At 38.6% G+C, this 144,179-nt stretch overlaps 1 protein-coding gene, 1 non-coding gene, 1 pseudogene and 1 gene segment (V, D, J or C); 1 reads left to right on the plus strand and 3 right to left on the minus strand.

Annotated features, from left to right (window-relative positions):
• Window positions 1–593: 593 nt before the first annotated feature.
• LOC136377865 (U7 small nuclear RNA) lies at window positions 594–656 on the minus strand. The gene has a single exon (XR_010746481.1). It is a non-coding gene; the product is annotated as a U7 small nuclear RNA (small nuclear RNA).
• A 24,861-nt stretch (window positions 657–25,517) lies between these two features.
• LOC136377118 (olfactory receptor 10G2) lies at window positions 25,518–26,507 on the minus strand. The gene has a single exon (XM_066343649.1). It carries the CDS (start codon window positions 26,505–26,507, stop codon window positions 25,518–25,520), a length of 990 nt encoding a protein of 329 aa, XP_066199746.1.
• Window positions 26,508–33,789: 7,282 nt separating this feature from the next.
• LOC136377119 (T cell receptor alpha variable 1-2-like) lies at window positions 33,790–34,155 on the plus strand. The segment is given in 1 exon segment: window positions 33,790–34,155. A coding segment is annotated over 1 exon segment (366 nt).
• A 708-nt stretch (window positions 34,156–34,863) lies between these two features.
• On the minus strand, window positions 34,864–85,205 carry LOC136377120 (Y-box-binding protein 1-like; annotated as a pseudogene).
• Between the last annotated feature and the right edge of the window lie 58,974 nt (window positions 85,206–144,179).

Raw genomic sequence — 144,179 nt, forward strand, 5'->3', positions numbered from 1 at the left:
TTTAGGGGAACAAGCCTCAGTTTTATGCCATTTAATAGGATGTTAGCTGATGGTTTATCATACATGGGCTTTATTATGTTGAGATATTTTCCTTCTATACCCATTTTGTTAAGTGTTTTAAACATAAAATGATGTATTTTATTGAATGCCTTTTCTGCATCTATTGATAAGATCATATGGTTTTTTTCTTTGTTTTGTTGATATGGTGTATTACATTAACCATTTTATGTATGTTGAACCATCCTTGTGATTCTGGGATGAATCCCACTCGATCATGATGAATTTTTTAAAATATGTTATTGTATTCAATTTGCTAGTATTTTGTTTAGTATTTTAGCATCTGTATTCATTAGAGATATAGATCTGTAGTTTTCTTTTCTTGTGTTGTCCTTGCCAGGTTTTGGTGTGAGGGTTATGTTGGCCTCATAAAATGTGTTTGGAAGTATTGCTTCTTCTTCAATTTTTTTGAAGACTTTGAGTAGAATAGGAACCAAGTCTTCTTTGAATGTTTGATAAAATTCACTAGTATAGCCATCTGGCCTGGACTTTTTTTGGGGGGGAGGTTTTTTTTTTTTTTTTTTTTTTTTTGGGGGGGGGGCCTTCCGGCAAACACCGGAAGACCTACTAGACAAATTCAAAAAGAGCTGTAAGCACTGGGGGGGGAGGTTTTTAATAGTTGTTTCTATTTCCTCTCTGCTTATGGGTCTGTTTAGGCTTTCTGCTTCTTCATGACTCAGTCTAGGAAGATTGTGTTGTTCTAGAAATTTATCCATTTCTTCTAGATGGTTATATTTGGTGGCATATAGTTTTTCATAGTATTCTACAATAATTCTTTGTATATCTATGATGTCTGTGGTGATTTCTGCTCTTTCATTTTGGATTTTGTTTATATGAGTCCTTTCTCTTTTTTCCTTGGTGAGTCTTGCCAAGTGTTTGTCAATTTTGTTGATCTTTTCAAAGAACCAGCTCCTTGTTTTATTAATTTTTTCTATAGTTTTTCTGTTCTCTATTTCATTTATTTCTGCTTTGATTTTTATTATTTTCTTTCTTCTGCTGGTTTTGGGTTGTCTTTGCTCTTCTTTTTCTAGTTCCTTAAGATATGAAGTTAAGTGGTTTACTTGGGCTTTCTCTTGTTTGTTCATATAGGCCTGTAGTGATATGAACTTCCCTCTTACTACTGCTTTTTCTGCATCCCAGAGATTCTGATATGTTGTATTGTTATTTTCGTTTGCCTGTATGTATCTTTTGATCTCTGCATTTATTTCTTCTTTGACCCACTCATTTTTTAAAAGTATGTTGTTTAGTTTCCACATTTTTGTGGGTTTGTTTACCTCTTTTTTGCAGTTGAATTCTAGTTTCAAGGTTTTATGAACAGAAAATGTGCTTGGTTTAATTTCAATCTTTCTGAATTTGTTGATGTTATTTTTGTGGCCCAACATATGGTCAATTCCTGAGAATGTTTCATGTACACCAGAGAAAAATATATACTCTGGCACTTTGGGATGAAATGCCCTGTAGATGTCTATCATATCCAATTGTTCTAGTGTTTCATTTTAGGCCAATATTTCTTTATTGATTTTCTGTTTGGATGAATGATCTAGAACCGTCAGCAGAGTATTGAGGTCTCCAAGTATGATTGTATTTTTGTTGGTTTTTGTATTTAGGTCAGTCAGTAGCTGTCTTATATATTTTGGTGCTCCTTGGTTTGGTGCATATATATTCAGAAGAGTTATGTCTTCTTGATTCAATGTCCCCTTTATCATTATGAAATGATCGTTTTTGTTTCTGATTACCTTTGCTGTCTTGTAGTCAGCATTGTTAGATATGAGTATTGCTACGCCTGCTTTTTTTTGGATGTTATTTGCTTGGAATATTGTTTTACAACCTTTGACTTTGAATTTGTTTTTATCCTTGTAGCTTAGATGTGTTTCTTGTAGGCAGCATACAGTTGGATTTTCTTTTTTAATCCATTCTGCTACTCTGTGTCTTTTTATTGGTGAGTTCAATCCATTTATGTTTAGTGTAATTATTGACATTTGAGGGTTTCTTATTGCCATTTTATATATTGCTTTCTGATAGTTTTGTACATTGTTTGGTTTTCCTCTTTTGTTTTTCTATCATTTGTTTTTGTTGGGTTATAATCCATACTTCTTTTCTCTGTTACTTCTTTTTTCAAGCCTTGTATTTTTGTGTTTTTTTTTCATGGGTGGTTACCATTAAGTAATGGAAAGCATACATATCATGTTTATGTATTTTTTAGTACATTATCTCATGAGTGCTTCCACACTCCCGTTTTTGTTTCTTTGTCACAGATTAATCTTGTTTTTATTGCAATATTGATGGAGCTTTTACTTGCAGTTTTGTTTTGTTCTTTGTGTCTGTTTGGAGAACCCCCTTTAGTATTTCCTGAAGTGGGGGTTTTCTGGTGATAAATTCCCTCATCTTTTCTGTATCTGTGAATGTTTTTGTTTCTCCTTCATATTTGAAGGATAGCTTTGATGGGTATAGTATTCTTGGCTGGAAATTCCTCTTTTTTAGGACTTTATATATCGGTGTCCACTCTCTTCTAGCTTATAGAGTTTCTGCTGAGAAATCTCTTGATAATCTAATGGGCCTTCCTTTATATGTTGTATTCTTCTTTTCCCTGGCTGCCTTGAGAATTTTTTTGTCAATGGTTTGTGCCAATTTCATTATGATGTGCCTTGGAGTAGGTTTGTTAGGGTTAAGATAACTCAGTGTTCTGTTTGCTTCTTGAATTCGAGGCTTTTGTTCTTTCCACAGGCTTGGGAAGTTCTCGTCTATTATTTGTTTGAATATGTTCTCCATTCCATTTTCTCTCTCTTTTCCTTCTGATATACCCATTATTCTTATGTTGCTCTTTCTGATGGAGTCAGACAATTCCTGTAGGACTATCTCATTTTTTTTTTATTTTGTGAATCTCTCTCCTCTTCTCTTTGTAGTACCTCTAGTTGTCTGTCTTCTATATCACTAATTCTGTCCTCTATCTGGCCTGTTCTATTGGCTAAGCTTGTTACCTCATTTTTTAGTTCATGAATTGAGTTTTTCATCTCTGTTTGATTAATTTTCATAGTTTCAATTTCCTTGGTGAATTATTCTTTCTGTTCATTGAATTGTTTTTTGAGCTCTCTAAATTGTCTTTCTGTGCTTTTTTGTATATTCCTGAGTATTTTTAGAATTTCAATTTTAAATTCTCTGTCATTTAACTTCAAGGTTTCTAAGCTATTGAAATTTTTTTTCTATAGATTTTTTCTCATCTATCTGAGCTACATCACTGTCTTTTGTATCCATGACATTTGATTTCTTTGTCTTTAATGGCATTTGAGAGTGGTATTGTTAATAACACTAATAAGAGTTGATAAAAAAAATTTTTTTTTGAGAAAACGCAGTGAAAAACTGAAACTTCTATTGTGCTAAGTGGAACAAAAATATGTAGAATGAAGGGCCTGGGTTGGGGGGGAGTGACAAAGAGGCAAAAAAACGAGGCAAGAACTCCAAAATGCCACAAGGAAAAAATTTGGATCAAGAATAAAATAATTTGTTTGTAAATGATGGTCAAATGAGAGAAATAGTGTAGAGAAAAGAAAAAGAGAAAAAAATAGAGTTTAAAATGAAAATTCTATTATATTAAGTGGCACAAAAACTATAGAATGAAGAGCCAGAGTTAGGGGAAATGCTAAAGAGATAAAAAACGAAGTAAAGGGAGATGACGTCAGAGTAATGGCGGGGTAGGAAGCGATACCGATAAATCTCCCCCAAAACTCAACAAGATCTTCAACCAGAAACAGAAAAACCTATACTTGGAGCTTCCAGATGCTTCGCAATACACCCAAAGGTATGATTGAGTGAAAAATTGGCTAAATATATAACCAAACCCCAAAGGAAATAGGGAGTAAGAAATGCTCCGCCTTCCTCACTAACCTAAACAGGGCGGCTTTCTCTGGTAACTGTGAATATAGAAACTGAGGCGGGCAAAGGGGGTGAATACATCCAGGCCGCGACACAAACGGCCGAACCAGGCTGTGGCACGGAGATCCAAGCCAAGGAAAATCTGATCCTGTGGCAACCCGGGCAATACAAGCTAACACTCGCGCCAAACCCAAACAAAGAAAGACAAGCGGCGCGGACATTTTACCCGGTCTCCTGGTTGGTGCGCAGTTAGTGGGCGAGAGATTTCTTCCTAAGCCCCGGAAGTGGGTGCCCGTGTTGCCCCACGGAGAGGCAGGGTCAGAGGCCTTTCTGTGGGCCGAGGGCAGAGTCTCTGGGCAGCCCCAGCGCCCTGGGAAAGCCACGCATGGGAGGGAGTGAGAACTAATTCCAACGGTGGAGATTTTCCGTGCGGGAGGCTGTTTCACTCAGAGGGAAACGCGGCTGGCCTCATATCCTGGTTTGCGCGCGCAGATAAGGAGTGAGCGATTCCTCCGAGTGCCTCGGCAGTGCGTGCCCGTGTTATCGCACAGAGGGGCAGAGTCAGGGGCCTTTGTGTGGGCCAAAGCGGAATCTCGGGCCGCCCCAGCGCCTTGCAAAAGCCGTGCACGGGGACGGAGCGAGACTCAATTCCAACGCTGCAACTTTTCCCTGCGGTTGGGGGTTTCACTCAGAGCGTGAGACTGCTGGCCGGATATCCTGGTCTGCGCGCGCAGCCAGTGAGTGAGAGTTTCCTCCAAGCACCCCGGAAGTGGGCGCCCGCTTGTGTTACCGGACAGAGTGGCAGAGCCAGAGGTCTTTGAATGGCCGGAAAGCCCGCCTGATTATGCTAGCAGCTCTGACTGACTGAGCCTTACCCAGAGCCCTGTGCTGAGTGGAAATAGAGTGGGGAGTTGCCAGCTCTTTGAGCCTCTTACTATCCAGGCAGAGGCAGCAGCAACCCCATAGCTGGATTATCAGGCTACTAATTGAGGAAGGAAAGACTAGGAGAAAGGCTCCAGGAACACGGACTCTCTCACTGTCGGAGCCTATAAATGCTAATAGCCTCGACTGCCAACGAGACTAAAGCACAATACATGACATTGCCATAGAGACTTATCAACTGCAAACCTCCACCTGAGCGTGGCAAAGGGGCAAAACCCGGGGTACAGAGTCACCGACCAGGAAGAGGGAGAGAAAAGAAAAAGCAAGAAGATAACCTCTCAAAATCAAGAATAATCTGCAGACTTTATAACCTATCCCATTTTATTATATTTGTTCGTTTGTTTCTCTTATCTTCATTCTTGATACTTTTTTTTTCCTCCTCCAATTTGGCCGATTAACTCTCTACCGGTCTTACTCTCTCCTCTCCTTGAACTACACTATCCATAAGTGTTACATCTCCCATTATCTTTTCTCTTCTCTTCCTTTCTCTCTATGAGGGTTGCACTCCAAAACCCTTAACTCTCTCTCTCTCTCTCTCCTTTCTTTTTTCTTCTTTTAGTGGTTCCCTCTAAAAGAGGGAACCACTTTCTTTTCTCCCTCTATATTAGTTTCTTCCTTTCTCCTTTACATCTCCTCTCATTCAAACCTCAATAACAAACAAATTATCTTATCTAGGACTCAAACTTATGTTTGTGGCATTTTGGGGGGTTTTTACTTAACCTTTTAACTCACTAGCAGTGCTCCCATCCCTGGCTCTCCGTATTATCAAGTTCTTGTTCCACTAAATACAATAGTAATTTTTTAATTTGTCCCCCAATTTTTCCGTTTTCCTCTTAATCCTCTCATCATAACTCTTAGACAACCAACACCTAAAAGCAAATCATTTTATTCTTCACCCAAATTTTTTCCTTATTTGCTTTTTGTGGGTCCATACGCTCTTTTTTTTTTCTTCTTTTTTTTTTTTTTTTGCCCCTTTATTACTTTTCCCCAATTCAGGCCCTCCATCACAGGCATTGTTTGTTATAATTCACAGTCCACCACAAGATTTTATCAAGAAAGAGGGGAGAGGAGAGGAGAGGAAAAAAGGAGAGGGGGAATAATTTCCTTTTTTTTTTTTTAAAATTTTTATTTTATTTTATTTTTCTTTATTTCATTATTAATTTTTTTAAAAAAAACAACTCTTTTCGATTTTTTTTATTATTTTTTTAAACTTTTTATTCTTTATTAAATCTCATTAATACTATCAACAAAACCACCCTCAGATGCCATTAAGGAAGAGAAAATCGAATATCATGGATACAAAAGAAAGAGAGGTAACACAGCTAGATGAGGAAAAATCTATGGAGAAAAAATTTAATATATTGGAAACCTTGGAGCTAAATGACAGAGAATTCAAGATAGAAATCCTAAAAATCCTCCGAGATATACAAGAAAACACAGAAAGGCAATTTAGGGAGCTCAGAAAACAACTCAATGAACACAAAGAATATATGTCCAAGGAAATTGAAACTATAAAAACAAATCAAACAGAGATGAAAAACTCAATTCACGAGCTGAAAAACGAAGTAACAAGCTTAGCTAATAGAACAGGTCAGATAGAAGAGAGGATTAGTGAAATAGAAGACAAGCAACTTGAGGCACAACAGAGAGAAGAAGAAAGAGACTCAAAAATTAAAAAAAATGAGATAGCCCTACAAGAATTATCTGACTCCATCAAAAAGAATAACATAAGAATAATAGGTATATCAGAGGGAGAAGAGAGAGAAAATGGAATGGAGAACATACTCAAACAAATAATAGATGAGAACTTCCCAAGCCTGTGGAAAGAACTAAAGCCTCAAGTTCAAGAAGCAAACAGAAATCCAAGTTTTCTTAACCCCAACAAACCTACTCCAAGGCATATCATAATGAAATTGACACAAACCAACAGCAAAGAAAAAATTCTCAAGGCAGCCAGGGAAAAGAAGAATACAACATATAAAGGAAGGCCCATTAGATTATCATCAGATTTCTCAGCAGAAACTCTACAAGCTAGAAGAGAGTGGACCCCAATATTTAAAGTCCTGAAAGAGAGGAACTTTCAGCCACGAATACTATACCCATCAAAGCTATCCTTCAAATATGAAGGAGAAATAAAAACATTCACAGATACAGAAAAGATGAGGGAATTTATCATCAGAAAACCCCCACTCCAGGAATTACTAAAGGGGGTTCTCCAATCAGATACAAAGAACAAAAAAAAAACAGAGCCACAAGTAAAAGCTCCAAGAAGAACACAATAAAACCAAATTTAAACTGTGACAACAACAAAAAGAAAGAGGAGGAGAAGATGGAGATTAACAGTAGCAAAGGACGATGGAGTGCAAAAGTACTCACAAAATAGTTCGCTACAATGAACAGGGTAGGGACCCTTTTCATTATTCAAAGGTAACCACCATTGAAAAAACCACCACAGAAGCACATGAGATAAAAAAGATAGCAACAGTGGAAAGATGTATGGAATACAACCAAATAAAAACAAAAGATAGAAAAACAAAAGAGAAGGATCAAACAAGACACAAAACTAACAGAAAGCAATCTATAAAATGGCAATAGGGAACTCACAAGTGTCAATAATTACACTAAATGTAAACGGATTAAACTCACCAATAAAAAGGCACAGAGTATCAGAATGGATTAAAAAAGAAAATCCAACTGTATGCTGCCTACAGGAAACTCATCTAAGTAACAAGGATAAAAACAAATTCAAAGTGAAAGGCTGGAAAACAATACTCCAAGCAAATAACATCCCAAAAAAAGCAGGTGTAGCAATACTCATATCGAATAATGCTGACTACAAGACAGGAAAAGTACTCAGAGACAAAAATGGCCATTTCATAATGGCTAAGGGGACACTGAATCAAGAAGACATAACAATTCTTAATATATATGCACCAAACCAAGGAGCACCAAAATATATAAGACAGCTACTTATTGATCTTAAAACAAAAACTGACAAAAATACAATCATACTTGGAGACCTCAATACACCGCTGACAGCTCTAGATCGGTCATCCAAATAGAGAATCAACAAAGACATAGTGGCCTTAAACAAAACACTAGAGCACCTGGATATGATAGACATCTACAGGACATTTCATCCCAAAGTGACTGAGTATACATTTTTCTCCAGTGTACATGGATCATTCTCAAGAATTGACCATATGTTGGGCCACAAAAACAACATCAGCAAATTCAGAAAAATTGAAGTTGTACCAAGCATATTTTCTGATCATAAAGCCTTGAAACTAGAATTCAACTGCAAAAAAGAGGAAAAAAATCCCACAAAAATGTGGAAACTAAACAACATACTTTTAAAAAATGAATGAGTCAAAGAAGAAATAAGTGCAGAGATCAAAAGATATATACAGACTAATGAAAATGACAATACGACATATCAGAATCTATGGGATGCAGCAAAAGCAGTGATAAGAGGGAAGTTCATATCACTTCAGGCATATATGAACAAACAAGAGAGAGCCCAAGTGAACCACTTAACTTCCCACCTTAAGGAACTAGAAAAAGAAGAACAAAGACAACCCAAAACCAGCTGAAGAAAGGAGATAATAAAAATCAGAGCAGAAATAAATGAATTAGAGAACAGAAAAACTATAGAAAAAATTAATAGAACAAGGAGCTGGTTCTTTGAAAAGATCAACAAAATTGACAAACACTTGGCAAGACTCACCAAGGAAAAAAGAGAAAGGACTCATATAAACAAAATCCAAAATGAAAGAGGAGAAATCACCACGGACACCGTAGATATACAAAGAATTATTGTAGAATACTATGAAAAACTTTATTCCACTAAATTCAACAACCTAGAAGAAATGGATAAATTCCTAGAAAAATACAACCTTCCTAGACTGAGTCAAGAAGAAGCAGAAAGCCTAAACAGACCTATCAGTAGAGAAGAAATAGAAAAAACCATTAAAAACCTCCCCAAAAATAAAAGTCCAGGCCCTGACGGCTATACCAGCGAATTTTATCAAACCTTCAAAGAAGACTTGGTTCCTATTCTACTCAAAGTCTTCCAAAAAATTGAAGAAGAAGCAATACTTCCAAACACATTTTACGAAGCCAACGTAACCCTCATACCAAAACCAGGCAAGGATGGCACAAAAAAAGAAAACTACAGACCAATATCTCTAATGAATACAGATGCTAAAATACTAAAGAAAATACTAGCAAATCGAATACAACAACATATTAAAAAAATAATACATCATGATCAAGTGGGATTCATCCCAGAATCTCAAGGATGGTTCAACATACGTAAAACGGTTAATGTAATACACCATATCAACAAAACAAAGAACAAAAACCACATGATCTTATCAATAGACGCAGAAAAGGCTTTTGATAAAATACAACACAATTTTATGTTTAAGACTCTCAACAAAATGGGTATAGAAGGAAAATATCTCAACATGATAAAGGCCATATATGATAAACCATCAGCTAACATCATATTAAATGGCACTAAACTGAAGGCTTTCCCCCTTAAATCAGGAACAAGACAGGGTTGTCCACTCTCTCCACTCTTATTTAATGTGGTACTAGAGGTTCTAGCCAGAGCAATCAGACAAGACAAAGAAATAAAAGGCATCCATATCGGAAAAGAAGAAGTAAAGGTATCACTTTTTGCAGATGATATGATACTATACATCGAAAACCCCAAAGAATCCACAAAAAGACTACTAGAAACAATAAGCCAATACAGTAAGGTCACAGGATACAAAATTAACATACAGAAGTCAATAGCCTTTCTATATGCCAACAATGAAACAACTGAGAAGGAACTCAAAAGAATAATCCCCTTCACGATTGCAACAAAAAAAAATAAAATACTTAGGAATAAACATAACAAAGAATGTAAAGGACTTATATAATGAAAACTATAAACCATTGTTAAGGGAAATCGAAAAAGATATAATGAGATGGAAGAATATACCTTGTTCTTGGCTAGGAAGAATAAATATAATCAAGATGGCTATATTACCCAAAGCAATATACAAATTTAATACAATTCCCATCAAACTTCAAATGACATTTTTTAAAGAAATAGAGCAAAAAATCATCAGATTTATATGGAACTATAAAAAACCCCGAATAGCCAAAGCAATCCTAAAGAAAAAGAATGAAGCTGGGGGCATTTCAATACCTGACTTCAAACTCTATTATAGGGGCACGACAATCAAAACAGCATGGTATTGGCAGAAAAATAGACACTCAGACCAATGGAACAGAATAGAAAGTCCAGAAATAAAACCACATATATATAGTCAAATAATTTTTGATAAAGGGGCCAACAACACACAATGGAGAAAAGAAAGCCTCTTCAATAAATGGTGCTGGGAAAACTGGAAAGCCACATGCAAAAGAATGAAACTGGACTACAGTCTCTCCCCCTGTACAAAAATTAACTCAAAATGGATCAAAGATCTAAACATAAGACCTGAAACAATTAAGTACATAGAAGAAGACATAGGTACTCAACTCAGGGACCTGGGTTTTAAAGAGCATTTTATGAATTTGACTCCAATGGCAAGAGAAGTGAAGGCAAAAATTAATGAATGGGACTACATCAGACTAAGAAGTTTTTGCTCAGCAAGAGAAACTGATAACAAAATAAACAGAAAGCCAACTAAATGGGAAATGATTTTTTCAAACAACAGCTCAGATAAGGGCCTAATATCCAAAATATACAAAGAACTCATAAAACTCAACAACAAACAAACAAACAATCCAATAAAAATTGGGAAGAGGATATGAATAGACACTTCTCCCAGGAAGAAATACAAATGGCCAACAGATATATGAAAAGATGCTCATCTTCTTTAGCTTTTAGAGAAATGCAAATCAAAACGGCAATGAGATACCACCTCACACCTGTTCGATTAGCTGTTATTAGCAAGTCAGGTAACAGCAAATGTAGGAGAGGCTGTGGAGAAAAAGGAACCCTCATACACTGTTGGTGGGAATGTAAAGTAGTACAACCATTGTGGAAGAAAGTATGGTGGTTCCTCAAAAAACTGAAAATAGAACTACCTTATGACCCAGCAATCCCTCTACTGGGTATATATCCCAAAAACTCAGAAACATTGATACGTAAAGACACATGCAGCCCCATGTTTATTGCAGCATTGTTCACAGTGGCCAGGACATGGAAACAACCAAAAAGCCCATCAATAGATGACTGGATAAAGAAGATGTGGCACATATACACTATGGAATACTACTCAGCCATAAGAAATGATGACATCGGAACATTTACAGCAAAATGGTGGGATCTTGATAACATGATACGAAGTGAAATAAGTAAATCAGAAAAAAACAGGAACTGTATTATTCCATACGTAGGTGGGACATAATAGTGAAACTAAGAGACATTTATAAGAGTGTGGTGGTTACGGGGGGGGGAGGGGGGAAAGGCAGAGGGATAGGGGGTGGGGAGGGGCACAAAGAAAACAAGATGGAAGGTGACAGAGGACAATCTGACTTTGGGTGGTGGGTATGCAACATAATTGAACGACAAGATAACCTGGACTTGTTATCTTTGAATATATGTATCCTGATTTATTGATGTCACCCCATTAAAAAAATAAAATTATATAAAAACAAAACAAAACAAAACAAAAAAAAAAACGAAGTAAAAAGCACACAAAATGCCACAAAGAAAAAATTTGAATCCAGAATGAAATAATTTGTGGGTGAGATTTGAAAGAGAGAAAAAGTGAAAGAGAAAAGAAAAAATAAAAAGAGGGAGAGAGGCTCTGGCTGGTTGGCTCAGTGGTAGAACGTCGGCCTGGCATGCAGAAGTCCCGGGTTCGATTCCTGGCCAGGGCACACAGGAAAAGCGCCCATCTGCTTCTCCACCCTTCCCCCTCTCCTTCGTCTCTGTCTCTCTCTTCCCCTCCCACAGAGAGGCTCCATTGGAGCAAAGATGGCCTAGGCGCTGGGGATGGCTCCTTGGCCTCTGTCCCAGGTGCTGGAGTGGCTCTGGTTGCAACAGAGCGATGCCCCGGATGGGCAGAGCATTGCCCCCTGGTGGGCAGAGCGTCGCCCCCTGGTGGGCGTGCCAGGTGGATCCTGGTCAGGCGCATGCGGGAGTCTGTCTGACTGTCTCTCCCCGTTTCCAGCTTCAGAAAAATACAAAAGAAAAAAAAAAAAAAAAAAAGAAGGAGAGAAAAAAATTGAGTTAAGTTTTTTGGGATGTAACACTCAGAAAAAAAAAAAAAGAATGGAAAATATAACACCTATGGGTAATAACGTTCAAAATGAAAAGAATAAAATGGGAAGAGGATAAAATGACCAAAGTAGAAGGAAAAAAAAGATAAAAGATACAAAAAAATGGAAAAAGTTATAAATACTGTGTATTTTTTTGGTTTTGAGAAGTTATTTTCTTCCTTTTTCTTTCTTCTCTCTCTTTTTGGCCGTTGGCACTGTACCCCTGGTTCTGCTCCTGTGGCACTCTTAGGCAGAGATTTGCTGTTGTGTCACTATGGTGATGACATAAACTAGGCGTCAGTCCTGTTGGTAGGCGGAGCTTGTTAGCGTTTGCAGGCTCGACAATGGGAGAGTTCGTTTTCCTGGAGCCTCTCCCCAAATCTCTCCTTCTTGAACCAGCAGCCTGGGACCCAGCTGTGAAGTTGCCCCAGCCACTGCCTGGAGAGCAAGAGGCTCTAAGAGCTGCCAAATCCCCCCTCTACCCACACTCAATGCAGGGTTCTGGGTAAGGCTTTGCCAGCCAGAGCCACCAGTGTAATCAGGCAGGGCTGGGTGCCAATTGCCTTTCAGGAGTCTTTCTATGAGCCTCTGGGCATGTCTAGTATGCCTCAGCACTCTGCAAGTCTGCTCTCCAGAGGCTGTCAGCAAGCTGCCTGCATGCCCTTCCTCCCACCACTACCACACTTCTCTTCCCCATGAGTGTGCTTTTTTAGCCTGTATGGCTGGCAGAGGTGCCGTGCCCAGACAGGTCTGGGTGTAGGGAAGCTGACTTTCATGCACTTCCTGCATGCTGTTGTTTGGGAAGCCAGGATTATTCAGAAACTCTGGTCACAGCCCACACAGAGGGTCACTACTGACAATCTCTGACCCAGCCCCTCCGTCCGAGAACACGGGCACCCATGCCTGAAGTGCTAGGTGGATCCATTTGCACACTGCCCACGCTAGCCGACTGGGATACTGGGAGTAAACAAAGCAACTGCTCACCCACTTCTGCCGGGGTTTGCAGTTGTTAGCTCCAGGTGGGCTGAACCGCGCGCACACTCTCTCCTCGGCTTGAATGTCTCTGCCCTACCCCAGCTTTTTTTTTTTTTTTTTTTTTTTTTTTTCATTTTTCTGAAGCTGGAAACAGGGAGAAACAGTCAGACAGACTCCCGCATGCGCCCGACCGGGATCCACCCGGCACGCCCACCATGGGGCGGCGCTCTGCCCACCAGGGGGCGATGCTCTGCCCATCCTGGGCGTCGCCATATTGCGACCAGAGCCACTCTAGCGCCTGGGGCAGAGGCCGAGGAGCCATCCCCAGCGCCCGGGCCATCTTTGCTCCAATGGAGCCTCGGCTGTGGGAGGGGAAGAGAGAGACAGAGAGGAAAGCGCGGCGGAGGGGTGGAGAAGCAAATGGGCGCTTCTCCTGTGTGCCCTGGCCGGGAATCGAACCCGGGTCCTCCGCACGCTAGGCCGACGCTCTACCGCTGAGCCAACCGGCCAGGGCTACCCCAGCTTTTTCTGCACCCCCAGCCCTTGCTTTCTCTCAGTTCCAAGTGAAAGCAGCCCTTGCTCAGGTCAGTGAGGAAAGCGAAACACTCCATTCTCCATCTTATTTCCTTCAGAGTGGATTATATATTCAGCCACCTTTTTGCCCAATTGTACCTTTGTTTGATGTATGTGTATTTCAGATGCTCCTGAAATTGCTTTTCTGTCTCTAGTTGTTGAATCTGTTGAAGTGTCAGGGAGAGGTATTGGGAGCATTCCTCATGGAACCATTTCTCTGACATCACTCTGAGCAGTAATTTTTATTAGCATTTATTAGTTTTGTTTCTTTGGAAACTTTGAGATTGGTTGGTCAGACTTCTTTTCTGCTAGTTTGGTCCTTGGAACTGTCTGAAGTCTTAAAAAATTTTTTTTTATGTGTGTGTGAGAGAGACAGACAGACAGGAAGAGAGAGAGATGAGAAGCATCAGCTTGTAGTTATTTATTGATTGCTTCTCTTAAGTTACTGGGGAGGGGATACAGCTGAGTCAGTGACCCCTTGCTCAAGCCAGCAACCTTTGGGCTCACGCCAGCAACCATGGGATCATGGTCAAGCCGGTGACCCCATACTTAAGCTGGTGAACCTGTGCTCAAGCCATATAAACCCATGCTCAAGTTGACGAGTTTACCTGGGCCTTCAGCATCTCAGGTCGATGCTCTATCCATTGTGCCACCACTGGTCAGGCTTTTTTTTCTAACTTTTTTCCAAATACTTAGTGATGGTCTTTGTCCTTTTTTAAAAATGTATTTAAATATTTAAAAAAATTTATTTAGAGAGGAGAGAGAGGGAGAGAGAGAGAGAGAGAGAGAGAGAGAGAGAGAAAGAAGGGGGGAGAAGCAAGAAGCATCAACTCCCATGTGCCTTGACCAAGAAAGCCCAGGGTTTTGAGCTGGTGACCTCAGTGTTCCAGGTGGACGATTTATCCACTCTGCCACCACAGGTCAGGCTTAGTGATGGTCTACCATCATGGGTCCTCAAACTTTTTATAAAAACCACCCACTTTTGCAGTGCTGGTCAACCTAGTCCCTACCACCCACTAATGGGTGTTTCAGCTTTCATGGTGGGCGGTAGCAGAGCAACCAAACAGCGCCGCAATTGGCCCACCATGAAAGCTGGGATGCCCACTAGTGGGCGGTAGGGACCAGGTTGACCAGCACTGCAAAAGTGGGTGTTTTTTTTTAATTTATTTATTCATTTTTTAGAGAGGAGAGGGAGAGACAGAGAGAGAGAGAGGAGAGACAGAGAGAGAGAGAGAAGGGGGGGGAGGAGCTGGAAGCATCAACTCCCATATGTGCCTTGACTAGGCAAGCCCAGGGTTTCGAACCAGCGACCTCAGCATTTCCAGGTCGACGCTTTATCCATTGCGCCACCACAGGTCAGGCAAAAGTGGGTGGTTTTTATAAAAAGTTTGATGACCCCTGATATCTTGATTGTGATCTGTTCCCCCACCCCCAAACTTTTGTGGTGAACTCTATAGCTCCTAAGTCATGTTAGTGTTGAAGTATTTAGTGCAGAGGTTAGCACACTTTTTCTGTAAGTACAGATAATATTTTTGGCTATAAAGACTGTAGAGTTTCTGTTGCAGCTACTCAAGTTTTTCATTGTACAAGAATGCAGCCATAAACAGTACACTTAAAAATGAGTATGGCTGGCCCTGGCCAGTGGTTCAGTGAATAGAGTGTCGGCCCGGTGTATGGATGTCCTGGGTTTGATTCCCAGTCAGTGCACACAAAAATGACCATCAACTTCTCCCCTCCATCCCCTTCTCTCTTTCTTTCCCTCCCACAGCCAGTGGCTTGATTGATTCAAGCATGGCCCCGGTTGCTGAGGATAGCTCTGTTGGAACACATCAGCCTCAGGTCCTGAAAATATCTTGGTACTCTAGCATCAGCTCCAGAAGAGGGTTACTGGGTGGATCCCAGTTAGGATATATGAGGGAGTCTGTCCCACTACCTCTCCTCCTCTCATCTGAAAAAAAGGATATGCCTGTATTATAATAAAATTTTATTTATAGATGCTGAAACTTGAATTTTTTTTTTTTTTTTTTAAGGCAGAGATAGACAGGGACAGACAGACAGGAATGGAGAGAGATGAGAAGCATCAATCATTAGTTTCTCGTTGCGCGTTGCGACTTCTTAGTCGTTCATTGATTGCTTTCTCATATGTGCCTTGACCGTGGGCCTTCAGCAGACTGAGTAACCCCTTGCTGGAACCCAGCGACCTTGGGTCCAAGCCGGTGAGCTTTTGCTCAAACCAGATGAGCCCGCGCTCAAGCTGGCGACCTCGGGGTGTCGAACCTGGATCCTTCCGCATCCCAGTCCGATGCTCTATCTACTGCGCCACCGCCTGGTCAGGCTGAAACTTGAATTTTATAAAAATTTTGTTTCATAAAAATTCTTCTTCTTTTTATTTTTTCTTTTATTTCTTTTTTTAAATTCAGTGAGCGGAAGGGAGGCAGAGAGATAGACTCCTGCATGTGCCTCGACCATGACCCACTGGCAAGCTCAATGGGGGAGATACTCTTCTATTTGGGGCATTGCTCTGTTGCTCAGCAACTGAGCTCTTCTTAGTGCCTGAGGCCGAGGCCATGGAGCCATCCTCAGAGCCTGGGCAACAACAAAAATCATAAGGCATATAAAAAACATGAACATGTGGTTCATTCAAATAAAAAAAATAAATCAACTAAGATGTTCTTGGGAAAAGCCTAATGGAAGATATACTAGACAAAGACTTTAAACAAGTGTTTCAAAGAAGCTCAAAGAACTAAAATAAGATGTGGAGAAAGTCAAGAAAATTATTTGTGAACAAAATGGAAATATGAATAAAGATATAGAAAACCTAAAAGGAAACCAAAAAAAAAAATTCTGGGGCTTTAAAGTAAAATAATTAAAATAAAAAAAAACTCATTAGAGGGATTTCAAGGGCAAATTTGAGCAGTCTGAGGAAGGAATCAGTAAACCTAATATAGAACTATGGAAATGATTAAGTCTGAGAAACAGAAAGAAAAAAGAAATAGAATAAAAGTGAACAGAACTTATAAGATGCTGTCCAGTTAATGACCATGTACATTAAAGAAAACACAGAAAAAGAAGAGAGACAAAGGGGAAGGGAGAATATTTGAAGAAATAATGGCTGAGACTGAACATGAATTGGTGCAGTGGATAGAGCGTTAAGCTGGGATATGGAGGACCCAGGTTTGGAACCCCAAGGTCACTGGCTTGAGCATGGGCTCACCAACTTGAGTGCAAGGTTGCTGGCTTGAGTGTGGGATCATAGACATGACTGCATGGTTGCTGGCTTGAGCCCAATGTCACTGGCTTGAGCAAGGAGTCACTCTGCTCTGCTGTAGCCCCGCAGGCAAGGCACATATAAGAAAGCAATCAATGAACAGTGAAGGAGCTGCAAAGAAGAATTGATGCTTCCTGCCTATCTGTCCCTATCTGTCCCTCTCTCTGTCTTTCTCTCTGTCTCTGTCACACACATAAAAAAGAAATAATCGCTGAAAACCTCACAGAGTTGAATGAAACACATGAATGTAAACATCCCAGAAGCTCCGTGAAGTCTAAGTAAGATGAATCAAAGAAATCCACATGGAGACACACAATAATCAAACTTTTTAAAGCCAAAGACAAAGAAAGAATCTTGAATGCAGCAGGAGAGAAGTGAATTACAGCATAGAAGGGATCCTCAAGCAAATCAATAGATTTCTTTCTCATCAGAAACTATGAAGGCCAGAAGACAGTAGGCCAATATATTCAAAGTCCTAAAAGAAAAAAACCTGTCAACCAGACCTGACTTGTAGTGGCACAGTGGATAAAGTGTCTACCTGGAATGCTGAGATTTCCAGTTTGAAACCCTGGGCTTGCCCAGGCGAAGCATATACAAGAAACAACTACTACGAGTTGATGCTTCCTACTCCTCCCCCTTCTCGCAACAAACAAACAAACAAAACTTGTCAACCAGAATCCTATATTCAGCAAAAATGGTCCTTCAGAAGTGAGGGAAAAATTAAGAGATTCCCAGATAAACAAAAGCTGAGAGTTTGTGACTAGACTTGCCTTGCAAGAAATGCTTAAAGGAATCCTGCAGGGTAAAATGAAAGGACATCAGACAGTAACTAGAAACCATATGGAGAAAAAAGCTCTAATTAAAGTAAATACAAAGGGGAATTATAAATGCTAGTATTATTATAACAATGGTTTGTTACTTCACATTTTGTTGTTTATATAATTTAAGAGACTAATACATTTAAAGCTAAAAACATTTATTAGTGTAAAAGCTAGTATTACCATAACTGCACTCTAACTCTGAATCTTATTTTATACATAATTTAAGTGGCTAATGTATTTAAATGAAGTCTTAGTTTTTGTTTTTCGGCACACAATGTATAAAGATATAATTTTAGAGAAATAAAAAATACTTTAAGACAAGTGAAAATGGATGCACAACAAACCAAAACTAATGGGATGTAGCAAAAGCAGTTCTAAGAAGGAAGTTTATAGCAATAAATGCTTTCATCAAGAAGAAATAAAGATCTCAAATAAACAACATAACTTTGCATCTCAATGAACTAGAAAAAGAAGGATAAACTAAGTCCAAAGTTATCAGAAGAAAGCTCAGAAGCAAATTCTTGCAGTATGGTCACCTGATTTTTGACAAGGATGCCAAAACCATTCACTGGGGAAAAGACAGTCATTTTGACAAATGATGCTGGGAAAACTGGATAGCCACATGTCAAGAATGAAATGGACCCTTACCTAACACCATATACAGTATAGTCCCCATTATCTATTGTTTTGCTTTCTGTGATTTTAGTTACCTGTGGTCAACTGTTGTCCAAAAATATTAAATTATAAAATTTCAGAAATAAACACTTTATAAATTTTAAATTGCACAGTGTTCTGAGTGGTATGATGAAATCTTATGTCATCCTAAAAAAAAAAAAAAAAAAAAATCTTATGCCATCCTGTTGTATCCCACCAGGACATAAATTGCACCTTAGTTGAGTGTGTCCACGCTGTATATGCTACCTGGTTGTTAGTCACTTAGTAGCAGTCTTGGTTATCAGAGGGAGAGAAAGGCCATATTCACATAACTTTTATTACAGTATATTATTATAATTGTTCTAATAATTTGTAAATTAATCTCCAGACTATATAGAGTTTGGTACTATTCATGGTTTCAGGCATCCACTGGGAGTCTTGGAACATATACCACATAAATATAAGGGTCTACTTTACAAAAGTCAATGCAAAATGGATTGAGGACCTAAATGTCAGACCAAAACCAATAATCTCTTAGAGGAAATATGTATATATGAGAAAAGCTTCACAATGTTGTATTTGGCAATGATTTTTTGGCTATGACACCAAAAGTACAGATAGCAAAAGAAAAAAAAATTAATATGTTCATCAAAAGAGACTCTTTTTTTCTTTTTTCTTTTTGACAGAAACAGAGAGAGAGAATCAGAGAGAGGAACAGATAAGGACAGACAGACAGGAAGGAAAAGAGATGAGAAACATCAATTCTGCATTGCAACATCTTAGTTCATTGATTGCTTTCTCATATGTGCCTTGACCCGGAACTCCAGCAGAGAGAGTGACCCTTTGCTCAAGCCAGCGACCTTGGTATCAAGCAGCAACCTTGGGCTTCAAATCAGTGACCTTTGGGCTCAAGCCAGTGGCCATGGGGTCATGTCTATGATTCCACGCTCAAGCCAGCGACCACGCGCTCAAGCTGGTGAGCCTGTGCTCAAGCTGGTTGAGCCCGTGCTCAAGCTGGTGACCTTGGAGTTTTGAACCTGGGTTCTCCGTGTCCCAGTCTGATGCTCTATCCACTACACCACAGCCTGTCAGATTAAAAGAGACTCTTAACAGAGTAAAAAGGTAACCCAGAGAGTGAAAGAAAATATTTTCAAATTACATTTCTGATAAGGGATTATTTGTGTAAAAGCTAGTATTATCCAGTTAGTATTAGTTTAAAAGCTAGAAATATCCAGAGCCCTTAATATTCACTGACAAAAAACCAAACAACCTTATTAAAAAATGGGTAAAGGCCTTGAATGAACATTTCTCTAAAGAAGATAGACAAGTGGCCCTGGAAGTTTGGCTCAGTGGATAGAGTGTCGGCCCGTGTGTGGATGTCTTGGGTACACATGAGAAGCAACCATCTGCTTCTCTTCTCTTTCCTCTCCCCATTCTCTCTCTCTTCCTCTCTTGCAGCCAGTGGCTTGATTGGTTTGAGTGTCAGCCCTGGGTGCTGAGGATAGCTTGGTTGGTCTGAGCATTGGCCTCAGGCACTGAGGATACCTCAATTGATTGGAGCATCTGCCCCAGATGGGAGTTGCCAGGTGGATCCCAGTTGGGGAGCATGCAGGAGTCTGTCTCTTTATCTCCCCTTCTTTCACTTAAAAAGAAAAAGAAAAAGAAGTTATACAAATGGCCAAGAAGCCCATGAAGAGATTCTTAATGTTACTAATCATTAGGAAAATGCAAAACAAAAGTGCAGTGAGATACTGTTTCATATCCATTAAGATGACTACTATTAAAAACCCAGGAAAACTGCAAGTGTTGACCAGAGTGTGGAGATATAAGAACTCTTGTGCACAGTTGGTGGGAATGTAAAAGTATAGCCACTGTGGAAAATAGCATGCTGGTTCTTCAAAATATTAAAAATAGAATCACAAAATGGTCCAGTAATTTTTCTTCTGGGTGTATACGAAAAAAAACTGAAGGCAGGGTCTCAAAGAGATTTTTTTAAATGTGTGACAGAGAGAGAGAGAGAGAGAAAGAGAGAGAGACAGAGCGAGGGACAGATAGGGACAGACAGATAGGAAGGGAGAGAGAGGAGAAGCATCAATTCTTTGTTGTGGCACCTTAGTTGTTCACTGATTGCTCTCTCATATGTGCCTTGACTGGGGGGCTACAGCAGAGCAAGTGACTCCTTGCTCAAGCCAACGACCTTTGGCTTAAAGCCAGTGACTTTTGGGCTCAAAACAGCAAACATGGAGTCATGTCTATGATCCCAAGCTCAAGGCAGTGACCTACACTCAAGCTGGTGAGCCTACACTCAAGCCTAATGAGCCTGCATTCAAGCCAACGACTTTGGATTTTGAACCTGGGTCCTCCATGTCCCAGTCTGATGCTCTATCCACTGTGCCACCTCCTGGTCAGGCTCAAAGAGATATTTGAGAAGTCATATTTATAGTAAAATTATTCACAATAACTCAAATGTAGAAGAAACCCCAGTATCCATCAATGGATAAATGGATAAATGAAATATGTCATAGACATAAAATGAAATGTTATATTTATTTATTTATTTAAAGATTTTATTTATTCATTTTTAGAGAGGAGAGAGAGAGAGAAAGAGAAGGGGGGAAGAGCAGGAAGCATCGACTTCCATATGTGCCTTGACCAGGCAAGCCCAGGGTTCTGAACTGGCGACCTCAGTGTTCCTGTCAGGTCAACACTTTGTCAACTGTGCCACCACAGGTCAGGCTGTTATTTATATTTAAAGAGGAAGGAAATTTCACAATATACTACAGCATGAATGAACCTGGAGTGTGTAATGCTAAGTAAAATAAGCCAATGACAAAAAGAGAAATACTACATGATTCCACTTACATGAAGTACTTAAGAGTAGTCAAAATCATAGAGCCAAAGTATATGGTGATTGCTAGGGGCTGGAGAAAGGGGAGAATGAGGTATATTGCTTAATGGGCGTAGAGTTTCAGTTTTACAAGATGAAAGAACTTATGGGGTTGGATGATGATGACGATGATAGTTGCACAACAATGTGAATGTATTTAATATCACTTAAAAATGGTTAAGATGGTAATTGTTATGTGTATTTTACCACAATAAAAAAATCTGCAAAAAAAAAAAAAAAAATTGGGCTAGCATGACTGTACACTTCTGGTTGAGTGAAAAACTGTCAATAAATAAACACATTTATCTGGTCCTTTTTTTCTGAAAGGAACTATTGACACTTGCTCTTATACAGCTCTTTGAGTTCTTTGTTTCTAACTTCTTTTATTGAATTTATTATATTTATTGGGGTGACATTAATTAATATAGGTTTCAGGTGAACCCAACTTCTTTTAAATGTTCTCTTGTTCCTCCAGGTAAGATCTGGACAACTTACAGGGATGAGTCAAGGTTATTTACTTCACCTGGCCTGATTAGGACCTTGCAAGATTAATTGATTGGCCCAAAGAATGACTGACTAGGGTAGCGTCCAGATCTTTGGCTGTTGGCATTATGGTAATGGATCAAAAGCTTTTTTGGATGCTTTAGATCAGGGGTTGGGAACCTATGGCTTGTGAGCCAGATGTGGCTCTTTTGATGGCTGCATCTGGCTCACAGACAAATCTTTAATAAAAAAATAATAACGTTAAAAATATAAAACATTCTCATGTATTACAAGCCATTCATTTCCTACCACTCATATTCATGGTTGCGGGTGGTTGGAGCCAATCACAGCTGTCCTCCAGGACAACACCAAATTTTTATTAGATAACACATAACGTACACGGGTCGTTGTATGGCTCTCACAAAATTACATTTTATTTATTTTTATTTTATTTTATTTATTCATTTTTAGAGAGGAGAGAGAGAGGGAGAGAGAGAGAGACAGAGAGAGAGAAGGGGGAGGAGCTGGAAGCATCAACTCCCATTTGTGCCTTGACCAGGCAAGCCCAGGGTTTCGAACCAGCGACCTCAGCATTTCCAGGTCGAGCTTTATGAACTGCGCCACCACAGGTCAGGCCATTATTTATTTATTTATTTATTTATTTTATTTTAGAAATTACATTTTAAAATATGTGGTATTCATGGCTCTCTCAGCCAAAAGGATTCCCGACCCCTGCTTTAGATAGTTCAAGTGCATTTCAAAAGTCTCTCTTGGTGCTGTTTTAATTTTAAAAAATTGTTGATTGAGTGAAGTATTAATTAGGATGAGGTAAAATCTGCTATAACAAAGTAACTAAGCCAATAAAATATTAGTGGATTTAAAAAGTTAGAGGCTTATTTTCCTCTTAAAATTCTTAGCTGAGTGTTCCAGGTTTTCAGATGACTCATTTCCACTTGGTTACAAAATTACTGCTGATGTATCTGGGTTCCTGTCATATGTCATTCCACCTCAGAGAAGGAAAAGAACACGGAAAAGTTCCTGAGCCAGTTTTGGGGGCCAGGTCTGGAAGTATCACACACATATATAAACTCTCCTCATTTTCACTTTAGGAGAAATTAGATATGTAAATACACCTGACTTCAAGAGGGACTGGGAAATGTCCATAGTGTGTCAGCCGTGTTCTAGCTACAGCTCTCTGACTAGAAAAGAAGAAGAGAATGGATTTTGGTGGGTAGTTAGCCAGTGTTACCACAGTGCCTGCCAGTATGTATTAGGGAAAAGGGGGCTGCAACACAAATACCAATAAAACATTTTTTCTGCTCTCTAGGAACTCTGATCTAAACTATAATACAGTCCAGCCTATGAAAAGTGCTATGCACTATTGGTGAGAATGCAGATTGGTGTAGTCACTGTGGAAAGCAGTATGCAATTAGCTCAAAAAATTAAAAATGGAACTGCCTTTTGACCGAGCAATTCCACTCCTGGGTAGATATCCAAAGAAACCCAAAACACTAATTCAAAAGAACATATGCACCCCTATGTTCACTGCAGCATTATTTATAATAGCTAAGATTTGGAACCAGCCCAAGTGTTCATCAGTAGATGAGCGGATAAAAAAGCTGTGGTACATTTATGCAATGGAAAACTACTCAGCTGTAAAAAAGAAGGAAATCTTACATTTTTGTGACAGCATGGATGGATCCAGGTATTATTATGCTAAGTGAAATAAGTCAGTCAGAGAGAGACAAGTACCATATGATTTCACTTATATGTGGAATCTAATGAAAATAAACTAACAAACAAAATATTGAATAGAAGCAGACTCATAGATACAGAGAACAGACTGACAGCTCTGAGATGGGAAAGGGGTTGGGAGTTGGGTATAAAAGATGAAGGGATTAAGCAAAGAAACAATCCCTCATAGATGCAGACAACACTGTGGTAATTACATGAGGGAGAGGGGTTTGCGAGAGGTAGAAGAGGGTAAAGTGGGGATAAAAGGTGATGGAAGGAGACTTGACTTGGGTGGTGAACACACAGTACAATATAGAGATGATGTGTTATAGAGTTGTACACCTGAAAACTATATAATTTTATTAACCTGATAAATGCAACCTGAACTATATAAATTTATCAGCCTGATAAATGCAATTAAAAATAGAATTAAAAAGACTGTAGGAACCTAGGGAAGAGAAGATAAGTTTTCATGGGGAGAATCAGAGAAAACTTCTTATAGGAATAAGAATTTTTCTGGGCCATGAAGGAAGCATAAAACATCAATTTACCAATATAAAGAGTATTTTTTTTTTCTGTATTTTTCTGAAGCCGGAAACGGGGAGAGACAGTCAGACAGACTCCCGCATGCGCCCGACCGGGATCCACCCGGCACGCCCACCAGGGGGCGACGCTCTGCCCACCAGGGGGCGATGCTCTGCCCCTCCGGGGCGTCACTCTGTTGCGACCAGAGCCACTCTAGTGCCTGGGGCAGAGGCCGAGGAGCCATCCCCAGCGCCCGGGCCATCTTTGCTCCAATGGAGCCTTGGCTGGGGGAGGGGAAGAGAGAGACAGAGAGGAAGGAGAGGGGGAAGGGTGGAGAAGCAGATGGGCGCTTCTCCTGTGTGCCCTGGCCGGGAATCGAATCCGGGACTTCTGCACGCCAGGCCGACGCTCTACCACTGAGCCAACCGGCCAGGGAAGAGTATTTCTGATATAGGAATATCTTAAGTAAAGGCTCAGGGGCATCAAAGTAAGGAGAATGTTTAAAGAATGGCAAGTAAATTAATTGAGCCGGGAGGGAAGAGAGAGGTAGAGATAGCTTAAGAAATCAGTTATGTTGGTATTTTATTTTGGGGGACTTTGAATTCCAAGCTAAGAAGTCTGGCTTTATCTATCTATATGTAGTGGAGAGCCAGTGAATATTCACAGAGAGAAACGACACACTGAGTTGTATGTTTCGGAAGGGAATCTCTAGTAACAAGATGGATGAGGATGACAAGGGGACCACTTAGGAAGCCAGAGAGACATTCTGAGACACAGTGAACAGAATTTGGTGAATTACTGCATGGGGAACAAAGAGGGACTGGAAGGAAAGACAGACTACCCACACAGAGATTTACACCAAGTTCTTGAGAGGATAGATTTACCTTGATGTGAGCAAAGCAATCTTGAATGTCTAGCATTTTGGAAAATTAGGAGTGAAGCAGATAGATTAAGGGTAATAGAACAACATTTCCCCTAAATTTGCCTGGAATAATCCCTTCTCCTGTTAGACAGAGCATTTATTCCTCATATTTAACATTTGTGTAGAATGTGCATTCTCCTGAGAGATGGGTCAGAAAAGTGTAAAATAGTTCTGGCCAATTTATTGAGATTAAATATAGCACTAGAAGCTTCTTCCTAGCAGAATTACATTCAATTAAGCTTAAACTAACATCTATTTGTTGAACATTTGTCACATGCAGTAGTATCTGGAAAGAGTCATAGCAAATGAGATGTAGATATACTGCTCAGAAAAATTAGGGGATATTTCAAAATGAATATGAAGCGATACAAAAAGAATTTGATTTTTTTATTAAATAAGAACATCAGAAAAGCAAACAAATCAAAGCAAGTTGTTCAATTATGCAAATGATATGCAAACTTAGTTATCCTGATTGAGTAGCAAGTGACGCATTGATGGGGGTGAACAGAGTATGTCAAACTGGACAAGAAATATCCCCTAATTTTTGTGAGCAATGTAGTTCCTGAGTCTACAGTTTATTTTCACTGTGGCCCCTCGATCTGCTGTTATTCTCTTCAGAGCAGACTTCACTTCCTTGTTTCTCAGTGTGTAGATGATGGGGTTCAGTAATGGAGTGACAACAGTGTAAAACACAGCCACGGCCCCATCCAGGGGGCTCTTGGAACCTGGCCTGAGGTAGATGAAAATACAGGGGACATAGTAGACTGTGACCACTGTTAGATGGGAGCCACAGGTGGAAAAGGCCTGGTGCCGCCCATCAGTGGTGCGTATCTTCAGGATGGCATGGACTATGTTGGCATAGGAGAGCAGAATTAACATGAAGCAACTGGCAGCCACTACCCCAATGTCCACAAAGGTCACAAGCTCATTGACAGTGGTGTCAGCACAGGCCAGTTTCAATACTGCAGGGATGTCACAGATAAAGTAATCTATCTGGTTGGGCCCACAGTAGGGCAGGTGAAAAGTCAGAGTGGTTTGGATAGACCCATGAATGGAGCCAGCCACCCATGCTCCAGCCACAAGGATGGTGCATAACTTACTATTCATAAGCACGGGGTAGCGCAGGGGTTGGCATATTGCTAGGTACCTGTCGTAGGCCATCAAGGTGTAGAGGAAGCACTGGGTGCTGCCCAGAAAGTGAAAGAAATACAACTGAGCCACACAGCCACCAAATGGGATTGCCTTCTCAGCAGGAGTAAAGTCCAATATCAGACGAGGAACGATGACTGAGGAGAGCCACATGTCCAGGAACGAGAGTACGCCCAGAAGAATGTACATGGGGCGAGCATGGAGCTTCGGGTCAGCCCACACGGTGAACAGGATGAGCAAGTTCCCCAGCTGAGTCAGGATGTAAATGATGAAGAAGACCAGGAAGAGGAAGCTTTTCATATTTGGGGGGTGAGATAAGCCCAGGAGAATAAAATCTGTCACCATGGTGTCCAGGGATGTGTTTTTGGTCTTTCCCATGTCTTTCTGTAGTCTGCTAAGATAAATGATGAAGTCACTCAGGGGAAATACAACACAGGGAGGTGATGAGAGAATGCTTTTTTTCTGATGAATAATGTCTAAGACTCATGAGAGAAACTGACTACTATTAAAAACTTTTTTAAAAGAAGAGTGGTGTTGCCATTAGTTATTTTGTGTGTGTGTGTGTGTGTGTGTGTGTGTGTATACATACATACATAAGTATGTGTATATATATATCTTGAAAAAATTTGAAGTGCCTAATTCAGATAATAAGAATAGATAGAGGGGTAAAATGTGTTTGTTTCACTTCTTTTGTTGAATATCCCTCCACTAGGGTTTAAGATATATCCTTCCATCATTTAACCATAAAATATCTTTGTAATTTAAATAACTATTTTTGAGAAGCAATTTAAATGGTAACAGAGTCAATACAAATATCGTGTGAGTATTCATAGGTTTACCAATTTAATCTCCGTCAGAAAATTCCAAGAGATTTTATATTGGTTATTTTCTAAAATAAATAATTTCTGTATTAATATTTAAGAGCTATTAATAGTAATGATATTTAATATAGTTGGCTCTTCAGGGTTTATAGAAAATGTTAAGCATGCCCTTTGCCCACAAAGAGAGAAGAAACACCAGATTTTTAGCTGCCTGAGTTTCAGGAGGACACCTTGGTTTATTTGAAAATGAGTTGGAAGACTAGTTCTTACTTCTTTAGCTAGGATATAGAAAAAGATAGAAAGAATTAAGATTAAAATAAAAAAAGATTATGCATAAAATAATATTAACGAGCCAAAGCATTTTTTTTGTCAATACAAATAATATCAGTGTGTTTCCACTTAAGCAAATGATTATTCCTGAAATGTTTTATAAAAATTAATTGTAGCCTAACCAGGTGGTGGCACAGTGGATAGAGTGTCGGACTGGGATGTAGAGGACCCAGGTTCGAGACCCCGAGGTCACCAGCTTGAGTGCGGTCTCATCTGGTTTGAGCAAAAGCCCACCAGCTTGAACCCAAGGTTGCTGGCTTGAGCAAGAGGTCACTCGGTCTACTGAAGGCCCATGGTCAAGGCATATATGAGAAAGCAATCAATGAACAACTAAGGTGTTGCAACGAAAAACTGATGATTGATGCTTCTCATCTCTCTCCGTTCCTGTCTGTCTGTCCCTATCTATCCCTCTCTCTGACTCTCTGTCTCTGAAGAAAAAAAATTAATTGTATATCAAATCACATAAAACTGTACCACTTGAAGAATTATTTGAAGTGTTTCCATAATGCATATATATGTACGGTGAAAAAGTTTCTCCTAATTTGTCTGCTTTGCCAGTCTTATTTTTTCCCGTTTGTTGTGCATAAATGTGGTCCACTTCTCCCAGTGCCCTGTTCTGTTGAAAGAAAGCTCCTTTTACCTTGCAGGTTCTGGGTGCCCTGCCTAGGTAAGACCAGGAGACAGAGGTGGGTTACAGCTGGTGGGTGTGAGGATAGGTCAGTTTTCCAGGCCAATTTAGCAGAAGATGGAGATTTTTACTTGGGGTGTGGTGTTCAGGGGTTGCAGAGGAGAGCAGTCTGTGGTGCAGACAGGTGGGCAGAGTAGATATCCAGAAGGTGGAGTTTTGGAGAGGAGAACAGTTGCCTTCCCATAGTCCCTGCTTTTCTTTCTTCTCCTTCTGGTAGATTTATGTGTTACCACGTAAATAATTTTAGTATTTCTATCCTTGCTAATTATGTAACCAAAGCATTTAAAAATTTTCCAAGTTTTATATTATTAGATGTTGCTAACATCATGTAAAAACAGAACTAAAATATAAAAGCATATGAAAATAGTGCAAAATTAAAATTCAATGCAAAAACTATTTGAAGATTAGGGCCCAGTGACATTACAGTACACAATATGTGTTTAAAGAGCGATTATCCTGGAAATTCTAGGGAAAGGCTGTGGGAATAGGGGAAAGAGTGGTACTGAGAAGATAAGGATGGGTTATGGGTTGTCAAGACTACTTTTTAGAGAACTCTGTGGAGCCACTGGATCATGGGATAGGCTGCTTTCTGTGCACCTGTTCCCTTTTTCCCATCCCCCCAAATTAGGCCAGTTTGGTGTGAACACATCCAGCTATTTAAAACTTTTGATTTCTACAGTGAACTTTGGGATCTGGGCTGCTAGGGAACAGTTATGACATCCCAAAGATGAGAAATGAAGACTGGTCCAGTGTTGTGTTAGACATACCAGGATAAAAGGACTTCTCTTTACCCTGTTTCTGGAAAGATTCGCTTCCCTTCACATTCATACACAGTTAGACATCCTGGTAGAGCTAGGACTGAGCAAGGGAAATGGACAGCTTGGGGCAGCCCAACCATATTTTTATCTCTCTGTAAAAGGATCTTCTTATCCTTCTACCAAAAGGTAAAATAAAATGTGAAAAGGAAAGACACTAACCCTGGCCAGGCGTATGGACATCCTGGGTTTGCTTTCCAGTCAGGGCTCACAAGGGAAGTGGCCATCTGCTTCTTTCGCCCTCCCTCTCCCACTTCTCTCCCTCTTCCTCTCCTGCAGCCAGTGGCTCCACTGGTTCAAGCATCAGTCTGGGCACTGAGGAAAGTTTGGTTGGTCTGAGCATCAGCTTCAGGTGCTAAAAAAAATTAGCTCGATTGATTAGAGAATAAGCCCTAGAGCGATTGCCAGATGGATCCCAGCAGGGGCACATGTGGGAGTCTGTCTCTCTGTCTCCCCTCTTCTCACTTAAAAAAAAAAGAAAAAAAGAAAAGAAAAGGCACTTCATGTTCTCTTCACTGGAGAAAGAAAAGGTTACTAATTTGGCCTGTGCTTGAAGAATTTGGCCTGTGCTTGTTCACAATCTCGATGACTATCACTGCCCAACTTTGCCCTTTATCATTGCACTAAAATAAAGAGAAAGAAAATGCAAAGTAAATGGTGTTAAGATTCTTTTTTTTTTAAGTGAGAGGAGGGAAGGTAGTGAAGCAGACTTCCACATGCACCCTGACCAGATGCCATCTGGGGCTGATGTGCTTGGACCAACCGAGCTATCTTCAGGGCCACTGGCTACAGGAGGAGAAGAAGGAGAGAAGAGGGAGAGAAAGGGAAATACTAAATAACTAAGTAATATTGAATACTTAGTATCAAACCCAGGATGTCCATGTGCTGAGTAGATGCTTTTATCCACTGAGCCAAACAGCCAGCGCTGGTGTTAAGATTCTTGAGTCATTTTCTCACTAGAAAAAGGAAATCCTCTACATTTGGAAAGAAGAAACTTAATTCCAAGTAAAGAGTTGAGGGAGAAGATGGAGAAAAGAGACTGTTTAACAGTTGAACAGCCTAACCAGTAGTGGCACAGTGGATAGAGTGTTGACCTGGGAGGCTGAAGACCCAGGCTCGAAACCCTGAGGATATCCGCTTGAGTGCAGGGTTGCCAGTTCGAGCATGGGATCATAAACATGATCCTAAGGTTGCTGGCTTGAGCAAGGGGTCACTGGCTCCACTGGAGCTCCTGGTCAAGGCACATCTGAGAAAGCAATCAATGACCAAATAAAATGCTGGAACAACAAGATAACACTTCTTATCTCTCTCCCTCCCCGCCTCTTTCTCGCTAAAAATAAAAAAATTAACATTTGAACAAAATAACAGAAAAAATTTAAAGTTTCAAAATTAGTGGCCTCATTCTGAATGTAGCTGGTTTCAAGATTTCTTTTCCATCCTGTTAGACTCACATGTATAGAGCTGCGAAATAATGGAAGAGGCTGGCTGTCCTTGAGTGGGTGGTCCAGCAGAGAGAGAGATGTCCTTCAGAGATTCATTTTTTTTTTTGAGAGAGGCAGGGAGAGAGAGAGATAGCAACATCAAGCTGCTCCTGTATATACCCTGATCGGAGAATCGAACTAACAATCTCTGTGCTCCGAGACAACACTGCAACCAACTAAGCTTTCTGGCCAGGCAGAAATTCAATTTAGCCTATTGCAAAGGGCTCCTATGTCATTTTGGAAAGGCTTTAGAATTCTTTTAGGAGTTACCTGACTTGTAGTGGCCCAGTGGATAAAGCATTGATTGACCTGGAACGCTGAGGTTTCCAGCTTGCCGGGTCAAGGCCCATATAAGAAGCAACTATGAGTTGATGCTTCCTACTCCTCCCCCACCCCTTTCTCTCTCTCTCTCTCTCCTCTCTCTAAAAAGAATAAATAAAAATTTTAAAAAGAAAAAAAGAATTCTTTCAGGAGTTTACCTGGTGAACAAGTATTCAGAATCTCTGAGAGCACCTGCCTTTCAGGGCTCTTTTGAAGAGGGTGACTTCTAAATCACTTGAGTCATATTTTACATTTATTTTCATCAGCTATTCCTTCTGTTGCTCTGAATAAATTAAAAAACAATCTACTGTCAAGAGATTTGAAGAAAAATTCTAACCTCAGGGGGAATTGTACTCTAAAGGTTTTCCGTAATGAGACCTTCCCTATCCAAGTCCTCATTATTTTGTTTTGAGAGAGAACAGCAAACATTTCCAGTAGATCCCTGGAAGGGGGCTGTGAGGATTAACCTTGCCAGTATAGTTTGGGATGACTTCCAGTGTTTAGAGGTGATATGAGGTCTCAGTTGATTATGTATCTTCTCAAATATTCATCAGGTATCCTCCATCATTCCTTCTATTTTTTGTTCACATGTCACCTAATCAGTGAGATCTCTCTCTCCTTTTTTTTGTGTGGTAGAGACAGAGAGAGAGTCAGAGAGAGGGACAGATAGGGACAGACGGACAGGAACGGAGAGAGTTGAGAAGCATCAATCATCAGTTTTTCGTTGTGGTTTTTTAGTTGTTCATTGATTGCTTTCTCATATGTGCCTTGACTGTGGGGCTACAGCAGACTGAGTGACCCCTTGCTCAAGCCAGCGACCTTGGGTCCAAGCTGGTGAGCTTTGCTCAAACCAGATGAGCCTGCGCTTAAGCTGGCGACCTTGAGGTCTCGAACCTGGGTCCTTCACATCCCAGTCTGACGCTCTATCCACTGCGCCATCGCCTGGCCAGGCAGTGAGATCTCTCTTGACCTTCCTTTTCCCCTTCCCTGTTTTACTTTTCTCATTAGCATTAACACCATCTGACATATTGTATTTGCTTGTATGCTTGTTATTGTTTGTCTTCTTTCACTAGAATCTAGGCTTCATGAGAGGAGGTGGGTTTGCTCTCTATGGAATCCCTAACAGTAGCACATTGCCTGGCACATAAGGTCTCAAGAGAAGTTTTTGAATAAATGAATAAGAGAAAACCCACATATGTTAAATGCTGTGGAAGAAAAAAAGAGATGTTCTTTCAAATATTAACCCCCAATTTAAATTTAGCAGGGTTCATTTGATATAAAATTGATTCTTGCATTTGTGTGCAGGTCTAGGTAGCATATACAGTGCTAGTAGCTTTGGGTGTTTATTTATTTTACAAAAGTTAATGTTCATCTGAGTAATATTGAGGAACTGCCTAGAAATGAAGAAATGAAGCTTGGAGTGTGCAATAAGTTTCAGGAGCCTCTACTGTGAATGATGGAACTGGATAAAGTACTGAGGAAGAAGATGTTTAGTATTTCGTGTGTGTGTGTTTGTGTGGTTATAACATTGCAAAGCTACATCTGGCCACAAGATGACAGTATTGTCTGTGTTAAATCCAAGTACTCTACTGTGTCTTCTAAATGGAGTACGGTAATTATAAGTAATAAATAAACCAGAGGGTTTATGAGGGATATAAATTCCTTTAGCAAAAACACTGTATGTGAGGGGTACATTAGCTTGGAAAAACTAAGTGCCAAAGAGATAATTTCTTTCTGTGATGGTTGGGAAATAGTTTGAGATATTCCTTCCACCTGGCCAGGCGGTGGCACAGTGGATAGAGTGTTGGACTGGGACGCAGAGGACCTAGGTTCGAGACCCTGAGGTCACCAGTTTGAGTATGGGCTCATCTGGTTTGAGCAAGGTTCACCAGCTTGAGCCCAAGGTCGCTGGCTCAAGCAAGGGGTCACTGGCTCTGCTATAGCCCCCGGGTCAAGGCACATATGAGAAAGCAATCAATCAACAACTAGGTGCCGCAACAAAGAATTGATGCTTCTCATCTTTCTCCCTTCCTGTCTGTCTGTCCCTATCTGTCCCTCTCTCTGACTCTCTCTGTCTCTGTCACAAAAAAGATATTCCTTCCTTCTTTCCTCCCCTTCTAGTTTTCTTCTCCTTTTTCTTTCTTTCCTTCCATTTCCTTTTCTCAGTTCTCATTTTATATGTAAAAGAAGGACAAGTCAGATGAAACAGATGTATAAGAGAAGGTTAATATTCTCACCATTCCTTTCAATCTCAACCTTCTAATAGTTTCCTGGTTTGTTTTACATTTCTTTCTCTATGTTCATTTATATGTACAGATAGATAAATTGTAATTCTTTACCTATTTAAAAAAATATCTCATTGAATGTTGGGAGATACATTTAGATGTTAGAAAACCTCTCCCATCTTTCCTCTACTGTCACACATATCACCACTACCACATACCCACACCATACCCTCCTCTAATAGCACCCCTGTTTCCACTTTTTCCTGTTTTGAGAAAGAGAAACAGTATAGAGAAATTGAGCAGTTCTGCCTCCGCTTTATATAATTTTCCTATTTCTCATCACTCCTCTTTACACACAATTCTATTGTTCAGTGTTTACAGAATCACTTGGACTAAAATAGATCACTGTGGATTTATCTGTAGAAAACATTCATGTGGATAGACTTGTATAAGGGGACCTAGATGGCTTAAGTGGAAGCTTAAAGTCACTTCTTCAGGAAAGGAGCTCCTCCCCTTGTGTTTCTTCTGGGTTTTGCACCCAGATTGAACTTCCTCCCTTACCCACCGGGAGGGAGGAGTGGACACTGCTGGCTCTGGTGGCTCAGGAACAGGGATGCAGAGCCTGGCTCACAGTGTCCTGAAGCAGAAGTGGGGAATCTTCCTTCTTTATGTGTTTCTGACAGTGGGAGGTAAGTCTCAAGTTAATAGGAAACGCTGCTGGGAATTTTTGAAATAGCTTTCTTACAGCTGAATTAAATGACAGCAACTTCTCACACTTGTAATAAAAGTCTTTCCTGATACGAGTTTTCTTTATGTGGTGCTAATTGTTCTTGTCCTCATCCCTGTCCTTCTCCTCCTCCTTTTTCCACAATTTATTTCTATCTAAGGAACTCCTTTACCAGTGGCAGCTTTTTTGTTACCATGTGGAAACTATTTAAATAATGATGTGGCTGCCAGGAGTGCTGCCCTGGTGATGGTCATGTGTCTTCTCACAGGCTCCGTGAGACAAGGCGTTCAGCAGCCCACTGAGCTGACAGCTGCGGAAGGAGTGTCTGTCCAGGTCAACTGCACGTACCGGACATCTGGGTTCAACGGGCTGTTCTGGTACCAACAACATGATGGCGGAACACCCATATTTCTCTCCTACAATGTTCTGGATGGTTTGGAGAAGAGTGATCATTTTTCCTCATTCCTTCGTCGCTCTGATACATACAGTTACCTCCGTCTAAAGGAGCTCCAGATGAAAGACTCTGCCTCTTACCTCTGTGCTGTGAGGGACACGATGACAACGAGCCTTCTTCATCTGCACCAGAATGGAAAAGGCAGCCATGGCAGTGAGACTTAAGACAGGATTTTAAACCAGACTGCCTGGATTTGTAGTTCATATTAAGATTTTTTTCCTCCTGCTTTGTAATCTTATTATATTGTCTTCAAATTTTCAATGAAGTTTGTTAGATATACAGCCTACTATCAGTTAGGTATAGAGAAGAAAAATTAATTGTTGTGGTTTTGTCCTACACAAGACAAAGCTGACCAAAGGTCACATTGTAGGTTATTTGTATATCAGATGTGAGGCGCACCCAAGTTAAAATAAGTTAGGCAGTCATATGTTATATAATTTGTTTGTATCAAAGATTAAATAAAATTGTCTTTGGTGAACTTTTGAGATGGAATTTGAATGGACATAACTGTGTTGGAAAGCCATCTAATGTTATAAATCAAGGCCTTTAAATGTTCATATTCCTTTTACTGGATAATTCCATTTTTGAACTCTCAAAGAGAGACAGGTTAGAAAAGAAAGTTAGGGTGAGAGGCTTTGGACTGTAGAGTGTTTATTTGGTGGCATTATTCATTAGGGCAAAATATGGGCAACAATCTAAAGTAAGTTATGATCAATAGAATATTTTCAAGGTATGTTTGTTTCTACTGCTTCATAACAAGTTATCATAGCACCTATGTGTTTACTTATAGTTCTCTATGACAGAAGTCTAGGCTGTTTCAACTGGTTCCATGCTCAGGATATCACAAGTCAGGGTGTAGGCTGGCTGAGTTCTTATCTGGAACTCAGGTCTTTGTCCAAGTTCATTTCTATTATTTTCAGAATTCTGTTCCTTGTGCTTATAGGACTGAGGTCCTCATTTTCTTGCTGTTTGTGGGTCAAGGGCATCTTCAGCTGCTTGAAGTCACCTGTATTCTTTCTCACGTAATTCTCTCCATCTTTAAACCAACAGCAGCACTTCAAGTCCTTCTCGTGTTTGGAATTTTTGGGCTTCACCTTCTGCCTTCTTCCTCTGCCACCCAACAGAAAAAGTTTATGTATTTTAAAGCCTCATGCAATTATGTTAGGCTTACCTAGATGTCTCCTTTTTTAAAGGTCAGCTGGGTCATATAGCACAACACAATCAATAGAGTGATATTTCATCACATTCAAGGTTCTGGGAATTAGGGAATGGAATCTTGGGTTCATTCCTCAAAATTTTCCTTACACACAGCCAGTAAAAGACATTTAAAAAGATTACAAGAACTCTGAGTTGCCAGAAAAAAAGACAAAGCTTAAATATGTATTTTTCATTATAAATCACAACATCACAGTTGACTTATAAAAAAAATTTATAAACTTTTATTACAAATTTGAAATGAGGTGTTTAAAAGTCTTGACTCGAATAGATATGAAACAATTTAAAATCTTTAAAGGTGTGTGGAGAAACACAGGCTTAAATAAAAGAAAACACATTTGTCAATACCTACAACAGATACTGGTAATGTAAAAACCTCCAAACTGTAGAGATAATGTAGAAGTTTCTGGTTACCTGGTCAATGGACAAAAAGCAGAAACTTAAGGTCTTTAGCTCCAATTTTTTATAAATTTCTTTTTTTAAATAATGTTTTTATGTTGAAATTAAATTTAATAGGATGATATCAATCAATAAGAGTACATAATCTTTTGTTCATTTTTTTTTTCTTGTGACAGAGACAAAGAGAGAGACAGAGAAAGGGACAGACAGGGGCAGACAAATAGGAAGGGAAAGAGATGAGAAGCATTAATTCTTCGTTGCAGCATCTTAGTTGTTATATTGTTTGCTTTTCATATGTGCCTTGACCAGGGCTGGGGGGAGGGGCTACAGCTAAGCTAGTGACCCCTTGCTCAAGCCAGAGACCTTGGGCTCAAGCCAGCTACCATGGGGTCATGTCTATGATCCCCATGCTCAAGCCAGCAACCTCAGGGTTTTGAACCTCAATGCTCTGCATCCCAGTTCAATGCTCTATCCACTGTGCCACTGCCTGGTCAGGCTTGTTCATTTCTTATTGCTGAAATCGTATATTCATTTTTTCTTTTTGGACAACTGAACTAGATGATGTTGAAGGTAATAAGCTGACCTTTTCTCAGACCAGGCCCTGCTCACTTTCAGAGACAGATTGTCAGCTGGTGAATCTTTGCTATGTGTGGTTTAGGGTGTTCTGTGCATCTGTGGAGGTAACAAGTTGTGGTGGTACTGATGTTGAGGTGGATGCTGACCTTGGGTCCCATCTCTTTGATTTTCCTACTCCCCTTTATTATCATCCTCTTTGTGCTGTCTTTGAGAGGAGGGTCCCTGAAGAATCATGATCAATAGCCCTGATCCATATTCTGTCTCACTGGTCTATCTTCCTCTCCTGTATCCTGATTATCAGCACCCTCCTTCACTTTTTCTTACACCGGAGAGCTGGAATAGTGTGGTCAATGCTCATAGGGTCTCCACATGTAGCAAGCTGAAAAATGTGGTCTGAGGTAGGGCTGGTGCTCTTGAGCCAGGCCTTTGGGATTACTTTCCTATCCCTCATTTTTCTGTGTACTCTCACTGTGTGGTTATTCTTGTAATTGTATGGAGAACCCCTACCATATGGGTAGCAGCTATAATGGTTACAGTCTGCTGCATATTTACTGCTTTTCTCTAGTGGAACTCCACCAGGTCCTGTAACATTTGCTGCCCTCATACCCTTTTCTCCTCAATAACAAACTCCATGCATAGTCTTTCCATTTCTTATACTGTAAAGGTGGATACATATCATATCATATATCACTACTTTCTTTTTTATTGCTAAATAACATTTATTTTATGAATATACCACATTTTGTTTATCCATTTGTCAATTGATAGACATTTTGGTTGTTTCCAGTTTTTGGCTATTAAGAACAATGCTGCAATAAATATCTGTGAACAATTTTGTTGTGGACATGTTTTCAGTTCTCTTGGGTATATGAGTAAATTTGTTAGGTTATTTAAACTCTATGTTTAACATTTTGAGTAACTGCTACATTGCTTCACAAATTGTCTGAACCACTTTATATTCCTACCAGTAATATATGAGGGTTCTGATTTCTCCACATACTTTTTGACACTTATCATTGTTTTTTCTATTATTGTCATTATAGTGAATGTGAAAGGGTATCTCATTGTGGTTTTGATTTTAGTTTTCCTAAAGGCTAATTATGTTGAAAATATGTTAATGGGTTTGGCCATTTGTATATATTCTTTGGAGAAATGTCCATTCAAATCATTTGCCCATTTTTTTCTATTTATTTATTTATTATTTATTTATTTATTTATTTACTGAGTGAGAGAGAGAGAGAGAGTCAGAGAGAGAAATAGATAGGGACAGACAGACAGGAATAGAGAGAGATGAGAAGCATCAACTCTTTGTTGTGGCACCTTAGTTGTTCATTGATTGCTTTCTCATATGTGCCTTGACCAGGATGCAACAGCAGAGCAAGTGACCCCTTGCTCAAGCCAGTGACCTTGGGCTTCCAGCCAGCGACCTTTGGGCTTGAACTAACAACCATGGAGTCAAGTCTATGATCTCATGCTCAAGCCAGCAAGCCTGTGCTCAAGCCAGTGACCTTGGGGTTTCAAACCTGGGTCCTCTGCATCCCAGCTCGATGCTCTATCCACTGTGCCACCTCCTGGTCAGGCTCAATTTATTTATTTATTTATTGATATTTAGAAAGAGAGAACAGGAGAGAGAGAGAGAGAGACAGAAACATCATTCTATTTCTGTATGCGCTCTGAGCAGGGATTGAACTGTCAACGTCTATGCATCAGGACAGGATTAACCAACCAAGCTATCCAGCCAGGGCTATTTGCCCATTTTTAAGTTGAGATATTTGTTTTTTAAATGTTGAGTTGTAAGAGTTCTTTATATATTATGAATACAAGTTAGACCACTTATATTTAGTGTAATTACTGATGGGGTTTGATTTTAATTCACCATTTTGCTATTTGTTTCTTATCCTCATTTTTTCTATGTTCTTTTTCTTTTTTGAATTTGAACTGAGTTTTAAAACATATTTTACCTCTAATATTACCTTATTAGCTATACCATTTTATTTGAGCTGTTTTTCTAGCATTTAGAATATATATCTTTAATTCAGTATACCATAAAATATTATACCACTGCCTACATAATATATGAATCTTTCAAACTACTGTTTTTATTTTCCCAGCCTTTTTGTTCTTATTTTTATATATAAATATTTTACTCCTGCATGTTATACATTCCAAAATATATTATTATTACTTTTTGCTTTAGATGGTCAAAATTCTTTTAAGAAGATTTAGAAACTGACTGATTACAAACCTCTAGGTATTTTTGCTTCATTGTAAGAGGTCAGGTAGACAATCTGTAAAGTGTGGATTATATATTTTTGTTTTGGACTTTTACTCAACAGAAAAGACAAAAATGAGGAGGTGAGTCAGAAATTTCTGGAAATTAAATTAGTCTAGGCTCTATATTGGGTATTTTGGGAGTCCATGGAATGGTACCAATTTAGTTAGTATTCATGGTTCCACTTGTCATTGGCCTTTGAATCCCTTGTGTGTATTGCAGTGGTTAGTACAGTGGCTAAACAAACTGATGTCATGCCAATTAGGAAAGTTTGGAACTTTTCCTTATTTGGAAGCTGCTGGTTTTATTGCCCATTTATTATATTGCTAAATGAAGAAGATTAATCACTGGAAATTCATTGAAATGTAAAACTTTTAATAATACCCCTGAGTACTTGTTGATGGCAAATTGAATTATAGTCATTCAGTAGTTCCTTCAAAATCCTATGCCAGCCTGACTAGGAAGTGGCGCAGTGGATAGAGCGTTGGATTGGGATGTGGAGTATCCAGGTTTGAGACCCTGAGGTCGCCAACTTGAGCGCGGGCTCATCTGGTTTGAGCAAGGCTCACCAGCTTGAGCCCAAGGTCGCTGGCTCGAGCAAGGGGTCACTCGGTCTGCCATAGCTCCCCAGTCAAGACACATAAAAGAAATCAATCAATGAACAACTAAGGAGCTGCAATGAAGAATTGATGTTTCTCATCTCTCTCTGTTCCTGTCTGTCTGTCCCTATCTGTCCCTCTCTCTGTCTCTGCCACATACACAAAAAAATCCTATGCCAGATAGATAAAAATTTCAAAGCTTTCAACACTGAAATTCACCCTGTGCAGAATTTTGTGCTGTGATTGTACAGCCTAAGCTTCTGTAATACAGTATAAGAGGAGAAATGAAACATTAGAGGAGGTACAGGAGTTTATAATAAGTGTTTGATGTCAGTGGGTAATCTATTTTCAACAAGCAAGAAAAGTGTATAAATGTTGCAGATTATACATTGAATAATATTGTTATGGACTATAAAATAGAGCCAGAGTTTAAGAGAGTTACTAGCTTGATTGAGTTGATTTGATTACACTTTTCCTATCTTTTTTCTGCCTCACCTTCATAAAGTGATAATAATTATTGTTAGTTTTGTAAGGTGGATGTTGAGGGTGGGAGAGAAGAGATATGAGATCTTCAAAGGAAGTTTATTCTTTATGTGTGTTAAATGAACAGTAGTCTTCTTATATACCTAAAACTTCCTAATCCTAAACCACATTCTCATCTTTAAGAGCATTGTAAGGAAGTTAATTGTATTAGTGAGGGTTCTCCAGAGAAATATAACCAATGTCTATCTGTTTGTCTTATCTGTCTATCATCTATCTATCATCTATAGGTGATATATCATCTATCTATCACCTATCATCTATCTATCTATCATCTATCTATCTATCTATCTATCTATCTATCTATCTATCTATCATCTATCTATCTATCTATCTATCTATCTATCTATCTATCTATCATCTATTGATAAAAATAAATTGTACGTGTAAGGAAAGGGAAAAAGAGATATTTAGTTATTTAAGAAATTGACACATGAGGTTGTGCAGCCTGGTTAATCTGAATTTTGCAGGTCAGGCCAGCAGGCTGGAATTCTGGCAGGAGTCAGTCTTACATTCTTGAGTCAGAAGGCAGTCTGGAGATGAATTCCTTCTTCTGGACACCTCAGACTTTTCTTTAAGGCCTTCTGCTGACTGTATTAGGCCTATCCACATTATGGAGGGTAATTGGCTTTACTCAATGTCTACTGATTTAAATGTTAATTATATTTGAAAAACACTTTCACAAGAACATTTAGACTGGTGTTTGGCTACACAAGTGGGTGTCATGGCCTATACAAGTTGACAGATAAAAATTAACCACCACAATAATTAAAGGGATAAAATTGTTACATATTTTCCAGATAATGAAAATAAAACCAAGTGAGTTGCCCAAGTATTCTCAGAGATAAGATAAATACATTGGTTAAAGAAGCAGAATCCAAATTTTTAGATATATTAACTCACAAAATAGGTCTTCACTCAATAATGTTTATTGCTTCAGCAGGACAGCAATAGAACTTAAGATAATCTTGTTTTGATTTGACGCAATTCCTTAATAACTTTTACACTATATTTTCCTTCAACTTTATGAGGTATAATTGACAAATAAAATTAAATATATTTAAGGTAACTGTGGTAATTTGAGGTATGTGTACGTTGTGCCATGATTACCACAATCAAAACACTTTTATATTTTCTTGATACAAAATGTTAAGCTTAAACTTAATATCAGGTCATATGTCTTAAAGTATGCCATTTATTTATATTAACTAAAAATGATTATTTTTCTTCTATAATGAGTATTTGTTGGAACCAGCTCAAATATAGTTCTATAATGCCATGGTAATTACTGATTAAAGTGGAAATTGCAAGTAGATTTAGTTTTACCTTACTTGGCCAGAGGAAGAGAAGACATTGAAAAGGACAAGTGCAAAATTTACAGATAATGGAGTGTTTTAAAAAATCCAGGGACCAACAATAAAAGGGCAGAACTAATTAAACAGAAAACCAATTACTAATGTCCAAATCAGAGTGTTTTTAATTTTGTATTTAAAAATATTATCTTTTCTCTGTTTAATTTCAGAAGGAATTATGAAGGAAATGGATAAAAATATTATAACAATCAGCTAAACTACCCTTGCATAATTGTAAAAAATTAGTTAGTTTTACCACCTCTTTAACTTGCTTTGCCTGCCATGCTTGCTGTGGATATGCCCATGCATGCACATATGTACATGGTGTTGGTCTCAATCACTTGTCTGATATGTTGCATAAGTGTGTGGTATGTGAAGTTTAATGGAATTCTTTTAACTGATAAAAATTATTTTAACCTCTCTTCCATCTCGGGACTCAGGGTACTTTTTGTTGTGTTGTTTTCTATGAGGTCACTTATACATACACACCACAAACACACATATTCTCCAAGATTCCTTAAAATGTCTATGATTATGACTTGTGACCTTTTAGATTTTTCCGTAGCACCTGTTCCTTTTTCTAGTTATCAGAAAAGTCATCGTAGAATTATGGAGTTTTGGAGTTGGGAAGGATCAAGACAATCACTTCTCTTTGCCTTTTTGCATTTGAATCCCTAGCACAATTTCTTGCTAGGCACTCACAAATGTTTACAGAATGAGTGTAAAATATGATACAACTTTCCAAAGAAAGAATGAGTCTCTTCTACTGGTAGGTAGATGATCATTCAATCTTAGCTTGTTTGTCTGAGCAAGGCTATCCTTATTACTACCAGAGAAAGCCAGTTCTTTCTGTGCTCTGAAAGCTAGCATACAGATTAGATTTGACCTATTCTAGAAAAGAAATGGAAGCCTACAGCTGAGGTAGGATAGTTCAGCTCCCCTGGACTTCCTTACTCAGTATCAATCTCTGGGACATAACTGACCTTGACTACATCCTTGGAAATATTGGAGAAAGTACTGTAAAATGCTATCTCTGTATGCAGAGAAGAGGACACCATTTAGTTCTTACCTTAAAAACAATTCTCACCTTTAAAACCTTGGAAAAGGTTTCTTTCTCAGAGGTTTCTTTTCCTCTTTTGGTTCACAACCAGGTAGACAATATCATAACATACTATGGAGGGTCCAATATTTTAAAAAGGAAAAAATACAATATTCTGTGAAGGATAAAATCTTGTAAAAGGAAAGTAAGTACAATATACTAGAAAGAGATCTAGGAGTTCATTGAGTTCATCAGCTCTCTGAAGGCAACTGCTGATTGGTGGAAACCTAAGGGAGGAGAAATGGAACAGAGAATTCCAGCTTTGCATGCAAAAACAGTGCAAGCCATGAAATATCTCAGAACCTTAGCTACATTCTATTTGATTGGAGAAGTAAATGCATATAAGCTTCAATTTTTTTTTGTATTTTCTTTCCAAAGTGAGAAGTGTGTGTGTGTGGGGGAGCAGGCGCCTGACTGGGATCCACCCAGCATGCCCACTAGGGGGCGATGCTTGGCCCATCTGGGGCATTGCTCTGCTGCAACCCGAGCGATTCTAGTGCCTGAGGTGGAGGTCATGGAGCCATCCTCCGCACCTGGGACAAAGAGATATAAAACCACATTGGACAGGGAGAGATGAAACAAGTTATTTCTCCATTACTGTGGTAAGATATCAGTGCTTAGATTTAGCTTATAGATTTTTACAGAAGAAATTAAAATTTTATTTACCCAAATACATAATTTGTCACACAAATCCTGGCCTTGAACACAGTTTTCTTTATCGTCCTGTTGACTCCATTTTTCACTAACCCAAATTACTTGATACCCTCTTGGGTTGGTCATGATACCCTGAAACAGTAATTTCAATGATCTAGTTATCAGAAGGCAGAAGCATTTCACCAAGTTACTGGACAACTGGCAATGTGACTGGGCATTTTTAAAACAATTATTTAGAAATCCTGGATAAAAACCTGGAAATCTTGAAAAATCTGAAGACAGTGAACTCTCCTCCATCCCTCAGATGAAAGCTGACTAGCTTTTTCTTAAACTGGAAGTCAAGGTTCAGGTCTAATAGAAACACCATTGTATTGATTAGATTATCCTCAGCTCATTTTTTTTTTTTTTTTTACCTGTAAACTCTTTCATTTATTTTTATGTGTATATAATTTCACCAATCTCTTTCCATTCTCTGATCCCATCTTATCACCCCCTTTCCCTCTGTCCACTTTCCCTCTGGACCCATTGACCCTGCCTCTGTCGCTATTCCATTCCTCAGTTCATATTGTTCATTTGATTCCTCAAATGAGTGAGGTCATATGATATATTTCTTTCTCTGCCTGGCTTATTTACTTAACATAATAGTTTCCAGGTCCATCTATGTTGTCACAAAAGGTAAGATTTCCTTCTTTTTCATGGCCCCATAGTATTCCATTGTGTATATGTACCACTGTTTTTTTTTTAATCCACTCGTCCACTGACGGACACTTGGACCGTTTCCAGATCTTGGCTATTGTGAACAATGCTGCAGTAAACATGGGGGTGCATTTCTTCTTTTGAATCAGTGATTTGGTATTCTTAGGATATATTCCTAAAAGTGGGATAGCTGGGTCAAAAGGCAGTTCCATTTTTAATTTTTTTTGAGGAATCTCCATACTGTTCTCCACAGTGGATGCACCAGTCTGCATTCCCACCAGCAGTGCAGGAGGGTTCTCTTTTCTCCACATCCTGGCCAGCACTTATTCTGTGTTGTTTTGTTAATGAGCGCCATTCTGACTGGTGTGAGGTGATATCTCATTGTGGTTTTAATTTGCATTTCTCTAATGATTAGTGATGTTGAGCATTTTTACATCTACCTATTGGTTATTTGTATGTCCTCTTTGGAGAAGTGTCTATTCATTTTTTTGCCCATTTTTTGATTGGACTGTTTATCTTCCTGGTGTTGAGTTTTACAAGTTCTTTATATAAATAAATTTTGGTTATTAACCCCTTATCAGACGTATTGTTGAATATATTCTCCCATTGTGTGGTTTGTCTTTTTATTTTGTTCATATTGTCTTTGGCTGTGCAAAATCTTTTTAGTTTGATATAGTCCCATTTGTTTATCCCATCTTTTATTTCACTTGCCCGTGGAGATAAATCAGCAAATATATTGCTCTGAGTGATGTTGGACAGGTTATTGCCTATGTTTCATTCTAGGATGCTTATGGTTTCACGACTTACATTGAAGTCTTTTATCCATTTTGAGTTTATTTTTGTGAATGGTGTAAGTTGGTGGTCTAGTTTTATCTTTTTTTCAGGTAGCTGTCCTATTTTCCCAACAGCACCTGTTCAAGAGACTGCCTTTACTCCATTGTATGCTCTTACCTCCTTTGTCAAATATAAATTGTCCATAAAGGTATGGGTTTATTTCAGGGTTCTCTGTTCTGTTCCATTGATCTATATGCCTGTTCTCATGCCAGTAACCAGGCTGTTTTGAGTACAATGTCCTTGTAGTATAACTTGATATCAGGAAGTGTGATACCACCCACTTTATTCTTCTTTTTCAAGATTGCTGAGGCTATTCGTGGTTTGTTTTTTTTTTTTGGTTCTATATGAATTTTTGGAATATTTGTTCTATATCTTTGAAATATATCATTGGTATTTTAATAGGAATTGCATTGATGTTATAAATTGGTTTGGGTAATATAGACATTTTAATGATGTTTATTCTTCCTAACCATGAACACGGTATATGCTTCCACTTGTTTGTATCTTCCTTGATTTCTTTTATCAATGTTTTATAATTTTCTGGGTACAATTCTTTAACCTCCTTGGTTAAATTTACTCCTAGGTACTTTATTTATTTTTATTTTTATTTTTTTATTTATTCATTTTAGAGAGGAGAGAGAAAGGGAGAGAGAGAAACAGAGAGGGAGAGAGAGAGGAGAGAGAGAGACAAAGAGAGAAGGTGGGGAGGAGCTGGAAGCATCAACTCCCATATGTGCCTTGACCAGGCAAGCCCAGGGTTTTGAATCGGCGACCTCAGCATTTCCAGGTTTGAGTGCCTTTAATTTTTTCTTTTTGTCTGATTGCTATAGCTAGGACTTCCCAAACTAGGTTGAATAGGAGTGGTGAAAGAGGGCACTCCTGCCTTGTTCCTGATCTTAAGGAGATTGCTTTTAACTTTTGTCCATTGAGTATGATGTTGGCTGTGGGTTTGTCATAGATGGCCTTTATTATGTTGAGGTATGTTCCCTGTATTCCCAGTTTGCTGAGAGTTTAGATCATAAATGGGTGCTGGATTTTATCAAATGCTTCTTCTGTTCTTCTGCATCTATTGATATTATCATGTCGTTTTTATATTGATTTGCATATATTGTACCAGCCTTTCCTCCCCATAATAAATCCCACTTGATCATGATGTATGATTTTTTTCATGTATTGCTGGATCTGGTTCGCTAATATTTTGTTGAGAATTTCAGCATCTAAATTTATCAGAGATAAAGACCTGTGGTTTTATTTCTTTGTGTTCTTTGCTTGGTTTTGGAATCAGAATAATGCTCGCCTTATAAAATGACCTTGGACGTCTTCCCTCCTCTTGCATTTTTTGAAAGAGCTTGAGAAGGATAGGAGTTAGTTCTTTTAATGTTTCGTAGAATTCGCCTGTGAAGCTATCTGGTCCAGGGCTTTTGTTTGTTGGGAATTTTTTGATAACTGTTTTGATGTCATTTGTTGTAAGTGATATATTTAGGTTTCTGTTTCTTCTGGATTGATTTTTGAGAGATTATATTTTTCAAGGAATTTGTCCATTTTACCTAGGTTGTCTAATTCTTTGGCATACAGTTCTTTTTTTTAAATTAAATTTAATGCAGTGACATTGATAAATCAGGGTACATATGTTGAGAGAAAACATCTCCAGATTATTTTGACATTTGATTGTGCTGTATACCCCTCCCCCAAAGTCAAATTGTCTTCTGTCACCTTCTATCTGGTTTTCTTTGTGCCCCTCCCCTCCTCCACACCCTCTCTCCCTTTCCTCGTCCCCTCCTCCCTCCCCCCACCCCCCACCCCCGTTGCCATCACATTCTTGTTCATGTCTCTGAGTCTCATTTTTATGTCCCATCTATGTATGGATTCATATAGTTCTTAGTTTTTTATGATTTACTTATTTCACTCTGTATAATATTATCAAGGTCCATCCATGTTATTGTAAATGATCCGATGTCATCATTTCTTATGGCTGAGTATAGTATTCCATAGTATATATGTACCAAAGCTTTTTAATCCACTAGTCCTCTGACGGACACTTGGGCTGTTTCCAGATCTTCGCTATTGTGAACAATGCTGTCACAAACATGGGGGTGCATTTCTCCTTTTGGAGCCGTTCTATGGTGTTCTTGGGGTATATTCCTAAAAGTGGGATAGCTGGGTCAAAAGGCAGTTCGATTTTCAGTTTTTTGAGGAATCTCCATACTGTTTTCCACAGTGGCTGCACCAGTCTGCATTCCCACCAGCAGCAGTGCAGAAGGGTTCCCTTTACTCTACATCCTTGCCAGGACTTATTCTGTGTTGTTTTGTTGATGAGCGCCATTCTGGCTGGTGTGAGGTGATATCTCATTGTGGTTTTAATTTGCATTTCTCTAATGATTAGTGATGTCGAGCATTTTATCATATGCCTATTGGCCATCTGTATGTCCTCTTTGGAGAAGTGTCTATTCATTTCTTTTTCCCATTTTTTGATTGGATTGTTTGTCTTCCTGGTGTTGAGATTTACAAGTTCTTTATAAATTTTGGTTATTAACTCCTTATCAGACGTATTGTCAAATATGTTCTCCCATTGTGTAGTTTGTCTTTTTATTCTGTTCTTATTGTCTTTAGCTGTGCAAAAGCTTTTTAGTTTGATATAGTCCCATTTGTTTATCTTGTCTTTTATTTCACTTCCCTGTGGAGATAAATCAGCAAATATATTGCTCCGAGAGATGTCGAAGAGCTTACTGCCTATGTTTTCTTCTAAGATGCTTATGGTTTCACAGCCTACATTTAAGTCTTTTATCCATTTTGAGTTTATTTTTGTTAGTGGTGTAAGCTGGTGATGTAGTTTCATTTTTTTGCAGGGAGCTGTCCAATTTTCCCAGCACCATTTGTTAAAGAGGCTGTCTTTACTCCATTGTATGCTCTTACCTCCTTTGTCAAATATCAGTTGTCCATAGAACTGTGGGTTTATTTCTGGGTTATCTGTTCTGTTCCATTGATCTATATGCCTGTTCTTATGCCAGTACCAGGCTGTTTTGAGTACAATGGCCTTGTAGTATAACTTGATATCAGGAAGTGTAATACCTCCCACTTTATTCTTCTTTTTTAAGATTTCGGAGGCTATTTGTGTTCTCTTTTGGTTCCATATAAATTTTTGGAATATGTGATCTATATCTTTGAAGTATGTCATTGGTATTTTAATTGGTATTGCATTGAATTTATAGATTGCTTTGTGTAATATAGACATTTTAATGATGTTTATTCTTCCTAACCATGAGCACGGTATATGCTTCCACTTGTTTGTATCTTTCTTGATTTCTTTTATCAATGCTTTGTAATTTTCTGAGTACAAGTCTTTAGTCTCCTTGGTTAAGTGTACTCCTAGGTACTTTATTTTTTTGGTTGTAATTGTGAAGGGGATTGTTTCCTTAATTTCTCTTTCTGACTGTTCATTGTTGGTGTATAAAAATGCCTCTGATTTCTGAGTATTGATTTTATATCCTGCCACTTTGCTGAATTCATTTATCAGGTCCAGTATTTTTTTGACTGAGACTTTAGGGTTTTCTATATATAATATCATATCATCTGCAAATAACGATAGTTTTATTTCTTCTTTTCCTACTTGAATGCCTTTTATTTCTTCTTCTTGTCTGATTGCTGTGGCTAGGACTTCCAGGACTAACTTATGTTGAATAAGAGTGGTGAAAGTGGGCACCCCTGCCTTGTTCCTGATCTTAAGGGTATTGCTTTTAATTTTTGCCCATTGAGTATGATGTTGGCTGTGGGTTTGTCATAGATGGCTTTTATCATGTTGAGGTATGTTCCCTGTATTCCCACTTTGCTGAGAGTTTTGATCATGAATGGGTGCTGGATTTTATCAAATGCTTTTTCTGCTTCTATTGAAATTATCATATGGTTTTTCTCCTTCTTTTTGTTTATGTGATGAATCACATTGATTGATTTACAAATATTGCACCAGCCTTGCCTCCCCAGAATAAATCCCACTTGATCATGGTGTATGATTTTTTTCATATATTGTTGGATCCGGTTTGCTAATATTTTGTTGAGGATTTTAGCATCTATATTCATCAGAGATATTGGCCTATAATTTTCTTTCTTTGTGTTGTCTTTGCCTGGTTTTGGAATCAGAATTATGTTCGCCTCATAAAAGAAGCTTGGAAGTCTTCCTACCTCTTAAATTTTTTGAAATAGTTTGAGAAGGATAGGAGTTAGTTCTTCTTTGAATATTTGGTAGAATTCCGTTGTGAAGCCATCGGGCCCTGAACTTTTCTTTGTTGGGAGTTCTTTGATAACTGTTTCGATCTCCTTTGTTGTAATAGGTCTGTTTAGGTTTTCTGATTCTTCCAGATTGATTTTTGGAAGATTGTATGTTTCAAGGAATTTGTCCATTTCATCTAGGTTCTCTAGTTTTTTGGCATACAGTTCTTCATAGTCTTTTCTTACAATATTTTGTATTTCTGTTGTGTCAGTTGTTATTTCTCCTCTCTCATTTCTAATTTTATTTATTTGAGTCCTCTCTCTCTTTTTCTTGGTGAGTCTAGTTAAAGGTTCATCAATCTTGTTTACCTTTTCAAAGAACCAGCTCCTAGTTTCATTGATCCTCTGTATTGTTTCTTTAGCCTCTATGTCATTTATTTCTGCTCTGATCTTTATTATTTCCTTCCTTCTACTACATTTGGGCTTTACTTGCTGTTCTTTTTTCTGTTCTTTTAGATGCAGGGTTAAGTTGTTTATTTGAGCTTTTTCTAGCTTCTTAAAATGTGCCTGTCGTGCTATGAACTTCCCTCTCAGTACTGCTTTCGCTGTGTCCCATAAATTTTGAGTTGTTTTATGCTCATTGTCATTCGTTTCTAGAAATTTTTTTTATTTCTTCTTTGATCTCATTCTTAATCCATTTGTTATTTAACAACCTGCTCTTTAGTTTCTATGTGTTTGAGAATTTTTAGCTTTTCTGTTGTGGTTCATTTCTAGTTTCATGCTGTTGTGATCAGAGAAAGTGCTTGATATGATTTCAATCTTCTTAATTTTGTTGAGACCACTTTTTTGTTCTAACATGTGGTCTATCCTAGAGAATGTACCATGAGCACTTGAAAAGAGTGTATATTCTGCTGCTTTAGGGTGAAAGGTTCTGAAGATATCTATTAAATCGAGTTGATCTAGTGTTTCCAATAAGTCTGCTTTTTCTTTGTTAATTTTCTTTCTTGAGGATCTATCTAGTGATGTTAGTGGGGTATTGAAATCCCCTACTATTATAGTATTGCTGTTGATCTTGCCCTTTAAATCTATCAAAGTCTGCTTCATATATTTAGGTGCTCCTATATTATGTGCATAGATATTTATAATAGTTATATCTTCCTGTTGGATTACTCCCTTTACCATTATGTAGTGGCCTTCTTTATCTCTTACTATATCCTTTGTTTTAAAGTCCAATTTGTCTGATATAAGTATTGCTATCCCAGCTTTTTTTTCATTTTTATTTGCATGAAATGTTATTTTCCATCCTTTTCCCTTCAATCTATGTGTATCTTTTTTTCTAAGGTGTGTCTCTTGTAGACAGCATATGTATGGGTCCTGTTTTCTTATCCACGCAGCTACCGTATGTCTTTTGATTGGATCATTTAATCCATTTACATTTAATGTTATTATTGATATGTAGTTGTTTATTGCCATTTTATTCTTTAAAGCTGTATTCCTTTTTTGCTATATTCTTTTCCCACTTTGATGTGTTTACAACAGGCCCCTTAACATTTCCTGCAGCATTGGTTTGGTTGTAATGAATTCCTTGAGTTGTTTTTTGTCTGGAAAGTTTTTTATTTCTCCTTCGATTTTAAATGATAGCCTTGCTGGATAAAGTAGTCTTGGTTGTAGGTTCTTGTTCTGCATTACTTTGAATATTTCTTGCCATTCCCTTCTGGCCTCAAATGTTTCTGTTGAGAAGTTGGATGTCATCCTTATGGGAGCTACTTTGTAGGTAATAGCTTTTTTTTCTCTTGCAGCTTTTAATATTTTCTCTTTATCGCTTAGCTTTGGTATTTTAATTATGATGTGTCTTGGTGTAAGTTTCTTTGGGTTTCTCTTTAATGGAGTCCTCCGTGCTTCTTGAACTTGTGAGAGTTTCTCCTGCATTAATTTAGGGAAGTTTTCAGCTATGATATGATTGAACAAAGTCTTTATCCCTTGTTCTTTTTCTTCTTCTTCAGGAATCCCTACGATGCGGATGTTATTTCTCTTCATGTTGTCACAGAGCTCTCTAAGAGTTTCCTCAGTCTTTTTGAGTCTCTTTTCTTTCTTCTTCTCTGCTTTCATGCCTTCATTCTAGTTGTCCTCCAACTCGCTGATTTGATCCTCAGCTCTATCTATCCTGTTTTTAATTCCTTCCATTGTGGTCTTTATTTCTGATATTGTATTTGTCATCTCCAACTGATTCTTTTTTATACTTGCTATTTCTTTATTTAGGTTTTCATAATGACCATCCATTGTTGTTCTAAGATCCCTAAGCATCCTTACAATAATTATTTTGAACTTCGCATCTGGAAGTTTGATTATTTCCATAACACTCAGTTCATCTCCTGAAGGGTTCTCTTGTGGTTTCATTTGGATTACACTTTTTTGACTTCTCATTGTTGGTGTTTTGTTTGTAGAGTTGGTTGAGTCTAGGCCTGGTGTTGTCTGCCTCCAGTTTTCAGTTGTGTTATTTCTAGGTCTTCTTGTGTTGGTATCAGCTATTATTTGTAATCCACTTTTGAATTTGGGCAGCTTTGAAATCTTGATTTGTTTGTTTTCTTAACAGGTGATAGTCTTGTTTACTGATCTCAGCAGGGGGCTTCCTTGAAACTGTATCCAGGAATGCAATGGGTGTAACCTGAGACTCTGAAGGCCTCTTCCACCAACTAATCTCTCTGGGGGAAGGGTGTTTTCTCAGCTTCAGTAGGGGGAGGTGTATCTCAGATCTCCATGGAGACCTGAGTTACTGCCCCTCCTCCCCACTTCTTGTTTTTAGCTGTGTCTTGTTGCACTGATTGGAACTGGAGAAATGTCTGGAGATCTCTGATCTGGAACCAATTCAGTACTGTTTTATGGAAGGGTCAGTCCCTCCCCTAGCTATGGCTGCCTCCAGCATGGATGAGTCAGTTTTTTTAGGTCATCTCCTGCATTCCTTAGCTCCTCACAGTCTGTCCCTCTCTCTCTCCTTTCCACTTGGGAGATAAGCTGGTCTTTTCAACACACCCCGCTCCCTGGTCGCCAGGCAAGTGGCTGTGAGCAGTATTTACTGCTCTTATCCTTGGAGTGAGATCCCCTCTGGGCTCTTAGCCTCAAAACCCCCCCCCCCCATTCCTGTAAGCAGGGGAGATTCAGGAGCTCTCTACCAGGTTTGTTGTGGCTTCTTCTTTGCTCCTTGGTTTTTGAGACTTCTTCTTGTAGTCCAGAGTTAGTTTTTCACGCTGATTTTTCCTAAATTGATTTGTATTCCAGTTTGGTGGTGAGAGCTGAGCATCTGTGCATCCGCCTACTCTGCTGCCATCTTCAGGTCTCTACAGTTTTTTATAGTATTTTTTTATAATCCTTTTCATTTCTGATATATCAGTTGTTACTTCTCCACTCTCATTTCTAATTTTATTTATTTGAGTCCTCTCTCTTTTTTTCTTGGTGTGTCTAGTTAAAGGTTCATTTATCTTGTTTGCGTTTTCAAAGAACCAGCTGTTGGGTTCATTATTTTTTGTATTTTTTTTTTGCCTCTATGTCATTTATTTCTGCTCTGATCTTTATTATTTCCTTCATTCTACTTCCTCTGGGCCTTACTTGCTGTTCCTTTTCTAGTTCTTTTAGTTGCAGGGTTAAGTTGTTTATTTGAGCTTTTTCTAGCTTCTTAAAGTTTGCCTGTAATGCTTTCAACTTCCCTCTCAGATCTGCTTTTGCTCTGTCTCAAAAATTTTGAGTTGTTGTATGCTCATTTTCATTTGTTTCAAGAAAATTTTTGATTTCTTTCTTGATTTCATTGTTGACCCATTCGTTATTTTATAACATGGTTTTTAGTTTCCAAGTGTTTGAGTGTTTTTCAGTTTTTCTATTGTAGGTGATTTCTAGTTTCATGCCATTTTGGTCAGAGAAGATGCTTGATATGATTTCAATCTTCTTAAATTTTTTGAGGCTCATTTTATACCCTAAGTTGTGGTCTATTCTAGAGAATATACCATGAACACTTGAAAAGAATGTCTATTCTGGCACTTTAGGGTGAAAGGTTCTGAAGATATCTATTAAACCCAGTTGATCTAGTGTGTCCATTAATTCTGCTGTTTCTTTATTAATTTTCTTTCTTGAGGATCTATTCCAGGGGTCCCCAAACTTTTTACACAGGGGGGCCAGTTCACTGTCCCTCAGATCATTGGAGTGCCAGACTATAAAAAAACTATGAACAAATCCCTAAGCACACTGCACATACCTTATTTTAAAGTCAAAAAACAAAACGGGAACAAATACAATATTTAAAATAAAGAACAAGTAAATTTAAATAAACAAACTGACCAGTATTTCAATGGGAACTATGCTCCTCTCACTAACCACCAATGAAAGAGGTGCCCCTTCCGGAAGTGTGGCAGACACCGGATAAATGGCTTCAGGGCCTGCATGTGGCCCTGATCTATTCAGTAATGTTAGTGGGGTATTGAAATCTCCTACTATTATAGTATTGCTGTTGATATCCTTCTTTATGTCCATCAAAATCTGCTTTATATATGTAGGTGCTCTTATATTAGGTACATAGATATTTATAATGGTTATCTCTTCCTGATGGATTCTTCCTTTATCATTATGTAGTGACCTTCTTTATCCCTTACTATAGTCTTTGCTTTAACATCTAATTGGTCAGACACAAGTATTGCTACCCCAGCTTTTTTTTCATTTCTATTTGCATGCAATATATTTTTTTCATTTTTTTTACTTTCAGTCTGTGTGTATCTTTTGTTTTGAGGTGGGTCTCCTGTAGACAGCATATATATCAGTCTTGTTTTCTTATCCATTCAGCTACCCTATGTCTTTTGATTGGAGCATTTAATGTATTTACATTTAAGGTTATTATTGATATGTAGTTGTTTATTGCCTTTTTTTTCTTCAAATCTACATTTCTCTTTTACTAGATTTCCCCCCCGCTTTGTTCTGTCTATATCAGGCTTCTTAATATTTCTTGCAGCATTGGTTTGGTTGTGATGAATTCCTTGAGTTTATTTTGTCTGGGAAGCTTTTTATTTCTTCTTCAATTTTAAATGATAGCCTTGCTGGATAAAGTAGTCTTGGTTGTAGGCTCTTATTCTGCATTACTTTGAATATTTCTTGCCATTTCCTTCTGACCTCAAGTGTTTTTGTTAAAAAGTAGGATGTCATCCTTATGGGGGCGCCTTTGTAGGTGATTGACTGTTTTTCTCTTGCAGCTTTTAGTATTCTTTCTTTATCTCTTAGCTTTGGTATTTTTATTATGATGTTTCTTGGTGTAAGTCTCTTTGGGTTCTTTTTTAATGGTTTTTCCTCTGCTTCTTGAACCTGTATGACTCTTTCCTGCATCAATTTAGGGAAATTTTCAGCTATAATTTCTTCAATCAGGTTCTCTGTCCTTTGTTCTTTCTCTTCTCCTTTAGGAAACCCTATTATGTGATATTGTTTCTCTTCATGTTGTCACAGAGCTCTCTTAGAGTTTCCTCAGACTTTTTGATCCTCTTTTCTTTTTGCCATTCTGCTTCTGTGCTTTTGCTTTTCTTGTCCTCTAAGTCACTGATTTGATCCTCTGCTTCATCCAGCCTGCTTTTAATTCCATCTAGTGTAGTTTTCATTTCTGATATTGTGTTCTTCATTTCTGTCTGGTTCTTTTTTATGATTTCAGTGTCCTTTTGATGCTTATAATTTCTTTATTTAGGTGCTCATTAGGTTCATCCGTTATAGCTTTGAGATTCTTATGCATCCTAACAATCATTTTAAACTCTGCATCCAGTAATCTGATTACTTCCATTTCATCCAGATCTTTTTCTCGAGATTTTTTTTTGTTGATTTATATGGCTTACATTCCTCTGTCTTCCCATTGTTTCTGTTTGTGGTTTGTAGGCTTGTTCGAGCTGTGGTCTCCGTAACTAGTAAAGCCGCTTTCCTATTTTCTATATCTTAACTGGGTCAGGTGTCAGGAGCCCTTTCTTAAGATGTCACTCTAACAAGGGTTGTTAGGTCCTGAACTAATGCTCTCCATATCTGGCCTCTGGTTGTGTCCTCCCTGGAATTTCTTGGCCAGAGCCTGGCACAGACCTGTGGGGGTAGCTGCCTATGACTGGCCCTTATCTATCTTTTGGGAGCAACAGGTGATCCAGATCCTGTGGCTTCCTCTGCTGAGCCCAGGTCCCATTGTTAATATTAACTTAGGCTGGCTTTTATCTACGTTTAAATGTTTAGGTTCCCCTGATCTGCTTTCTGCCGCCTCTTTTTGATGGCTACTTGTTGGGCTCAGTACTATAAATCAGGGGTTAGGTAAGGTATTGGATGTAGCTTGCCCCTTAGCCTCAGATGTTGTTCTATCCAATCTATTTTATTTGATTTTATATATTGTTTTATTTTCAGCCCTCAGAAAGGTATGGCCCAGGAGTCCAATGGATGTGGCCTTTGTGTTCCCAAGGTGTAGTTTTCCGCAGGCGGATCACCACATTGCTACCGCCTGGGGTGTTCAGGCACAGGCGTTGCTGGTGTCCGCCCACCGCTGCGGTAGGTGCCGCTTCCGCCTTGCCTCCGCGGGTGGGACTGCAAGTCTGTGTTGGGCCTCCGCTCCACCCCTTTGGGCAGGACCGCTTTCACAGCTCAGGTTGCAAGCCTGGGCTTCTGCTCCGCTCCCGTGAGAGGGACTGTGTTTAAGTGCTTGGGCTGCAGCCCGCTCCTTGCTTTCACTCCTGCAGATGGGATCGTGCTCTCAAGGTCTGTTGCTGCCTGCCCTCTGGGTGAACACTCAGTAGTGTGGAGTGGTGTTTTAGCTCAGACCTCAGCATTCAGTACTGCATCCCTGATGGGCTTCTTGCTTCTAAGTGACTTTGCTCTGACTGTAGCAGAAAAGCTTCTGTTTGGCGGGTGACCTGTTTCCTTTGCTGGTATTGCTGGTTCCAGGAAAAATATTCACTTTAGATTTGGGTAGTGACTCAGCCCAGGGTTAGGGTGGCTGTCCCTCAAAGTGTTTCTCCCTGTGCCTTGTGGATTACATTCTCTTCCTGTTACTCTGGTCCTCTCAGCTCTCCCTGTCCCCTGAAGCCTCGGGTGAATGGTTGTGAAAGAGGTTTTCTGCGTGGTCCCTTTAAGATGAATTCGGGGTCTGAGAAATCTGTCTCTTTCTTGCAAACAGCTAAATACTGTTTTGCAGCTAAATACTGTCTGTACACCTCTTCTAGGCTCTGGGGCTGCAGGCTGGGGCTTTGGTCCTGGGGCCCAGGACCCTCTCCTTTCTGGTAAAACTTCACCACCACACGAGTCCCTCTGGGCTACCGCTCGCTCCTGGGAGCTGGGCAGCTCTCTCTGCGTGTCTGCTTTTCCTACCAATTTCTTCGGTGTGATTTCTTCGGTGATCTTTGGGTATAGATTCCTCTTGGTTTAGCCCAGAGTTGGTTTTTCCAGATGATTATTCTTAAAATAAGTTGTAATCCACTTTGGGAGGTAGAAGTTGGAACGTCCGCCTTCTCCATCGCCATCTTGTCCTCTTTCATCCTCAGCTCTTTTTAAACTAAAATTCTGTTGCCTGGCCCACAAGTAAAACAAAAGTAGTCATTTTCTTTTTTTTAAATTAGTCTGCTTTTGACCCAAGTCTAATTATTTTTAATAAGAAATATATATACTATATAGATCACAAAATCTTAGCCCTTAAAGTGACTTGAGAGTTTACCTACTTTTTGCTGTTTTTTTTTTTGTTGTTTGTTTTTTGTTTTTTTTTTTTACATAGAAAATGAGGCACAGAGAGGTAAAGCAACAGGCTCGAGTTCACAGAGAATTGGAATAAATCTGGGTCTAAAGCTCAGGTCTCCTAATTCCTGGAACAGTCTTTCTGTACTCTACTACCACTCTGTCTTACTTTTTGGTAGTGATAGGCACAATTGGGACATTAAATAGCATAGATATCAGTGACTTTCCACTTCTTTTCCTAGTTAGTCCTGGGCTAGTTTGGGTGAGCATCTGTGGAGAACCTTTTTTGACTTTTTTGTGCTGCTGCCTTCTAGGCATGGTTTTCTAGGGGTAGCCAACCCAAGCAGCTTTCTTGGGCCCTATCATCTTATGCTACCTTCTTCCCAACACTGATCACGAATTATGCTTTATATCATTCCTTGAGATCATGCTCTCTTTAAGACAAATGAATCAAATCCACATTGCTTATATAAAAAAGACAACTAAAAGATTTTCTCTTCTGTTCCTAGTTCTTCCTTTCTTCTCAAATATAATATATCCCATAGCTCATCATTCTGTATGTCTGTAGACAATGGCCTTTCTTGTCCGTATAAGAGGAAAGACTAAGGGTAGTGTCATATCAGAGAACTAGCAAAGGAAATCTGTAGCAAAGTAGGAATTTTGGAGGCAGAAGAATTCTTTCAGTTAAAAAATTAAACTCATGATGTTTAGTGTTTAGATTCATATTTATAGTAACATCTTAATATATAATAGCTATGGATTAATTTTACTATTGAATATTTAGATATTTTTCTTAGCATGTCCACTTAAGTTTGTTGCCTTAGAATTTTTTTCTTTTTTCTTTTCCAAGAGAGAAACAGGAAGGGAGAGAGATGAGAAGAATCAACTCGTAGTTGCGGCACTTTAGTTGTTCATTGATTGCTTTATATATGTACTTTGACCAGGGGCCTCCAGGCCAGCCAATGACCTCTTGCTCAAGCCCATGACCTTGGGCTCAAGTTAGTAATTTTGAGTTACAACCAGTGACCTTTGGGCTTCAAGCCAGCAACCTTTGGGCTTCAAGCCAGCAATCGTGAAATCATGTCTATGATCTCATGCTCAAGCCTGCGACCCTGTGCTCAAGCCTATGAGTCCACACTCAAGCCAGAGACCTTGGGGTTTTGAACTTGGGTCCTCAGTGTTCCAGGTCAATGCTCTATCCATTGCTCCATTGCCTGGTCAGGACAGAAAATAATTTGAAACGTTTAATGATTTATATCTGTTATCTCTGTAACTTTTTAAGTTCTAACAGGATGAGTACAAAATTGAAAGCTGAAAAACTGACCAAGAATGGAGTCATGGGTTTATTTTAAATTCAATATGAGAAATTCCACCTGCACAGATAAAAAAAAAGATATGAAGGCTGAGAAATAGAACTGAAATGAAGTTTTTGTTCCATAATCATCAGATATTTTTCTATTTCTGTGGTGCCACAGGAAAAAATGCTTTGAAAAATGGAGATGTGTACAACTGCAACAGAAATTTGGTGTTAGTTTATAACAAGAATATGGTGCACAAGGAGGAAACCTAGTGCCTATTGCATATATTTTTTAAAAATAGGAGAAAACAGGCCCTGGCTGGTTGGCTCAGCGGTAGAGCGTCGGCCTGGCATGTGGGGGACCCGGGTTCGATTCCCGGCCAGGGCACAGAGGAGAAGCGCCCATTTGCTTCTCCACCCCCCCTCCTTCCTCTCTGTCTCTCTCTTCCCCTCCCGCAGCCAAGGCTCCATTGGAGCAAAGATGGCCCGGGCACTGGTGATGGCTCCTTGGCCTCTGCCCCAGGCGCTAGAGTGGCTCTGGTCGCGGCAGAGCGACGCCCCGGAGGGGCAGAGCATCGCCCCCTGGTGGGCAGAGCGTCGCCCCTGGTGGGCGTTCCGGGTGGATCCTGGTCGGGCGCATGCGGGAGTCTGTCTGACTGTCTCTCCCCGTTTCCAGCTTCAGAAAAATACAAAAAAAAAAAAAAAAAAAGGAGAAAACAAGAGTAAAAACAGAATAAAACTATTATGTTTTGCCCTGGCTGGATAGCTTGGTTGGTTAGAGCATTGTCCTGAAGCACAGAGATTGCCAGTTTGATCCCCGGTCAGAGCACAGACAGGAGCAGATCAATGTATCTGGCTCTTTCTCACTTTCTCCCTTCCTTTCTCTCTAAAGTAAAAAAAAAAGTATCTTTAAAACTCACCCTGGGCCTGACCAGGTGATGGCACAGTGGATGGAGCGTCGGACTGAGATGGGAGGACCCAGGTTCGAGGCCCCGAGGTCGCTGGCTTGAGCACAGGCTCATCTGGTTTGAGCAGAGCTCGCTAGCTTGGACCCAGGGTTGCTGGCTCAAGCAGGGGATAACTCGGTCTGCTGTAGCCCCATGGTCAAGGCACATTTGGGAAGGCAATCAATGAATAGCTAAGGTATCGCAACGAGTAACTGATGATTGATGCTTCTCATCTCTCTTCGTTCCTGTCTGTCCCTATCTGTCCCTTTCTCTGACCTTCTCTCTGTCTCTGTAAAAAAAAGGGAAAGGAAAAAAAAATCTCACCCTGGGTCATTCTTGATGCTTCAGCACCTCTAAAGGAAACTGAATTGTCACAGTGTTATAGTTTCAATATCAGCAGTATTATTTTCTAGTGGAAATAACAATTTATTTGAAATTGGACAAATCACATAACCCCACTTACTTTGATTTTTCTGTACAGAAGATCAAAGTCCTCCAATTTCCTCTTGGTATTGTTCACAATTTTTGGTAATAAGTCTCAGTGGATATATTTGGTGATATTTTACCAGAGGTATTTCAGGATTTCTGCAAAAACCACACTTTTGTACTTATATTATGGCAATCCCACCCCATTATGTAGAACATGTATCACTGCACTAAGGTTTTCTAGAATGGTTTCCAGTGAGTTGAAGATGTGGTATAGGGATGGTCTATCTTTTGCACTTTTTAGACTACAGTATGAGTTGAAAAGATTAAAAGGCACTGCCAACCACTTTTGCAAGACACACTAGTTTACCAAAACCCTTCACAGACCAAACTTGAATAAATTGCTCAGGACCTGTGTGACTGAAGCATTCTGTTACTTTACAGCACGCTCCCTGTGTAGAAGTTTTGTTTTGCTAGTTTCAGGTGGATTGTTCCACCTTCAAATCCTGAAGGGAAATCTGTAAAGAAAGAAAGCAGGTGGGCCTGGCAGCTACAGCATTGGTGTTTTTATACCAAATTACATAGGTTTTGTGTCTTTGGGAACTTTAAAGCAATGACATCAGCTTCCCCTAGACACTAGTTAGGCAAAGTAAATTTTATGGGAACTGAAGATATAGACTTTGTAACTGTCACTAAGGGAATGTAATGAGAAAGTAGGACTTCAACATCTAAATCTTTAGAATGTGTTTATAAATGGTTAAATGAATTACAATTTAGTGATTATTAATTATGTACTAAGTATTATAATTGAGAAGCTTTCATGTTTCTTTATTTAAATTCACATAAAAACACAAAGATTAGGGAAGGGCAATGGAGTTAAGATTTTATGAGTTTTCTGCCATAGAGGTAAAATATTTGGCTCTACAGTCAGATTGTCTAAGTGTAAATTCCACTGCCCTAGATGTATAAATTTGAGCGAATTATTTAACCTCTCTGGGCCTCAATTTTCTTTTAATTTGAATTTTTATTGTTTACTGTATTAAAATTTAGGAGAGGAAGGGAGAGAATAGGAGAGAGACAGGAACATCCATTCTTGTACGTACCCTGACTGTTGATTGAACTGGCAACCTCTGTGCTTTGGAATGATGCTCTAACCAACCAAGCTACTTGGCCAGGGGGTAGGCCTCAATTTTCTTATCCATAAAACAAAACAAATAACAATGGTAAAAAATATTAAAACTCTTTGCAAAGCATGTGGGACTTAGTAAATGTATTAACTATATTAATATAGTTTTGTAATCTGCAGTTCAAACAAACAAACAAAAAAGCTACCAACTACCAGATGACATTTTTGGCATAACTTATTCATTATTTTAGATAACAGTGAAACTTTAGAACCTCCTGCTGGAATGCTTCTTTTGTTTTATCTGTTTAGATATATGAGCTTGGTGGTTTAAATTGGTGAAAGGATTCAAAGAAGAAAGATGAAGAGTAAAGTTTGAGTTTAAATTTCAAGATCGAATAGTTTTGTGGGATGTTTAGGATACTCTAAATAGAGGGTATAAAGCTAGAAGCAAATCTCGTAGCTAACTTTCCTTCATGCAAGAATGTGTAAAAGAGAAGATGGTAATAGAGGAAAGTGTCAAAAGTTACCAAAATTTCTTACTCTCAAGGACTCCTCAGTTTTCTTGTTGGATTTATTATAATTGATTATAGGCCAGACTTGTCTGTCTTAAGAAGCCTGGAGCTGCCAGAACTTACAGATATTGCTATTTGTATTGTATTGTCACTTTGGCAGTCAGGGAACACATTACTAAGAAGGATGTGTTGGCCATATTAATTCTCTGTACATTGGAATGGGATATTTTAACATATGCATAACATGCCAAGGACAATATAAAAAATAATGTTCAACTGATTACAGGGTGATTACTATCACCATTGTCATTGGAAAAATGCAAAGTTGAGAAATTAATCTTTGACCTCCTTACATTACAATTTATGTACTTCCTCTTTTAGCCTTCTCTCTCTGCTGCACCACTTACCTCTGATTAGTCATAGACTGCCACTTAGGTGTCCAGTTGAGGTTTTTTTCCCTTGTAAGTTCCTAATGCTTCAAAATTGTATATTCCTACTTCTTCTACAGAATAAATGAGAAAAAATGATTATACTTGCAGAGCACTTTACAGTTTGCAAAGCTCTTTCACATTCAGTACTTTATTTGATGTTCACAACATTCCTGTGAGGTAGAGAGCATTATAGAAAAATTGGCCTGACTAGTGGTGGTGCAGTGAATAGAGCATTGATCTGGGACACTGAGGTCCTAGGTTTAAAACCTCAAGGTCACTGATTTGAGCATGAGCTTATCTGGCTTGAGCATGAGGTCTCTGGCTTAAATATGTGGTCATAGTCATGACTCTATGGTCGCTGGCTTGAGTCAAAGGTCACTGGCTTGAAGCCTAAGATTGCTAGCTTGAGTAAGGGGTCACTGGCTCAGCTGTAGCCTCCTGGTCAAGGCATGTATGAGAAACAATCAGTGAACAACTAAAGTGGCACAACTATGAGTTGATGCTTCTCACCTCTCTCCCTCTCTTATTTCCTCTCTCCTTCCCCCTCTCACTTTCTTGAAAAAAAAAAGAAAAAAGAAAGAAAGAAATAAGTAAAGAAAGGAAGGAAAAAAAGAAAGAAAGAAAGAAAGAGGAAGAAAGAAAGAAAATAAAACTGAACTTGTTAAGTGATTTTCACAGAGTCTACATGTCAGGTAAGCACCTGAAGCAGGGCTTGATCAGGTCTTCTGCTGTTGAAATCAGTACTTATTTTATAACTTCACTTGGGTGTTGCCTTCTGTAAAGGATAAATAGCTTCAAGATATGAATGATTGATTGATATCACTACAAGTACTTCTGCAAGATACACTTAAAAGGGTGGCTGATCACTTGTATGTGGAATCTAAAGAAGAAAAAAACTGAACTCAAAGATATAGAGAATGAATTAGTGATTGCAGAGGTGGGCAATAGGAAGTGGGCTAAAGGGTCAAGGTTGTCAAAAAGTATTTATTTTATAACATTATAAAATAAATAACTCATAGGGTTATAGTATACACATGATGAGTATAGTTAATTATACTGTATTGTATTTTTAAAAGTTACTAAGAGAATAGATCTTAAAAGTTCTCATCGCCTGACCTGTGGTGGCGCAGTGGATAAAGCATCGACCTGGAATGCTGAGGTCGCCGGTTCAAAACCCTGGGCTTGCCCGGTCAAGGCACATATGGGAGTTGATGCTTCCTGCTCCTCCCCCACTTCTCTCTCTCTCTCTTCTCTAAAAAATGAATAAATAAAAATAATTAAAAAAAAAGTTCTCATCACAAGTAAAAATATTTAAACTATGTATGGTGAGTGTTTACTAGACTTATGGTGATCATTTCACAATACACATAAATATTGAATTACGTTGTGTTCTTGAAACTAATGCAATATTACATATTAATTATATCTCAATAAAAAATGAGTTGCTTCCACAAAACTACAAAGAGTTATAAAAAATTATAAATAATTATATACCAGCAAATTGGACAAACTGGAAGAAATGGATAAGTTCCTAGGAACATACATCTTTCAAGATGGAGTCAAGAAAAAACAGAAAATCTGAACAAAATGATAGCTACTAACAAAATCAAACTAGTTATCAAAAAGAGAAAGTAAGCCTGACCAGGCAGTGGCACAGTGGATAGAGTGTCAGACTGGGATGTAGAGGACCCAGGTTCGAGACCCCGAGGTCGCCAGCTTGAGCGTGGGCTCAACTGGTTTGAGCAAAGCTCACCAGCTTGGACCCAAGGTCGCTGACTTGAGCAAGGGGTTACTCGGTCTGCTGAAGGCCCACGGTCAAGGCACAAATGAGAAAGCAATCAATGAACAACTAAGGTGTCGCAATGAAAAACTGATGATTGATGCTTCTCATCTCTCTCCATTCCTGTCCCTATCATGTCCCTCTCTCTGACTCTCTCTCTGTCTCTGTAAAAAAAAAAAAGAGAAAGTAAGAAAAAAAGTCTTGTTTACTATTACATAAAAAACACGTAGTAATAAATTTAACTAAGGCAATAAAAGACCTGTACTTATAAACTTATAAGACATTGAAAAACATACAAATAAATAAAGCATTTACCATGTTCATGGATAGAAAGCATTAGCATTTTTAAAATGTCCAATACTGCCCAAAGAAATCTGTAGATTAATACAATCCTTTTAAAAATACCAATGATAGCCTGACCAGGCTGTGGCATGGTGCATAAAGCATCGAACTGGGACGCAGAGGACCCAGGTTCAAGACCCTGAGTCACCAGCTTAAGCACGGGCTCATCTGGTTTGAGCAAGGCTCACCAGCTTGAACCCAAGGTTGCTGGCTTGAGCAAGGGGTCACTCAGTCTGCTGCAGCCACCTGGTCAAGGCACATATGAGAAAGCAATCAATGAACAACTAAAGTGCTGCAATGAAGAATTGATGCTTCTCATCTCACTCCTTCTTGCCTGTCTGTTTCTATCTGTCCCTTTCTCTGTCTCTCTCTCTCTCTGCCTATATCACAAAAAAAGAAAAAGAAAAAGATGATCTAGTGATGTTGAACCTGATGCCTGGAAGACTGGTGGTACAATACAAAATGAATAAACTTATCTCACTGTTCTCAAAAGCACCCCACGGAAAGAAATGGGAGTCCATAAATATGATTAGATATAAGCTTACAGTTTTTGCTTCCTCCAGAGAGCTCCCTCTGATTTTTTCCTCTGACTATTGTGATTTTCTCTAGTACTATAATATCCTCTTGTCTGCCTGGCTTCTTAAGAGAGGAGTTAATACAGTTCTGTATAGCTCTTAAGATGTTACTTCTTTGTAGATCAGAGTGTGAGGGCTGTGCTTGTTGTAGTTGGAGAAAGAGCAGCTAGAAGATTCCTTAATATATCAACTTCTCAACTAAAACTAGAGCTGAAAGCATGGTTATTTTATTTGAGATTAAGAGAAATTGTCAGTGTTGGGAGAATGATCTTTAAATCTCTCCCAGAAGAGTACTAACAGGGGGAGATTTTCTGGAGCCCTGAGATCTCTTTGAAGAGAACAAACCCTGCTCCATTGGTGGGATCAATGGGCCTACTCAGTCCACATGTGCCAGAACCCTCAGAATGTGCATCTCCCATTTTACTGTGACCATAATCTCCAAACCAAACATTGGGATGTAGTTATGCAACAACAGGACTTAATATTTGAAAATTAGATGTTCATAAAAATTCTGCCTGGCTAGTCACTGCATTCATGTTACATATTAAGTGGAATATGATTATAATTGCTGTATAAAATTCTCTTTTTAAATTTTTTATTTAATTTTAAGTGTGAGAAGGGGAGATAGACAGATTCCCACATGTACCCTGATCAGGACCCAGTAATCCCTGTCTGGGGCTGATGCTTGAATCAACTGAGCTATTTTTAGTGCCAGAGGGGGACATGCTTGGACCAACAGAGCCATCTTCAGTGCCTGGTCCCAGTGCTTGAACCAAGTGAGCCACTGGCTACAGAAGGAGAAGAGAGAGATGGAGAAGGAGAAAGGGGAGAGGAGAAGATGGTCAGTTCTCTTGTGTGCCTTGACTGGAATCGAGCCCAGGACATTCACACTCCGGGCCGACACTCTATTCACTGAGCCAACTGGCCAGGTCCAAAATTCTTTTTTTATGCAGTCATTGTGCACATTGAAAAAACTCCCATTCTGCCTGACCAGGTGGTGGAGCAGTGAGTAGAGTGTTGCCCTGGGACGCAGAGGACCCAGGTAAGAAACCCCAAGGTCACTGGCTTGAGCGCGGGATCATTAACTTGAGCACAGGTCACTGGCTGAACAAGGGGTCACTCTCTCTGTCCCAAGCTGATGTTCTATCCATTGTGCTACTACCTGGTCAGGCCCATTGTATATATGTTAAAACTTATTTTTCCTTATCTACCTTATATAGCCCCCCAGTCAAGGCACATATGAGAGTGCAATCAATGAACAACTAAGGAGCTGCAATGAAGAATTGCTTCTCATTTCTCTTCATTTCTGTCTGTCTGTCCCTATTTGTTGATCTCTTTTTTTGTCTCCCTTGCAAAAAAAAAAAAGCTTCCATTCTGATTACTAACATGAAAAGCTGGGATTCCCAGGAGGGTGAGCAAACATTTAATGGGCCCTGTGTGACCTCCCTATATCCTATCAAATAATAAAATAAATGTGGAGGAGATGATTAGAAAGTATAGAAATCATCCAGAATACAAATTTCCCAGTGAAAATAGGAACACTCACCATAATTTTTCCCCAAGTCTAAGTGACAGAGTTACAAAAATTGGCCTTTTCTGCACCCAATATTGTTTCTTGCCCAAATTATTTCACAGTGAATCTTGGGTCTTCTTTTTTTTATTGGTTGATCTAAGCAGAGATAGTGCTGGCCAAAACTTTGAAGTAGGCCAGGTTTGTGTTTGGCAATATTGCTTTCTCTTTTCTGAATTTCTGACTTTTGTTTATTTTTAAACATTTCCTTCTACCTCTTTCAGGCAACCAGTTATCTCCTGTTCTTTTCCCCTTAATATCATCATTACATCTTAGAATTAAGTGAATGTAGACCATTTCATTCTTCTACTAGGTTTAATGTCCTTTATAGGGAAGCAAAATTTGCCACACTCAAATGTATTTCTCTGGCATGAGGATTATTTTATTTTTAATAAATGAAAGACTCAGGAAGAATCACTAAACTTCCCCCACAAACTACACAAAATAATTTAAGATAGAAGGCCTACCCCTGTAAGAACTACCACAATAGATAACTATAGTATAATATGAACTATGTATGGTAGACAGAAAGTAATCTAGCAGGCACCTTTGGATCAAAGTTCTCTTTCTGACCCATTGTCTATAGATAGCCCAGCAAACATTTGTTTACTAAACATGAGCTCTTCTGACCTGTGGTGGCACCATAGATAAAGCATCAATCTGGATGGAACACTGAGGTCAATGGTTTGAAACCCTGGGCTTGCCTGGTCAAAGCATATGTCAGAGTTGATGCTTCCTGCTCCTCCCCTTCTTCTCTCTCTCTCTCTTTCTCTTTTCTCTAAAATGAATAAAATCTTTTAAAAAATAAAAAAAATAAACATGAACTCTTTTCAACTCCCTGTGAATTGCCTTATTTCCCTTTGGAGTCTCCTTAATCCAGAATGACATACACAGCTCGTTTTGCTTTATTGTTTTAGAATTTTCATGCTTATGTGAATTTCCAGTGCATGAATGTTTTTTTTTTTTTTTTTTTGTATTTTTCTGAAACTGGAAACGGGGAGAGACAGTCAGACAGACTCCCGCATGCGCCCGACCGGGATCCACCTGGTACGCCTACCAGGGGGCGATGCTCTGCCCACCAGGGGGCGATGCTCTGCCCCTCTGGGGTGTCGCTCTGTTGCGACCAGAGCCACTCTAGCGCCTGGGGCAGAGGCCAAGGAGCCATCTCCAGCGCCCGGGCCATCTTTGCTCCAACAGAGCCCCGCTGCGGGAAGGGAAGAGAGAGACAGAGAGGAAGGAGAGGGGGAGGGGTGGAGAAGCAGACGGGCGCTTCTCCTGTGTGCCCTGGCGGGGAATCGAACCCGGGACTTCTGCACGCCAGGCCGATGCTCTACCACTGAGCCAACCGGCCAGGGCCGTTTGTTTGTTTTTTAGTGTGAGAAAGAGACAGATGGACATACAGGAAGGGAGAGAGATGAGAAGCATCAACTCATAGTTGTGGCACATTGTTCATTGATTGCTTTCTCATATGTGCCTTGATTGGGGTGGAGGGCTGCTCCAGCTAAGCCAGGGACTTCTTGCTCAAGCCAGCGACCTTGGGCTTCAAGCCAGCCAGCTACGTTTGGGCTTAAGCCAGTGACCATAGGGTCATGTCTATGATCCTATGCTCTAACCGGCAGCCCTGTGCTCGAGTTAGTGAGCCTGTGCTCAGCCAGATGAACCCGTGCTCAAGCTGGCAACCTCGGGATTTCGAACCTGGCTCCTCAGTGTCCCAAGCTGATGTTCTATCCATTGTGATACTACCTGGTCAGGCCCATTGTATATATGTTAAAACTTATTTTTTCCATATCTACCTCATGTAATTTTAATTATTCGGTCAGCCATAACAGCCAAGATGGGAAGGGGGAGAATGTTCTCTTTCCTCACAACTTCTGAATGTGGAATGTAGATTTTGTTCCATGTTAAAGAAATTTCACTGGTAGACTGACTAGGCAGTGGCACAGTGGACAAAGTGTTGGGCTGGGACACAAAGGACTCAGGTTCAAAATTCTGAGGTCACTGGCTTCAGTGTGGGCTCACCAACTTGAGCACAGGGTCATTGGCTTGAGCGTGGAATCATAGACATGACCCCATGGTGGCTGGCTTGAGCCCAAAGGTCGCTGGCTTAAAGTCCAAGGTTGCTGGCTTGAGCCCAAGGTCACTGGCTTGAGCAAGGGGTCACTCGGTCTGCTGTAGCCCCCTGGTCAAGGCACATATGAGAAAGCAATCATTGAACAACTAAGGAGCCACAACGAAGAATTGATGTTTCTCATCTCTCTCCCTTCCTGTTTGTCTGTCCCTACTTGTCCCTCTCTCTGTCTATCTCTGTCTCTGTCACACACACAAAAGCATTTGTGGTACATATATACAATGGAATATTACAATACTTGGCTATAAAAAAGAATGAAATCTTATCATTTGTGACAACAATCATAGACTTAGAAGACATTATGTTAATGAAATAAAATAAGTCTGACAGAGAAAAACAAATGACATAATTTCACTTATTGTGGAATGTAAGAAACAAAATAAATAAACAAAAGAAAAAACAGACCCATAGACACAGAAAATGAACTGATAGTTGCCAGATAGAAGGGGTGTCCGAGGGCTAGGTGAGAAAGGGATTAAGAAGTACGAATTGGCAGTTACAAAATAGTCATGGGGTATAAAGTACAGCATGGAGAATATAGTCAGTGATGTGTGATAACTATTTATGGTGCCAGGTAGGAACTTGAAATATCTAAGGGGACCACTTTGTAAAGCATATGGTGTACACCAGGGGTAGTCAACCTTTTTCTACCTACCGCCCACTTTTGTATCTCGGTTAGTAGTAATATTTTCTAACCGCCCACTGGTTCCACAGTAATGGTGATTTATAAAGTAGGGAAGTAACTTTATTTTATAAAAGTTATAAAGCAGAGTTACAGCAAGTTAAAGCATATAATAATAATTATTTAACAAGTACTTTATGTCAGATTTTTGCCAAGTTTGGCAGAATAAATCTTTATAAAACAACTTACTATAATTAAATCTATCTTTTTATTTATACTTTGGTTGCTCCACTATCGCCCACCATGAAAGCTGGAATGCCTACTAGTGGGTGGTAGGGACCAGGTTGACTACCACTAATGTACACTATGCTGTACATCTGAAATTAATATAATAGTTAATGTAAGTTGTAATAAAAAAAGAGTTACTTGTTAAAGCATAAAATTTTTTTATCAGTGTAGAGAGAAATAAGTTTTGGAGCGTTTTTGTTTTTTTTTACAGGGACAGAGAGAGAGTCAGATAGAGGGATAGATAGGGACAGACAGACAGGAATGGAGAGAGATGAGAAGCATCAATCATCAGTTTTTCGTTGCAACACCTTAGTTGTTCATTGATTGCTTTCTCATATGTGCCTTGACCATGGGCCTTCAGCAGACCGAGTAACCCCCCGCTCGAGCCAGTGACCTTGGGTCCAAGCTGGTGAGCTTTTTGCTCAAGCTGGCGCCCTGGGGTCTCGAACCTGGGTCCTTCTGCATCCCTGTTCGATGCTCTATCCACTGCGCCACCGCCTGGTCAGGCTTGGAGTGTTTTTTGACTTTCTGACTGACTTTTTCCTTCTTCCCATTCTATCCTTTCCATTCCAAAAGATAAAAAAAGATATGCTCCTCACTTCTGAAGGTCTCTGACTCCCTGCTAAAAGCAATCTATCAGTACTGAATAACCTAGGTTTTTTACAGTATTATACCTAGTATAGTAAGAGAGTAAAAGGCCCATAAGAGTACTAATTCTTTCCTATGAGGAATTTACAATATAGTGAATTAAGTTGACTTTAATTTTAGAAATTTAACAAAGTCCTTTGAAAAAAAACCTTTGGAGTCATATTGCCAGAAAACACAATTGAAATTAACAGTGTGATGTGACCTTCTGTTATAGCCTTCACACCCTTCACAGCATGAGGGTAGGGGACCAACAGAGCTTGCATGCTTGTAGGGAGATGATAATTCTGCTCCTCAGAACAAACTGTTCAGGAATCAGAGCGTCGAGAAAGCTACAATTAGATCTCATCACCTACCCATGCCCTCTCAAAAAGAGACCAACTTGTCTAATCTTATTTATTTATTCATCTCAGTCTTCACATATTCTCCTTTTTCATGCATTCCTCAACCCCCTTTTCCTCTGACAGCTGTCAGTCTATTCTCTCTATGAGTCTGTTTCTATTTTCTTTGTTAATTTATTTTGTTCATTAGATTCCATATATTAGTGAAATCATATGGTACTTATCTTTCTCTGACTGGCTTTTTTCACTCAGTATAATAATCTCCAGGTATATCCATGCTGTCACAAAAGGTAAGATTTCTTTTTTATGGCTGAGTAGTATTCCATAACTTTATTGATCCTTCCCTTCACCCCTATGGACTCTTATCTTCTCAAGGCTTGGTACTTTCTCTGTTCAAGCTCTTATCCTCTCCTGACTGGCAAACTCTTTATTATGCCCTCTGGCTAGCATTTTGCAAGTAGAATCCTTAACCTCTTTTCCACACATTACCTTTACATTCCTGCTCTATGTGTCTGTCTTCTGCAGCCCTCTTAAATAGTCTAGATTTTTCCTCCTATGCTAGGATTCAAGTTTTGGTAAGTATACTTTATTTTTCTCAAATAAGTGTTGATTCAGATAGTTTTTCTTTTCTCCTTTGTAAAAAAAACCCGTTATCCTTTGAAAAAAATTCTCTCAGACTATTTTTTGGCAGTTGCCATCATCCACATAGATGGTTCATAAAATATGCTTATCTCAGTCCTTTGACCTCTTCTCCAGTCACCTTCTCTCCACCTTACCTCAGCCACTCCCATGGTCATATTTTAGACCTTGTCATTGCCAATGACCCCAACCTTTCCATACTCCCAGTTTCAAGTATTCTACTTTTTTTTAATTTTTTTATTTATTAAATTTAATGCAGTGACATTGATAAATCAGGGTACATATGTTGAGAGAAAACATCTCTAGATTATTTTGACATTTGATTGTGCTGTATACCCCTCCCCCAAAGTTAAATTGTCTTCTGTCACCTTCTATCTGGTTTTCTTTGTGCCCCTCCCCTCCCCCAACCCCTCTCTCCTTCTTCACCCCATCCACCCACCCCCCCACCCCTGTTGCCATCACTTTCTTGTTCATGTCTCTGAGTCTCATTTTTATGTCCCTTCTATGTATGGATTCATATAGTTCTTAGTTTTTTTTTCTGATTTATTTATTTCTGATTTACTTTTTCTGATTTACTTATTTAACATTATACGGAGTGATAACATTCATTCCGTATAATGTTATCAAGGTCCATCCATGTTATTGTAAATGATCTGATGTCATCATTTCTTATGGCTGAGTAGTATTCCATAGTATATATGTGCCAAAGCTTTTTAATCCACTCGTCCTCTGATGGACACTTGGGCTGTTTCTAGATCTTCACTATTGTGAACAATGCTGCCAACAACATGGGGGTGCATTTCTCCTTTTGGAGCCGTTCTATGGTGTCCTCGGGGTATATTCCTAAAAGTGGGATAGCTGGGTCAAAAGGCAGTTCGATTTTCAGTTTTTTGAGGAATCTCCATACTGTTTTCCACAGAGGCTGCATCAGTCTGCATTCCCACCAGCAGTGCAGGAAGGTTCCCTTTTCTTCACATCCTCGCCAGGACTTATTCTGTGTTGTTTTGTTGATGAGCACCATTCTGACTGGTGTGAGGTGATATCTCATTGTGGTTTTAATTTGCATTTCTCTAATGATTAGTGATGTTGAGCATTTTTTCATATGCCTGTTGGCCATCTGTATGTCCTCTTTGGAGAAGTGTCTATTCATCTCTTTTGCCCATTTTTGGATTGGATTGTTTGTCTTCCTGGTATTGAGATTTACAAGTTCTTTATAAATTTTGGTTATTAACCCCTTATCAGATGTATTGTCAAATATGTTCTCCCATTGTGTAGTTTGTCTTTTTATTCTGTTCTTGTTGTCTTTAGCTGTGCAAAGCTTTTTAGTTTGATATAGTCCCATTTGTTTATCCTATCTTTTATTTCACTTCCCCGTGGAGATAAATCAGCAAATATATTGCTCCGAGAGATGTCTGAGAGCTTACTGCCTGTTTTCTTCTAAGATGATTATGGTTTTATGGCCTACATTTAAGTCTTTTATCCATTTTGAGTTTATTTTTGTGAGTGGTGTAAGCTGGTGATGTAGTTTCATTTTTTTGCAGGTAGCTGTCCAATTTTCCCAACACCATTTGTTAAAGAGGCTGTCTTTACTCCATTGTACTTCCTTACCTCCTTTGTCAAATATCAGTTGTCCATAGAACTGTGGGTTTATTTCTGGGTTCTCTGTTCTGTTCCATTGATCTATATGCCTGTTCTTATGCCAGTACCAGGCTTTTTTGAGCACAATGGCCTTGTAGTATAACTTGATATCAGGAAGTGTGATACCTCCCACTTTATTCTTCTTTTTTAAGATTGCTGAGGCTATTCATGTTCTCTTTTGGTTCCATATAAATTTTTGGAATATGTGGTCTATATCTTTGAAGTATGTCATTGGTATTTTAATTGGTATTGCATTGAATTTATAGATTGTTTGGGTAATATAGACATTTTAATGATGTTTATTCTTCTTAACCATGAGCACGGTATATGCTTCCACTTGTTTGTATCTTCCTTGATTTCTTTTATCAATGCTTTGTAATTTTCCGAGTACAAGTCTTTAGTCTCCTTGGTTAAGTTTATTCCTAGGTACTTTATTTTTTTTGGTTGTAATTGTGAAGGGGACTGTTTCCTTAATTTCTCTTTCTGACTGTTCATTGTTGGTGTATAAAAATGCCTCTGATTTCTGAGTATTGATTTTATATCCTGCCACTTTGCTGAATTCATTTATCAGGTCCAGTAGCTTTTTGACAGAGACTTTAGGGTTTTCTATATACAATATCATATCATCTGCAAATAATGATAGTTTTACTTCTTCTTTTCCAACTTGAATGCCTTTTATTTCTTCTTCTTGTCTGATTGCTGTGGCTAGGACTTCCAGGACCATGTTAAATAAGAGTGGTGAAAGGGGTCACCCCTGCCTTGTTCCTGATCTTAAGGGTATTGCTTTTAATTTTTGCCCATTGAGTATGATGTTGGCTGTGGGTTTGTCATAGATGGCTTTTATCATGTTGAGGTATGTTCCCTGTATTCCCACTTTGCTGAGAGTTTTGATCATGAATGGGTGCTGGATTTTATCAAATGCTTTTTCTGCATCTATTGAAATTATCATATGGTTTTTCTCCTTCTTTTTGTTTATGTGATGAATCACATTGATTGACTCACGAATATTGTACCAGCCTTGCCTCCCCAGAATAAATCCCACTTGATCATGGTGTATGATTTTTTCCATATATTGTTGGATCCGATTTGCTAATATTTTGTTGAGGATTTTAGCATCTATATTCATCAGAGATATTGGCCTATAATTTTCTTTCTCTGTGTTGTCTTTGCCTGGTTTTGGAATCAGAATTATGCTCGCCTCATAAAAGGAGCTTGGAGGTCTTCCTTCCTCTTAAATTTTTTGAAATAGTTTGAGAAGGATAGGAGTTAGTTCTTCTTTGAATATTTGGTAGAATTCCGTTGTGAAGCCATCAGGCCCAGGACTTTTCTTTGTTGGGAGTTTTTTGATAACTGTTTCAATCTCCTTTGTTGTAATCGGTCTGTTTAGGTTTTCTGATTCTTCCAGATTGATTTTTGGAAGATTGTATGTTTCAACGAATTTGTCCATTTCATCTAGGTTCTCTAGTTTTTTGGCATACAGTTCTTCATAGTATTTTCTTACAATATTTTGTATTTCTGTTGTGTCAGTTGTTATTTCTCCTCTCTCATTTCTAATTTTATTTATTTGAGTCCTCTCTCTCTCTTTCTTGGTGAGTCTACTTAAAGGTTCATCAATCTTGTTTACCTTTTCAAAGAACCAGCTCCTAGTTTCATTGATCCTCTGTATTGTTTCTTTAGCCTCTATGTCATTTATTTCTGCTCTGATCTTTATTATTTCCTTCCTTCTACTACATTTGGGCTTTACTTGCTGTTCTTTTTTCTGTTCTTTTAGATGCAGGGTTAAGTTGTTTATTTGAGCTTTTTCTAGCTTCTGAAAAGTGTGCCTGTAGTGCTATGAACTTCCCTCTCAGCACTGCTTTCGCTGTGTCCCATAAATTTTGAGTTGTTGTATGCTCATTGTCATTCGTTTCTAGGAATTTTTTTATTTCTTCTTTGATCTCATTCTTAATCCATTTATTATTTAACAACCTGCTATTTAGTTTTCATGTGTTTGAGAATTTTTGAGCTTTTCTGTTGTGATTCATTTCTAGTTTCATGCCGTTGTGATCAGAGAAAGTGTTTGATATGATTTCAGTCTTCTTAAATTTGTTGAGACCACTTTTGTGCCCTAACATGTGGTCTATCCTAGAGAATGTACCATGAGCACTTGAAAAGAGTGTATATTCTGCTGCTTTAGGGTGAAAGGTTCTGAAGATATCTATTAAATCGAGTTGATCTAGTGTTTCCAATAAGTCTGCTGTTTCTTTGTTAATTTTCTTTCTTGAGGATCTATCTAGTAATGTTAGTGGGGTATTGAAATCCCCTACTATTATAGTATTGCTGTTGATCTTGCCCTTTAAATCCATCAAAGTCTGCTTTATATATTTGGGTGCTCCTATATTAGGTGCATAGATATTTATAATAGTTATATCTTCCTGTTGGATTACTCCCTTTATCATTATGTAGTGGCCTTCTTTATCTCTTACTATATCCTTTGTTTTAAAGTCTCATTTGTCTGATATAAGTATTGCTACCCCAGCTTTTTTTCCATTTCCGTTTGCATGAAATGTTTTTTTCCATCCTTTTACCTTCAATCTATGTGTGTCTTTTTTTCTAAGGTGTGTCTCTTGTAGACAGCATATGTATGGGTCCTGTTTTCTTATCCACGCAGCTACCCTATGTCTTTTGATTGGATCATTTAATCCATTTACATTTAAGGTTATTATTGATATGTAGTTGTTTATTGCCATTTTCTTCTTTAAAGGTGTATTCCTTTTTTTGCTATATTCTTTTCCCACTTTGATCTGTTTACAACAGACCCCTTAACATTTCCTGCAGCATTGGTTTGGTTGTAATGAATTCCTTGAGTTGTTTTTTGTCTGGGAAGCTTTTTATTTCTCCTTCGATTTTAAAGGATAGCCTTGCTGGATAAAGTAGTCTTGGTTGTAGGTTCTTGTTCTGCATTACTTTGAATATTTCTTGCCATTCCCTTCTGGCCTCAAGTGTTTCTGTTGAGAAGTCAGATGTCATCCTTATGGGGGCTCCTTTGTAGGTGATAACTTTTATTTCTCTTGCAGCTTTTAATATTTTCTCTTTATCGCTTAGGTTTGGTATTTTAATTATGATGTGTCTTGGTGTAGGTTTCTTTGGGTTTCTCTTTAATGGAGTCCTCTGTGCTTCTTCGATTTGTGAGAGTTTCTCTTGCATTAATTTAGGGAAGTTTTCAGCTATGATATGATTGAACAAAGTCTCTATCCCTTGTTCTTTTTCTTCTTCTTCAGGAACCCCTATGATGCGGATGTTATTTCTCTTCATGTTGTCACAGAGCTCTCTAAGAGTTTCCTCTGACTTTTTGAGTCTCTTTTCTCTTTTCTTCTCTGCTTTCATGCCTTCATTCCAGTTGTCCTCTAACTCGCTGATTCGATCCTCTGCTCTATCTATCCTGTTTTTAATTCCTTCCATTGTGGTCTTTATTTCTGATATTGTATTTGTCATCTCTGACTGATTCTTTTTTATACTTGCTATTTCTTTATTTAGGTTTTCATAATGACCATCCATTGTTGTTCTAAGATCCCTAAGCATCCTTACAATCATTATTTTGAACTCCGCATCTGGAAGTTTGATTATTTCCATATCACTCAGTTCATCTCTCGTAGGTGTCTCTTGTGGTTTCATTTGGATTGCACTCCTTTGTCTTCTCATCATCTTTTTTTTGGGGGTGTTTTATTTGTAGAGTCGGTTGAGTCTAGGCTTGGTGTTGTCTGCCTCCAGTTTTCAGTTGTGTTATTTCTAGGTCTTCTTGGGTTGGTATCAGCTGTTATCTGTAATCCACTTTCGGATTTGGGCAGCTTTGAAGTCTTGATTTGTTTGTTTTCTTAACAGGTGATAGTCTTGTTTACTGATCTCAGCAGGGGGCTTTTTTGAAACTGTATCCAGGAATGTGATGGGTGTAACCTGAGACTCTGAAGGCCCCTTTAGCCAGCTAATCTCACTGGGGGCAGGGTGTTTTCTCAGCTTCAGTAGGGGGAGGTGTATCTCAGATCTCCATGAAGACCTGAGTTACTGCCCCTCCTCCCCACTTCTTGTTTTCAGCTGTGTCTTGTTGCGCTGATTGGAGCTGGAGAGATGTCCAGAGATCTCTGATCTGGAAGCACTTCAGCTCTGTTTTGTGAAAGGTTCAGTCCCTCCCCCAGCTATGGCCGCCTCCAGCATGGATGAGTCAGCTTTTTTAGTTCATTTCCTGCATTCCTTAGCCCCTCACAGTCTGTCCCTCTCCCTGTCCTTTCCACTTGGGAGATAAGCTGGTCTTTTCAACGCACCTCACTCCCTGGTCACCAGGCAAGTGGCTGTGAGCAGTAGTTTCTGCTCTTTTCCCTCTGTGAGATCCTCTCTGGGCTCTCAGCCTCACCACCCCCCTTCGTTCTGGTAAGCAGAGGAGGTTCAGGCGCTCCCTACCAGGATTGTTGTGGTTTCTTCTTTGCTCCTTGGTTTTTGAGAGCTGTTCTTGTAGTTCAGAGTTGGTTTTTCATGCTGATTTTTCCTAAATTGATTTGTATTCTAGTTTGGTGGTGAGAGCTGGGCGTCTATGCATCCACCTACTCTGCTGCCATCTTTTTCAATCCCAAGTTTTCTACTTTTTGATCATTAACTTGCTTTCCTGTTCATCCCGTCTAGTACTCTCACTCTAACAATTCTTCAAACCCACCAGAAACTCCAATACATTGATCCTATCATCTTCTTGCTCTCTATTATTCCCCTCATGTCTTCATTTTTCTTTCCCATGCTACTTAGGATCCAAAGTCAAAGTTTATAATGATTGTTTTGTATACATCTTCTAGTCATGTGTTGCTCTGTCCTTCCACCATAGGTTTTTCCAGGTAAACTCCAATCTTGGTTAAGTCCAATGCTATGCCCATTTTGGCTGTGTTCTTAAACAGATGAAAGGAAACACACACTTGTGTAGATGGTCTCACCTTAAATTTTTTTGACCATAGCCTCAAATAAGAATTCTGCATTTTCCATAGTCAATTTATATTTTTACTCTATGTGGCAATTATTTTATGCTGTCTTTACTCAAATCCCTAATAATTTCATCTACTTTCTTAATCTCAGCTGAAGACTTGCTTGTTATTTCAATGAGAAATAGAAGTAACCAGAAAATAAATTTCACTCCATCCCATTAGTAAATCATCCACTGGCCCTGGCCGGTTGGCTCAGCGGTAGAGCGTCGGCCTAGCGTGCGGAGGACCCGGGTTTGATTCCCGGCCAGGGCACACAGGAGAAGCGCCCATTTGCTTCTCCACCCCTCTGCCGCACTTTCCTCTCTGTCTCTCTCTTCCCCTCCCGCAGCCAAGGCTCCATTGGAGCAAAGATGGCCCGGGCGCTGGGGATGGCTCTGTGGCCTCTGCCCCAGGCGCTAGAGTGGCTCTGGTCGCAATATGGCGACGCCCAGGATGGGCAGAGCATCGCCCCCTGGTGGGCAGAGCGTCGCCCCATGGTGGGCGTGCCGGGTGGATCCCGGTCGGGCGCATGCGGGAGTCTGTCTGACTGTCTCTCCTTGTTTCCAGCTTCAGAAAAATGAAAAAAAAAAAAAAAAATCATCCACTGATTCACATCTAAACCTGTAAGCTCTGTCCTCTCTTATGATGAACATCCTGCTGTATCCATGGCCAATCCCTTTATTTTTACCTTGGATGCCATATACATATATATTTTTAGATGTCATCCTTTCTTGTCTCTCAAAATTATTGCCTTATCTACTTTGCTTCTGTAATTTCCTGCCTCTTGCATCATCAAATTTCTGTCACTGCTGAATAATTTTTTCCAGCACACAAACATTCAGTAATAATTCCAGTACTGAAGAACCTTTCCTTGACTCTACATTTCTCTCCAACCACCACCTAATTTAATTTCTCTGTTCTTTGTAACAACATTTCTCAAAGGAATAGTCTATACTCTATGCCCTTTCTCTATATTTTGCCTTATGTATCTTTCACATCTGACTTATTCCTGAGTTATTTCCTTTTATAATAAACCATTAATCTAGTAAGCAATATGTTTCCTGAGTTCTGTGAGCGGCTCTGGTAATTAAGGCCAATTTTGGGGGGGAAGTCATGGGAACCTCTGATTAAGAGCCAGTTAAAAGTACAGGTAACAACTTGGATTTGTGACTGGTGTCAAAAGTCCAAGGAAGGGGTTGTTAGAACTCTCAATCCATAGCTGGTGGGTCAGAATCACAGGTGATAAGCTGCGCTTGGGCTTGTGACTGGCATCTGAAGTGGTAGAGGTGGAGAGGGGAGACAGCCTTGTAGGACTGAAACCTTAACCTGTGGAATCTGACATTATCTCCAGATAAATAGTGTCAGAATTGAGCTGAAGCATAGGACACCCAGTTGGTGTCCTCAGCATTGCTTGTTCCTGTGGGGAAACTCTTCCATTTACCCACTGAAATTTGTGGTTGGAACACCTCTTTAAGACCTTATGTACTGATAAAGAAGGTGAAAATTGGCTACCTAGGAGGCAAGAGTGAGAGGTAGAATTTATATTTTTTTATACTTTTAGAGTTTTAAACCACATGAAGATTACTGACATTTTTAAGTTATGGATTTTATTTTATCTTTTTTAACTCCTAGCTCTTGCAGGTAGGTGAGAATGTGAAATTCATGTTATAATAGTAATTTAAAGGAATCATAAAAGTAGAAATATCAGATAGCACATAAACAAATAAAGTCTTGAATAATGGGGATTTTATTTTTTAAAAAATGAGATAAAATTTTATATTTCTCTCCTATAAAATAAGTCTAAGGTGTAGACATTCCAGGAATGGTATGGTAATTATGAAATGAAGGACCTACCTGAAGTCCTTCTAGGTCTCTATTCACCATATCTAGCTGTGGACCTTGTCCATGTTGCCCAAGATAGCTGTTAAGAGCTCTAGCTATTGGCCCTGGCCGGTTGGCTCAGCGTTAGAGCATTGGCCTGGTGTGCAGGAGTCCTGGGTTCGATTCCCGGCCAGGGCACACAGAAGCGCCCATCTGCTTCTCCACCCCTCCCCCTCTCCTTCCTCTCTCTCTCTTCCCCTCCCGCAGCTGAGGCTCCATTGGAGCAAAGATGGCCCAGGCGCTGAGGATGGCTCTGTGGCCTCTGCCTCAGGCGCTAGAATGGCTCTGGATGCAACAGAGTGACACCCCAGAGGGGCAGAGCATCGCCCCCTGGTGGGCATGCTAGGTGGATCCTGGTCGGGCACATGCGGGAGTATGTCTGACTGCCTCCCTGTTTCCAGCTTCGGAAAAATGAAAAAAAAATAAATAAAAAAATAGCTCTAGCTATTACATCCACACTGATGCTGATTTTATTTCATTAATTTATATATTTAAAGATTTTACTTATTGTTTTAGAGAGAGGAGAGAGAAAATTGTTGGTGGTGGTGGGGGGGAGGAGCAGGAAGCATCAATTCTTAGTAGTTGCTTCTCATATGTGCCTTGACCAGGTAAGACCGGGGTTTAGGTCTGGCAACCTCAGGACTCCAGGTCAAAAGTCTATCCACTGCACCACCTGGAGTCAGACAACACTGATGCTGTTTTTAAAGACTTGATGTTTAGTGTTATGATATAGATAATGGAAGAAGTTATATATTTGTATTACTTTTACTTCCAATTTAGTTTGTACATGTTCAAGTCTTAGTGAATATTATTATTGAAAACATATTATGTAATTGGAATTTGCATGGCATTGTGTAGAGTAGTAATAAGAAGATTATATATGAACATCATGTCAGCTGTTATGAAAAAGCAGAATTTAATATTATTTTATGGGTTAGAGGATATTATTGCCTTGTCTCCATTTAAAAGGCTAAGGCATTCATCTCCGTTTTGATAAACATGAGAATTTATTCTTTACAGACTTAAAAATTTTCAGGTTATTTATATACAGGCCAACCTTCCCATTCATTGGTGTAGTTTTTCTAGCTCTCTTTCTTTTATTCTGTGTCTCATTTTCTTTCTTACACACACATACCATACCACACAGCCAGTATTACTACTTCGCTCCAGAATGAACTTGGGAGGAGACAGTGTAACAGGGATGCTTTCTGTGAGGGTGTAGGTGCTTAATGGGTTCAGTGTTAGGCATTCAGAATTAAATATGCTAAAGTTCTCATGCTTAATTTGACTAGTTTTCAACTCATGAGAATTCTTTTGTATAAAGTCACACACTAACTTTTCCATTATTCCATAAATCTTAGTTTTCTCTTCCATCAGTGATGTGCAGACCTGTTATCTTTCAAGCTCTACAGAATTGCCTGATACTTCTGCAAAGGAAAATGTCTAGATCTCCTCCAGTCACAGTTCCATCATGATGACACCATGTTCTGACACCAGCAGTCCAAGGGAAATCGGGGGACTGGGCTCCATTTTCCAAAATAATGAACTGATGCACTTGTAGTAGCTGGAATTTTTCTCAACAAAACCAGAATGTCCCTAAGACATCTAATCTCTCCTGGGAGGGCAGAATAGAGTCAGAGTGGCACATGCTTCTGTGCTGTAATAGATACTATGAGAAGCGCTCAGAGACCAATGTACACCAAAACCCCTTGCTTCAGAGTGCATGGCAAGTTAAAGTGACACCAGCAAAGCAGGACTTATATCTGAGAGAAATTTGACACAATTTTAAATTAAATTCATAATCACCTTTTTTAGAATTGCTGAAATTTTATGTAAATGGACAGTATGCATTGTGTTTGGTCTGCCTTCTTTCACTTAGCATAATTATTTTTAGATCCATATATGTCATTTCTTGTATCAATGGTTCACTTCTTTCTAGAACAGAGTAGTTTTTGGTTGTGTGAATAAACCACAGTTTGTTTTTCAAATTTATATAGACATGGTTGTCAAAAAAAGGTGGGACATATATAATTAACTGAAAGATTCATGAAACACCTACAACAAAAAAATCCAGAAATAAATGTTATTATATTTAAGAATCTAATATGTTATTAAAATAGAGAGATAAGTCAATAAATTTAATAAATTTAAATCAATTATTTAGAGTCACTGAATAGAAATTTGGAGCAGAAAATATAATTATATCCCCCTTCAGTTGATATAGCAGGGGTAATTAAGCAGAGCAGTGACATTAAGATTTTATTTCATAAAATAAATTTTATTTTATAGAATAGATTTGGACATAATCTTCTCTTAGAAGGATTATTTGGCAGTGATATTCATCATAGATTAGAAATAGGAATGCCTAGAATATGGAAGCCAAAGCAAGGAGGCTGTGGTAACATTAGAGGTATGAGTTAATAAGAACAATAGCAATGAGGATGGAAAAGAAATGGAAACTATTAGAGAGATATCAAAATTTCAAAGGAAAAAATAATAAGGCATTATATCATATTTTCCTAACTACATTCAATTAAAGCAGTCTCTTATTATTATTTTTTCCAGATTTCTCTTCAGGTGGTGTACGCTCTTACAATTTGTGTTAGAACACTGAACAGGAGACTAATGTTCTAGATCTAGTTTAATCACAAACTGCCTGTGTGACCTTAGGAAAGCCATCAAAACTGGAGCATCTGTATTTCTCTCCTGTAAAAAGAATGGGCTACAGCATGTGAACCGAAGACTTCTTCTAGTTTTAAATTTCTGAGATGATAAAAATTTATTATATTGAACTTCATCCCTAGTTGGACCTAAGATGATAGACCAATTCAGCTGGAAATGAAAAGAATAAGTGAACTGTATGGACTAACTACCCACATAGGGCCCTAGTAATTCTCACATAAAGTAGTTAACCACAATCTAGATTAAAAATCCTCTCTGCATACTATGCTTTCTCTTAATGATGAAGGGAGCTATGCACAAAGGAATAGGGTCGTAGGGTAGTAATTTGCTTCTGCTCTGTTGGATGAAACAGCACTCAAGGGGTTAGGTATTTATATCTGGAACACACATAAAATTTAGGGAAGGAAGAAACCTAGAATTTGGTTACTTTTGACAAATTACAGGTCAATAGGGACTGCTTGTTAAGAAGACCCAGAGGAAAATCCAACTTTTAAATTAATCTCCTGTGTTTCTCTGGCCCACGCCAGCATCACAGAGAAGACCAGAGGATGCCTCTAGCCATTCATTATAACTCTTGCTCTCAGTGATTACTCTCTGGTCTCTAAATGCTTCCCTGTGGTAAGAATAGCAGCAGTTAACAAAGGGAGTTGGATTCTCCAGTGGACCTCATTAAAACTGTTGTGGTTATGAGGTGATTAACTTATGTAAATGAATTAATGTGGCAGTGAACCGAGTTATGCATACAGAATACAACCAGGAGGCTGAGATTTGCAGAGTCTAGTCACACTCCAGAGAAATATTAGCATTTAAAGGTAAATTCTGGGAGAACAACAACAAAAATAACACCCCCGACTCCAGAATTATTGCTTTGATTTCAGAGCCCTGTCAGTTTAGTTATTTAAATTTAAAAATAAATATTTCACTTATTTCCCCAAAGTTTTATTGTTATTATTGAAAACTGGACGTTTTAAATGATGTGGCAACACTGGAAATCACCTCTTCCATTCCCTTGTGGTTTGCTGTTATTGCTGTTTTGTTGTGGTTGCTGTCAGTTTGTTTAGTTACTTTCTTGAATTAATTTTTGAAGTCTGTATTTTTGTCATGTGGCTTGGGAATTTCTGTTTGATTAGCTCTATGGTCAGCTAATAATTTAATAATTGGACAGAGATTTTCTTAAATGCCTGAAACAAATAGGCCTCCTGCCCTTTGCCAGTGGGCTTTGTGTGCAGGTTTGGGAACTTGTTTGATATTTAGCTAGGCAGTTTACAAATGCCTTAGCCTTCACTGCTTTCCTTCACAACTTCCAGGTCAGTCCTGGGAGAAAGATTAGGGCCTTCTTAGCTGGGAAAATCATTTGAATAGGTAATATCTAAAAGGAGAACACTGCTCAATTTCACTAAGAGAGTAATAGAATAAGACAAATTAAAATGAGACCTCACACTCAGCATATTGGTAAAATGTAGACAGTTTTAAATTTTTTGTAACACTTAATGTCTTTGAGGATTGGTGAGACTGGAATGCTCATGCGCTGCTGGTAGAAGTGGATGTATATGGTGTCACTGGTTTGAATGTTTAATTAGTAAAACTGAGTATATGCATATATACTATGATTGGACAATTTTTGCTGGATACATACCCCAAAGAAATTCTCACATGGTTAATGAGGAAAAATATAAAAATATGTTCATTGCTGTGTTGGTGGGGGTTAAAGGCAGCCTATGAGTTCATCACAAGGGGACTGCATAAATAAATATGGAGGAAGCACAGGCTAAAATATTTTGCAGTAGTTAGAAACTTTGAACCAGAAGTATATAACTAGTAATCTAAAAAGAGTTTTAAGTTATCTATAGCTATATACCACTTGGCTTCAGGAAGGAGCTTCTTGCACACTTAATCAGCTTATTTGGGTAATTGTATTTCCTTTTATGTTTTAGTTGTCAGAAATTTCAGAGCTCAGTTTAATCACAGTAGCTATATTAGTCCTTCCTGTGCTTCCTTGTCTCTAATTTTTCATCCTAACTTTATAGCCATATTGAAATTTTATATTTTTTGGAATATTTTGGGGTTATAAATATAAATAAAAGGTCTCTGTTGGGCCTAAAAAAACATCTATCATCATTAAGGAATATCTCAGTGAAAAAAGAGAAAAGGTTAGGGCAGAAATGAATTTCTCCTGACTTGTGAGACTATTTATAAAAAAGGAGAAAAGAAAGAAAGGAGATGAATTAAGCAACTATTTTAGGATGAGGAAGAAATATTTCATTCCATGGATGTATGTGTTTAAATAACTACTCACCTGAGTGAAGAACATCTTTTGGTAATCAGAAGGTTTCTGAGGAGTCAATTATTTCCTGTGGATAACCTTTATATCTCTAGGGCAATTGAGTAAGCATGAGGAATTTGAACAAAAGCAAAGGGAATGAAATCTCTTTAAGCTGTTAGAAGCTGCTAAGACTCAGAGGCTGCTTGAGGAAATGATTTTCCATCAGTTCCCATGTAGTCCACTGGGTGGTGGTGCACATGAAAAATTCTGCAGTGTATGAACTTCGAATTGCCAAAAACCTTGCTTACTCTTCTTTTCCAAATACAATACCAATAAAATCTCTATGAAACAATAAAATCCAGAGGGAGACCTATTAAACCCTTAACTAATAATAAAAGGAACAGTGTCAGGCTAGGAAAGGAGGATAGATACCATCCAAAAGAGATCATCTCCAAATGCAGCTTTTGGGTCTTCCTTGACCCGGTTCTTTTGGTTACAGCAAAATGTAACTGAGATTTTCTTTCTATACTTGTTCCAGACATCACTTTCGATGCAAAGAGTCAAATACTGATGAATATACTAGTCATTTTTGTGCTTTAAAAAAACCTGCTTTTCATCTGCAGGTTACTAAGATTACATAATTATTATTTTTAACATATTAGTACATCGTCATATAACATGTGATAAGTTCACTCTATTTGTTGTGTGATTACATCACTTTAATATGAATGATGAATTAGTCTCCCATCAATTAGGTAACTTCTTTTGTCACCTTTAAAGAAGGAAATAGGTTTCTTTAGTACTAAATTTGCACAACTGTGGTGACCTCTGAAAGGCTACATTGCCTTTTTTTTTTTAGTTTAATTTTATTTTTTTACAGAGACAGAGAGAGAGTCAGAGTGAGGGATAGACAAGGACAGACAGACAGGAACGGAGAGATGAGAAGCATCAATCATTAGTTTTTCGTTGCGCATTGCGACACCTTAGCTGTTCATGATTGCTCTCTCATATGTGCCTTGACCATGGGCCTTCAGCAGACTGAGTAACCCCTTGCTTGAGCCAGCGACCTTGGGTCCAAGCTGGTGAATTTTTGCTCAAACCAGATGGGCTCACGCTCAAGCTGGCGACCTCAGGGTCTCGAACCTGGGTGCTTCCGCATCCCAGTCTGACACTCTATCCACTGCGCCACCGCCTGGTCAGGCGCTACATTGCCTTTTAAGACTTCCTACTCTGAACAAACACAGTTGAAGCTACTCTTAAGCAGCCTCACAATTGCAGTCACTCTTCTATAGTTCACAGATTCTAGCTGATGATGTCATTGACATTAAGAAGAAAATGCAAATCAGGCCTTCAATCAGCTTGCTGGTGAGCATCACACTTACAGATGAGGTCTGAGACCCACTGCAGTATGGCTGTGGCTCTGCAGAGCACCCTGGAAGCAGTGTGGCTGGGGCTCCTCTTCAGCTTCCTCTGGAAGGGTGAGCAGGATCCTTCACTCTTTGGTCTTGGAAAAGTGTATGCCATTATTTTAAAACATGGAGCAATTTCTTAAAAAACAAAAAAAGCCAGATTTATTAATACTCACTGTACTTAACAGGCCATCAATGAGCAAACAGCAGCATAAAACTCACAGTCTATTTTATTTTTTTCCTGCAGTTGCAGAGAGCAAGGACCAAGTATTTCAGCCTTCCTCTGTGGTGTCTTCGGAGGGAGCTGTGGTGGAGATCTTCTGTAATCACTCTATATCCACTGCTTACAACTTCTTATGGTACCTTCACTTCCCAGGATGTGCGCCAAGACTCCTTGTAAAGGGTGCAAGACCTTCTCAGCAGGGACGTTACAACATGGCCTATGAGCGAGTCTCTTCTTCACTGCTCCTCCTCCAGGTGCAGGTGGCAGATTCTGGCATTTACTACTGTGCTCTGGGGGACACAGAGGCAGAGAACCCATGAAGAGCTGAACAGAAACGGGCAGAGAGCACAGCCTTTGCAGGAAGTGGACAAGAGAGCTGCAATAGCTGCTTCTCCCATCACTTTAGTGCTCCCCAAGCTTTTCCATTTGGCATTGCTATTAAAAACAAAATTGAGTCCAGACACTCTATATCACAAAACTCTCAGTTTAGTGGTGATGAGCAGAGAAAAATCCACAGGAGGGTAAAATCTCTTTACACTAAAATCTAGAAGTCTGTATGAATTAGAGATTCTCCTCTCTATTGTACAGTTTGAGCAGTTCCCAATTGGCTTATATTTCTCTAAAAATATAATTCCTAGAATGTAACAACGCACTTCAGATATAACTTGATCCATTATTAAACTATAAGAAAATAATGAGAAAACTGGTTCTGGATAAGGAAAGTTATTAAACCCTGAAAACCTTTTGACCCAGCTATCCTACTTTTAGGAATATACCCCAAGAACACCATAGAACTGTTCCAAAAGGAGAAATGCACCCCCATGCTTATGGCAGCATTGTTCACAATAGCAAAGATCTGGAAACAGCCCAAGTGTTTGTCAGTGGATGAGTGGATTAAAAAGCTTTGGTACATATATACTATGGAATACTACTCAGCCATAAGAAATGATGACATTGGATCATTTACAACAACATGGATTGACCTTGATAACATTATACTGAGTGAAATAAGTACATCAGAAAAAACTAAGAACTATATGATTCCATACATAGGTGGGACATAAAAATGAAACTCAGAGACATGGACAAGAGGGTGGTGGTTACAGGGTGGGGAGAGGAGGGGCACAAAGAAAACCAGATAGAAGGTGACGGAAGACAATTTGACTTTGAGTGATGGGTATGCAACATAATCAAATGTCAAAATAACCTGGAGATGTTTTCTCTGAACATATGTACCCTGATTTATTAATGTCACCCTATTAAAATTAATAATAATAATAAAAAACCCTGAAAAACTAAACAGTCTCTTCAGTTCACTGAGATATGAGGGTCATTGATTTATGGTTTCTTCTGTTTGGAGTTAGCAAAGCAAAAGGTCAAATAATGAATTTTCCCATTTTCCATTTTCTTGAGACTTCCCTAATTTATGTGGAAAAGTCTGATTTTTCTTAGTTGGACTGTACTCTTTGTTAAAATTTTATGTAAAAAACATGGATTTTCTTCCTTGCTCCACAACTGTATTTTGTGCTAAATTTTCTCTGATGCTTTTTTCTTTTCTTTTTTTAAGTGAGAGAAGGGGAGATAGTGAGGCAGACTCCCGCATGCATCCTGACTGGGATCCACCTGGCAATCCCATCCAGGGCCAATGCTCTAGTGCCAAGCTATCTTTAGAGCCTGAGGCTGATGTGCTCCTCAGTGCCCGAGGCCACACTGGAATCAACTGAACCACTGGTTGTGGGAGGGGAAGAAGGAGAGATTGGGGAAAGGGAGTGGGAGAGAAGCAGATGGTTGCTTTTCCTGTGTGCCCTGACCGGGAATCGAACCTGGGATATCCATATGCAGGTCTGACTCTCTATCCACTGAGCCATTGGCCAGGGCCTCTGATGCTTCTAAAATGAATATAATCTACATTTCAGAGTTTAACTTTTGCAAAGGGCTTTCTCATTATTTTACATGAGTCATTCCTTGTCTCCTGGGAAATCATCGACATTTACAAAGTTCTGACGTTTATAAATAGTTTCTTGGGAAAGGCAGTAGACTCTTAGAGAAGTACTCGGAGTCTCAGATTGAAGCTCCTTTGGTCCCCTTGTGTCATGATGTGCATGTCTTAATGGTAGTCAAATAAGAAGGAGTGAAGAGCGGTACCTATTATAGGGCAGGAACCTGTAGGAGAGTAGAGACCTCCACCTGCACTATTTTGGGAACATTTTCTTCTGGTTCACATATCTCACATTTGACAGATCTTCAAATAGACATCACTGACCTAGTTTGCAATGGTTTGGGGAAATAGTTTATGTTTATTTTCTGTGAACTTGAAGGTTCTTTCAATATAAATTAAAGAGGGGAAGAATAGTTAGAATGTAATCCAGATGGGATGCATATGGTAAACTGATCAGAAAAAAAAGATTTATCTGTACATAAATCTGTAATAGCATAGAAATGAGCAAGAGATGGTAGAGAAGGTGGGTGATCATTGCATGTTAGAGGTGGTTTAGAAGCAATTATCTAGGGGCTCTTTTAGTTAAGAGGCACATACATACATGTGGGGGCCAGCATTTGGCATATAATCAAGTAAGAAGATGATAACTAAAGTTTTAGTGAGCCCATTCAAATTTTTAATTGTATTATTTTTATTATAACATTGGGGCTACTTTCAATATTGTAAGGTTTTTATTTTATTTATTTTTTATTTTTTTGAGACAGAGAGAGTCAGAGAGAGAGATAGATAGGGACAGATAGACAGGAACTGAGAGAGATGAGAAGCATCAATCATCAGTTTTTCGTTGTGATACCATAGTTGTTCATTGATTGCTTTCTCATATATGCCTTGACTGTGGGCCTTCAACAGACCTAGTAACCCCTTGCTCAAGCCAGCGACCTTGGGACCAAGCTGGTGAGCTTTGCTCAAACCAGATGAGCCCACGCTCAAGCTGGCGACCTCAGGGTCTTGAACCTGGGTCCTCCGCATCCCAGTCTGATGCTCTATCCACTGCACCACTGCCTGGTCAGGCTATTGTAAGGTTTTTAAAAAGCAAATGATCAAAATTTATATTCTCAGTGTAATTTAATGGAAAGGATGCCTTTGATGTTAGAAAGTATGGGTTAAAATCTTTGCTCTATTTCTTTAGGGATAATGAGTAAATTACCTAATTTTCCTAAACTTCAGTGTCCTTATTTCTAAAATATGGAATGTTAGGAAGCATAAATGTGTTAAAAATGTAAAGGGCTTAACATTTGCCCACAGTAGGAATCTGATGAATAATTTCCTCATTAATGCCATAAATCAAAGCACATAAGCAGAATAGCTACTGAGGCTATGGTTGTTCAATTTTGAAAGCTCAGTCAATGCCCTAAGTATCCTTTGGGTGTGCAAGATATTGTGTGAAGGTCTCTGAATTCTTTCTTACCTCCTTAACAGTTAAGGAGTATTCCCTTGACTAGAGACTAAACATTTTTACTTTTCAAAAAGGGGAAGAATAAGGGCTCTACATCAGTCCTAGCATTGCAAATGGATGGCCATAGGTTCTAACCATAGCATAAATGCAGAGAAAAACATTCTTCCTTATAACACTGAGCGCACTTAATAAATATGATGAGTTCTTCCATAAGCACCCTTTGCAAGAAACAACTAAACAGTCATTTCTAGTACAAAATTAAAAATATAGTCTCTTAAAGATTTAGTTCATTTGTGCCTGGGGATTAATTATTAAAAGGTTGGATGCAAACACTTTCTGTGACATTGCATTTCTAGACAAAATTTTCTGTGTGGTACGTACTATATCTATAGAGAACAGTAGAAGTAGAGATTGGGAAATTACCTGGAAATTTTAATAAAGTCTATATTATATTATTTGTTTAAATTTGACTTATTTATCCTTCTACATTGATGAAAATGCAGTATATATATATATATATATATATATATGGCCTTACATACATTTAGGACATACGTACATCTCTGCCTGTGTGGTAGGGCAGCAGTAAACCCAATGTCAGAGGGCTGGATGCTCTGTTTTCCTCCCAGGTCTATTCTCCATCATGCTGTATGCCCAGCAGGCTGACTCATGTGCACTGCATTGAGTGGTCTTCTTTGTCCTCTTGCTTCTGATTGGGTTTGGGAGGCATTGGCAGGAGAGAGTGGCTGGGATATTTATATTCTTATACCCTTTCTTTCCTGCACTGAAGTCCATTGGCCCTATTAGGTGGTATTCTCTCTCAGTTACAGGTCTCCCCAGGCTAGGTAATTTTTTCCTCTGTCCCTTTAGCCCTAGGACTGGTGAAGCCTCTGGCTTTTGTTAGACTCCAGTGCTTCACCTTCTCTTGTATGTTCCCCTTGAGTCCACTCACACATTTAAAAATCTTCCCTTCATTAAGGTTGTATTCCCCCTAGACCTCCTCAGGTGATTGCCAGGACCCTCAAAGATACAACGTGACACTTATCTTGGTTTCTAGGAGACAAAAGAGAAATTTATTATAGATTCCCATTCACCACAGGTCTCTTTGAACTTGAAGATTAGTATTTAAAGATAATTTACACATTCCAGTAAAAGACATTATTTATAAGGTCAAAGTTTTAACTATTAAAGTGTGAGATCCTTAGAAAGCTTTCAGAAGCAGCTACATACCACTTTCTTTTCTGATTTCTTTCTTCTTCTTTTTTTTTTAAGTGAGAGGAGGGGAGATAGTGAGACAGACTTGCATGAGCTCCTACTGGGATCCACCCAGCAACCCCTGTCTGGAGCCAATGTTCAAACCAATCTAGCCACTGGCTGTGGGAGGGGAAGAGGGCAAGAAGGGGGAGTAGGAGGGGAGAGCTGCAGATGGTCACCTTTCTTGTGTTCCCTCACTGGGAATCCAACCCGGGGCATTCATACGCTGGGTGGGTGCTCTATCCACTGAGAGCAAACCAGCCAGGACCCCTTTTCTGATTTCTAGCAAAGAAATTTTTATCCTCTTTCCAAAATATATGGCTTATTTATATATTATTTAAAGAAAAAACAGGGCAAATTAGAAGAACAATTTGTTTATATTATACTTACTTGTTTTCTTTATGTCGAATCTATTGAATAATCACTCTGCTGCTGTTGTGGCATTTTTAGTACAAAACTTTATCTTGTCTTCTCCTTAAAGTGAGTCCTTTATCATCATTATAATAGCTCGAGCTCTGCTGACCATCAATTTTTACTCCATATGCACTTAATTATTATTTTTTGCTGTCAGAGAAAATGATAAATTAATAGAAATTTTATTCATAATCTCTTCAAAGATTATTGCAAACACAAATAAAGTATGCTTTTAAAAGTATCTCAAATTAAATCAAGGACACATCATCAAAGTAAATTATTTATGATGTTAAGAATTAATTTAGGGGCCCTGGCTGGTTGGCTCAGTGATAGAACGTCGGCCTGGCGTGCAGGAGTCCCAGGTTCGATTCCCAGCCAGGGCACACAGGAGAGGCGCCCATCTGCTTCTCCATCCTTCCCCCTCTCCTTCCTCTCTGTCTCTCTCTTCCCTTCCCGCAGCTGAGGCTCCACTGGAGCAAAGTTGGCCCGGGCGCTGGGGACGGCTCCGTGGCCTCTGCCCCAGGCGCTAGAATGGCTCTGGTTGCAACAGAGTGGGGGTCACTAGCAAAGAAATTTTTGGGCAGAGCATCGCCCCTTGGTGGGCATGCCGGGTGGATCCCGGTCAGGCGCATGCGGGAGTCTGTCTGACTGCCTCCCTGTTTCCAACTTCAGAAAAATACAGGAGAAAAAAAAAAATTGATTTAGGTTATGAGATTTTCACATGACTGTTTTTAATCATCTGTAATGTTCTATAAGTCACATTTTAAACACTTTTTTAAAGTCATGAAATAATGTAGTATTTAAAAAAAATCCAACCACGACTATAAAGTAGAGAAACTTAAGACAAAGATCACATCTGCTTCATACACAGAATGGGGTAATCTGATATATAACACATTAATCTTTTCAAACAAATTTGCTGCAAAAATACTTCCATGTTTAGTGGTAAAAATAAACAATCTTCTCACTTAGATGAATCAAGATATTATTTGATTAATAAAGCATATTCTTCCCCCAATTTTACACTGGCTTTTCTTCATTTAGAAATTGTAAATTTATGAGAAAATAACAATTTTTTTTTATGGTGTGAAAATCTTAAGAACAAAATTACAAATACTCAATTTTTTTATTAAACAAAGGTGTTTTCCTTCCAAAAATGTAAACATCCAATAAAAAACAAACAAATACATACATAATATTCCAGGTATGGAAACACTAGTAATGTAATTGGGAATAAATATGTTATATTACTGATTTATTGATATTAGTCTGACTAACCATAAAATAGAGCTAAATAAGAATGTACTAACAAAGTAAGCTTATAAAAGAATTTCTGTAAAATGTTAAATACATTTTATTGCTCTTATAACCATGATTCAATATCACTAGTTTAGTAATCACAGTTATGTATTCTATAACAAGTCAAAGGTATATGATCAGTCCTGTTCATTCACTTCTGGCCAAGCTCTTGTTACAATCAAAAGAGTTATTTCTCTCCAACTGACACAGATCAAGGCTTAACATCTAAACAAGAAGAATAAGCATAAGTGGGAGATGCACCTCTTTCTACTGTTCCCACCACTCTGAGGCTTGATGTTCTGATTCTTGTGTAAGGCCAAGAGGATAACCTGACTGTGGGAATCTGTGGACACTTGTTATGTGAAACAAAAACCCCAATTTATAAGTTACTAGCTAGCTTCAATTCTTGTGACAATCAATGGAACAGACTCTGACCTTCAGATATGCCAGCTCTGAGAGATGTGTGGCCTTCAATCTGTTATCTGAACACTCTGAGCTAGCTTGCACATTTCATATCCCCTTCTGCAAAGAACTCGCAATCCCTTCCTTTTGATTCCTTTGTTCTAGTATTGCTTATTCCCCCTCATTTTCTCTATTAAAAAAACCCTGACCTGCACCAAGAAAGGAAGATGGGTTTTGGCTAGCACTTGAATAAATCTCTTTCTTTTTTTTTTTTTTTAAACATTTTTAAAATTTTATTTATTCATTTTTAGAGAGGAGAGAGAGAGACAGAGAGGGAGAGAGACAGAGAGAGAGAAGGGGGAAGGAGCTGGAAGCATCAACTCCCATATGTGCCTTGACCAGGCAAGCCCAGGGTTTCGAACCGACGACCTCAGCATTTCCATGTCGACGCTTTATCCACTGCGCCACCACAGGTCAGGCCAAATCTCTTTCTTTTTCATCAGCACCTGTGTCATGTTATTGGTTTTCATGGTGACAGGCAGCTAGACCTATGGGTCATTTTTTTGGTTTAAGTAATTCACTTATGAAAGAGGTGCGTTTTGGTATATTTGGTGGTAAAGTTTTTGTTTGTCTCAAGTATAAAGCACATCCTTAAACAAACTGGGCCATTATTATTTAAAACTATACTCATTTACCCAGTTTCCTTGATTTGAACTCTGTTGCCTCTTCATGTGGAAAACCTCTATTTTGCAATTCCTTTACAGAGATTTTTTTTCTTTATAATCTACTGTTTAACAGGACAAATGTTCATAATACCATTTTTTCCTTTCCTCTTTAAAATGTTTCAAGAGAAGGCTCAAGGTTGTTTTTTTTTTATTTTTATTTTTATAAATCTTTAAAGATTATTTTTTTCTCTTTTTCTTCTTTTTCCAAGTGAGAGGAGGGGAGATATGTACCCTGACTGGGATCCACCAGCAACCCTTGTTGGATACCATGCTCTGTCCATCTGGGGCCATGCTCACAAACAAATTATTTTTAGCACCTGAGATGAAGGTTCCAAGGCTCCAGGGAGCCATCCTCAGCACCAAGGGCCAATGTGCTTGAAGCAATTGAGCCATGGCTGTGAGAGGGGAAGAGAGAGAGAGAGAGAGAGAGAGAGAGAGAGAGAGAGAGAGAGAGAGAAAGAGAAAGAGAGAGAGAGAAAGAAGGGAGAGGGGGAAGGGTGGAGAAGCAGATGGTCACTTCTCCTGTGTGCCCTGATCGGGAATTGAACCAGGGACATCTACATGCCGTGCCAATGCTCTACCACTGAGCAAATTGGCCAGGGCTTAACTAAAGAGTATTATGGAGAGGGGCCTCAATGGTCCAAACTAGAGAAAAAACTGAATTAGCTTTTGATCAAAGAGATTTATACAGGAGCCAGTTCTAAATTATTTCTAAAGAGAGTGAAACGGTTATTTTTCTTTCTTATCATTTCTCTTCTCTTGCTTTTCTCTGTTTTCCTATTTTGCCTTTTCTTTTCTTTAATTCTTATTTTTTTCCCTCTTCACCCAAAGTTATCTTTTCCCTTTTTCTATTTATTTTTCCATTAAAATTTTTTTTACCCCCTTTTTTCCCTGTCTCTACATTATCTTACGAGAGCACAAATCATTTAAAGCTTGGTTCACTCAGCATGCATTTTTTCCACTTTGATTCATAAACTCCTGTTTCTTCTCCTAGAATATCAAATTCTCCCTTCTGTCCCTCATGGAAGATGTAAATATCCATGTCTGGTCCTGTGATAAGACCTGGAAACACTGGCTACTTGACAGTAGTCCCCACTCAGTTCTGTGGATGGTCTCTAGGGGGTGCTGCAGTGTGAGGCTTGTTCTGGGTGTAAGAAGGGCAGCAGTCTTGCTCCCATAGAGCTTTGAGAGCTTGATCAAGAGCTTGCTCAACAGAGAGAAGACACAGGTGCCAGGAAGCACCAGGTTCCCTGAAAAAAAGGCCATTTCTAAAAATGCTGTGCTGACACAGGGGTGCTGGTCGCTGTGTAAGGGCCCAGTTATCCAGCTGAGGTGGGCTGGAAAGGAGTCTCTAGCCAGCTCAGCTTAAGCCATGGTCTTTGCATGCATCTCTACACTTGCAATTCTCTTCACACTGAGTGAGTAATATTCCCTTTCCATTTCTCACTTGACTATCTACTTACATTATTTTCAGCAGCTTTACTGATGCAGTGCGGATTAATTTACAGGTGGACTGAGAGCTCAGTTGGTGACTCAGCCACATCAGGTCACTATTGTCGAAGGAGGTTCACTGACTGTGAAATGCACCTATTCAATTTCTGGGAATCCTTACCTCTTTTGGTATGTCCGCTATCCTGACCAAGGTCTCCAGTTACTTCTGAAATACATCACGGGAGAGAACCTGGTTAAAGGCAGCTTTGGTTTTGAGGCTGAATTTAATAAAAGCCAAACCTCTTTCAACCTGAAGAAACCGTCTGTTCTTGGGAGTGACTCGGCTGTGTACTTCTGTGCTGGGAGAGACACAGTGGTGGGGGCTGCAGGGAGAGCAGAATGCAAACCCCTGAGTACAGTCAAAACCATTTTCCTAAAGCCTTTATGTCTCTCCACAAGAGGGCGGTGTGTTTCTAGGTTATGTAACATTATAATTGAAATACAATTTAAAGCCACAGAATTTGTTCACCTAAAAATATTTATTAATTCCTTATGTGCCAAGTATTGTGCTAAGCACTGATCATAAAAAGGTGAAAAAAGTTATCCTTGACCCGTATTTGCTAGGTGTAGTCCCACACATTTATGAACCCTTTAATTCTCACAGCTATTACCATGCGCTTCACTTTACAGATGAAAGAACAAAGGCACTGAGAATTTAAGTGTCTCACTCGAGTCACAAAACTATCAAATGGCAAATTGAAATCCAGGCAGTCTGCCTCTGGCGTGCATGGTTTCATCACTCCATTTCTCTGCCAGCCTATGGGCTCATTGAGGCATGAGACTGTGATTGCAGGGATGGGGTAGCCCTAATTTCCAAAAACAATCCCTGTCAAAAAAGTGTTGGTTGTAGGAATAAACAGTAAACTAACAACTCAAAACAGTTTGGCAAATGCTAAGAGAGAGAACTGCACAAAATATTATGTGAGATGAAGGAGTAGAGGAAAATAAGCTGTGAAAGGGAGAGGGAGAGAGGGAGGGAGTAAGGGAGGAAGAAAGGGAGGGAGAGATTCAGGGCGAGGGAGAGGGAGGGGAGAGAGAGAGAGAGAGAGAATAATAGGAGGGTAATTTGAATCAAGGGAGGATTTAAACATGTAAGGTGCTTACAGCTCCCATGTTCACATCTTCATATTTACACCCTTGAAAGAAACTAGACTTGATCTCTCTCTTTCTCTCTTGCTCTCTCTTATTTAGAATATGGCTGGGAAGGGCTCTGATTGACTCAGTGTGAGTCAGATGCTCATCCCTAGACTAATCTTTGTTGGCTGTGGGTGTGGGCTGCTAGGATTAGCACATTTGGCCAATTAATGGTGTCTAGGGGATGGTTTTACAAAAAGTTAGTAACTCTAATTTTGTTCAAAGAAGTATGTCACAAAAGGAATATATTTTTACATAGGTACTTATATTTGTTTCTTTTTTTCCAAAAGTAAAGCCAATAGTAAAAATACTACTTATTGAAAAATTTACTCTCACCCCATAGATTTGAAATACTAAATTTATAGTATACAAATTCACATATATATCACATGATCTATTTAAATAATTCAATTTCAATAGAGTGTGTAAGGCCAGTCTCTGCGGCCACCATCATAGCCGCTTGGCCAACACAGGTTCACATTTTTTCTTTTTTTTTCTTTTTTTTTTTTTTGAAGGTTCACATTTAATGCAGGCAGACTGTAATGAATCAATGGAGCCAAGAACTGGTGGGCCAGTACCTTTAATCCAGCTCGCACCCGGCATGCGAGAAAATACACACATTGGGAAAACACTTCCCTTTCCTTTCAGTGTTCCTAAAGCCACTGACTCATCCGACCGTGTATTCCTAGAATCAAAGGCCCCACAGCCTTATTCACCTCTGTTCTTTCTCTCTGCACAAACTGGTTTCTCCTTCAGCACTCCACCATCTTGGCTGCCTCTCCTCTGCAATACTGATGGTAGGATCTGAGTGAGGGAGAGCCCCCAGTCTGCTTCATTTATAGTGTAGAAAATTAAAGGCTTTAAGCCAATATACAAATAAGGAAGTCTCTGATACAAAGCTACAATACTTATCTAAGGCATAAATGGGATTCCTCATAAGACTGCACCACCCCACATCATGCAACAGTAAAGGGTGTGGGGAAAAGCTTAGTGTTGAGAAGATCTTAGTATTAGAAGTATGTTGAAAAGATCTTAGTATTAAAAGGTTTTGGTCAAATAAGTTTGTAAATATGTTATATATATTTGCTCGCTTATAGTTTGCATTGGGTGTGGGGGACAGGCTGTAAGCAGGCAGGGTTGTTATAGCCTAAGGCTTAGTTTTAAGACAAAGCCTTCCCCACCCTTTTAATACTAAGATCTTCTCAACATGAAGCTTGATGTGGGGTGGTGCACTCTCACGAGGAATCCCATTATGCCTCAGATAAGTGACTTTGTATCAGAGACTTCCTTATTTGTATATTGGATTAAAGGTTTTGGTTTCTACACTATAAAATGGGGCAGAGGAGCCCATGCAGGAGAGCAGAGAAAGGCCACGTGGAGAAGAAGAGAAGCAGCCAAGATGGCTGAGTGCTGAAGGAGAAGCCAGTTTGTGCAAAGTTTGTGCAGAGAGGAGATGGGAAACAGAGGTGAATAAGGCTGGTGAGGTAGAAACCTTTGATTCTAGGAAACTTGGGTACATCAGTAGCTTTGGGAGCCCTGAATGGAAAGGGAAGTGTTTCCCCACTATGTGTATTTCTTGCCTGCTGGGTGTGAGCTAGGATTAAAGCTAATGGCCCACCAGTTTTTGGCTCCATTGTTTCATTACCGTCTGTCTGAATCAAATGCAAACCTGCATGGGCCAGGCGGCTGTGATGGTGGCTGTGGCTACTGGCCTTACACATATAATATATTCTTGTGTTTATCCCGGTCTTTTGATCCCACAAAATATTTTTTAGAGGAGTATATATGGTATACAATGTAATTATAGCACCATGTGCTTGTTTTCTGGTACCACAATGGTTGGCTTAAACCACAAATTTATTGTCTCACAGTTCTGGAGGCTCAAAGTCCAAAGTCAGGGTGTCAGTAGAGCTGGTTCCTTCTGAGGGCAGTGAGGGAAGGATCTGTTCCAGGCCTCCTTGACTTGTAGATAGCCATCTACTCTCCCTGTGTCTAAACATTGTTTCTCTTTATTCATGTCTGTTTCTGTGTCCAAAGTTCTCTTTTTAATAAGGGCAGCAGTGTTATTGGATTCAAATCCACCCAAATAACCTCATTTTAACTTGGTTACTTTTGTAAAGACCTATCTTTAAGTAAGGTCAGAGTCTAAGGTACTAAGGATTAAGACCAAAATGTATTTTTTTTTCCTTTTTTTGGGGGGGGAGGGCAGTAGGGACAAAATTCAACTCATACAGACCAGGACCATTAATGCTTATTTTCATTCCAAGGCTGTGACATGGAAAACTTTCTAGTATTTCTTCTGCTGGTTACTTGATATCCAGTAATATTTTCCTAAGTAGATATTAAATAGATGGCAATGTAGAAACGTGAAGTTTCATTTGTTGGCCTGAAAAGCTAAGATCATTTTGGTCTTGTGATTAATATAGTTTGTTATGTTGAACTTATGTTAAACGTAGTTTGTATTTTATATAACACTATAGTCTAGAACTTTTTAATGCTCATTTAATTGATCCCTATAATCTATCTTTTTTTTCTGTGTTAGTATCTTTAATCTGTAAATAATTTTTACCTATCTATAAGAAAAAGATAATACTCTGGTGGGAAAAACACAAACAAAAGTCATGAACAGGAGTTTCCCAAAAAATCAAGCAGGCAATAAAATACAATAAGTAGCTTAACAAAAATAACTATAAAATATAATAATTATCTCACCAATAATAACAATTAAAATTAAAATTAGTTTCACTTTTCAAATTGAAGATTTTTAAAGGATAATCTTGGAGAAGGTGATATTGGAAAATACGGGAATCTCAAATACTCTTCATGGAAGTCAATTGACTCACACTTTCTGGATGGCTCTTTGGCAGTGTTCTCTATGTTTCTTGACCTCACAATTCAATTTCCAGTAATTCATACTAACATAGTACTTAAGTACTTGTGGAAAGATGTAGCTAAAAGAATATTTGTCACAACCTTATTCATAATGATGTATGTACATATGCACACATAAATATATATATAATATTTATATTAAATAACAAAATATAAACTTTAATTATAATATTTTAAGTAATTTATATGTCTAACAAGAATGAATGGGTTAAACTATTTATATACATACAGAATATTAAGCAACTATAAAAATAATAGAATGAAATATCAACAACTGTCATGAAATGATTTTAATGATATATACTTTTGGCTAAAAAAGTAACAGATTGCAAACTACATACAGTATAATCTCACTTTTGACAGAAATGTATATTGTACACACATATACACACACAAAATAAAATATTGAAGAATATACTAAAAAATGTTAACTGACCTTTTATTTAAAGTGGTTTTATTTTATTTCATTATTATTTTGCCTATTTGGATTTAATTGTTCAGCATCAAGCATGGATTACTTTGTATGATAGAATTTTTAAAGCCATCGCAACATTATTTTAGCACTTCACGAATTTCATAACCAGGTGATTCAAGAACTTGTCAATGCTCAGGTTTTTTGGAATTGCAGCTGTTTTGCTTAGAGATGCATTTGGAACCAGCTCAGTGGGGTCAGTGTGACCTAAGAGGGCACTCCTGGAAGTAGGAGAATTCCCTGTGTTTGCATTTTTTTCTGCCAATGCAAAAGCTGCTCTGATTTGAGCAGCCCAGGGTGGCTGCTCTCTTCTGTGCTTTAGTGTGGAAATACAGGAGACACTGACTCATTTTACTGGGGGTGCAGTTCTGGGTTTGGTTACCCACAGGTTTTTCTGCTGTAACTGTTTACCCTAGGGGAGGTTTTATTTTAACAGGTTAACAGAGCCTTTTTCCAGCCCAAGTGAAAGGTTGTGAATGAAAGAGAGCCACCCACCTGGTCAGGCATAGCCAACATTCTTGAGCTCGGGACCTGGAAGCTTGGTATTGTCAAAGTCCATGAGAAACATGATGGTTTTATAGGTTCAAGGTCCAAATACAGGATTCAGGGACAGAAACTGAAGGAGTCTCAGATAAAACTGACATCACATGGTAACTTGTTAGAAATGCAGACTCTCTGCCCACCCCAGGCTTAATGAATTCAAATTTGAATTTTAAGAAGATTCTCAGATGATTTACATGTTTCTGGTCTGCAGACCATATTTTGAGTAGAAAAGGTCTAAACTACTGGCTCTCTAACTTAGATGCACATTGAAATTAACTAAGGTGTTTTGGGTTTATTTGTTTGTTTTAAGTGAGAGGAGGGGAGACAGGGACAGACTCCCACATGTACCCCAACCGCACCTGTCAAGCCCCTAATGGGGCAATGCTCTGCCCATTTGGGACCTTGCTTGGCAACTGAGATATTTTTAGCACCTGAAGCTGAGGCTCCACAGAGCCATCCTCTGAGCCTGGGACCAACTTGCTCAAATCAATTGAGCCATGGCTGAGGAAAGGGAAGAGAGAGAAAGAGGGTGGAGGAGAAGCAGATGGTAGCTTCTCCTGTGTGTTGTGACTGGGAATTGAACCTGGGATATCCATATGCTAAGCCGACACTACAACTGAGCCAACTGGCCAGGGCTGGGTATTTTAAGAAGAACTGATCTCTGATCTCTGGGACATATCTGCAAATATTCTGGTTTAATTGGTGGGTTCAGAACAAAATAAAACAGAACATAGGACTGGTAATCAGAAAAAATTTACTAAGAAACAGTTTCTAGGTATTGGAGATGTGAATTAAATGGATGGATAGATAGACAGACCGATGAATAATGAATGAAAGGAGGTAGGGAGAAAGGGAGGGATGGATGAAATAATGGATGAAGGGATAGACAGATGGACAGATAACAAGAAGTTAGAGGACTGCCAGATAAAAATCTACTCTTTTGATCATAACTTGTGGGATATGTTACCTCTTGATAACTTGGGCCAGTATTTCACACAACATTATTTGCAGACTAACTAAAGGAAAACATATTTTTATTTATTTATTTATTTATTTATTTATTTATTTTTTTAAATAAATTTTTATTAATGGTAATGGGATGACATTAATAAATCAGGGTACATATATTCAAAGAAAACATGTCCAGGTTATCTTGTCATTAAACTTTGTTGCATACCCCTCGCCCAAAGTCAGATTGTCCTTCGCCAGCCTCCATCTAGTTCTCTGTGCCCCTCCCCCTCCCCCCAACCCTCCCCCTGTCCCCCCTCCCCCCACCCCTGGTAACTACCACACTCTTGTCCATGTCTCTTAGTCTCATTTTTATGTTCCACCAATGTATGGAATCATGTAGTTATTGTTTTTTTCTGATTTACTTATTTCACTCCTTATAATGTTGTCAAGATCCCACCATTTTGCTGTAAATGATCTGATGTCATCATTTCTTATGGCTGAGTAGTATTCCATAGTGTATATGTGCCACATCTTCTTTATCCAGTCTTCTATTGAAGGGCTTTTTGGTTGTTTCCATGTCTTGGCCACTGTGAACAGTGCTGCAATGAACATGGGGCTACATGTGTCTTCACGTATCAATGTTTCTGAGGTTTTGGGGTATATACCCAGTAGAGGGATTGCTGGGTCATAAGGTAGTTCTATTTGCAGTTTTTTGAGGAACCACCATACTTTCCTCCACAATGGTTGTACTACTTTACAGTCCCACCAACAGTGAATGAGGGTTCCTTTTTCTCCACAGCCTCTCCAACATTTGCTATTACCCGTCTTGTTGATCATAGCTAATCTAACAGGGGTGAGGTGGTATCTCATTGTAGTTTTGATTTGCATTTCCCTAATAACTAATGAAGCTGAGCATTTTTTCATATATCTGTTGGCCATTTGTATCTCTTCCTGGAGAAGTGTCTATTCATGTCTTCTTCCCATTTTTTTATTGGATTGTTTGTTTGTTTGTTGTTGAGTTTTATGAGTTCTTTGTAAATTTTGGAAATTAGGCCCTTATCTGAGCTGTTGTTTGAAAATATCATTTCCCAATTAGTTGGCTGTCTGTTTATTTTGATATCAGTTTCTCTTGCTGAGCAAAAACTTTTTATTCTGATGTAGTCCCATTCATTTATCTTTGCCTTCACTTCTCTTGCCATTGGAGTCAAGTTCATAAAATGTTCTTTAAAACCCAGGTCCATGAGTTTAGTACCTATGTCTTCTTCTATGTACTTTATTGTTTCAGGTCTTATATTTAGGTCTTTGATCCATTTTGAATTAATTTTAGTACACGGGGACAGGCTGTAGTCGAGTTTCATTCTTTTGCATGTGGCTTTCCAGTTTTCCCAGCACCATTTGTTGAAGAGGCTTTCTTTTCTCCATTGTGTGTTGTTGGCCCCTTTATCAAAGATTATTTGACCATATATATGTGGTTTTATTTCTGGGCTTTCTATTCTGTTCCATTGGTCTGAGTGTCTATTTTTCTGCCAATACCATGCTGTTTTGATTATTGTGGCCCTATAATATAGTTTAAAGTCAGGTATTGTAATGCCCCCAGCTTCATTCTTTTTCCTTAGGATTGTTTTGGCTATTCGGGGTTTTTTATAGTTCCATATAAATCTGATGATTTTTTGTTCCATTTCTTTAAAAAATCTCATAGGGATTTTGATGGGAATTGCATTAAATTTGTATATTGCTTTGGGTAATATGGCCATTTTGATTATATTTATTCTTCCTATCCAAGAACAAGGAATATTTTTCCATCTCATTGTATCTTTTTCGATTTCCCTTAACAATGCTTTGTAATTTTCATTATATAGGTCCTTTACATTTTTTGTTATGTTTATTCCTAGGTATTTTATTTTTTTTGTTGCAATCGTGAAGGGGATTATTTTTTTGAGTTCGTTTTCTAATATTTCATTGTTGGCATAGAGAAAGGCTATGGACTTCTGTATGTTAATTTTGTATCCTGCGACCTTACTGTATTGGTTTATTGTTTCTAATAATCTTTTTGTGGAGTCCTTCGGGTTTTCTATGTATAGGATCATATCATCAGCAAAAAGTGATACCTTTACTTCTTCTTTTCCGATATGGATGCCTTTTATTTCTTTGTCTTGTCTGATTGCTCTGGCCAGAACTTCTAGCACCACGTTAAATAAGAGTGGAGAGAGTGGACAACCCTGTCTTGTTCCTGATTTAAGGTAGAAAGTCCTCAGTTTTTTGCCGTTTAAAATGATGTTGGCTGATGGTTTATCATATATGGCCTTTATCATGTTGAGATATTTTCCTTCTATACCCATTTTGTTGAGAGTCTTAAACATAAAATTGTGTTGTATTTTATCAAAAGCCTTTTCTGCATCTATTGATAAGATCATGTGGTTTTTGTTCTTTGTTTTGTTGATATGGTGTATTACGTTAACCGTTTTGCGTATGTTGAACCATCCTTGAGATTCTGGGATGAATCCCACTTGATCATGATGTATTATTTTTTTAATATGTTGTTGTATTCGGTTTGCCAGTATTTTGTTTAGAATTTTAGCATCTGTATTCATTAGAGATATTGGTCTGTAGTTTTCTTTCTTTGTGCCATCCTTGCCAGGTTTTGGTATGAGGGTTATGTTGGCCTCATAAAATGTGTTTGGAAGTATTGCTTCTTCTTCAATTTTTTGGAAGACTTTGAGTAGAATAGGAACCAAGTCTTCTTTGAATGTTTGATAGAATTCACTAGTATAACCGTCTGGGCCTGGACTTTTATTTTTGGGGAGGTTTTTAATAGTTTTTTCTATTTCCTCCCTGCTGATTGGTCTGTTTAGGCTTTCTGCTTCTTCATGACTCAGTCTAGGAAGGTTGTATTGTTCTAGGAATTTATCCATTTCTTCTAGATTGTTGTATTTGGTGGCATATAATTTTTCATAGTATTCTACAATAATTCTTTGTATATCTATGATGTCTGTGGTGATCTCTCCTCTTTCATTTTGGATTTTATTTATTTGAGTCCTGTGCCTTTTTTCCTTGGTGAGTCTTGCTAAGGGTTTGTCAATTTTGTTGATCTTTTCAAAGAACCAGCTCCTTGTTTTATTGATTTTTTCTATAGTTTTTCTGTTCTCTATTTCATTTATTTCTGCTCTGATTTTTATTATCTCCTTTCTTCGGCTGGTTTTGGGTTGTCTTTGTTCTTCTTTTTCTAGTTCCTTAAGGTGTGAAGTTAAGTGGTTTATTTCGGCTCTCTCTTGTTTGTTCATATAGGCCTGAAGTGATATGAACTTTCCTCTTATTACTGCTTTTGCTGCATCCCAGAGATTCTGATATGTCGTATTTTCATTTTCATTTGTCTGTATGTATCTTTTGATCTCTGCGCTTATTTCTTCTTTGACCCATTCATTTTTTAGAAGTATGTTGTTTAGTTTCCACATTTTTGTGGGTTTTTCCCCCTCTTTTTTACAGTTGAATTCTAGTTTCAAGGCTTTATGATCAGAAAATATGCTTGGTACAATTTCAATTTTTCTAAATTTGCTGATATTGTCTTTGTGGCCCAACATATGGTCAATTTTTGAGAATGTTCCATGTACACTAGAGAAAAATGTATACTCTGTCGCTTTGGGATGAAGTGTCCTGTAGATGTCTATCATATCCAGGTGTTCTAGTATTTCGTTCAAGGCCACTATATCTTTATTGATTCTCTGTTTGGATGACCGATCTAGAGCCGTCAGCGGAGTATTGAGGTCTCCAAGTATGATTGTATTTTTGTTAGTTTTTGTTTTAAGGTCAATAAGTAGCTGTCTTATATATTTTGGTGCTCCTTGGTTTGGTGCATATATATTAAGGATTGTTATGTCTTCTTGATTCAGTGTCCCCTTAATCATTATGAAGTGACCATTTTTGTCTTTGAGTACTTTTTCTGTCTTGTAGTCAGCATTATCAGATATGAGTATTGCTACACCTGCTTTTTTTTGGGTGTTGTTTGCTTGGAGTATTGTTTTCCAGCCTTTCACTTTGAATTTGTTTTTATCCTTGTTGCTTAGATGTGTTTCTTGTAGGCAGCATATAGTTGGATTTTCTTTTTTAATCCATTCTGCTACTCTGTGTCTTTTTATTGGTAAGTTTAATCCATTTACATTTAGTGTAATTATTGACACTTGTGGGTTCCCTACTGCCATTTTATAAATTGCTTTCTGTTAGTTTTGTATCTAGCTTGATTCTTCTCTTTTGTTTTTCTATCATTTGTTTTTGTTTGTTTGTGTTCCATACTTCTTTCCTCTGTTGCTACCTTTTTTAAGTCATGTGTTTTTGTGGTGGTTTTTTCTAGGGTGGTTACCATTAAGTAATGAAAAGGGTACCTACCATATTCATTGTAGTACCCTATCTTATAAGTATTTCTGCACTTCATCGTCCTTTGCTACTGTTAATCTCCATTCTCTCCCCCCTTTTTTTTCCTTTGTTGTCACAGTTTAAGTTTGGTTTTATTGTGTTCTTGGTGGAGCTGTTACTTGTGGTGTTGTTTTCTTTTGTTCTTTGAATCTGGTTGGAAAACCCCCTTTAGTATTTCCTGGAGTGGGGGCTTTCTGGTGATAAATTCTCTCATCTTTTCTGTATTTGTGAATGTTTTTATATCTCCTTCATACTTGAAGGATAGCTTTGATGGGTATAGTATTCTTGGCTGAAAGTTCCTCTCTTTCAGGGCTTTAAATATTGGGGTCCACTCTCTTCTAGCTTGTAGAGTTTCTGCTGAGAAATCTGATGATAATCTAATAGGCCTTCCTTTATATGTTGTACTCTTCTTTTCCCTGGCTGCCTTGAGAATTTTTTCTTTGTCATTGGTTTGTGTCATCTTTATTATGATGTGCCTTGGAGTGGGTTTGTTGGGGTTAAGAAAACTCGGTGTTCTGTTTGCTTCTTGAATTTGAGGCTTTAGTTCTTTCCACAGGCTTGGGAAGTTCTCGTCTATTATTTGTTTGAGTATATTCTCCATTCCATTTTCTTTCTCTTCTCCCTCTGATATACCTATTATTCTTATGTTATTCTTTCTGATGGAGTCAGATAATTCCTGTAGGGCTTTCTCGTTTTTTATTATTTTTGAGTCTCTTTCTTCTTCTCTCTGTTGTGCCTCAAGTTGTTTGTCTTCTATTTCACTAATCCTATCTTCAATCTGGGTTGTTCTGCTAGCTAAGCTTGTTACCTCGTTTTTCAGCTCGTGAATTGAGTTTTTCATTTCTGTTTGATTTGTTTTTATAGTTTCAATTTCCTTGGTAATATATTCTTTGTGTTCATTGAGTTGTTTTCTGATCTCCCTATATTGCCTTTCCGTGTTTTCTTGTATATCTCTGAGTATTTTTAAGATTTCTATTTTAAATTCTCTGTCATTTAGCTCCAAGGCTTCCAATATGTTAAGTCTTTTCTCCATAGATTTTTCCACATCTATTTGTGTTACCTCTCTTTCTTTTGTATCCATAATATTTGATTTCCTCTCTCTTATTGGCATCTGAGGGTGGTCTTGTTGATAGCACACAGGCGCACTTTCTCGCGGCTTGAGTGAACGTCCCTGGGGTAGCTTCCTCCACACCCTCGTCTCTCAGATTCGAGTGATAACAGTCCTATTGCTTTCAGTTTGCTCCGAAGATAAATTTTCCTGTTTCTAGTTGATAAATTTGTTGTGATTTTGGGGAGATCTGTCGGACGCGCTGCTCACGGCACCATTTTTCTGTTCTATTTCCGGAAAACATATTTTTAAATGTAGATTCTGGGCCTGATCTGTGGTGGTGCAGTAGACAAAGCATCAACCTGGAATGCTGAGGTTGCTGGTTCAAAATCCTGGGCTTGCCTGGTCAAGGCACATATGGGAGTTGATGCTCCTTGCTCGTTCCCTCCTTCTCTGTCTCTCTCTCTCTCTCTCTCTCAAATGAACAAATAAAAAATCTTAAAATGTAGATTCTGGCCACAACTTATATATTGAATCAGCATCTTTAGAGGTGTGGCCAAGTAATCTACATTTTCTATACATGCTTCAGGAGAACCTTATGTAAGGTCAAGTTTAATAACTCCTTGTCTAGATAGAGTCCTGGCTATCTGTAGAAGGGCAATCTAGAGAGTAATGGCGGGGTAGGAAGCGATACCGATAAATCTCCCCCAAAACTCAACAAGATCTTCAACCAGAAATAGAAAAACCTATACTTGGAGCTTCCAGATGCTTCGCAATACACCCAAAGGTATGATTGAGTGAAAAATTGGCTAAATATATAACCAAACCCCGAAGGAAATAGGGAGTAAGAAATGCTCCGCCTTCCTCACTAACCTAAACAGGGCGGCTTTCTCTGGTAACTGTGAATATAGAAACTGAGGCGGGCAAAGGGGGTGAATACATCCAGGCCGCGACACAAACGGCCGAACCAGGCTGTGGCACGGAGATCCAAGCCAAGGAAAATCTGATCCTGTGGCAACCCGGGCAATACAAGCTAACACTCGCGCCAAACCCAAACAAAGAAAGACAAGCGGCGTGGACATTTTACCCGGTCTCCTGGTTGGTGCGCAGTTAGTGGGCGAGAGATTTCTTCCTAAGCCCCGGAAGTGGGTGCCCGTGTTGCCCCACGGAGAGGGAGGGTCAGAGGCCTTTCTGTGGGCCGAGGGCAGAGTCTCTGGGCAGCCCCAGCGCCCTGGGAAAGCCACGCACAGGAGGGAGTGAGAACTAATTCCAACGGTGGAGATTTTCCGTACTGGAGGGTGTTTCACTCAGAGGGAAACGCGGCCAGCCTCATATCCTGGTTGGCGCGCGCAGAAAAGGAGTGAGCGATTCCTCCGAGTGCCTCGGCAGTGCGCGCCTGTGTTATCGCACAGAGGGGCAGAGTCAGGGGCCTTTGTGTGGGCCAAAGCGGAATCTCGGGCCGCCCCAGCGCCTTGCAAAAGCCGCGCACGGGGACGGAGCGAGACTCAATTCCAACGCTGCAACTTTTCCCTGCGGTTGGGGGTTTCACTCAGAGCGTGAGACTGCTGGCCGGATATCCTGGTCTGCGAGCGCAGCCAGTGAGTGAGAGTTTCCTCCAAGCGCCCCGGAAGTGGGCGCCCACTTGTGTTACCAGACAGAGTGGAAGAGCCAGAGGTCTTTGAATGGCCGGAAAGCCCGCCTGATTATGCTAGCGGCTCTGACTGACTGAGCCTTACCCAGAGCCCTGTGCTGAGTGGAAATAGAGTGGGGAGTTGCCAGCTCTTTGAGCCTCTTACTATCCAGGCAGAGGCAGCAGCAACCCCATAGCTGGATTATCAGGCTACTAATTGAGGAAGGAAAGACTAGGAGAAAGGCTCCAGGAACACGGACTCTCTCACTGTTGGAGCCTATAAATGCTAATAGCCTCGACTGCCAACGAGACTAAAGCACAATACATGACATTGCCATAGAGACTTATCAACTGCAAACCTCCACCTGAGCGTGGCAAAGGGGCAAAACCTGGGGTACAGAGTCACCGACCAGGAAGAGGGAGAGAAAAGAAAAAGCAAGAAGATAACCTCTCAAAATCAAGAATAATCTGCAGACTTTATAACCTATCCCATTTTATTATATTTGTTCATTTGTTTCTCTTATCTTCATTCTTGATACTTTTTTTTTCCTCCTCCAATTTGGCCGATTAACTCTCTACCGGTCTTACTCTCTCCTCTCCTTGAACTACACTACCCATAAGTGTTACATCTCCCATTATCTTTTCTCTTCTCTTCCTTTCTCTCTATGAGGGTTGCACTCCAAAACCCTTAACTCTCTCTCTCTCTCTCCTTTCTTTTTTCTTCTTTTAGTGGTTCCCTCTTTTTTTTTTCTCTCTCTCTCTTTCTTTTCTCCCTCTATATTAGTTTCTTCCTTTCTCCTTTACGTCTCCTCTCATTCAAACCTCAATAACAAACAAATTATCTTATCTGGGACTCAAACTTATGTTTGTGGCATTTTGGGGGGTTTTTACTTCACCTTTTTAACTCACTAGCAGTGCTCCCATCCCTGGCTCTCCATATTATCTAGTTCTTGTTCCACTAAATACAATAGTAATTTTTTAATTTGTCCCCCCATTTTTCCGTTTTCCTCTTAATCCTCTCATCATAACTCTTAGACAACCAACACCTAAAAGCAAATCATTTTATTCTTGACCCAAATTTTTTCCTTATTTGCTTTTTGTGGGTCCATACGCTCTTTTTTTTTTTTTTTTTTTTTGCCCCCTTATTACTTTTCCCCAATTCAGGCCCTCCATCACAGGCATTGTTTGTTATAATTCACAGTCCACCACAAGATTTTATCAAGAAAGAGGGGAGAGGAGAGGAGAGGAAAAAAGGAGGGGGGGAATAATTTCCTTTTTTTTTTTTAATTTTTATTTTATTTTATTTTTCTTTATTTCATTATTAATTTTTTTTTAAAAAAACAACTCTTTTCGATTTTTTTTTATTATTTTTTTAAACTTTTTATTCTTTATTAAATCTCATTAATACTATCAACAAAACCACCCTCAGATGCCATTAAGGAAGAGAAAATCGAATATCATGGGTACAAAAGAAAGAGAGGTAACACAGCTAGATGAGGAAAAATCTATGGAGAAAAAATTTAATATATTGGAAACCTTGGAGCTAAATGACAGAGAATTCAAGATAGAAATCCTAAAAATCCTCCGAGATATACAAGAAAACACAGAAAGGCAATTTAGGGAGCTCAGAAAACAACTCAATGAACACAAAGAATATATGTCCAAGGAAATTGAAACTATAAAAACAAATCAGAGATGAAAAACTCAATTCACGAGCTGAAAAACGAAGTAACAAGCTTAGCTAATAGAAGAGGTCAGATAGAAGAGAGGATTAGTGAAATAGAAGACAAGCAACTTGAGGCACAACAGAGAGAAGAAGAAAGAGACTCAAAAATTAAAAAAAATGAGATAGCCCTACAAGAATTATCTGACTCCATCAAAAAGAATAACATAAGAATAATAGGTATATCAGAGGGAGAAGAGAGAGAAAATGGAATGGAGAACATGCTCAAACAAATAATAGATGAGAACTTCCCAAGCCTGTGGAAAGAACTAAAGCCTCAAGTTCAAGAAGCAAACAGAACTCCAAGTTTTCTTAACCCCAACAAACCTACTCCAAGGCATATCATAATGAAATTGACACAAACCAACAGCAAAGAAAAAATTCTCAAGGCAGCCAGGGAAAAGAAGAATACAACATATAAAGGAAGGCCCATTAGATTATCATCAGATTTCTCAGCAGAAACTCTACAAGCTAGAAGAGAGTGGACCCCAATATTTAAAGTCCTGAAAGAGAGGAACTTTCAGCCACGAATACTATACCCATCAAAGCTATCCTTCAAATATGAAGGAGAAATAAAAACATTCACAGACACAGAAAAGATGAGGGAATTTATCATCAGAAAACCCCCACTCCAGGAATTACTAAAGGGGGTTCTCCAATCAGATACAAAGAACAAAAAAAAACAGAGCCACAAGTAAAAGCTCCAAGAAGAACACAATAAAACCAAATTTAAACTCTGACAACAATAAAAAGAAAGAGGGGGAGAAGATGGAGATTAACAGTAGCAAAGGACGATGGAGTGCAAAAGTACTCACAAAATAGTTCGCTACAATGAACAGGGTAGGGACCCTTTTCATTATTCAAAGGTAACCACCATTGAAAAAACCACCACAGAAGCACATGAGATAAAAAAGATAGCAACAGTGGAAAGATGTATGGAATACAACCAAATAAAAACAAAAGATAGAAAAACAAAAGAGAAGGATCAAACAAGACACAAAACTAATAGAAAGCAAGATATAAAATGGCAATAGGGAACTCACAAGTATCAATAATTACACTAAATGTAAACGGCTTTAACTCACCAATAAAAAGGCACAGAGTAGCAGAATGGATTAAAAAAGAAAATCCAACTGTATGCTGCCTACAGGAAACTCATCTAAGTAACAAGGATAAAAACAAATTCAAAGTGAAAGGCTGGAAAACAATACTCCAAGCAAATAACATCCAAAAAAAAGCAGGTGTAGCAATACTCATATCGGATAATGCTGACTACAAGACAGGAAAAGTACTCAGAGACAAAAATGGCCATTTCATAATGGCTAAGGGGACACTGAATCAAGAAGACATAACAATTCTTAATATATATGCACCAAACCAAGGAGCACCAAAATATATAAGACAGCTACTTATTGATCTTAAAACAAAAACTGACAAAAACACAATCATACTTGGAGACCTCAATACACCGCTGACGGCTCTAGATCGGTCATCCAAACAGAGAATCATCAAAGACATAGTGGCCTTAAACAAAACACTAGAGCACCTGGATATGATAGACATCTACAGGACATTTCATCCCAAAGTGACTGAGTATACATTTTTCTCCAGTGTACATGGATCATTCTCAAGAATTGACCATATGTTGGGCCACAAAAACAACATCAGCAAATTCAGAAAAATTGAAGTTGTACCAAGCATATTTTCTGATCATAAAGCCTTGAAACTAGAATTCAACTGCAAAAAAGAGGAAAAAAATCCCACAAAAATGTGGAAACTAAACAACATACTTTTAAAAAATGAATGGGTCAAAGAGGAAATAAGTGCAGAGATTAAAAGATATATACAGACTAATGAAAATGACAATACGACATATCAGAATCTATGGGATGCAGCAAAAGCAGTGATAAGAGGGAAGTTCATATCACTTCAGGCATATATGAACAAACAAGAGAGAGCCCAAGTGAACCACTTAACTTCCCACCTTAAGGAACTAGAAAAAGAAGAACAAAGACAACCCAAAACCAGCCGAAGAAAGGAGATAATAAAAATCAGAGCAGAAATAAATGAATTAGAGAACAGAAAAACTATAGAAAAAATTAATAGAACAAGGAGCTGGTTCTTTGAAAAGATCAACAAAATTGACAAACCCTTGGCAAGACTTACCAAGGAAAAAAGAGAAAGAACTCATATAAACAAAATCCAAAATGAAAGAGGAGAAATCACCACGGACACCATAGATATACAAAGAATTATTGTAGAATACTATGAAAAACTTTATGCCACTAAATTCAACAACCTAGAAGAAATGGATAAATTCCTAGAAAAATACAACCTTCCTAGACTGAGTCAAGAAGAAGCAGAAAGCCTAAACAGACCTATCAGTAGAGAAGAAATAGAAAAAACCATTAAAAACCTCCCCAAAAATAAAAGTCCAGGCCCTGACGGCTATACTAGCGAATTTTATCAAACATTCAAAGAAGACTTGGTTCCTATTCTACTCAAAGTCTTCCAAAAAATTGAAGAAGAAGCAATACTTCCAAACACATTTTACGAAGCCAACATAACCCTCATACCAAAACCAGGCAAGGATGGCACAAAAAAAGAAAACTACAGACCAATATCTCTAATGAATACAGATGCTAAAATACTAAAGAAAATACTAGCAAATCGAATACAACAACATATTAAAAAAATAATACATCATGATCAAGTGGGATTCATCCCAGAATCTCAAGGATGGTTCAACATACGTAAAACGGTTAATGTAATACACCATATCAACAAAACAAAGAACAAAAACCACATGATCTTATCAATAGACGCAGAAAAGGCTTTCAATAAAATACAACACAATTTTATGTTTAAGACTCTCAACAAAATGGGTATAGAAGGAAAATATCTCAACATGATAAAGGCCATATTTGATAAACCATCAGCTAACATCATATTAAATGGCACTAAACTGAAGGCTTTCCCCCTTAAATCAGGAACAAGACAGGGTTGTCCACTCTCTCCACTCTTAATTAATGTGGTACTAGAGGTTCTAGCCAGAGCAATCAGACAAGACAAAGAAATAAAAGGCATCCATATCGGAAAAGAAGAAGTAAAGGTATCACTTTTTGCAGATGATATGATCCTATACATCGAAAACCCCAAAGAATCCACAAAAAGACTACTAGAAACAATAAGCCAATACAGTAAGGTCGCAGGATACAAAATTAACATAGAGAAGTCAATAGCCTTTCTATATGCCAACAATGAAACAACTGAGAAGGAACTCAAAAGAATAATCCCCTTCACGATTGCAACAAAAAAAATAAAATACTTAGGAATAAACATAACAAAGAATGTAAAGGACTTATATAATGAAAACTATAAACCATTGTTAAGGGAAATCGAAAAAGATATAATGAGATGGAAGAATATACCTTGTTCTTGGCTAGGAAGAATAAATATAATCAAGATGGCTATATTACCCAAAGCAATATACAAATTTAATGCAATTCCCATCAAACTTCCAATGACGTTTTTTAAAGAAATAGAGCAAAAAATCATCAGATTTATATGGAACTATAAAAAACCCCGAATAGCCAAAGCAATCCTAAAGAAAAAGAATGAAGCTGGGGGCATTTCAATACCTGACTTCAAACTCTATTATAGGGCCACGACAATCAAAACAGCATGGTATTGGCAGAAAAATAGACACTCAGACCAATGGAACAGAATAGAAAGTCCAGAAATAAAACCACATATATATAGTCAAATAATTTTTGATAAAGGGGCCAACAACACACAATGGAGAAAAGAAAGCCTCTTCAATAAATGGTGCTGGGAAAACTGGAAAGCCACATGCTAAAGAATGAAACTGGACTACAGTCTCTCCCCCTGTACAAAAATTAACTCAAAATGGATCAAAGATCTAAACATAAGACCTGAAACAATTAAGTACATAGAAGAAGACATAGGTACTCAACTCAGGGACCTGGGTTTTAAAGAGCATTTTATGAATTTGACTCCAATGGCAAGAGAAGTGAAGGCAAAAATTAATGAATAGGACTACATCAGACTAAGAAGTTTTTGCTCAGCAAGAGAAACTGATAACAAAATAAATAGAAAGCCAACTAAATGGGAAATGATTTTTTCAAACGACAGCTCAGATAAGGGCCTAATATCCAAAATATACAAATAACTCATAAAACTCAACAACAAACAAACAAACAATCCAATAAAAAAATGGGAAGAGGATATGAATAGACACTTCTCCCAGGAAGAAATACAAATGGCCAACAGATATATGAAAAGATGCTCATCTTCTTTAGCTATTAGAGAAATGCAAATCAAAACGGCAATGAGATACCACCTCACACCTGTTCGATTAGCTGTTATTAGCAAGTCAGGTAACAGCAAATGTTGGAGAGGCTGTGGAGAAAAAGGAACCCTCATACACTGTTGGTGGGAATGTAAAGTAGTACAACCATTATGGAAGAAAGTATGGTGGTTCCTCAAAAAACTGAAAATAGAACTACCTTATGACCCAGCAATCCCTCTACTGGGTATATATCCCAAAAACTCAGAAACATTGATACGTAAAGACACATGCAGCCCCATGTTTATTGCAGCATTGTTCACAGTGGCCAGGACATGGAAACAACCAAAAAGCCCATCAATAGATGACTGGATAAAGAAGATGTGGCACATATACACTATGGAATACTACTCAGCCATAAGAAATGATGACATCGGAACATTTACAGCAAAATGGTGGGATCTTGATAACATGATACGAAGCGAAATAAGTAAATCAGAAAAAACCAGGAACTGTATTATTCCATACGTAGGTGGGACATAATAGTGAAACTAAGAGACATTGATAAGAGTGTGGTGGTTACGGGGGGGAGGGGGGAATGGGAGAGGGAAAGGGGGTGGGGAGGGGCACAAAGAAAACAAGAGAGAAGGTTACAGAGGACAATCTGACTTTGGGTGGTGGGTATGCAACATAATTGAACGACAAGATAACCTGGACTTGTTATCTTTGAATATATGTATCCTGATTTATTGATGTCACCCCATTAAAAAAATAAAATTATATAAAAAAAAAATAAAGAAGGGCAATCTAAATTAAATGTTTCTCACAGAGAGGGTTTTTTTTTTTTTTTTTTTACTTTATAAAATTAAAAAAAAATTAATTTTAATGGGGTGACATTGATAAATCAGGGTACATATGTTCAGAGCGAACATCTCCAGGTTATTTTGACATTTGATTATGCTGCATTCCCATCACCCAAAGTCAAATTGTCTTCCCTCACCTTCTAACTGGTTATTTTGTGCCCCTCCCCTCCTCCAACTTCCTCTGTCTCCCCCCCCCCCCCCAAAACCACCACCCTCTTGTCCATGTCTCTGAGTCTCATTTTTATGTCCCACCTATGTATGGAATTATATAGTTCTTAGTTTTTTCTGATTTACTTATTTCTCTCAGTATAATGTTATCAAGGTTCATCCATGTTGTTGTAAATGATCCAATGTCATCATTTCTTATGGCTGAGTAGTATTCCATAGTATATATGTACCAAAGCTTTTTTATCCACTCGTCCTCTGATGGACATTTGGGCTGTTTCCAGATCTTCGCTATTGTGAACAATGCTGCCACAAACATGGGGGTGCATTACTCCTTTTGGAGCTGTTCTATGGTGTTCTTGGGGTATATTTCTAAAAGTGGGATAGCTGGGTCAAAAGGCACCTCGATTTTTAATTTTTTGAGGAATCTCCATACTGTTTTCCACAGTGGCTGCATCAGGCTGCATTCCCACCAGCAGTGTAGGAGGGTTCCCTTTTCTCCACATCCTCGCCAGCACCTATTCTGTGTTGTTTTGTTGATGAGCACCATTCTGACTGGTGTGAGGTGATATCTTATTGTGGTTTTAATTTGCATTTCTCTAATGATTAGTGATGTTGAGCATTTTCACATATGCCTATTGGCCATCTGTATGTCCTCTTTGGAGAAGTATCTATTCATTTCTTTTGCTCATTTTTTTTATTGGATTGTGTGTCTTCCTGGTATTGAGTTTTACAAGTTCTTTATAAATTTTGGTTATTAACCCCTTATCAGACGTATTGTCAAATATGTTCTTCCATTGTGTAGTTTGTCTTTTTATTTTGTTCTTATTGTCTTTAGTTGTACAAAAGCTTTTTAGTTTGATATAGTCCCATTTGTTTATCCTGTCTTTTATTTTACTTGCCTGTGGAGATAAATCGGCAAATATATCGCTGCGAGAGATGTCAGAGAGCTTACTGCCTATGTTTTCATCTAAGATGCTTATGGTTTTACGACTTACATTTAAGTTTTTTATCCATTTTCAGTTTATTTTTGTGAATGGTGTAGGTTGGTGGTCTAGTTTCATTTTTTTGCAGGTTGCTGTCTAATTTTCCCAACACCATTTGTTGAAGAGGCTGTCTTTCTCCATTGTATGCTCTTACCTCTTTTGTCAAATATCAGTTGTCAAATATCAGTTGTCCATAAAAGTGTGGGTTTATTTCTGGGTTCTCTGTTCTATTCCATTGATTTATATGCCTGTTCTTATGCCAATACCAGGCTGTTTTGAGTACAATGGCCTTGTAGTATAACTTGATATCCGGAAGTGTGATACCTCCCACTTTATTCTTCCTTTTCAAGATTGCTAAGGCTATTCGTGTTCTCTTTTGGTTCCATATAAATTTTTGGAATATGTGATCTACATCTTTGAAGTAAGTCATTGGTATTTTAATTGGTATTGCATTGAATTTATAAATTGCTTTGGGTAATATAGACATTTTAACGATGTTTATTCTTCCTAACCATGAGCATGGTATATGCTTCCACTTGTTTGTATCTTCCCTGATTTCTTTTATCAATGTTTTATAATTTCCCGAATACAAGTCTTTAATCTCCCTGGTTAAATTTATTCCTAGGTACTTTATTTTTTTGGTTGCAATGGTGAAGGGATTGCTTCCTTAATTTCTCTTTCTGACAGTTCATTGTTAGTGTATAAAAATGCCTCTGATTTCTGAGTATTAATTTTATACCCTGCCACGTTGCTGAATTCATTTATCAGGTCCAGTAGTTTTTTGACTGAGACTTTAGGGTTTTCTATATACAATATCATATCATCTGCAAATAATGATAGTTTTACTTCTTTTCCAGTTTGGATGCCTTTTATATCTTTTTCTTGTCTGATTGTTGTGGCTAGGACTTCCAGAACTATGTTAAATAAAAGTGGTGAAAGGGGCACCCCTGCCTTATTCCTGATCTTAAGGGGATTGCTTTTAATTTTTGCCCATTGAGTGTGATGTTGGCTGTGGGTTTGTCATAGATGGCCTTTATTATGTTGAGGTATGTTTCCTGTATTCACACTTTGCTGAGAGTTTTGATCATGAATGGGTGCTGGATTTTATCAAATGCTTTTTCTGCATCTATTGAAATTATCATGTGGTTTTTCTCCTTTCTTTTGTTTATGTGATGAATCACATTAATTGATTTGCGAATATTGTACCAGCCTTGCCTCCCCAGAATAAATCCCACTTGATCATGGTGTATGATTTTTTCATATATTGCTGGATCCGGTTTGCTAATATTTTGTTGAGGATTTTAGCATCTAAATTCATCAGGGATATTGGCCTATAATTTTCTTTCTTTGTGTTGTCTTTGCCTGGTTTTGGAATCAGAATTATGCTCGCCTCATAAAAGGAGCTTGGATGTCTTCATTCCTCTTGAATTTTTTGAAATAGCTTGAGAAGGATAGGAGTTAGTTCTTCTTTGAATATTTGGTAGAATTCACTTGTGAAGCCATCAGGCCCAGGACTTTTCTTTGTTGGGAGTTTTTTGATAACTGTTTCAATCTTATTTGTTGTAATCTGTCTGTTTAGGTTTTTTGATTCTTCCAGATTAATTTTTGGAAGATTATATGTTTTAAGGAATTTTTCCATTTCTTCTAGGTTGTCTAGTTTTTTGGCATACAGTTCTTCATAGTATTTTCTTACAATATTTTGTATTTCTGTTGTGTCAGTTGTTATTTTTCCACTCTCATTTCTAATTTTATTTATTTGAGTCCTCTCTCTCTCTCTCTTTTTTTTTTGGTGAGTCTGGTTTTAGGTTCATCAATCTTGTTTACCTTTTCAAAGAACCAGCTCCTGGTTTCATTGATCTTCTGTGTTGTTTCTTTAGCCTCTATTTCATTTATTTCCACTCTGATTTTTATTATTTTTTTCCTTCTACTACCTCTGAGCTTTACTTGCTGTTCTTTTTCTATTTCTTTTAGGTGCAGGTTCAAGTTATTCATTTGAGCTTTTTCTAGCGTTTTAAGGTATGCCTGTAATGCTATGAACATCCCTCTCAGGACTGCTTTTGTTGTGTCCCATAAATTTTTAGTTGATGTATGCTCATTATCTTTCATTTCTAGGAATTTTTAAATTTCTTCTTTGATGTCATTGTTAACCCATTCATTATTTAATAACATGCTATTTAGTTTCAAAGTGTTTGAGTATTTTTCAGTTTTTCTGTTGTGGTTGATTTCTAGTTTCATGCCATTGTGATCAGAGAAAGTGCTTGATATGATTTCAATCTTCTTAAATTTATTGAGACTGCTTTTGTGCCCTAACATGTGGTCTATCCTAGAGAATGTACCATGAGCACTTGAAAAGAATGTATATTCTGCTGCTTTAGGGTGAAAGGTTCTGAAGATATCTATTAAAATGTGTTGATCTAGTATGTCCTTTAAGTCTGCTGTTTCTTTGTTAATTTTCTTTCTTGAGGATGTATCTAGTGATGTTAGTGGGGTATTGAAATCCCCTACCATTATAGTATTGCTGTTGATCTCGCCCTTTATATCCATCAAAGTCTGCTTTATATATTTATGTGCTCCTATATTAGGTGTGTAGATATTTATAATGGTTATATCTTCCTGTTGGATTGCTCCCTTTATCATTATGTAGTGATCTTCTAGCAGCTTTTAATATTTTCTCTTTATCACTCTTACTATACTTTGTTTTAAAGTCCATTTTGTCTGATATAAGTATTGCTACCCCAGCTTTTTTTTTTCATTTCCATTTGCGTGAAATATTTTTTCCCATCCTTTTATCTTCAGTCTATATGCATCTTTTGTTTTAAGGTGTGTCTCTTGTAGACAGCATATGTATGGGTCCTGTTTTCTTATCCACACAGCTACCCTATGTCTTTTGATTGGATCATTTAATCCATTTACATTTAAGGTTATTATTGATATGTAGTTGTTTATTTTCATTTTATTCTTTAAAACTGTATTCCTCTTTGGCTATATTCTTTTTTCTCTTTGATCTGTTTACAACAGGCCCCTTAGCATTTATTGCAGCATTGGTTTGGTTGTAGTGAATTTTTTGAGTTTTTTTTTTTTATCTGGAAAGCTTTTTATTTCTCCTTCATTTTAAATGATAGCCTTGCTGAATAAAGTAGTCTTGGTGGTAGGCTCTTGTTCTGCATTACTTTGAATATTTCTTGCCATTTCCTTCTGGCCTCAAGTGTTTCTGTTGAGAAGTCGGAAGTCATTTTTATGGGGACTCCTTTGTAGTTGATAGTCTTTTTTTCTTTAGCAGCTTTTAATATTTTCTCTTTATCACTTAGCTTTGGTATTTTAATGATGATGTGTCTTGGTGTAGATTTTTTTTTTTGGTTTCTCTTTAATGGAGTTCTCTATGCTTCTTGAACTTGTGAGACGTTTTCCTGCCTTAATTTAGGGAAGTTTTCAGCTATGATATGCTTGAACAAAGTCTCTATCCCTTGTTCTTTCTCTTCTTCTTCAGGAACCCCTATCATGCGGATGTTATTTCTCTTCATGTTTTCACAGAGCTCTCTTAGAGTTTCCTCAGACTTTTGGAGTCTCTTTTCTTTTTTTTGTTCTGCTTCTGTGCTTTCATTTATCTTGTCCTTAAACTTGCTGATTCGATTCTCAGCTTCATGCATCCTGCTTTTAATTTCTTCCAATGTGTTCTTCGTTTCTGATATTGTAATTGTCATTCTGGCTGATTCTTTTTTATTATTTCAAAGTCTTTTTTTATATTTGCTCTGTACATAGGTCTTTGTAATGACCATCTATTGTTGCTCTAAGATCTTTGAGCATCCTAACAATTGTTATTTTAAACTCTGCATCTGGTAATTTGGTTATATCTGACTCATTCAGGTCCTTTTCTGGTGATTTCTCTTGATTCATTTGTGTTGCATTTCTCTGCCTTCTCATTCTGTCTATGTAAAAGAAGGCCACTGGAGCCCACTGGGTGTGGCCTCTATGTTCCCTAGGTGTGGTCTGTCTGCAGTCTCACCACCCCTTCTGCTGCTGCTGCCAAGGACCTTCAGGTATAGGTGTTGCGGGTGGCAGCCCACTGGGGCTGTTGCTGTGGTTTCTGCCTCTCCTTCACCAGAGGGGCTGTGGTCACGTGCTTGGGTGTACAAGCCTTGGTGGCCTTGGCCTTTGCCCCCCCCCCCAGTGGGTGGGGTTATGCACTCTGCCCTGCCACAAGCCTTGGCCCTGTGGGCAGAGATGAGAACTTTTGCTCAGTTGTGGGTCTCTACCTGATACTGGGCTTTTGGCCTGTTTCTGCAGGAGGAACTGGCTCATAGGACAGCTGCAAGCCTTACCTCCACTGGCCAGGTGGGTCTGTGTGCCCTGGCTCAGTCACGGGACTCCGCCTGTTCTGGGGTTTTGCTCCACCCCTGTGGGAGGAGCTGGCTCCTATGTCAGGCCACAAGCCTCGGTTCTGCGGGCGGATCCCTATAATCTATCTTATAGAGATAAAGAAACTGTGCCTCTCAGAAGATAAGTGATTTGCACAAAATTGCACAGTTAGCCAGTCCAGAGAATTGCTTATAATCCAGTTAGTTTAACTCTTTGTTCAGCGTTTCTTCATTGCAAGAAATAGATTCCATGATCCACCCGATCAAGCCAAGCTGCTGACTCCTGCATTCAACAAAGCAATATGATGTTTCATAGGTTGCATGGGTCTGAGACCTACCCAGTTTTGTGAAACATTTCTTCTATGTAAGTATAGATACAAAGGATCACTGTTGCAATGAATTGATTCTAAAGTGTAACCTTTTTATATTTTATTTCTGTACGAGTGCCTTAGCCCCTTAGCTCCCTCTTGAATACTTCTTTTCTTCCTCCACTTTATATGTATTGCATGCCTTGTTATATCTTCTCTGTCAGATAGAAGTTATTAGCACTCACTGATCTTTCACATGGGAAAAGGGAAAAAATGTTTTTGCAGAATACATTGAGTTATTCTAGACCTAGAAGAGGCACCTCCTGAATATTTTCTAGTGATTTTATTTTCCTATATTATATGAGCAAAGAGCTCAACATATTTCCATATTAATATGATTATATAACATGGTTTGATTACTGCAACTGGCTGATTCAATTAACACTATGACTCCTGAGTGGCTGTTTGAAAAAATTTTTGTTATAGTTACTAAGTTTATATTGGATATTTTTTTTTAAAAATAGAGTGAATTATATATATATGTGAATATAGTTACATATATAGTGAATTACAAGCACACACACACAACACACACAGGATCCTATACAATGCTTTCTATTGGTCATGGTACTTTGCATGTTATTTTGATAGGAAGGAAAAGGATGGGAAGGAACTACAATTTATAGTTATAGTTGACTATATGCCATTGGATGACTCTGAAGTAGGTATTATTGTTCTTATATCACAGATGAAGAAACTGAGGTTCAGAGGTATGAGCTGCCCAAGGTGGTCACAAGGTGGAACTTGTGACTTGGATTTAGGTCTGTCTGACTGAATTTGTGCTTTTCTTCTTCTTCCTTTCTGGTTAGGTGACATGTTCCACACCAAATATCCTGTCCTTGCTGATCATTAGGAACTAGTGACAGATCTGTTTCCTAGGGTAACATTTGTTAAGTGACATCTCAGAAGCATATGCTAGATGTAAACATAGTGAGATTATAAGAAGACACAAGGATGTCAGGAAATGAGAAGTCCAATTCAGACTGCATTTGTTCTTTTTTAAACTAAGATTAAAAAATACTGTTACACCTGATTGCATAGGGATCAATGGAAAATTTCTGTATAAAAGTACCAGGTCAGAGGCGTTATTCTCAGAGCTCCATGAGTGTCAGACTGACTACAATTGATGACCACTTTCTGGTACTAAGGAAAATTGATGAATAATAAGGAGTCTGATGGAATCTACCATCTCAGGTAGTTGCTTCATTCAGACTGAATCTATAAGTGGTTAGAACTGAGCAAAACCTAAAAGTAAATCCAGCCTGCTATGCTGTTGTGTTATAAGTTTTACCTCTTTATTCTTCCTCCTGAGTGCTGAGTTGAATCTTGAGGGAAAGCCTGTTCTGAGGAGCTGCCACGCTGCTATTGGCTTGCCCCTGGGGACAGCTCTGGCGGTGTGGGCTCCAGCTGTTGTCTGGTTCATATCCTGGTCCAGGCTCAAGCTCAACAACAGGGTCGACAGTCCTGGTTTACAATTAAAATATGAGGCAGGTGACAAGAGTGATTGTGCTCTTGATCTTGGGTAAGTTATTTTATTTTATTTTGTTTTATTTACAGAGACAGAGAGAGAGTCAGAGAGAGGGATAGATAGGGACAGACAGACAGGAACGGAGAGAGATGAGAAGCATCAATCATCAGTTTTTTGTTGCGACACCTTAGTTGTTCATTGATTGCTTTCTCATATGTGCCTTGACCATGGGCCTTCAGCAGACCAAGTAACCCCTTGCTCAAGCCAGCGACCTTGGGTCCAAGCTGGTGAGCTTTGCTCAAACCAGAGGAGCCCATGCTCAAGTTGGCAACCTCGGGGTCTCAAACCTGGGTCCTCTTCATCCCAGTCTGATGCTCTATCCATTGCGCCACCATCTGGTCAGGCTGGTAAATTATTTTGAGATTAAGAGGCACTGGGATCTGGGTCTGGAGAGGAATCTACAATTTTGCCTGCTACAATTGTTCTTTATCTAGGATGTTGATGAATGGCTTTGGGGTCTTATTTTTCTCCAGGTATTTCCTCAGCATTTATGTGAGGCGTGTTTCAGGGCAATAAAGATGTTCTGGGCCATTCATTAGGCAGAAAAATTATATCTGCCACCTCTGAACATGTTTTCCTGGGATTCCTTAGAGGAATGTTCTGGACCATGATGAGAAGTAAATTGTATGTGTCTGTATGTGGTGATGAAGTAAGACTGGAGTGGGTTTGACTGTGGAGGAGAACATGGATGATGCTTAGTTGGACCTTCAATTCACCATGGTTTCAGGTAGGAGCTATTGTGTTTCTACTCCCACAGTTTCCTTGAGCCTTGCTAAGACCACCCAGCCAATCTTTATGGACACTTAAGAAGGACAAGAAGTGAACATACTCTGTAACCACACTAACAGTGCTACAGATAAGTTTATCTTCTGGTACCAACAGTTCCTCAACCAGGGACCACAATTTGTTATTCAAAGATATAAGACAAATATGGCAAATGAAGTGGCATCTCTGCTTATTGCTGCTGACAGGAAGTCTAGTATGCTGAACCTGCACTGGGCTTCTCTGAGAGACATTGCTGTGTACTGCTGCATTGTGAGTGACACAGTGAGGCAGGCAGGGCTGCACCTGTGCAATATCCCCCTGTGGAGTGGGAAAAAGACCAGGAGGAAGCTCAAAAGTAGTGCTTGCTAAAATGTTCATTTTATTTTATTATTTCCCAAAGATATGAGCAAATTTGTGTGTTTTTACTACTAAAAATTTTTGATCTTATTTTTTAAAAATAAGTATTCCATTTACATGGTCTAAAATTTAAAAAGTACAAAAGGGAATACAGTGCAGTGTCTTTATCCCACCATCCCACAAACTCATCCCTGATCTGCTCAATAATACAAAACGAGGCAATCTGTGGTAGTTATACTATTGTTGCTCAGCTCACTGGTGATCCTCAGTTTATGTGTGCACACACACACACACACACACTATATGCACACTGTATGCACACTGTACACAGTTCATGTGGATAACTTGCTTCTCAGCTTTTGTAAATTAAACCTAAATGTCAGATTGTTATTTATTGTCACACAAAGTTTAAACTTTTCTTTGGCCATTTAAGCATCTATGAGATGGTTTCCAAGTCTTTTCTGAGCTTAGATCTCTCTGTTGTCCCTCTTTCTCTTTTCTTTTGTTCCACTTTCTTGCTGTGGATGGAAAAGAGAATGGAAGTGACAGTAGAGGAGGGACTGGGGAGTGTTTTTTTATGTATGATTGATGTGATAGGTTATTTCTTTCTATATTTGAATCAGAAACATATAGATTCTAGGTCATTATCACTTTTCAAAATTGAGTCTTTTGAGTGGTGAAGGAAGACAGGAACAATAGCAATGTTTCTGGGAATCTTATGAGTGCTTACTAGCCACTCTTACCGGGGTGACTTCATCAGGACAGTGAGGGTAGTATTTTTATTCATTCTTATTCTTATTCTTAAATTTTATTCTTATTCTTTGTGGGAGATTGTCTCTGATTTTGGCAAAAAAGAATGCAATATTTGATATATATATATATATATATGATATATATACTTATATATCATATATATATATATATATATTTTTTTTTTTTTCAAGTGAAAGGAGGGGAGATAGACAGACTCTTGCATTCACCCTGGCTGGGATCAACTGGCAACACCCATCGAGGGCTGATGCTCTGCCCATTTAGGGCCATGTTTGCAACCAAGCTATTTTTAGCACCTGAAGTGGAGGCTCCATGGAGCCATCCTCAGTGCTCAGGGCCGAAGTGCTCAAACCAACTCGAGCCATGGCTGCAGGAATGAAAGAGAGAGAGAGAGAGAGAGAGAGAGAGAGAGAGAGAGAGAGAAAAGGGAAGGGGAGGAGTGGAGAAGCAGATGGTCATTTCTCCTGTGTGCCCTGACCAGAAATCAAACCCAGGACATCCACATGCCAGGCTGATGCTCTACCTCTGAGCCAACTGGCCAGGGCTGATGATATTTTCTATTTGATGATATCGGTTCTGTCTTTCATATAAGTTAATGAGACAAATAGGACTACACCATAGGATGGAAGAGTGTTTCCATGCAGCTCAATCTTAAGGTTTGGTGAGAAAGTAGTATTATGGAAGCACGAGTAATTATAGAGCATTAGTTCACATTCTGATACCACTTAACCCTTTATATTTTTGGTGAAAGGCAATACTTTTCTGAACTCAGATGTGTCAGGGCCTAGGGCAAGCTGCCTCAAGATATCTCATAACAGCACATTAATCATTTAGAATTAAAATCACTTCAGAAGCAACAGTAGCTGGGGGAGATCTCTGACTCTTCTCTGGTCCCCTAAAAGTAGAAAATAAATGTCCATGATAGGTGCCCTCCCCACTCCTGAAAGACTGAGACACAAACTTCTCACAAGAGTTAAAAAATCCAGAGTCAAAAAGTGTGTATAAACAAACCTTGTAATGAATGCTTTTAATAATTTACCCAAGTTCCAACTTTGCTTAGATTCCTCACTAATAAATATTCAACCTGCTTAGAGTCCTTTCTAATGACCACTAACTTTCTGTCCTCTGTCAGTTGCTCACAAATTTATTGTTTCTTTGTTTAAAAAGTATAAAAAGGTGCCTAGTTTGATCACTTCTTTGAGCCTCACTTTAGGATCTGAGCATCATATTGTGATTCTTCCATATATACATATTAAGTTTATTTTTCTCCTCTTAATATAGTCTTGTGTCAATTTTATTATTTTACAACTAGTTCAGGCATAAAAACTAAAGAAGGGTGGAGTGGGGAAATTCTCTTCTGCTTCCCAACAGATGTTAACCTTTAAATAGATAGTTTTAAAAAATGTGGTAGCCAATAATGGTAACACAAAAACAGTGAAGAAGAAAGGAATAGACTCAAATAAGAAAGACTTGGAATGAAACAAAAGAGCAATTATAAATTAATGGGAAAGAAAAGGATTATTCCTCAAATTGTGTTGTATCAATTGCTTGGGTCAAAGTTCCCAGACTGAAATATTCCCACAGAGCAAAGAGAATGAACTTGAAATCAGGCTGATGAGGGCACAGTAGTCCACACTAGTCTGCTTCAAGTATTATTATTATTTTTTTAAAATTTATTTTATTTTATTTTATTTATTCATTTTAGAGAGGAGAGAGAAAGGAAGAGGGAGAGAGGAGAGAGAGACAGAGAGAGAAGGTGGGGAGGAGCTGGAAGCATCAACTCCCATATGTGCCTTGACCAGGCAAGCCCAGGGTTTCGAACCGACGACCTCAGCATTTCCAGGTCGACGCTTTATCCACTGCGCCACCACAGGTCAGGCTGCTTCAAGTATTAACAGTCTCATATTTACTTAAAAAGATTGAGGGATCATTTTTATTTTACTACATAACATATTCATATTAATTTGGTGCAACATAATCTTTTAAATAATTTATCAGTTGTCCCATTCTCTAATTTTCCAGTAATAATAGTGCTTCCAAATGATGCATCAGAATTATCACATGTTTTGTCTTGAGGACAAGAGTATTCTGGTTTGAGAAGCATAAAGTGGAATATTTAAAAAAATATGTTGTAAAATCACTAGGCAATTAACAAATATTGGCTGAAGAAAGAAATGAAGTATCTTACATGATGAAATATATTAAAGAGATTACAGTTATTAAATCATAATGTTATTAGTAAAATATATAAATGTATGTTAATTGAGTAACTCAATGAGGAATAACTTTTATATTTGATTAATAAATATTAAAAGCTAATTTATTCTATGAAAAACTGACCAAAATTACATTCAAATTGCAGTTTACTGTTAATTTGCTGCTAATTTGACAACAGATTAATAATTTTTATAAATTTTTGTATATGATAAAAAGAAAAAACATTAATATTAAAGTATACAGAAGTTATGGTAAAACAATTTATACAGGAAAAAAATAATATGGTTCACAAACTCATAGAAAATGTTTATCAGTAAACCTACTGATAGTCATAAAAATGTAAACAGCTTAAAGAAGGTAAGCTATAGCTGGGATAAATGGTGATAGACAAAGACTTGACTTGGGGGAATGAACACACAATATAACAGGGGTTGGGAACCTATGGCTCGTGAGACAGATGTGGCTCTTTTGATGCTGCATCTGGCTCACAGACAAATCTTTAATAAAAATAATAATAACATTAAAAATATAAAACATTCTCATGTATTACAATCCATTCATTTCCTACCGCTCATGTTCATGGTTGCAGGTGGCTGGAGCCAATCACAGCTGTCCTCTGGGACAACAGCAAATTTTTATTGGATAATGCGTAATGTACATGGGTTGTAGTATGGCTCTCATGGAATTACATTTTAAAATATGTGGCGTTTATGGCTCTCTCAGCCAAAAAGTTTCCCGACCCCTGTATTATAGAATTGTGCATCTGAAACCTGCATAATTATGTTAACAGTGGCACCTTAATAAATTTAATTAAAAATGTAAACAACTTAAAAAACCCTATTAAGGAATTATAGAAATAATTTAATAGCAATTAAAAAAAACTTGGACAAGATGCAGCAAAATAGAGATACTCTAGTGGGAGACTAAATTTGTAAATTATTTTGGAAAGTAATTACCATAAAAGAGATGACAGTAATCTAAAAACATTAATTTTCTTTGTTGTAATCTTCTCTAGGGAATCTGTCTTCAGGAAAGCCCTCAATACATAAAAAATAATCATTTACATATATATTGAAAAGTTATTTATATGAAAAACAATATATCTAATCTTGAAGGAAAAGTATTAATAACTCAGATGAAATATTATATAGCTAATTAATGGTATTTATAAAGAGGATCTATAATGATCATTTCAAAATGATAATTGAAAAGATATTAACTGGTATGATTGTTACTTAGTAAAAATATGAACAGTGTAAAGGTTGGAGAGTAATACACCAAAATTTTTTTTTTTTTTTACAGGGACAGAGAGAGAATCAGAGAGGGGGACAGACAGACAGGAACAGAGAGAGATGAAAAGCATCAATCATCAGTTTTTCATTGCGACACCTTAGTTGTTCATTGATTGCTTTGACAGGAACGGAAAGAGATGAGAAGCATCAATCATCAGTTTTTTGTTGCAACACCTTAGTTGTTCATTGATTGCTTTCTCATATGTGCCTTGACCGTGGGCCTTCAGCAGACCAAGTAACCCCTTGCTCAAGCCAGCGACCTTGGGTCCAAGGTGGTGAGCTTTTGCTCAAACCAGATGAGGCCGTGCTCAAGCTGGCAACCTTGGGGTCTCGAACCTGGGTCCTCCGCATCCCAGTCTGATGCTCTATCCACTGCACCACCGCCTGGTCAGGCAATACACTAAGATATTGATAATGGCAGGAGCATACTATATCACCCAAGAATGTCCCACTTTGGCATGTGGGTTATTTTGAGCTGCAGACAACCAGGGCCTAGCAGACTCAGGAAGATTTTTTTTTAAACCTCCCCCTTAACTGCCTAAAAGGATTTAGATAGGGTGCCTGTATCTAGAGAGCTATTACCAGAGGTAACTTTTTATATCAGAAAAACTTATTTGCATGTCATGGCAAACATTTGTTTACCAAACATTTGCTCTTTTCATCTTCTTGTGAACTATTTTCCCTCCTTTTGAAGCCCCAGATACCCATCCCTTTCTCCTTAGCTCAGAATGGTTATATAAGTAACTACCTGATTGCCAGTGTGTTTCACATTTTTACGGGGTTCCCCCAGCCAGTGACTCAGTGGATAAAGCATCAGCCTGGTGCGCCAGAGGTTGTGGGTTCTATTCCCAATCAGGTCATGTATGATAAGCAAGAAACGAGTGCACAACTAAATGAAACACTGAGTTACTGCTTCTCTTTCTCCCCCTTTCTCTCTCCCTTTCTCTCAAATCAATGAAAAAATTAAGGAAAAGTTCCTCCTAGCTCTGACTCAGTCACTTGTATCTTACAATAAGAAGGTAGCAATGACCTCCTAACTGGTATAGTTTCCATTGTATTCTGTTTCCTATATTAATAATCTTTATTTTTGCATCTGAATTGTGTATGATATACATACAAAGAATTTTACATATACTAGTCCATGTATTCCTTTTAATAACATCCTAATGGTTTCTCTATTTTACAGACAAGGAAATTGGTATTTGAAGACCTTAAGTAGTTTGCTCAAGCTCAGTGAGAGAGATTAAATAGAAGAGCTGGGTTTCAAAGCCAGATCAGTTGGAGACACAGCTTTTTAAAGATTACTCCACAATGCCTCTTTTTTTTTTTTTTTTTCTTTCATTTTTCTGAAGCTGGAAACAGGGAGAGACAGTCAGACAGACTCCCGCATGTGCCCGACCGGGATCCACCCGGCACGCCCACCAGGGGGGATGCTCTGCCCACCAGGGGGCGATGCTCTGCCCATCCTGTGCGTCGCCATGTTGCGACCAGAGCCACTCTAGCGCCTGAGGCAGAGGCCACAGAGCCATCCCCAGCGCCCGGGCCATCTTTGCTCCAATGGAGCCTTGGCTGCGGGAGGGGAAGAGAGAGACAGAGAGGAAAACGCGGCGGAGGGGTGGAGAAGCAAATGGGTGCTTCTCCTGTGTGCCCTGGCCGGGAATTGAACCCGGGTCCTCCGCACGCTAGGCCAACGCTCTACCGCTGAGCCAACTGGCCAGGGCCCACAATGCCTCTTAACCTACCTCCCAAATTACTCTTGTGGACAAGCAGCCAGATTAAATGCATAGAGTTCTATTTTCATAATATTATTCACTTGCTCAAAGGTCTCAGTAGTTTTTCTAATGAATAACCTATAGCCTAACCAGGTGGCTCAGTGGATAGAGCATTAGCTTGGGACACTGAAGACCCAGGTTTGAAACCCTGAGTTTGATGGCTTGAGCGCAGGCTCACCAGCTTGAGCACAGGATTGCTGGCATGAGTGTGGGATCATACACATGACCTTATGGCTTGAGCCCAAAGGTCACTGGCTTGAGCCCAAGGTAACTGTCTTGAATAAGGGGCCACTGGCTCAGCTGGAGCCCCCAGAGAAGGCACATATGAGAAGGCAATCAATGAACAACTCAGGTGCTTCAAATATGAGTTGATGCTTCTTATCTCTCCCTTCCTGTCTGTCTGTCCTCGTCTCTCTCTCTCACAAACCAGACCAAAACAAGAAACACCCCAAAAACTCTACAAATTCAGGTATTCAAAAATCTTCTTTTTTCTAGACTCAAACTCTTCTTCCAGCTTTATTTCTCATTATACTTTAGCCCATTCTCTTCTTTCTTTCTTCCATACATTCACATCTGGCCATAGATGACTGTCCATATCTATTATTTAGGACAGAGAATGGCCCAAATGTATTTAAGATGACTGTAATACATCCATCTTGGCATAAACAAAGGAGAAAAAAAATTCTAATTACACAATCAGAGAACAGTTGCATTTTAAAATAATTTGCAGGGACTCTGGCTGGTTGGGTCAGTGCATAGAGTGTTGGCTTAGGCATATGGACATTCTGAGAAGTGACCATTTGCTTCTCTTCCCCTCCCTCTCCTCTTTCACTCTCTCTTCTCCCCCTGAGGGGCGCATGCGGGAATCTGTCTCACTATTTCCCCTGCCTTCACTTATTTAAAAAAATCCCACAATTTGCAGGGCATCTCAGCATTGTGCATGAAATGGGAAACTTCACTGATCCGAGTCTCTGCTGGATTTAAACAGAGTATGTACTGAGGCTAGCTAGCCCAACAAGAAGTAAGACCTTTTGAAGTATAATTTTCCTACCTGTGGGGAAGCTAGTAAGGGTGAAGAGAGGAGGTTCACTCCTTGGGCCTGAGAAAATTTCCTAGAATGCTGCTAGGTGTTCTCCTGTGCTTTACATTATCTAAAACTCATGGCATTCTCAGGCAGCTGTTGTGAGAACAACAAAGTAGTTTGGGCATTGGAATGGAGACATTAAAACACTTGATCATTTGTCCTGTATCAAATCTTAATACTGCCAATTCCGTTTTCATGTACTCCTGAGCCTCAACAAGTATTTTCTACAATAACTATATAGAATATAATCTAAGAACCAGAAGTACCAGCATCACCATCAAACTTGCTGGAAATATAGATTATCCAGCTCCTCCCAGACCTAATGAAACAGACACTGCATTTTAGCAAAATCCCTAAGAAATTCGGCTGCACATTAAATCTGAGCACTGTTCTACAGCATATTCCATTACTATATTATAAAAACCTCTGAACACAAGATGGCAGTGTTTCCTATCTGAAACAAAATTCACTTTGAAGTTGGATTAGGTCCTGCGTATGTGCGTGCGCGCATGCGTGTGTGTGTGTGTGTGTGTGTGTGTGTGTGTGTGTGTGTGTGTGTTTGTGTAAAAGACTGAATGGGGTTGTCGCTGATTGGATGGGTAGGGAACAGAGACTTTCTGCGATAGAAAAATAATCCTAGTAACACCCTGCAAACGAAAGAGAATAGCTCTTTGATTGAGGGATCGGAGTCCGCATTTTAGATCCAAGTTGTGAAGAAGAATGGGGCTATTTCTGCAAGTTGTTTTGGTGATTTTGTGGCTTCCAGTGGACTGTAAGTTGGAGGTTTCCTGGTGATCAGTACAAAAAGATAGAGTCATTGCCCACCGGGTGGAAAGGAAAAGGCCAGGATCCATTCTGCTGCATCTTTGGTTATATCTGGAGTTGTGGGAAAAAAAGAATGACTCTTAATTAAGAGTGTCAGTCTAGTAACTAAACCTTGCTTTTCTGGCATTGTGTTTCTATCTAGGGTTGAGCAGCCAAAAGGTAGAACAGAATCATCAGTTCCTGAGCATCCAGGAGGGCGAAAAATCTGTTCTGACCTGCAGTTATGAAAATTTTTCTCCAGTGTCCTTCCAGTGGTACAGACAAGATCTGGGAAGCAGCCTCATCTTCTTGCTACTAATACGTGAAAATGAGAAAACAAAACAGACAGGAAGACTGAGGGCCACCTTTGATAAAACCATCAAACAGAGCTCCTTTTATATCACAGTTTCCCAGCCTGCAGATTCAGCCACCTACTTCTGTGCTGCAGACACACAGCAGGGCCCTGACACCCACTTCCTGCACCCAAACCCTGCTAACCATTCACAGTCAACAGAGCTGGTGGCTATACTGTCACCCAAAGGCATACCACAACTTCTGGCAAAATAAAGTGGGGGCTATTTGAAAGGGTAAAGGTGCAAGACATGCTGGATTGACTGGGAGCAAGGATCCATCTAACAGTCACAGTATTCCCGATACTGACTGTGTGACTTTGAGGAACTCATGAGATTTGCAGGTCTCACTTTTCTCATCTGAAAAAATGATGGGCTTAAACATGTGCTTCTTAAGCTTCTGTCAGCTCTGAAATTCAGAGTATAATTTTTCAAAAATAAACCAAAACAAAATGCCTTGAAAAATGCTTTCAAGAAAAGAGAATTTACTTTATTTATTATTATTATTTTCTAAGACAGTTAATTCTGCCTAGTTTTGTGAGTAGGTCAGAATAGCATAAGAAATATACAGAGTTAAACGCATTTCTCTTAAACATTAAAAATCTGTTCCTGTAGATAAAAAATAGTCTAAACATTTTTGAGATTGTTTTAATATGACCACCAAATAATGATGATGATAATGATAAAGGTGAAAAATGGACCTGTATTTTTTGTTATTATTCATCTTGTGAACATGTGAGCATGTTCTATCGGACAACATGCCATAAGTCATGGCCATCATATAGGTAGATTTAGAGCCTTTGTTTACTGTGTGTGTAGTATCAGTTGAGTGTGTACATATAACTCTTTTTTTAAAAAAGATTTTATTTATTGATTTATGGTGGGGGCAGGAGGGATAAGAAGTAATTGCTTCACTCTAGCTGTTCATTGGTTGCCTGTCATATGTGTCTAGACCAGGCAAGCCTAGGGTTTCGAACTGGTGACCTCAGTGTTTCAGGTTGGCACTCTATTCACTGCACCACCACAGGCCAGGCTACATATAACTTTTTTTAATAGAAGGAACTTGCTAGGCATGGGTTCTCAGTTGGGGGAATTTTTTTTTTTTTTTACCCTGCACTGCCATTTCCACTGAATGGGAGCACAGTATGCTGCCCCCAATTACTACTCTTTGGCAGAAGGATTATTTTGAGCTGATTATTTTTAAGAAACAGCAAGCATAGCTCAGAGAACTGAGTAGAAGTTAGCTTTTTGCTAGAGACATTGACATTTATGGGGGTAATTTTCATTTGTATTGTATACCAGGAAAAGGAGGATAACTAAACTTCTGGAAGCATTTATTAACAGAGGAGAGGAAAAGATGTTGACTTAAACCTGTGTGACAACCATATTCTTGTTTATTGTGCCTGAAAAACCTCTCATAACTGGTCCACAGCATTTTTTTTTTGTTTTGAGCTGAAAATAGTGCTTTAAAAATTTTTTTAAGTAAATTTATTGAGATGACATTGGTCTATAGGAACACATAGGTTTCAGGTTTTAGGTATACATCTTTATAGCATGTGAACTATTTACTGCATGTGTGTCCATCATGCAAAATCATTCACTTGCTGTCACTGTATATTTGGCACCTTTTATTCCCTTTTCTCCAACTCCCTTCCCTTAGTAACCACTTCATTTTTGTCTGTGTCCATGAGTCTTAGTTTTATATTTCATGTATGTGTGAAATCATATAGTTAGCTTTCTCTGATTTACCTATTTTGCTTAGCATAATGTTTTTAAGGTCCAACCATGCTGTCATGAATGGCAATATTTCATCATTTCTTATTGCTGAGTGGTGTGTTCCATTGTATATGTGTACCACATCTTTATCCAGTCCTCTATCGAGGGACATGTTAGTTGTTTTCATGTCTTGGCCATCGTGAATAATGTGATGATGATGGGGGTGTATATGTCTTTGTGTACAAATGTTTCAAGTCTTTCAGTAGAAGGGTAGCTGAATCATATGGTAACTCTCTTAAGTTTTTGAGAAACTGCCAAACCATCTTCCATAGGCCTGTTCCAGTTTACATTCCCACCAGCAGTGGATGAGGGTTCCTTTTTCTCCACAGCCTCTCCAACACTTGTTATTACCTGTTTTGTTGATAACAGTCAATCTAACAGGTGGTATCTCATTGTAGTTTTGCATTTCTTTTTTTTTTTTAAATAATTTTATTTTTAATGGGGTGACATCAATAAATCAGGATACATATATTCAAAGATAACAACTCCAGGTTATCTTGTCGTTCACTTATGTTGCATACCCATCATCCAAAGTCAGATTGTCCTCCGTCACCTTCTATCTAGTTTTCTTTGTGCCCCTCCCCTGCTCCCTTCCCCTCTCCCTCCCCCCCCCTTAACCACCACACTCTTGTCCATGTGTCTTAGTCTCGTTTTTATGTCCCACCAATGTATGGAATCCTGCAGTTCTTGTTTTTTTTCTGATTTACTTATTTCACTCCGTATAATGTTATCAAGATCCCACCATTTTGTTGTAAGTGATCCGATGTCATCATTTCTTATGGCTGAATAGTATACCATGGTGTATATGTGCCACATCTTCTTTATCCAGTCTTCTATTGAAGGGCTATTTGGTTGTTTCCATGTCTTGGCCACTGCGAACAATGCTGCAATGAACATGGGGCTGCATGTGTCTTTATGTATCAATGTCTCTGAGTTTTTGGGGTATATACCCAGTAGAGGGATTGCTGGGTCATAAGGTAGTTCCATTTTCAGTTTTTTGAGGAACCACCATACTTTCTTCCATAATGGTTGTACTACTTTACATTCCCACCAACAGTGAATATGGGTTTCTTTTTCTCCACAGCCTCTCCAATATTTGCTATTACCTGTCTTGTTGATAATAGCTAATCTAACAGGTGTAAGGTGGTATCTCATTGAAGTTTTGATTTGCATTTCTCTAATAACTAATGAAGATGAACATCTTTTCATATATCTGTTGGCCATTTGTATTTCTTCCTGAGAGAAGTGTCTGTTCATGTCCTCTTCCCATTTTTTATTGGATTGTTTGTTTGTTTGTTGTTGAGTTTTATGAGTTCTTTGTATATTTTGGATATTAGGCCCTTATCTGAGCTGTTGTTTGAAAATATCATTTCCTATTTAGTTGGCTGTCTGTTTATTTTGTTATCAGTTTCTCTTGCTGAGCAAAAACTTCTTAGTCTGATGTAGTCCCATTCATTAATTTTTGCCTTCACTTCTCTTGCCATTGGAGTCAAATTCATAAAATGCTCTTTAAAACCTAGGTGCATGAGTTGAGTACCTATGTCTTCTTCTATGTACTTAATTGTTTCAGGTCATATTATGTTTAGATCTTTGATCCATTTTGAGTTAATTTTAGTACAGGGGGATAGACTGTAGTCCAGTTTCATTCTTTTGCATGTGGCTTTCCAGTTTTCCCAGCACCATTTGTTGAAGAGGCTTTCTTTTCTCCATTGTGTGTTTTTGGCCCCTTTATCAAACATTATTTGACTAAATATATGTGGTTTTATTTCTGGGTTTTCTATTCTGTTCCATTGGTCTGAGTGTCTATTTTTCTGCCAATACCATGCTGTTTTGATTGTTGTGGCCCTATAATATAGTTTGAAGTCAGGTATTGTAATGCCCCCAGCTTCATTCTTTTTCTTTAGGATTGCTTTGGCTATTCGGGGTTTTTTATAGTTCCATATAAATCTGATGATTTTTTGCTCCATTTCTTTAAAAAATGTCATTGGAATTTTGATGGGAATTGCATTAAATTTGTATATTGCTTTGGGTAATATGGCCATCTTGATTATATTTATTCTTCCTAACCAAGAACAAGGTATATTCTTCCATCTCATTATATCATTTTTGATTTCTCTTAACAATGGTTGATAGCAGGGGTCCCCAAACTTTTTACACAGGGGGCCAGTTCACTGTCCCTCAGACTGTTGGAGGGCCAGACTATAAAAAAAGTATGAACAAGTCCCTGTGCACATTGCACATATCTTATTTTAAAGTAAAAAAACAAAACGGGAACAAATACAATATTTAAAATAAAGAACGAGTAAATTTAAATCAACAAACTGACCAGTATTTCAATGGGAACTATGCTCCTCTCACTGACCACCAATGAAAGAGGTGCCTCTTCTGGAAGTGCGGTGGGGGCCGGATAATGGCCACAGGGGGCCGCATGCAGCCCACGGGCCATAGTTTGGGGACCCCTGGTTTATAGTTTTCATTATATAAGTTCTTTACATTCTTTGTTATGTTTATTCCTAAGTATTTTATTTTTTTTTTTGCAATTGTGAAGGGGATTATTCTTTTGAGTTCATTCTCAATTGTTTCATTGTTGGCATATAAAAAGGCTATTGACTTCTGTATGTTAATTTTGTATCCTGCGACCTTACTGTATTGGCTTATTGTTTCTAGTAGTCTTTTTGTGGATTCTTTGGGGTTTTCGATGTATAGGATCATATCATCTGCAAAAAGTGAAACCTTTACTTCTTCTTTTCCAATATGGATGCCTTTTATTTCTTTGTCTTGTCTGATTGCTCTGGCTAGAACCTCTAGTACCACATTAAATAAGAGTGGAGAGAGTGGATAACCCTGTCTTGTTCCTGATTTAAGGGGGAAAGCCTTCAGTTTAGTGCCATTTAATATGATGTTAGCTGATGGTTTATCATATATGGCCTTTATCATGTTGAGATATTTTCCTTCTATACCCATTTTGTTGAGAATCTTAAACATAAAGTTGTGTTGTATTTTATCGAAAGCCTTTTCTGTGTCTATTGATAAGAACATGTGGTTTTTGTTCTTTGTTTTGTTGATATGGTGTATTACGTTAACCGTTTTACGTATGTTGAACCATCCTTGAGATTCTGGGATGAATCCCATTTGATCATGATGTATTATCTTTTTAATATGTTGTTGTATTTGATTTGCTAGTCTTTTGTTTATTATTTTAGCATCTGTATTCATTAGAGATATTGGTCTGTAGTTTTCTTTTTTTGTGCCATCCTTGCCTGGTTTTGGGATGAGGGTTATGTTGGCCTCATAAAATATGTTTGGAAGTATTGCTTCTTCTTCAATTTTTTGGAAGACTTTCAGTAGAATAGGAACCAAGTCTTCTTTGAATGTTTGATAAAATTCACTGGTATAGCCGTCTGGGCCTGGACTTTTATTTTTGGGGAGTTTTTAATGGTTTTTTCTATTTCTTCTCTATTAATTGGCCTGTTTAGGCTTTCTGCTTCTTCTTGACTCAGTCTAGGAAGGTTGTATTGTTCTAGGAATTTATCCATTTCTTCTAGGTTGTTGAATTTAGTGGCATAAAGTTTTTCATAGTATTCTACAATAATTCGTTGTATATCTACGGTGTCTGTGGTGATTTCTCCTCTTTCATTTTGGATTTTGTTTATATGAGTTCTTTCTCTTTTTTCCTTGGTAAGTCTTGCCAAGGGTTTGTCAATTTTGTTGATCTTTTCAGAACCAGCTCTTTGTTCTATTAATTTTTTCTATAGTTTTACTGTTCTCTATTTCATTTATTTCTGCTCTGATTTTTATTATCTCCTTTCTTCGGCTGGTTTTGGGTTGTCTTTGTTCTTCTTTTTCTAGTTCCTTAAGGTGTGAAGTTAAGTGGTTCACTTGGGCTCTCTCTTGTTTGTTCATATATGCCTGAAGTGATATGAACTTCCCTCTTATCACTGCTTTTGCTGCATCCCATAGATTCTGATATGTCGTACTGTCATTTTCATTTGTCAGTATATATCTTTTGATCTCTGCACTTATTTCTTCTTTGACCCATTCATTTTTTAAAAGTATGTTGTTTAGTTTCCACATTTTTGTGGGATTTTTTTCCTCTTTTTTTGCAGTTGAATTCTAGTTTCAAGGCTTTATGATCAGAAAATATGCTTGGTACAACTTCAATTTTTCTGAATTTGCTGATGTTGTTTTTGTGGCCCAACATATGGTCAATTCTTGAGAATGATCCATGTACACTGGAGAAAAATGTATACTCAGTCACTTTGGGATGAAATGTCCTGTAGATGTCTATCATATCCAGGTGCTCTAGTGTTTTGTTTAAGGCCAATATATCTTTGTTGATTCTCTGCTTGGATGACCGATCTAGAGCCATCAGCGGTGTATTGAGGTCTCCAAGTATGATTGTATTTTTGTCAGTTTTTGTTTTAAGGTCAATAAGTAGCTGTCTTATATATTTTGGTGCTCCTTGGTTTGGTGCATATATATTAAGAATTGTTATGTCTTCTTGATTCAGTGTCCCCTTAGCCATTATGAAATGGCCATTTTTTGTCTCTGAGTACTTTTGCGGTCTTGTAGTCAGCATTATCAGATATGAGTATTGCTACGCCTGCTTTTTTTTGGATGTTATTTGTTTGGAGTATTGTTTTCCAGCCTTTCACTTTGAATTTGTTTTTATCCTTGTTACTTAGATGAGTTTCTTGTAGGCAGTATACAGTTGAATTTTCTTTTTTAATCCATTCTACTACGTTATGCCTTTTTATTGGTGAGTTTAATCCGTTTACATTTAGTGTAATTATTGACACTTGTGAGTTCCCTATTGCCATTTTATAGATTTCTTTCTGTTAGTTTTGTGTCTTGTTTGATCCTTCTCTTTCGTTTTTCTATCTTTTGTTTTTATTTGGTTGTATTCCATACATCTTTCCTCTGTTGCTATCTTTTTTATCTCATGTGCTTCTGTGGTGGTTTTTTCAATGGTGGTTACCTTTAAGTAATGAAAAGGGTTCCTACCCTGTTCATTGTAGAGCACTATTTTGTGAGTACTTTTGCACTCCATCGTCCTTTGCTACTGTTAATCTCCATCCTCTCCCCCCACTTTCTTTTTGTTGTCACAGTTTAAATTTGGTTTTATTGTGTTCTTCTTGGAGCTTTTACTTGTGGCTTTGTTTTTTGTTTTTGTTTTGTTCTCTGTATCTGATTGGAGAACCCCCTTTAGTAATTCTTGGAGTGGGGGTTTCTTGATGATAAATTCCCTCATCTTTTCTACATCTGTGAATGTTTTTATGTCTCCTTCATATTTAAAGGATAGCTTTTATGGGTATAGTATTTGTGGCTGGAAGTTCCTCTGTTTCAGGACTTTAAATATTGGGGTCCACTCTCTTCTAGCTTGTAGAGTTTCTGCTGAGAAATCTGATGATAATCTAATGGGCCTTCCTTTATATGTTGTATTCTTCTTTTCCCTGGCTGCCTTGAGAATTTTTTCTTTGCCATTGGTTTGTGCCAATTTCATTATGATATGCCTTGGAGTAGGTTTGTTGGGGTTAAGAAAACTCGGAGTTCTGTTTGCTTCTTGAATTTGAGGCTTTAGTTCTTTCCACAGGCTTGGGAAGTTCTCATCTATTATTTGTTTGAGTATGTTCTCCATTCCATTTTCTCTCTCTTCTCCCTCTGTTATACCTATTATTCTTATGTTATTCTTTTTGATGGAGTCAGATAATTCCTGTAGGGCTATCTCATTTTTTTTTAATTTTTGAGTCTCTTTCTTCTTTTCTCTGTTGTGCCTCAAGTTGCTTGTCTTCTATTTCACTAATCCTCTCTTCTATCTGACTTGTTCTATTAGCTAAGCTTGTTACCTCGTTTTTCAGCTCGTGAATTGAGTTTTTCACCTCTGTTTGATTTGTTTTTATAGTTTCAATTTTCTTGGAAATATATTCTTTGTGTTCATCGAGTTGTTTTCTGAGCTCCCTAAATTGCCTTTCTGTGTTTTCTTGTATATCTCGGAGGATTTTTAGGATTTCTATCTTAAATTCTCTGTCATTTAGCTCCAAGGTTTCCAATATATTAAATTTTTTTCTCCATAGATTTTTCCTCATCTAGCTGTGTTACCTCTCTTTCTTTTGTATCCATGATATTCGATTTTCTCTTCCTTAATGGCATCTGAGGGTGGTTTTGTTGATAGTATTAATGAGATTTAATAAAGAATAAAAAGTTAAAAAAATTAAAAATCGAAGAGTTTTTTTTTAAAAAAATTAATAATGAAATAAAGAAAAATAAAATAAAATTAAAATAAAAAAAAAAGGAAATTATTCCCCCTTCCTTTTTTCCTCTCCTCTCCTCTCCCCTCTTTCTTGAGAAAATCTTGTGGTGAACTTTGAATTATTTTGTACTAAATAGAACAAAAAATGTCTGTAATGGAAGGTCTGAATTGGGGAGAAGTAATAAAGGGCCAAAAAAGAAAAGGAAAAAAAAAGGGCGTATGGACCCACAGAAAGCAAGTAAGAAAAAAATTTGGGTCAAGAATAAAATGATTTGCTTTTAGGTGTTGGTTGACTAAGAGTTATGATGAGAGGAATAAGAGGGAAACAGGAAAATGGGGGGACAAATTAAAAAATTACTATTGTATTTAGTGGAACAAGAACTAGATAAAATGGAGAGCCAGGGATGGGAGCACTGCTAGTGTGTTAAAAAGGTGAAGTAAAAACCCCCAAAATGCCACAAATATAAGTTTGAGTCCCAGATAAGATATTGTTCGTTATTGAGATTTGAATGAGAGGTGACGTAAAGGAGAAAGGAAGAAACTAATATAGAGGGAGAAAAGAAAGAGAGAGAGAGAGAAAAAAGAGGCAACTGCTAAAAGAAGAAAAAAGAAAAAAGAAGAGATTCTTCCAATCCATGAATATGGAATATTTTTGATTTCATTGTATCTTTTTCAATTTCTCTTTTTTTTTTTTTTTTTTTTTTCATTTTTCTGAAGCTGGAAACGGGGAGAGACAGTCAGACAGACTCCCGCATGCGCCCGACCGGGATCCACCCGGCACGCCCCCACCAGGGGGCGACGCTCTGCCCACCAGGGGGCGATGCTCTGCCCATCCTGGGCGTCGCCATGTTGCGACCAGAGCCACTCTAGCGCCTGAGGCAGAGGCCACAGAGCCATCCCCAGCGCCCGGGCCATTTTTTTTTTTTTGCTCCAATGGAGCCTTGGCTGCGGGAGGGGAAGAGAGAGACAGAGAGGAAAGCGCGGCGGAGGGGTGGAGAAGCAAATGGGCGCTTCTCCTGTGTGCCCTGGCCGGGAATCGAACCCGGGTCCTCCGCACGCTAGGCCGACGCTCTACCGCTGAGCCAACCGGCCAGGGCCAATTTCTCTTAATAATGCTTTTTTATTTTCAGTATATAGGTCCTTCCATTATTAAATTTATTTTTAGGTGTTTTTGTTGTTGCAATTGTAAAAGGAATTGTTATTTTTCAATTCATTTTCTGAGGTTTCATTGTTGGCTTATAGGAAAGCAGTAGACTTTTTTATATTGATTTTGTGTCCTGTGACTTTACTGTATTTGTTTATTGTCTTTAATAGTTTTTTGGTGGGTTTTTGGTGTTTTCTATATACAGAATCACATCATCTTCAAAAAGTGATACCTTTACTTCTTTTCCAGGATGGATGGCTTTTACTTTTTCTCTTGTCTGACTCAATTTCCAGTACTATGTTGAATATGAATGGAGAGAATGGGCATTCTTGTCTTGTTCCTGATTTTAGAGGAAAAGCTTTCAGTTTTTCACCATTAACTATGATATTGGCTGATGGTTTGTTATATATGGCTTTTATTATGTTAAGCTACTTTCCTTCTATACTCATTTTATTGAGTGTTTTAATTGTAATGAGATTTTATATCTTATTGAATGCCTTTTCTTTTTTTTTTTTTTTGTATTTTTCTGAAGCTCGAAACGGGGAGAAACAGTCAGACAGACTCCCGCATGCGCCCGACCGGGATCCACCTGGCACGCCCACCAGGGGCGACGCTCTGCCCACCAGGGGGCGATGCTCTGCCCCTCCAGGGGGTCGCTCTGCTGCGACCAGAGCCACTGTAGCGCCTGGGGCAGAGGCCAAGGAGCCATCCCCAGTGCCCGGGCCATCTTTGCTCCAATGGAGCCTTGGCTGTGGGAGGGGAAGAGAGAGACAGAGAGGAAGGGGGGGTGGAGAAGCAAATGGGCGCTTCTCCTATGTGCCCTGGCCGGGAATCGAACCCGGGTCCCCCGCACGCCAGGCCAACGCTCTACCACTGAGCCAACCTGCCCAGGCCTTGAACGCCTTTTCTGCATCTATTTAATGGATCACTGATTTTGTCCTTCATTTTGTTAATGTGGTGTATTATATTGATTGATCTCTTCATATTGAACCATCCTTGTATTCCTGGAGTAAACCCCACTTGATCATGATATATTATTATTATTATTTTTTATGATATATTATTTTTAAAAAATGTAAATTGTATTCAATTTGCTAGTATTTTATTTAGAATATTTGCATCTGTATTCATTAAAGATATTGGTCTGTAGTTTTTTTTTGTGTGTGTTGTCCTTGCCAGGTTTTGGTGTCAAGATTATGCTGGCCTCATAAAATGTGTTAGGGAGTATTGCGTCTTTGAAGATGGTGCTTAAGGTGATAACTTGGGCTACTTTGGCAGTTAGTCAGTTTTCCTGGGTCTCTTTCATGTATATAGGATGTATATACATGTTATTAAAGTTTTGTTTGTTTTTTCCTGTTAATCTGTCTTTTCTTATGAGGGACTCAGCCAAAAACATGAAAGAATAGAGGTAAAATTATTTTTCCTCCCTCATATTTATTTTCCCTAAAATTAATTTCCTAGTATAATGGTCACTCTTTCAAACCCAGGGGTCTCCATGCTAAAGTGGGTGGGGAGGAAAAGCTTCCTCTTTCAGAATTACTCCTTGCTATGTGGCTATAATCCAGTGCTACCCTCATTTTACAAGACCTGACTCACTCACACAACACTGTTGGGCTTCTATTTATTTAGAATTCATTATCAAACTGCTCCTATATCTTATTCCTCCCCAAAGTTTTTCTTAGTTCTGGTCTGCTGGGGGCACTCTTAGAATTTCAGGGTTAATGCAGATATATTTTTACTGTGTCCTTAATTCTTTCAAAAATTACTTATGTTTCTATTGTTTAATGACTTCATCAGTCTCTTCTTTCACCTGTAGATATTCAAGTCTATTGCTATTGTCTTGATAATGTGGTATCCAAAGTTGGGTCTAATATTCCTGTCATGTTCTAAGCAGATACCAATGGAATTTTACTTTTTAATCTGAATATTATATTATTGTTGTTGACCTAAAACCACTGAATCTTCATAATTCTGATTGAATTAGACAAAGATAACCTTATTATTCCATTTTCATAGGTGAGGGCTTATGTTTTAATCTGTATTTTTATATATCTGATCTTAGTTTTAACTTCATCAGCGAACACAATTATCTTTACATCTTACCAGGTCCTCTCAGTCTGATGTTTATTGCCCACAAGGCCATTCAAAGCTCAGATTAGCGAGGTCGATCTGATTACCTCTGCTTAAAGAATGTCTCCATTGTTTTTACATAAAGGCTCTAATAGATTTACTATATGATCAATTTCTCTGTAAATTACTTCTCTATTTTACAGAGAACAATATATCATATATTTGATAATGAAAAATATTCAGTGGAACTTTTGATATATCTCTAAATATTTATATAAAGAAATTAGCTTTCTGTTGAGAGTCTGGATCTTTGGTCCTTGTGTCCTGCCTCCAGAGGGCGATGTTGCACAAACTAGAGATCCCTATTTCCCTGAGGCTCAGCATCTTCTCCACCCCTCCTTCCTGCAGCTAGCCTATTGAAGCGCCTCCCTGAGTTCTTTGAAGACAGAGCCAAGTGAGAAGAATCAGATATCAGAAAGCACCCAAGATTATCTAGCAGTTTCTGTATTTTCACCTAAACAAGGGACTTATATGCCCAACCTTACACATCTTATTTCTGAGAGCTAGGTTCCACAGCAGCTATCCTGCATGCTAAAGGGAGGTCTCCAGAAAGAAGCCAGCAGCCTTTCCACTGCTCAGACATGCTCCTGTTTCTCATCTCAGGACTTGGGATGCTTTTTATCCTGAGTGAGTAATAATCTATTATGGTCCCAAGTGCCATTGAAGTAACTGTTTTCTTGTTCAAATTTTAGCAGAAGTACTTTCATAGTGAAGTCTGCACTGTTTTCAATGATACAACATTAATTTTTCAGGAGAAGCCACAGCCCAGTCAGTGACCCAGCTTGAGAGTCACATCAGTGTCTCTGAAGGTGCCTCACTGGAGCTGACCTGCAACTATTCTTACGCTGGAGTCCCTTATCTTTTCTGGTATGTCCAATACCCCAGCCAAGGCCTCCAGCTTCTACTCAAGTACTACTCAGGAGAAACCTTGGTTAAAGGCATCAAAGGTTTTGAGGCTGAATTTAAGAAGAATAAATCGTCCTTCAACCTGAAGAAGCACTTTGCTCATTGGAGTGATTCAGCTGTGTACTTCTGTGCTGTGAGTGCCACAGTGCTGAGGACTGCAGGGGGAGCTGAACACAAACTCTGTGAGACACTAGGGAAGATAGCTGCATCTAAAAGATTTTGTATTCTGACATAGTAGAAGCCATGGTGTTCTTATTACACATTGTAGAGCTGCTCAGGGACTTGCTGAGCCAGCATGAGGTGAACATACTTTAGTGCTTGGATATGAAAATTGGGACACAGCACCAGATTTCACTCCTTATTTTATCTTTCTAGAATCCAAAACAAAAATCAACTGGATGACATACCTCTTTCTTACAACTTCATAATTTTAAGATAGGTTTCCTGGAATCTTTCTTTCTGACTCCATTCTGTGGGGGTTATTTTCCTTCATTTTTATAAGGCTGGTCAGGAAGAAGAAAGCACACTCCATATAGCATTGAAATCTGGCCTCTGGCTATCACTACCTTCCCCCATTGTTTAATGGTCACAGGTAACAGTTTCACCCTGCAGCAGGAAATACTGCCAAACCCTGTCCAATATAAGCTTGGTCTTCCTTTTTTGGGACTATCATGCTTAGAGTCTCTGCCCATATGTACAGATTTCACAATAAATTGTTCTGTCCCCACATTTGGCCAGACTTCTCAGTGAGATCTAACAATTTTTAGGTGCCCCATCTAAGAAGGAGGAAATGATTAGGATGGTGAATAGTATAGAATATGGCATGCTCATGCAGATTTTAGAAACTTATTAGAAATATTACAGAAAGAAGTGTGAATAACTCAAAAATTTTATTATTTCTCTAAGGATTATTAGAGAAGAAATGCTACATCTAGATGTCAAATTACATTTGTTTTAAAATAAAATTTGCTTTGTCTAACCAGGTGGTGGTGCAGTGGGTAGTGTATCGGCCTGGGACTCCAAGGGCCCAGGTTTGAAACCCCAAGGTCACTGGCCTAAGCATGGGCTCACCAGCTTGAGCACAGAGTCACTGTCCTTGAGTGTGGGATCATAGACATGACCCATGGTTGCTGGCTTGAGCCCAAAAGGTCACTGACTTGAAACCCAAGGTCACTGGCTTGAAGCCCAAGGTCACTGGTTTGAGCCCAAGGTCACCGGCTTGCGCAAGGGGTCACTGGCTTGGCTTAAGCCCCCTGGTCAAGGCCCATATGAGAAAGCAGCCAGTGAACAACTAAGGTGCTACAACTATGAGTTGATGCT

The sequence above is a fragment of the Saccopteryx leptura genome, chromosome 6, assembly GCF_036850995.1.
Source record: "Saccopteryx leptura isolate mSacLep1 chromosome 6, mSacLep1_pri_phased_curated, whole genome shotgun sequence".
NCBI lineage: Eukaryota > Metazoa > Chordata > Mammalia > Chiroptera > Emballonuridae > Saccopteryx > Saccopteryx leptura.

What these genes read in the sequence shown, in the direction of transcription:
- LOC136377118 (XM_066343649.1), bottom strand. Translation starts at nt 26,507, where the DNA reads ATGGGAAAGACCAAAAACACATCCCTGGACACCATGGTGACAGATTTT.